Source organism: Oryzias latipes, chromosome 19 (genome assembly GCF_053564925.1).
Source record: "Oryzias latipes strain Hd-rR chromosome 19, Olatipes_Hd-rR_3.1".
NCBI lineage: Eukaryota > Metazoa > Chordata > Actinopteri > Beloniformes > Adrianichthyidae > Oryzias > Oryzias latipes.
In genome coordinates this window covers 21,320,400-21,428,110 of record NC_136255.1, presented here as the reverse complement: position 1 = coordinate 21,428,110, position 107,711 = coordinate 21,320,400, and the positions used below count along the sequence as shown (strand labels likewise).

At 39.3% G+C, this 107,711-nt stretch overlaps 6 protein-coding genes and 1 long non-coding RNA gene across 9 annotated transcripts; 4 read left to right on the top strand and 3 right to left on the bottom strand.

The window, feature by feature from the left end:
• The first annotated feature begins 8,875 nt into the window (after positions 1–8,875).
• cep55l (centrosomal protein 55 like) lies at positions 8,876–19,483 on the top strand. Its single transcript, XM_011487981.4, has 12 exons — positions 8,876–9,016; positions 9,407–9,629; positions 9,715–9,822; positions 10,855–11,007; positions 14,263–14,316; positions 15,365–15,503; positions 15,649–15,776; positions 15,999–16,192; positions 16,386–16,509; positions 16,612–16,683; positions 16,906–17,031; positions 17,949–19,483. The coding sequence occupies exons 2-12, from the start codon at positions 9,441–9,443 to the stop codon at positions 18,159–18,161; spliced, it is 1,500 nt and encodes a 499-aa protein (XP_011486283.1). The 5' UTR covers positions 8,876–9,016; positions 9,407–9,440; the 3' UTR covers positions 18,162–19,483.
• A 1,104-nt stretch (positions 19,484–20,587) lies between these two features.
• rbp4 (retinol binding protein 4, plasma) lies at positions 20,588–23,520 on the bottom strand. Its single transcript, XM_004080248.5, has 6 exons — positions 23,315–23,520; positions 23,024–23,150; positions 22,789–22,925; positions 22,482–22,588; positions 21,154–21,366; positions 20,588–21,040 (listed from the first exon to the last, which is right to left on the bottom strand). The coding sequence occupies exons 2-6, from the start codon at positions 23,147–23,149 to the stop codon at positions 21,003–21,005; spliced, it is 621 nt and encodes a 206-aa protein (XP_004080296.1). The 5' UTR covers position 23,150; positions 23,315–23,520; the 3' UTR covers positions 20,588–21,002.
• Positions 23,521–36,291: 12,771 nt separating this feature from the next.
• Positions 36,292–47,863, top strand: pde6c (phosphodiesterase 6C, cGMP-specific, cone, alpha prime). Its single transcript, XM_004080270.4, has 22 exons — positions 36,292–36,934; positions 37,536–37,688; positions 38,839–38,928; positions 39,017–39,157; positions 39,262–39,336; positions 39,415–39,479; positions 39,683–39,749; positions 40,859–40,906; positions 40,993–41,142; positions 41,233–41,376; positions 41,449–41,514; positions 41,586–41,741; positions 41,840–41,947; positions 42,026–42,135; positions 42,215–42,302; positions 42,392–42,492; positions 43,543–43,650; positions 43,781–43,844; positions 44,018–44,092; positions 44,175–44,258; positions 46,200–46,353; positions 46,436–47,863. Exons 1-22 carry the CDS (start codon positions 36,467–36,469, stop codon positions 46,480–46,482), a joined length of 2,562 nt encoding a protein of 853 aa, XP_004080318.1. The 5' UTR covers positions 36,292–36,466; the 3' UTR covers positions 46,483–47,863.
• Positions 47,864–50,272: 2,409 nt separating this feature from the next.
• Positions 50,273–64,776, bottom strand: fra10ac1 (FRA10A associated CGG repeat 1). Of its 2 annotated transcripts, none has more exons than XM_023949597.1 (14): positions 64,663–64,776; positions 64,103–64,182; positions 62,688–62,780; positions 62,390–62,435; positions 62,153–62,229; positions 61,967–62,050; positions 61,807–61,891; positions 60,682–60,727; positions 53,978–54,091; positions 52,829–52,871; positions 52,546–52,679; positions 52,377–52,424; positions 50,600–50,687; positions 50,273–50,477 (listed from the first exon to the last, which is right to left on the bottom strand). In XM_023949597.1, the coding sequence occupies exons 1-14, from the start codon at positions 64,678–64,680 to the stop codon at positions 50,435–50,437; spliced, it is 999 nt and encodes a 332-aa protein (XP_023805365.1). In that variant the 5' UTR covers positions 64,681–64,776; the 3' UTR covers positions 50,273–50,434. The 2 variants fall into 2 exon arrangements, with proteins under 2 accessions (XP_023805365.1, XP_023805366.1); XM_023949598.1 differs by having other exon boundaries at positions 50,600–50,684.
• Positions 64,777–67,526: 2,750 nt separating this feature from the next.
• lgi1b (leucine-rich, glioma inactivated 1b) lies at positions 67,527–86,542 on the top strand. The gene is made up of 10 exons (XM_023949624.2): positions 67,527–68,114; positions 68,187–68,258; positions 70,203–70,274; positions 76,489–76,560; positions 80,282–80,353; positions 80,890–81,059; positions 81,449–81,613; positions 83,297–83,517; positions 83,801–84,047; positions 84,249–86,542. Exons 1-10 carry the CDS (start codon positions 67,894–67,896, stop codon positions 84,596–84,598), a joined length of 1,662 nt encoding a protein of 553 aa, XP_023805392.1. The 5' UTR covers positions 67,527–67,893; the 3' UTR covers positions 84,599–86,542.
• A 1,475-nt stretch (positions 86,543–88,017) lies between these two features.
• Positions 88,018–90,488, bottom strand: LOC144987858 (uncharacterized). 2 transcript variants are annotated; one of them, XR_013651531.1, is made up of 5 exons: positions 90,327–90,488; positions 89,759–89,816; positions 89,555–89,616; positions 88,648–88,743; positions 88,018–88,158 (listed from the first exon to the last, which is right to left on the bottom strand). It is a non-coding gene; the product is annotated as an uncharacterized LOC144987858 (long non-coding RNA). The 2 variants fall into 2 exon arrangements; XR_013651530.1 differs by lacking the exon at positions 90,327–90,488 and having other exon boundaries at positions 89,759–89,970.
• A 2,891-nt stretch (positions 90,489–93,379) lies between these two features.
• Positions 93,380–102,431, top strand: slc35g1 (solute carrier family 35 member G1). The gene is made up of 5 exons (XM_004080250.5): positions 93,380–93,852; positions 95,842–96,016; positions 96,650–96,784; positions 98,356–98,552; positions 100,286–102,431. The coding sequence occupies exons 1-5, from the start codon at positions 93,537–93,539 to the stop codon at positions 100,696–100,698; spliced, it is 1,236 nt and encodes a 411-aa protein (XP_004080298.1). The 5' UTR covers positions 93,380–93,536; the 3' UTR covers positions 100,699–102,431.
• The last annotated feature ends 5,280 nt before the right edge of the window (positions 102,432–107,711 follow it).

Sequence of the window (107,711 nt, the reverse complement as noted above, 5' to 3'; positions counted from 1 at the left end):
GAGCCAGAAGTCGTTCTATTTAAATCGTGCAAAAATGAAGCTCTTCTGCAATGTTTAGAGAAAAGAAACTGCATCCACTGCTGGCTGGTTAAGAAAGAAAATATTTTGGGAACTTCTTCAGACAATGGTAAAAAAAAACTTTTTTTGAGCTCTTTTAAAAAAAAGAAGTCACTTTACAACTCCTGCTAAACGGCACAGCAGACGCACTTAGTGAGATCACCAATTATTAGAACAAGGAAGAAAAGATTGGATTTTGACCTGCTGAGGATTGTTATCTTAAATGTAAAGCAACATGTTTAATGAGATGACATGAATTTCACAATAATGTCTCCTTATTATTTCTGTTACCAGGCTTCAAAAACTAACAGTGCCTGCTCAGATACATTCTCTAGCTGACTAAAGTGGGGTTTAGACTGCTTTTTTGGGGTTTTTTCCAGCCATTTACTGTATATGAGACCTGGATTGAGCAACCCCTCACCCTTGCATTCCAAACAGGTCTGCTGGCTCCAAGAGGTAAAAAGCCCACAGACTCGTTCTATTGAGAGTCATTTTATTTGTCAGAATAAGATTTTTTTAAATCTTTTGCTGAATTACAAGTTCTTCAAGTCACAAACTGACCATTCAGATGCGACAATTAAAAGTATGTTGTCAAACTTTGGAAAAAGATTTTGTGTAGTCTCCTTTCAAGTGTCGACTTCCAACAAGCTCACTCCTGATTGGCGAGAGTGGTTACTGTGGACACGGTGACTCGGACGGCCTCGGCCCAATCACTGCTTTCTGATTACATCTAGCTCCTAGCAGTGGCCATATAGCAAAAAAATAAAAATGGCGACTGAATTGTCTTAATTTCAGTGGAGCCGTAAGTCATTTTCTATGTGTGACATCACACTCACTCAGTCCAGTTCACCTATACAGTCAATGGTTCCATTAAATGTTTTATCTCAGCCAAATTTGCCCACCATGGAGCAGTAAAGGGAAACTGTCTGCAGAATCTATTGGAGTTGGACTCTGCAGATTCTGGCTGCTCATTAATTATGCTTTGCTTTACGATGTGTGTTACTGTTCAACATTATTATTACATTGGAGAGGCGATGGCTGCTTGTTTCGTGGCAACACAGAAATGTCAGCTCTAGTCCTTTCCAAATGTCAAGTGATGGAACATTTAATCAAGCTGTCAGGATTTGGAAAATAAGTTTTTCTTTCTCCTTGAAACACAGCAGCCCAGGGACCAAGGCATTAGGTCCGTGTTTGATTGTAATCTTGTAGTCTGAGTCACATCTATTTCTCTTTTTTATTTTTTCACACCAGTCTGTCTGTGTGTATGGTTAGTAACCCAGTTTTGTGGAGAGTGAAGAGCAATCATTTAACCGTTAGACCCGAAAGGTTTAATATAAGAGTTGTGATTTCACAAGGACACAGAGATTGAAGAGATGCAAGGGATTTCTTTCTCTTTGTTTCTTTTTTTTAAGAAAGGGGAAAAAATGTCACATTCACGCTGAATTCATTTGGACGACTTAATAGTGGGCGGAGCAGTGGAAATGCAACGGTTTGCACATTCACATGGTGGTGGGTCTGTCAGCTCTCACTGTTCAGAGACTTGCATGTCAGAGCGAATGAATCAAAGATGTTCACAAGTTTGAATGGATCAATGAAGCCCTCAAGGTCTTTTTGAGTCATGCTGAGTCTTCCAATAGAATAGACTTTACTGTCACCGAGGGAGAAAAAAAATGACAGTGGTTTGCAAATCAAGTAGTGCACCTAGAATAAGATACAACAAATTTTCAAAATAAAAACACAGCAGCAGTTAAATCAATAAACAGAAGTCATTCCAACAAGGTGGATAGTATTGCATAGAGTAATGTTGCACAGGGCTGTAAAACAGTTATGTTCACAAAGATGCAGTGGGGGGAAAAGTATTTATTCAGCCACTAATTGTGCAAGTTCTCTTGCTTAATGAGATGAGAGAGGCCTGTAATTGTCGTCATAGGCATACCTCAACTATAAGAGACAAAATGAGAAAAACAAATCCAAAAAATCACATTGTTTGACTATGTAGATTAATGTGGAAAATAAGTATTTGGTCAACAAGAAAAGTTCAACTCATACTTTGTTATATAGCCTTTGTTGGCAATGAGAGTAATCAAATGTTTTCTGTCAGTTTTTACCAGTTTTCACAAATTGTTGCTGGTATTTTGGCTCATGCCTTTATTACTTTGGTACCAACTCTCTGTAGGTCATTCACTAGGTCCCCCGTGTGGTTCTGAGAATTTTGCTCACTGTTCTTGTGAACATTTTGACCTCACAGGGTGAAATCTTGCGAGGAGCCCCAGATGGAGGGAGATTATCAATGGTCTTGTCTGTCTTCCATTTCCTAATAATTGCTCCCACAGTTGATTTCTTCACACCAAGCTGCTTACCTATTGAATATTCAGTTTTCCCAGCCGGATGCAGGTCAACAATTTTGTTTCTGGTGTCCTTAGACAGCTCTTTGGTCGTGGCCATAGTGGAGTTTGGAGTGTGACTGTTTGAAGTTGTGGACAGGTGTCTGTTATATAGATGACCGGTTCAAACAGGAGCCACTAATACATGTAACGAGTGGAGGACAGAGGATCCTCTTACAGAAGAAGTTACAGTTGCCAATTTTTGAGTCAATATTACTGTTATAATCAAGATTGCGACTCTGTCAAAACAGGCACCTTTATTCATTGCATAATTAACACAGAAATATTTTTAAATGAAATTTTTTTCCTATGCCCCTGTATAGTGTGTCTATAGTGCATATAGTATGTAGTCCATGTCGACCCATCTGGGCTATGGGCACCCTGGCCTTGGCCAAAAGCTGCGCTGTTTCCATGCTAGGGCAAGAGGAAATTCCCATTTTGGAAAACTTATTAAAAGAACTCATCAGTAATAAAACTGTTTGAAATACACTTTTTTGATCCTTTAATTTGTAATGGCCGTCCACTCTGCTGTTCTCATTTGCCACCCTTCCAAAGTCTTCTGCCCCCGCCCCATGTTAAATGTTCTAGCTCCGCCACTGTGTTACAGCTAACTTTAAAGAGCGAAGAATTTTGTTTCTGGTGTCTTGAAACATGTTGTTGCGCCATTTGCCTAAAGATGGAGAACATATAAAATAAAAAAAATTTAAAAAATCCATTTCTAAATATTTCTTTATATAAATCATAGTGAATCGGGAGCAGATGAAAAAAAAATGCTGTTTAAAAAAGATTGTACTATATATGCCAGGTGAGTCGCTCCCTGCTCCGCTCCATTCTGATGAATTAATAAACGTTGATGTCCATCGAGGGTTTCGGCTGACGGGTCTTTATGTGAATTTGGTTTTGAGCTGTTCATAATTTTTGGTTGGTTGAGAAATACGCAGTAAAAGTGTATTTTACGTAGTGTATGCGCATTTATTGAGTAAATATTACGCAATTTTGAGATGCAAATGCAAAATTGTGGCTTTCCACGTTCTAACAGTTACATGTACCACCGATGTCTAACCTTTATATGGCATCTACGGCGCACATGGCATGTTTAAATTACAAATAAACAGTGCAATAATCATGCACAGTTCATGTTCTATGTTGATTTACATGTTCTTTGCGTGGTTTGTTCATACTTCTGTGGTTTTAATGTGGTTCATAAATTGACACCTGTGAAAATTGTACCTACACTTTTCTCACTTTTTCACGTATGACCAATTTTCATTCATGCAATGTGCGCAAAAAGCACATGGCCTTAAGGTAAAAGTCAAAAATGTAAAGCTCTAGTCTGTCTAGATCCAAAATTGTGTTTATTATGTACATTTTATGGTTTTTCTAGTTTGTAAAAACATATTTTTAGTTCTCTCTGTAGTAAAATAGCTGCCGTCCAGTTTTTTCTTTCTAAATGAAGACATGAAAGTGCATTTTAATTTCTCTTCAAACTACACAAAATACAGAATGAAACATGAAGAAAGAGTCATAATAAGCACATGTTGTGGGAAGATGTTAATCCTCTCCCAGAAGTGTATCTGAGGCTAACTTACAATTACCAGCATCTGCTCAGAATCCCCGTTTATTATCTTTTCTTTCTGTCCTTGATTTTCTAATTTTTGTCGAACAAGCTGGTGTCTCACAAGCTGTGAGCAACATTTTCAACAGTTTGAAAGCAAACAAACACGGCGATGTTGAGAATGTTCGATGATGAAGACGGAAAATCACAACGCTTCAGTAAAGTTTTGCCCCAGATAAATCAATCACACTTTTTTTCCTTTTAGCCTGGGGAGGAGGCAAACTGTTGACTGGCAGATGGCTTTCAGAGTTTCTCTGAGTACATTCTGAGTTTTTCAGCCTTTCACAGTATTGTTAACACAGCTAATGGAGGATTATAATGAGGAATGTTCGATATTTAAACATTAAAAAGACTCCTTCTGTCACACCCGGTATACATGGTGATTAAAAATAGCCCCCATTTTACCAGAATCAAAACATCTGTGCCATTTTCTAGGACATAGTTTCTGCAGAGCAGCAGTCGTTCATCAAAGATTTACCCCTGAACTGAGGGTGGGACAGTTGACGAAGACCAACCCCACCCCCCTTGCATCTCCCTGTTGCTGAGAGCTCAGAGCTCAGAGCAGCTTGTGACCCGCCCGGCGTATTTTCTTTGTCTTAAATAAGCTTTATTTTAAACTGCCTTGTTTTTTTCATCTGCTCCTGTTTTACAACAATCTGAATAAAGCAATACAGATATTGAATTTTAAGCCCAATTTTCTTAATATTTGGGGGAAAAACACTACAAGAACTTGTTAGAAACACCAAAAAGGTTAAAGAGCATTTCATTTGGGAACCTTTCTTGTTTTTCGTGAACAAATATCACTGACCAGTCAGACTTGGAGGTCATCTGTGAACCAATATCAGCAGGTCACTCAAACGATGAGGTTTTGGGTTCAGATCTGAGCTTTTGCTGACCTGTTTGGAAAAGAACATCAGCTGCAAGGTTTGTTTTAGAATCAGAGGTTTATTTCTGCTAAAATAAAAATTATTTCCCTCATGTGTGCAGCTGATTTTTCAAATGTAAAGGTATCTTGTTAGTGATGCCAACACCATAACTTTGATTTTTAAATAGTTTAAATTTCATAATGTGTAATGCTTACATTAATATATATGATGTATTTTGTGGTCGCCTTTAGGACATAGTTTCTGCAGAGCGGCAGTAATTCATTGAAAATTTGTCTGAGTTGTGGATGGGACCGCCCCCACTTCCCGTCACCCATCACCCATTACACGCTTTCCCGCTAGCTTACAGCCCCTCACACCTCCAGCCTAACACAACCGGTGCAACAAAAGCAATATTGGAGCTATCCAGCCGGATGGTTTTGAGCTACATTCCAGCGCAGACGAAGAAAATGCGAATGCATCGGAATGGAGCGGGGCAGGGAGCTTGTGGCTTGCCGTAGTAGCTTCTATGTCACAACTACACGCTTTTTCACACATTTCTTTTCATTCGCTCCAGATTCACAATGATTTGTAGTAAAAAAAACCTCAGAAATAATATTTTTAGCTGAATTTTCCTAATATATGTCCTCCATCGTGAGAAAAATGCTACAAGAACATGTGAAAAACATCAAAAACCTTATTTTCATTACAGTGTTTTTAATTAAAACCATACCTGTAATGTAATTTTTTTAATTCATTAAAAAGTTCACTTTTATAGCTGTTTTTCATCCTCCTTGACCCAAAGGTTTCACTACTGAAGTCAAACATTTCTTCAGGATGCAAACAAGCGACATATTTACATCACTGCACGCTCCAGCTTTAATCTAACCTTGTCTAATGAGGATGATGCTTTGCGGTTAGACGCTGGGGCTCTAAAAGTTCCCTGCTGAACTGTCTGTGGGCATCACAGTACAGTGTGGGTGCATGCCACGTCCCTCACAGGTCGTTGACCCATCTGCAGGCTATGGGAGCAAGGCCAGTCAATGGTGCAAGGCAGGAGGAGGTCTGCAGAATAGCAGAGCTGGATCACTAGGCGGTTGATCTATGTGCTATTCCATTTCCTGGCCCTGATGAGGACACCCAGTGGCAGACCGAGAGTCTGACAACCCTGAGACTCCACAAAGAGACAGATGGTAAAAAGGAGGTGATGTTTTTTGCACCGTTCTGTCCAGATAAATTATACGCCTTCCACAGATTTTGCCCGCTCGCCTCATTTGGAGGCTTGTTTCTTGTCATGCTGTTGTCTCCCTGCAGACTTCAATTAGTCTGCTGAATAAACCTTGAAGGGATGCGGTGTTCAGTTGCTGCACGTCAGATCTGACTAGAGCTCTGTTGCACCAAAATGATGAGGACGCGTCATAATTCTTTGTCATCTTCACAAATTTCCTGAAAGCTGTTGCACACTAAACTTTCCAGAAATGCAGAATAACAAAATGTATTTCAGGACGATCCACTAATGTTCACAAACCTACAAAGAACTCTTGTTACCGACATGGTCGTCTTTTGGGGATTATGGAGAAGAAAAAACAAAATTTACAGTTTTTTAAATAAGTTAGAACATTATTTGATAAAATGTTGAAACATTTGGGTCATTACAGCAAAGCAAACAGATAAACATTCAGTCAATGACAACAAAGATATATATTTGGTCCATTTCATGCAGTTTCGGCATAAACGCTGCCACTCAATCTCTTTTGGGGTCATGGGGTCACTGGAGCAAAACCTGCTACAGTTGGGCAAAGGCAGGATTCACTCCAATCAGGTCACCAGTCTGTTTCAGGGTCACACACTTAAATGCAAACCTAGGGGCAATTTACCAATCAACTTCTGAAGCAGGTTTTTGGGCTGTGGGAGATTGCTGGAGTGCCAGGAGAAAACCCATTCAAACTTCACGTCCTGATGCTGGCCACTGTGCTGCTGTGCAGCTCCAAACATGCTGCACTGAAGCATTTATGAAACTTCCAGTCATCCGTCTTTTTTCCACTCATCCAGGACTGGGTCGCAGGGGGAGTAGTCTAAGCAGGGACTCCCAGACTTCCCTCTCTCCAGCCACCTACTCCAGCTCCTCTGGGGTAACCCTGAGGCGTCTCTGCAGGACACGATGGAGAGACACTTCTGGGGGAACCCTGAGGTGTCTCTCCATCATGTCCTGGGTCTTTCCCGGGGCCTCTGCCTAGTGGGACATGCCAGGAACATGGGAGGTGTCCAGAAGGCATCTGGACCAGATGCCGGAGTCACCTCAACTTGTTCCTCTCGATGTGGAGATGCTCTCTACGGATGACTGAGCTTCTCGCCCTATCTCTAAGGGAGCGCCCAGCCACCCCACGGGGGAATTTGTCTGCTTGTGCTCGGGACCTCGTTCTTTCCCTCATAGGTGAGTACTGGAAGGAAGATCGAGCGGTAAAATGAGAGCTTCGCTTTCTTTCTCAGCTTTCTCTTCACCACGACAGACCGGTACAGCGACCGCACAACAGCGGATGCCGCAACAAACCGCCTGTCCATCTCACGCCCTATCTTTCCTCAAGACGCCAAGTTACTTAAACTCCTCCACCAGGGCAGGAGCACACCACCATATGAAACGTCAGCCCTATTGCAACTTATTGCAACTAGGTTGTTCTATAATACACTACAATGCTATTACACTCTACTATCTAAGACTATGGACTGTATCATGGCACAGAAAACTGTAGTATTGTCACACTATACTATTGCCAGTAAAATACTGTGCCCAGCTACATCATAACAAACATCTATATCAAAGAATTGCTATGGTACACTTAACTGTACTAGGCAATTATGAGCCATACTATGCCATACTTTACTATAAATGGCTCCAACAACCAAGCGGGCCTAAAACGTGGAGCTAGAAAGCTAAACCAGACTTTTGAGATTAGCATAATAATAAGGCATTTTGTTTATGTGTGCCTTTCAAAACACTCAAGTTCATTTATTATAGACAATGACAGTCTACAATATTGTATCTAGGGTAGACAATACAACATTATAATAAATGATGCTTTAATCTGTACTTTCCAGTGCTATTGTCAGTGTTGTTTGTTTTTTCCCTCTGGGTTTACCATTTCTCAACATATTGTAATAAATTTAAAATGTCTTCTCTCACATATAAACATCAGCTTTTAAATGAAGCCAGCCTTGCAGGTTCATAGCTTCATGGGTCCATTCTTTGGGTCACCAAGGTCACAGTTATCACAACAAACCAGTTTCTTTGAGATTTTTACGAGTGTTGTTATTAATATTTCTCTTATGGGAATGTTTCAGTGATGGAAAAACGGGTAAGAACAGATATTGAACAAAATGTTAGTGCTGCTCGCTGCAGCCTTGGACAAGAACTGTGACCCGAGGCCTCAGAATTGTCTTAAACGAAACGTTGCCATACCACAAAAACATAAAACTGCAATATTGTCTTTCCCATGATATAGTTATTTATAAAAAGTGACACACAAAGTTGACATTTATTTTTGTGCCCACTTCTGTTAATCTAATGGAGAACCAACTTTGTTTTATCAGGTTTATACAAGTAATTCAAGTCATTATTAATAGTAAAAATTTTGTCATTTCTTCCATTTTTCTTGTTTTTGCAGTGTTTTCCTCAACACGGTGTAGATTGCTTCTCTGATACAGGATGAACCGGTTTTGGTGAATATTGAAATGCGCGAAGAAAATGCTTGTTTTCGAAACACCGCTCGCGGCAGAAAACTTTGGGCTATGAAACAAACAAACCCATCAGGCGGTTGTCATTTTATGATTCAAACAAAAATAATTTTATGATAAAAATACTACAAGTTTTTATTTAATCTTTATTACTTATAAAATATGACAAATAATAGTTTGTCTACGGCGTACCGCCCAACATTCTGCGCCCGTCCGGAGTGATAACCAGGCGTACCCCACCCTGCATCACGGACGTGACGTCACCGCGCTCCGATTCAAACTTCAGGAACTAAAAGTGTTGGTGGAACAAAACGGCCTCGCCAGAAGCAGGCTGGGAAAATTTCACATTTAAGCGTTATTTCTTGGTAAGTGTTGGTCAGTATGTGTTTTTCTGTGGGAATAAGCTTCATTTAGTGTCCTAATTTTGATAATGGCGCCCAAATGTACAAAATGTGTTTTATTTGATGAAAACAAACAGGTGGCGTGACGCTTCCTGTGTCCTGTCAAGTCATATTTTAAGTAAAGTTTTATTCAAAATAGATTTTTCTTAAAAATTAAACCTCTGGAGTGCATAAAATGCTTTATATTTTTGTTTGTATGAATACAATTATTTTTTGTGGCTTATTTTTGACAGGAAACAAAACCATTTACTTAAAAAAATGAATAAATAAAACTTTTTTAATTAACCTTTTGTATTTAAATTGCATGAATGTTTGAATTTGGAGGGTGTTTTATTGGAAAAACTGTTTCTCCAGATCACTCCAATCTTAAGCACCAACAAAGAAAATCATGGCGTCTAAAGGTGCAAAAGAAACCATCGCTTCCAAGCTGGGCTTCAAATCCAGCAGTTCTGCCTCCAAGGTCGACGCAGAGCTGGAGAAAGTCAGGAAAGAAAATGCCCACCTGAGGAAAAAGATTGATGAACTGGCCAAGCGGCACGTCAGGCCACCGGACTCGGACAAAAGCAAGCTGCTGGAGGTAAAGGAGATGCTCCCTGACATTTAGGAATTGCACTTCCTCTCAGCTCTGTCTGCTTTCCTAACGTGTTTGTTTTCTCTCTTAGAGGATTCTTTCGCTTGAGACGCTGAGAGAGCGGAACAATCAGCAGTTGCTGGGCAAAGAGCAGGAGCTGGAGAGTCTCAGGCAGCAGCTGTCGGCGAAAGGAGGAGAGGTTTGCAGAATGATTTAATTTGGGTGTTCTTTAACATGCTCTTGTGGCGTTTTTTCTGATGATGGAGGACATTTATAAAGAAAAATCAAGCTCAGAATGGCATTTCTGAGTATTTCTAGCGGAAGAGCGAGTAAACAGGTAGGCAACTGGAAGTGGGGGCGGGGTGGCTCAATGCCATAACTCACATTATGTCCTAGAAAAGGATGCAGATTTTTGATTTAGGCTAAAATATGGCATAATCATAATTACAAGACCACTAGGAAGGCTTTCAAAATAGATCAAAAGAGGATCTTCATAAGTCATTTTTACGCAGAATTATCGACCCAGAATGCACCTGTAAATATGAAAATAAAAGTACAAAAAGTGGGGCGTGCTAAGGTGCTGCTTTCCTGAGAACAGAACCGCTTTCAGAGCACTTTTGCAACTTGTAAAAAGTCCTATTTTGAGTTTTAACGGCATGTGTTTTGCTGGCAGCAGACAACTGTCAGAGTTAAGGGGGGGTGGGGTGGGGGGAAGTCCTACTGGAATTGCAATGAGCTGCCACAAACATTTGGTGAGAAATTGCTTTCATCCCGTCCTGACAGCAGCTCAGCAAAGTGAAGCTCAGACAACTGAAACTGCATCCCAACACCTGGCGTCATGTGCTGCTCGCCTGACATTTCTAACCTGTTTGTGTGCAGCGGCTGCAGGAATTCCTGACTATTTTTTTTTTGTGTGTGTTTCCTGTAAAAATAAAAAAATCTGCGGTCACAGTTGTGACAGTTGCTGATGCTCGTTTAATCCCTCTGCTGTTGTTGCTGCTCATTTTAGTTAAAGCCGCAACAGGCTGCATTGTCCAAGCGGGTGTAAGAATATCGGCACTCGACATTAATCATCCCCTCCTTTTCCTAAAGTTTAATCAACGCAAATGCTAAGTGGGAAATGCCAGCCGTGTAATGTCAGTTCTGTGAGGAGGATAATTGAATGGAAAACAAATTTAGCTTGTCACTGCAGAGTCTAAGTTCCTGCCTTTTTTTCTTTTTTTTTTTTAAGGTGGTCGCATCACTGCAGGCCCAGTTGGAGCAGCGGAGGAAAGAGGCGGAGCTGAGAGACGGCTTGTTGCAGAGTTTGTCTCAGGAGACGGAGAATCTGAAAAACAAGCTCGCCACGGTTTCCGCTCGATGCCAGACCCTGGAAACGCCGGCGGTAGGTTCTCCTTAACGGGTCGCTCTAATATAAGCCATTGACTGTAACTTAGAACTGGACTGAGCGACTGTGACGTCACCCATAGACAATAACGGAGTCAATTTAATGGACATGTTTTCGCAATAACGATGTCGATCAAGCTAGGTTCACACCGACCTATGCAACATGCGTTCAAGTGTCCTCTTTCTATGAAAAGAAAAAATATAAAATCAGGATCAGCAAGATTGTGTTTAAAAAAAATGAAAGGATCAGAGCAAGAAAAGTTATTCTGAAAAAACAATATAGTAATAGCTGTTTATTTCTCCATAGACGTCTATGGAATTTTGGCTTTTTCCTGTTTGGAGCGCCAGCAGGAGGGTCACTCAGTCCAGTTCTCATATACAGTCAATGGTTCCATCTCAGGTGGGGAGAACAGCCACAATTTTACTTAAGAGTAGTGTTACTTATAATACGAGTAAAAAAGTATTAAAAAGCTGTTTTCCAATTACTCAAAGCAGCCAATTTACAGTTAAGGTTGATATTTACAAAAAAAGGAACTGTCAGATAATATGAAGTAAAAACAAAATGAATCAGGATTGTGCTCAGCTCATCTAATAACTCATTTCATCCTAAATCTGCGTAGGATGGATGGAGGCCCAGGTGGCTTTGACCTTCAGGTCATCTGCATTCTTGGCTCCGTCTCTCCATGTTCCTCTTGACTACAGGCCTTTTATTTGTGGGGTTCAGTTCAGGGGTCAGGCAGGGTCACACGGTCACTGACGGAGCTTTTAGTTGTGCTGGAAGATAAACTCTGCATCTTCATGCTGCGTGTTGGCAGGAAGCAGATCAGTGAACTGAATGTAGACATTGTGTGGTTGTAAAAACAACCACACAATGACTGGAAACTGAACTTCAAGGAGCCTGGACTCTGTGCCTGTCCAGTTTTCCTGCAGACCTTAGGACTTCCAAATAAAATGTGTTTTCATCTCAAAGGAATCCTTGGGAACATTAAGCAGTTCCTTTTCTCCTTAGACCAACATGAGATGCTCCTGACATTGGTCCAGGAGTGGCTAAACGCAGTGTTTGTAGCTCCCGACTAGCACCAGTCTACGTGGTTCCCTCTGGATGCTCTGACTGCAACCTCAGTCCTCTCCTTGCGAATTCCTTCCGCCTATTTTCTGTTGATGCTGACAGACCATAGGTGTCAAACTACTCCAGGTCTCCTGGGTCAGTGTCCCACACGATTTCCAACTAACTAACCTGCTGTTGAAGCTCCTTATTGGCTAAACACACCTGATCCAGGTAATCAGCAGCAGATAAGGCAGGGTTTCTGGAAAACCAGCGGGATGCCGCCTCCGAGGTCTGGAGTCTGACACTCCTATGAAAAAAAAAAATAAAGGCTCCTGAAACCTTTTTGAGGAGTTATTTCATGATGATGTCACTCCAACATTGAATTTATTTACTGTATTCTAAATATTTAAGACACTAAATCAGTTTTTTGTTTGTTTTAATAAAATGACCATCAGTTCATGCTAAGACGTGATGCAGAAGCCACGTTTCTGAACTGTTTAGGATGGAAAAGTTCCAATGTTAAAAATGAGAGTAGTCCGACACCTGCAGCTGATTTAAAAAATGCTGTTTTTGCATCATTAAAACTACACACAGGAAGTGCCTATTTATGCCTCACCTGAGTATGATGAAGTCATACGTTTTCCACATGGTTTTGTCTGATAATGGTCTAATTGTGCCTCTGAGGTCAGGAAAGATGAATAGATTTGCAGCTTGTTTTATTTATCATTGTGTAACCCCATTTTGATTCAATCAATATTTTGTGTAGCAGCTTTAAAATGAACCAGAAGCTTAGTGGATGTTGCTTTTTTTGAATGGATCATAAATATTTTTTTATGCTTGCAAAGATTGTTTGCTCCAACATCCACCAGGGGGCAGTGTTTTCTCATGGAACTGATACTTCTGAGCTGCACACATACAGCTTACATACAAATAAATATTTACAATGAGTACAGAATAATTGAAAATATTTTCCAGATTTAAGAGGTCAAATCTTTATTAAATAAACAGGAAATGACCGAATCAGCAGTCTTCACTCTTGGCAGGTAGAAGTGCAGAGAGAAAAAAGACAGAAACTTCTCCGTAACAACAAGACTGATCAAGAAGTTGAGGTTGATCCAAACCACGATGGTGGTGGAGATGATCTAGCCCAAAATGGGACGTAGTTCCACAAAAGGAGGATCTGGCTCCCATTCTACTTTTAGAAACTCTTGGAACAGGAAGTAAGGCTTTATTCTGAGTGTTTGGATCAAATGGGACTGCAGACGTCCTTCACCTGCAAGCTTTCTGGAAGGACTTAGGACTGAACTCCGAATTTTTCACCATCGGCTCCGGCTGCAGTGTTTCGATGCCGCTTCTCAGAGACATGCTGATGGGTTTGAGCCTTTAAACAACAGGAGCAGGTTCTGCCGCTCTGAGACGGGACAGGCCTGACCTCCACAAGCAGGAAAGCAGTTTGAGCGCATTTGGTCTGATCAAAAATTCCTCATTTATGTGAATATTTTTAGGAATCCCTTTTAGTTCTGTTAGACTTCATCTTGGAGTAACGCGAAGCGCCTGGCTGCTGTTATGCGACCTCGCTGATGTGCGGCCCTCGGGCGCTCACCGCCAGGGTCTCAAGGCTGCACGGGAGCCTGGATGGGATCTGGCGTGCACGCGGTGAACCCAACGGCGAGATGAGCAAATAATAATAATAAAAGGCAGAGCGCTTACAATGCTTGTCCATTATTCATTCACTCCTCGTTCATGCTTGGTGATGATAAACCACTGATGTAGCTCTGGGGCAGACTGACAGAGGCGTGGCTGCCATTCATACGCATTCACACAGTGGAGGGGGCAGTGTCTTGCCCAAGGACAAGTTGCCTGGGGGGAGCAGGGATTGAACCAACTATCCTTCGCTGACCTGTTCAACCACCTGAGCCACTGACTTGGTAAAAGTCGCTTGGGGGTCGGCGCCCCTTAACGTGCAGGTAGTAAAAAGTCGTGCACAGATACTTCACTTGCACCAGTGTGTTTTCCTTGCATTATAAAACATTAGCTTTAAGAATTTAAATAAAAAGCCTGCGTTTGATTTCTACACCTGAAGTCTTTGCATCCGTTTTTTATAGACATCTTGCATGCAAACGATGCAAAGAAAAGAAATCGTAGCACATCTGCAGAATATTTCTGTGAGAAAACGTGGCTGTTTTTCTTCTTTTCTTTGCTCAGAGTGGACAAGCCCCCCCTGCAGACCTGGCCCTGGTCCAAGATCAACTGAAAGACGTGAGTCCAGCCTCCAGATTTGATGACCCTTTCTCTTCTGCATGCGTTGGTGCTCCAATCCTTCGCATTTCTCTTTTTACCATTGCAGCTGGATAGGAACTGGGTTATAAAGCGCGGGGGGGGGGCATTTAGGCAAAAGAAGGTTTTTTTTAATGGAAGGAGGGAAATAAAAAGACCTCAACTCTGATAAATAATGAAAAATATAAGCGCTGCAGACCCAGTTGTCAGATAGTTTAAAGCCCAGATCGTATAAGTTTTAATAAACGAAAATAATCTTAAATTTATTTAAAGAATTAAACATTTTTACCCTATTGAAGATCAACAGTGTCTCTCAGTTCAATAAATATGAGCTGAGAGCTAAAGCAGTCGCAAGAATCCTACTTTACCTTTACAGGGGATCAGATAATCAGGAATTCTACAAATAAAAACATTTAGTGAAACATTAATATAAGATATTAATTATATAGATCAGATGTTCTGCACTGGTGTGGTCTTGAGGAAAGATTTCAGCCGTTATAATATAACCTGCCCTGTGTCCACATTTCTGGATTTTTGGGCCCATGCTCACTACTTTTTTTCTTTCTTTCTTTTTTTTTACAGCCAATATGGTTTAACATGTTTTTACAAAGACTTTTTATGAATCCACTGTGTTTTGATAATGAAAAATAAATATAAATAATTTTTCAAATCACAAATCGTTCAAATGCAATGCATTGTGGTCCATATTCACCAATCTAGTCACCATTGAAGTACCGTACGCTCGTTTTGTGCAGAGACTTCTGGGAAATTTCCAAGTTCACTACATTCTGGAATTGTGGATTCGGACACCCAGAGGGAAAAATGGCAAACTGATGTCACCATAATGTTCAGAACCGTCAGATGAGGCATTTAGATGCTTCCTGCTTTGCTGGATTTTGGCTTTTTGTGCAACAAACCTACAAAAAAATAGAAGAAAAACCTTGAAAAAGGAGAGAAAAGTGTAAAGTTGTGCAGAATTCCCGAAGGAATGTTGTGCGTCGGTGTGAGGATTTGTGCGTTCACCCCCCAGGCTCTTGAGAAGAACCAGCAGTGGCTGTGCTACGACCAGCAGCGGGAGGCCTTCGTCCAGTCCCTCGTCGCTCGCTCTGTGGAGTTGGAGCAGCAGCTGGCTCAGGCCAAGCAAAACAAGGCAGAGAGCGGCTCTGAGGGTAAACGCCTTCCATCCTCACGCCACAAAAATAAATAAATAAATAAGCGTGGCGCTGAATTCAGAGATTGGAATGCTAATGGATAGAAATGCAATGTGTAAAAACGCTTGGACATGTTTGATCGTAGCTTTTATTGCTCCCTCAGGTTCTGAGAAGGAATCTGACCTGAAAAGCTTCTATGAGCAGAAGCTCTCAGAGCTGCAGAAAAACCTGCAGAGGCAGAGGGAGGAGACCATCAGAGTCCAGCTGGAGCTGAGCGCTCAAAAGGAAAAGGTGATCGAGTCATCGTTCAGGATTCCCCTTTTTGTGCTTATACTTTAGTATCCTACACGTCTCCGGCTCCTTTCTGTTGGGCAGACTGCTTCCTCACTAAATCAGTATGCAGCCAAAACATCCGCTGGATTCCGACATCTTTATAATCGATCTGCAGGGTTTGATTGAAGAACTGCTTTCCTTTTCTCCACCTTCTTTTGTTTTTTTCTTTTCCTCCTGCAGACCTTGAAAGCCGAGGCTGAGCTGCAGCGTCAAAGGGAGCAGGCCGCCAGAGCGGAGGAGGAGGCGCTGGTGCTGCAGAGGAAGTACGAGGACAAGTGCGGCGAGTGGTCGGCCTCTCAGAGGAGGTGTGAGGAGAAGAGCAGGGAGCTGCAGGAGGCCAGGATGCAGCTGCAGGCGGAGCGGGCCGGCAACAGGTAGTCTGCTTGACGGGAAACAGAGACGACTGCAAGATCAACAGATCATAAATCAAACCGAAGCTGTGATGAGAAACGACCAAGTCGAAAATTGAAGCTGACGCCTATTTATTCTCTGAAACGGCGCATTACTATTCAAGGCTTATAAATAGGTAAAGCTGACAGTACTTGTGTGGGTTTCACAAACACGCAGACATGCTGTGCACGATGAAAGAAAGGTGTCGTCTGAGCGGGCTGACAGAATGAAAGCCGAGCTCGACAGTTTGAACGTCAGATTGGAGGAAGAAAGGAGGAGATCTGCGGAGCTCCTGCTTCAGGTAAACCCCATCCCGCACAAAGCAAACACAAAAACGCCAAAACAACTAAATCCTACCAGCGTAAAGCACACAAATAAGCTTTCTTGTCTTTTTTGCCTCAAGCTCAATGTGCTGCAGAAGTCTCTGTTACACCAAAACGAAGAGCAGAGGAGAATTGCAGCCCTGGAACAGCAGGTGATTGACATGTTGAGGGCTTTCTAAAGCTGCTGGGGTCCAGAGGGGGTTGAGTCAGGACTTTGCTGAATCCAATCTTGGATTTATTTGTCAAAAACGTAAACAGTTTTTGCATCAGTTGTCTTTAAACTTAACACACGACTCTATTTAAAAAAAAAAAAAAGGAAACAATTTTTTTTAAACTAACAGGAAGGCTGTTTTGCTCTGATGCTTTTCCATCAGATCCAGGTCTCCACCAAGGACTTTGAGAGTGAGAAGCTGGACCGTCAGAGCATGCAGCAGCAGCTGCAGAAGGTGCTGAAGGAGCTTCGGCGAGCTCGAAATCAGATCGCCATGTTGGAATCTGCTGTAAGTGTCGCAACTCCGGAAGCGTTGCTTTCGAAAAAGTGAGCGTCGGCTTCTCAAAAAGTCAAATGTCTCTAAATGAAAACAAAGCAACACAAGTGTTTCATGCACCAGGAGTTAAACAGATACAAGAATTCAATGTTATTAACAAAACATTCAAAAAACTGGATATGATTCAAATAAAAATAAAAAAATTAAAGCAAAATTGTAAATGAGTGCTGTGAGCTGTGATCTATGGCCTGTAGGTTCAACCTGACCACGCTCCGCCCCCTTTTTGCCCCTACCACCCTAGTCAGAGCTGCACGCAACACGTTCATTTAAAAAAAAAGTACTTTTTTTCAAAATGGCGGCTTTTCTGTTGGTTTTATCTCCATAGCAACCATTTTATTTTTTGGTCGTGTGGGGCTGACGAACGGGTCTACGTCATTTTTAAAAGAATTGGCCAAAGTAAATGTTTTGGTTTCCTTGGCAACAGAGTTTTTTGGGTGAACCACGCCCACATTTTTAATACGTTCATGTCATCTTGTATATCGTTTCGTTCAGCATAAGCCAGGGATTCATGCATCAAATTTTCATAAGCCGTCGGTCCTGTGGCCATCCCATAATCATTTTAATCACTCCTTGATATCACCGACACGTGTTTTGGTTGCGTTCGTGGATTTTTAAATATTTTTTGAGCCCCATAAGAGATTTGGACCCATTCATTTTTTTTTTTTTTTTTTTTTTTTTTTTTTACTGTTTCTCCAGCTGGGATGTCGTAATTTTTGGTCACCCACAATTTCAAAAATGTATTTTCACTGAGTGCTATGTCTGTGTAAAATTTGGTACATTTTTGAGTGTGGTGGGGGCCAAAGGTTTAGTTGAAAGGCAACATTTACTCTTCATCGTAGCATTTTCCGCATCCTTTTGTCTCATTTCAGAAGCAGCCAAACGCCAGGTTTTCAGAGCCCAGCTCCTACAACAGCCTGGAGTTTGAGCGTCTCAGAGTGGACAACCCTCGCAGCCCCCCCTCACCGTCCAAGGTCATCAACCTGCTGGACGAGAGCTTCCTGGAGTGTCCAAAGTGTCGGGCGCCGTACCCCACCAGTCGCCACCGCGAGCTCCTGGCTCACATTGACTTCTGCCTCGCCTGAGCAGAGATTCTCCGGACTGTCCGCCTTTTCTCAACGCATCCAGACCCCACCCAGAAAAAAAAAAAAAAAGAACTTGCACCACATTGATCAGATCCTAGTAGGTACTATGACCTTAAGATTGATTCGAATCCCTATTTAAAGCCTGTTGGGACTGTCGTTTGACAGTCGAGATGCTCTGATTCCTACAACTCTCAAAGTAGAGCTTAGTTTGTGGAACATCTGGGGGATTATGAATACTAGAGAGATGCAAGCTGGGAATTTTTCATTTTGGTGCAAGAATCCTACTAAGAATTAAAAAAAAATCATGTTTAAACTTATCTAGGAGGCTGAAAACATGCCTACCACCTTAACTTTGTTTTAGTTTACAAATATATTCCTGGGCATGAGGGTAATACTCCAAAGATGAATCTAAAGTTCAACAACTGCAGGTATTTTTATGACTCCAAATTTTCTTTTTTCACCCCAGTGTCGGGTCACCGAGAGAAAACATTTAAACGTTTTACATATTTTGGAACAGAAATACATCACTCCATTTACTTTTGTTATTGAATCTGGTGTTTTTTTTCCAAAGAATTTGTGAATTGTTAAAGTTTACTAAGCTCTTATTGAATTTTTGGTTTTATTTAAAGGCAGGGATTTGAACCAACGTATTTATTCAGTGGGTTTTTTTTAGTGTATATTTTCTAAATGCTGAAAGTCTTTGAGTGAATTATTATGTGATGTTTTGCTGTGTAATCATAGTATTTTTTATTATTTTACCTCCTTAAATACCACATAGAGCTCCACTGATGGTAAAAGAATCATTTTTCATTCCTTCCAGTAACTTTGGTGATAATGTATAAAAGGATAAAGAAGTAGATATGGGATGTTTTGTGCTCCATGTTTTTTTTTAAAGGCAATCCAGCCGGTTGTATATAGTTTATTTACACGGAATTGTCCGGTTTCGCCTCGTCTATCTCCAGCCAACAGCCGCGGTCGTCCTCGCCGTCACACGTGTCGGTTTAACGGTGCAGTCTTCCCTCGAATCTCTTTTCAGACCTGCAGCCGTGTAAGTCTGGAATGAGATTTCATGAGTTAATTCCTTGTACTAAACTATTTACAGCATGGATTACTGAAGGTCTCTGTAGGAGAAAAAGGTTAAGGTGTCTTCAGGACCGCAGCCTTGGCAATGTGACCAAGAATACCGACAGCAAACCCACGCCGCTTTATTTGTAATAGATGTTTTACCTTTGATAGTATTCTAGAGGAACGCTGGTCTGAAATCATGTTTTGATGTGCTCTGTACTGTATGAAAGCGTGCAATAAAGCTATAAATGGTCACAGTCCTGTGTCTCTCTAATACTTGCTGCTTACAGTGACATAGATGTTAAAACCACATTAGCAGCTGCTATCTCCTCTATAACGTAGTGTGTGAAAGTTGTGAGGCATAATATGGTCATTTATCCAAGTTTCATGTGGCAAAAATGTCTTAAATGCATTAAACTAATGAATTTGGAAATAATATCCTTTAAAGTCTTTTGTTTTGATCAAACTGAGCTGCTTGAGACTCCTCTGTTTCACTTTTCTTGTCAAATGTAATTTTTCAACCAATAAAGAGCGGCAGAACTCATCAAAAAGAAGACGCTAAAGCATCACGGCTCAGACCACAAACAAAATAAGAGACTACACTAAAATGGAAAATGGACTTAAACATTGGTCTTAATTTTTATGACCTTAAAATGTCTAATATTTAATTAAATTAGCAGAAAATATTTGAACTATAAAGGAAAATAAACCCAGTAGGATATGAAGTTGCACACTTAGGTTTCATTTTGTTTCCAAAATTTCTGTCAGATGGTCAGTACTTAAGAAATCAGCTCACTGTTGAAACTGAAGTCCTACTACAATCATCTCGATCTATTACAAAAGACATTTCCACATGTTGCCCCACCCCGTTGCAAATGCAATCTGGAATTTGCCAACAGTCTGCTCTGCAGAAACTATGTCCCAAAAAACGGCAGGTTTTTTGTATCATAAAATGCCAACATTTCATACGTGGAAAATGTGCAAAATGTGGCTGTGTGACACAACCTTTAGAAAAATGTGACCTGCTACGTTTCTTATTGATCCTAATAATGTTAATTTCCCAGGAAATTAGACAAATACTCTGCCTGAGTTTTTCCACACGCTTGTCCAACAACAGTTTATAAATAATCAGTGATGAAAAGCATTGGGTCTGAAAAACCTAAAAAATGAGCATTTAGATACTAAAATATGAAAATAAACTATTTTCCACAATCTGTGTCTTTGTTTTAGCATGTGGAACATTTTCTGTTTTTTCAAAGTCCTAAAAACTATGAATCTGATTGTTTTCATGTGTCACAAATTCAAAAAAATGGATTCACACCTTTTTTTATCCTTTTCTAAATGGAAGGACGTAGACCTGCATGGTTTGACTGTTTTATTCAAAAAACTGACAACAAAAAAGGTTTACAACATTTATTTCTGAAACATGACTACTAAATATACATGCCTTGGCCTAAGACACATATAGGAATGTTTATCAACAATGTTTGTGCTACAATATGCTGCAAAAGATTGTATTTCCCACGTTAGCTGAGCGAGATTTCAAAAATGTGGGATTTTTCTGTGAAATGAAGGATCTTTCCTCCAAATGGAAGGCTACTCCTACATGACGGAAAATAAATGCTTTAAGAAGATGGGAGGACGTGAAAGTGAGAATATGAATGAGAATTTACACATTTCTACAAAAAAAACTAAGTCTTTACTCTCTTGTAAGGCTGCAAGCGAGAGGAAACTAGCAGATTGGAACAAAGTCCATGAGGATCTAGAAGAAGGGGATCACTGTTGACTCAAGTCGGCTGTGTTATCGCAGAAACCTACAACACAGAAGAAACACTTTGTTACAAACCCAGAAAAATATGTGTCATTTTTGTCTACAGATAGAAAAAAGTCCCATCATTCACGGCCCTCTCACTAGAGGTCTACCCACCGTTGTGTGCCACGCGTCTGTATTTGCCCAGCAGGCAAATATCGTTCTTCTTCTGCGTGATGATGGCCTGGTCCTCTGCCCTCAGGCCCGTTGGGTGACGAGAAAACACGAAGGAGTAGCTGTCCAGGCAGGTGCCATCCGAGTCCAGAAGCCTGCAGGAGTAGTGGATGGCGTAGTTGTCGTAGTCGGTGTCAATAACCCAATGTTCGTCATCTGCGGGAGCAGACAAAGGTTTCGATTTTCTCTTTCAATTCAAGAACAGCATTTCTACAAGCATGGTTCCCAAAGTATTTCAATTGTAATACATTACTAGTTTAGTGTAAATATTTGGCGACTGCGCTGCTGAACACTAGTGCCAACCTGAAAGCACAAGGAGCAATGCGGGACTCAGTGTCTTGCCTAAGGACACTTTGACACACGGGTGGGCAGGGCAGGAACAAAACCTGCACTCTTCTGACCAGAGGATGACTGGAGTACCGCTGCACCATTCCCCATATTTACAAGGTGTCCTTTTCTTGCAGCCCAGTCTTAAAGAGCGCCATGTTTTATGTTCAATGCAGGCAGAAACTCAAGTTATGTGACCCTAACCCTGAATTTGCACTAGTCTGTCTGCGGTGTGGGGAGTCCGTCTCACAACTGTAAAGTTTACGTTGTCTCCGGTCCGTGCCCCTTCCCCCTTAGCTCCCAGAGGAGGGGTTTGTCCTGCCACCCTCGTGTGGAGTAGCTCATCTCTTCACTCATCCAAAAACTTTGGGGCCCCATGTCTTCTCCTTCCCCACAAAGTTCTTGTAAAACGCATGTCTTATGTCATAAATGATGTCACGGTTTTCAACTGCCTAATTAAACCTTTGTGTCGAAAACTGAAGCCGGCCTTATCTGCTGTGTTAACGAGCATTTTTGTCTGAGCACGTCACCTTTTTTTAATAAAGGTTTACTTTGAAAGTACAATGAAAGTTTACATTTTGAAACCCAGACCTGCTTCCTGTTTCTCTGGCTTTTTGCTGCGACATTGACGCGTACACGGACTGGAAGTACAACTCCTGTGTAAAGCTTGTGTTGCGTTGACAGAGGCGATGTAATTATTCCAACTTTTATTTTGTGTCAACGTAACGGAGAAGCACCGCAAACGGACCTGTGTAAATTAACTTTTTGTCGACCCGTAAAAAAAGAAAAGGAAAGTAAACCTGGCCGATTCAAGACGCAATCGATAAAACTTTTTTTGTTTTGCCCTGGTGACCAAGTAGGTGTTACACAACAGTTGGACGGCCTTGGTCAATGGGTTTTGTGCAGCAAAAAAAAAAGCATGCTTAGCTACAAATCGGACTTACTTCCTGTCTGCAGGTAGGATGCGGCGCCCCAATATTTCATCCTGAACTTGGCAGGTTCAGGGGTGTCCTCAAAGGTGGCGAACATGTGGGCACACATTTCCCAGTTGCTGGACATCAAAAAGACAGCAAGAAAAAAAGTTGGGATATGACAGAGGAAAAAGAAAATAAAAAATGTCCGTAACCCATAAGAACCCAGAGCTTTCTGCTAAAAGGAAAAAGGTGTGGGATTATCACAGATTTTTCTGTTACACTGCTGTCGCCATGGGTTCCTATGGGTCAAGCTTCTGCAGAAAGACGTGACACCTACTTGAGGATGATGACCCTGCCCTTTGCGGTGGCGGTCATCCTGCCATCGTCCTCCACTTTGAACTCGGCCACCACATTGTCGAGCAAGAACAAGCCCTCGGGGTCCTTCTTCCCTACAGCGTACCACACACCTGCATACTAATGCAACCACGTTCTCAAGTTAGCCAGACACGTTTTCCGTCCGATTGCTCTTCACATATAGAAACACAAAACGAATGAGATTTGTTCCAACTCACCCTGGTCCTATCAAAGTCCTGCTTGACTTGGAAATTGGCGATCTGGCAGTTGTTCTCCAAGGGTTCGAGCTCGGTGGAGAAGACGGAGGAGGCCAGAAAACAGAGGGCTACAACGTACCGCAGCATTCTACCTCAGAAAAAGACAACAAACGGGGAAAGATGAGCAAAAAGAATGTGGATTTCAATGCAAATCCCCCCAAAACTCCACGATACCAACACTTATTAAGTGGAGAGAAAAAATTCTTGGCAAAATTAAAAAAGAATTTGTGAAAAGTCAATCCAGCGTCGTACCTTGTGATTACACGTGTATCCAGCTCACAGGATCCTCACTTTCCAGTCCGCCTTATATACAGCTGTTTGGGATTGCGTAACTTTGGGGGGGACCTGAACCTCCTCAGCTCTCCCCACAGTCAGCTCAACTCAGGTTTGACAAACACTTACATAACTGAAGCCTATTGATTTGTGTGCTGTTGGCTGACCTCTCCTCTGAACCACTCAGTTTGACCAAAAGGAGACCAGAGTCCATTTTCTTTTGATGTAATGTCACACTGTGGAAAACTGAGACTAAGGTCAAACAGATATTCAACTTTGCTATTATTTTTTTTATTTGTCCCTACCCTATTTCTAGAAGACCTTCCCTGGTACCCAGATATTGAATTGAAGCTGCTGTTTTGCACTTTGACTACAAAAGTCATCATTTAAAGGGTTAAGTGAGCAGAGCCAAACATCTGCAGCTTGCATAACTGAGGACCCTTTAAGTGCAAGTAAAATAGAGGGGGAAAAAAGAAAAAACACACAAACAAGCAAAGTATGTGAGTATAAGTAACAGCTGGAATTTGGCCAGAGGCAGTGCAACATTTCACAACCTGGAAGACTGACAATTCAATGATGAATGTTTTTTTCTGGCAAGGCTCCTTTGTGCGTTTGACGTTTCCAGCAGTTTGTTGGCACGAAATCGCTGTTTTTAGATGGCGCGCTAAACTTAAGTAACTCCCCAAGTCTTATATAACGGAGGATTGAAGCTAACACTTTAGACAAAAGTGGACTGTGACTCATCAATACCACTGATACCTCAGAAGACAGACAATTCACGTTTAATCAGATGTTTTGATTGCAGCACCCAATCAAATATCTGATTGTGCGCCACCCCACCACATACTCAAACCTTACCAAAATTTGCATGCACATAGTAAGTGGTGACAACGAATTTTTGACATTTAACACTCCCTCCCCCTAAAAAAAAACTTACATCACAGCGCGCGAAATCTTCATAAAAATGTCTGGGGCTAAAAAAAAAGTTCAAAATTCAATGTTAAAATCATAACACGCATGTTAGGGATAGTCAAAGGAAGTTTTGCGCAGTTTATGCGTATTTTATGTGGTTAATGCCAATTCTCATGTAAGTCTTATGCAATTGTGCGTGATTTACGTGTTCATTGCGTGGTTTATTCATACTTCTTCCGTGGTTCTAATGTGGTTATTTCGTGATACATCTGGGAAAATTTTACGTATTGACCTCAACTTTTCTTACCTTTTTCCACGTTTATTCACGTATAACCAGATTTCTTCTGTACAATATGTACAATATAAGCCTTAAGGGTGTGTGACACATTCTTAACCCTTGTGCTATCCGAGGCACTTTAACATTGGGAGCTGGGTCATCTAGACCCACTAGACAGTGTGTTGAACTTTTTTCTTCAAGGATTTGTGATCTTCACTGGTGTCCATGGATTACATGAAATCTTTCCACCTTTATCCACCTTTGTCATGGTAGGGAGAACACATCAATGGTCGTCTTGACCCCATAGGATAGCACAAGGGTAAGGCTTAGTGACCATTTTTGGGGGCAAATCATGAAATTTGGCGATTTCCACATTTTCACCCGGTTAAGTCTTCAACCACAATTGAACTTTATGGACTTTTGACCTATGGAAGAGGCCGCCATCTTGAATAGAAAAAAAAAAAATCAACAGCTAAAAATTAAAACTCTTCTTGTGAATTTCATTGCCTCCTAACTACTCGAGCTTTATTGGGGAGCTACTTGAGAGAAATAAAGTTTGTAGTACTAGCATGCCAAATTGAGCCAAACTGCTGTTTCCCCTTTTGTCACGCATTTCTACAAGAATGATGTAAAAAGTTACCCATGAATCCATGGCTCAAGCTGAACAAAATATGTCACATGATATGAAAATATTAGGAATGTGGGCGTGGTTAACAAAAAAAACCTCTGTTGCCAAGGAAATCCAAAAATGAACTTTTGCTGATTCTTCTAAAAATTACATAAACCTGTTCTTCACCCCCAGGTGACCAAAAAAAAATATAATGGTTGCCATGGAGATAAAATAATCAAGTCTCATACATAAAATCAATTTCAGCTTGCTCTTTTTCAATCCAAAAGTTAGAGGCAAAAGCTCCTCGTTTATTCTTATTTGTCTTATAACTTTACATTTATTTTCTAAATTTGCTTTTCCAAATAAAGTAAGGCCTCAAACCAACTAATATTTATGGCCCGCAGCAGTCATAGACTGCAAGGACCATATTGTAACTGGTACGAGGGTCGAACACTCAAAAAGTCCAAAACGTCAAAAAAATGCGTCAAAACGCCAAAAAATGGAGTCAAAAGTCGCCCAAAGCACACAACGACACGACAATTGTGTAACGGAACAAAAATACACACACACACGCACAACACCCCCGCACAAACGACAAAATTGTAGTCGCAAAAATGACGACAAAAAGCCAAAAAAGCCCCAAAAAGCCCTCAAAAGACGGGTTTAAAGCCAAACAGACATGCCCAGCCTATAGTAAAAGACAGGCCGCATTGAAATACATAGGCCACCTGACTGCAAAAACTTCTATATTGTTTCTGCTTCGTTTCATTATTATTATTCTTCCCGTTTCTAACGGATCCGTAGATCGCAAATTTGACCCCCGCCACATACCCGAAAACTCACCAAAATTGGCACACACCTAGGATAAATTGAAAATGAATTTTCGGCAAAGAGAACATCACCCCCCCCACGATGATGACATCACGGCGAGCGTTCCCGTAAAAAAAATGAATGGGCCTAAAATCGCTTATGGGGCCAAAAAAAAATATTTCGAAATACAGTTACAAAACCAAAACACGCGTGTTGGAGATATCCCAAAGAAGTTCTGAAATCATTATGGGATGGCCACACGACCTACGGCTTGGCGGCCATTTTGTGGTGAACTCAGAGAAATGGCGATTTTCGTGTTTTTTCACAATATGGGAAAACGACACTTTTCTTCAAGCGATTTTCACGAAATTGCATACACATGCCACAAACACGATTCTACAACTGCCAAAGAAGTTTCGTTGACCTTTGACCTTGGTAAGGGGCGGCCATCTTGGATTTTCAAAAAAAAGCACCTTTAGTAACAGATACAAACGAAAACTCGTCCTAGGGATTTTTATCGATCTTTTTGAAACTTCTCAGGCATCAATGGCAAGCTACTGTGGACAAAATGTTGGAATTAGAAGTTGTAGAATTTGAAACGCGTGCGCGTGGCGAATTCGCAACCGTCGCCATTTTAGCTAGGTCGCACATATTTTATCGGAATAGCCTGAAACTGAAATATGCGATACCCTGGCCCACACTGAACAAAACGATGTCACATACGACAAAATCGATAAAGGAATGTGGCCGTGGTAAACAAAAAACCGTCGCAAAAAAAAGTGCTGATTCGGCAAAAAAAAATTTTTCGGATTTTATTTTTAAGAATCGGCTAACGAAACCCAGATAACTTTGTCGGGTATATCCAAAGAAAGTTTTGAAATCATTACGTGATGGCGACACGACCTACGGTTTGGCTGCCATTTTGTGCCAAAATCTGCCATTTTGAGTTTTTCGCGTTTTTACACGATATGGAAAAATGAACTTTTTTTCGAGCGATTTTCACGAAATTTGACGCGCATGTCCCTAGCGTAAGTCTACAATCACCTCTGGAGTTTCGTCGACCTTTGACCTCGGGAAAAGGCGGCCATCTTGAATTTTCTATAAAAAACACCTTAACCACCAGATTCAAACGTAAACTTGTCGTTGGAATTTTCTTCGATCGTCTCAAAACTTTTTGGGCATCAATGGCAAGCTACTGTGTAAAAAATGTTGAAATTAGAAGTTGTAGATTTTGAACGGCGTGCGCGTGGCAAGCTAGCAAAGTGGCGCACTGTTATAACTCCCATGCATTTCAATACAATACAGTGAAAATTGAATGCATGCATTAATGCCTGAAACTGAATACATTGAAAAACACTGGATATGGACATATAAGGAATGTGGGCGTGGTTACCATGAAACCTCTGTTGCTAAAGACAACAAAAATTTTACTTTTACCGATTTGTCCGAAACTGACGTCAATCTGTTCGTCCTCTCGAGGGGACCAAAACACAAAATGGTTGCTATGGAGATAAAATCAACAGAAAAGCCGCCATTTTGGAAAAAGTGTTTTTTTTTATCAAATTATGACATAGCTCTCACCAATGGAGGAATGTGTTTTTCTGAGTCAGTTGATAATGCTGATCACTATGCTAGCACTTTTAGCCACATTAGCATAGCTAGCATAGTTAGCATAATTAGCATTTTAGGTAATGTGTTTTTCTGAGTCAGTTGATGATGCTGATCGCTATGCTAGCACTTTTAGCCACATTAGCATAGCTAGCATAGTTAGCATAATTAGCATTTTAGGTAATGTGTTTTTCTGAGTCAGTTGATGATGCTGATCGCTATGCTAGCACTTTTAGCCACATTAGCATAGTTAGCATAATTAGCATAATTAGCATTTTAGGTAATGTGTTTTTCTGAGTCAGTTGATGATGCTGATCGCTATGCTAGCACTATTAGCCACATTAGCATAGCTAGCATAGTTAGCATAAGTAGCATTTTAGGTAATGTGTTTTTCTGAGTCAGTTGATGATGCTGATCGCTATGCTAGCACTTTTAGCTATGTTAGCATAACTAGCATAGTTAGCATAATTAGCATTTTAGGTAATGTGTTTTTCTGAGTCAGTTGATGATGCTGATCGCTATGCTAGCACTTTTAGCCACATTAGCATAGCTAGCATAGTTAGCATAATTAGCATTTTAGGTAATGTGTTTTTCTGAGTCAGTTAATGATGCTGATCGCTATGCTAGCACTTTTAGCCACATTAGCATAGCTAGCATAGTTAGCATAATTAGCATTTTAGGTAATCTGTTTTTCTGAGTCAGCTGATGATGCTGATCGCTATGCTAGCACTTTTAGCCACATTAGCATAGCTAGCATAGTTAGCATAATTAGCATATGCAGTTTTGACTAGCCTTCATCAAAAGTGGGCAGTGAGGGCGGTGAGGGCGGTGAGGGCGGTGGTGCGTAGAGTTGGGCGTGGAAGGCGGGTTGCGTCTGCGGGCCATACAACGCCGCTTGCGGCTTTAATTATTATTATTCTTGTTTCTAACGGATCCGTTGAGCTCAAATTTGACCCCCGCCACATACCCGAAAACTCACCAAAATTGGCACACACCTGGGATAAATTGAAAATGAATTTTCGGCAAAGAGAACGTCACCCCCCCGAAGTCGATGACATCACAGCGAGCGTTCCCGTAAAAAAAATGAATGGGCCGAAAATCGCTTATGGGGCCAAAAAAATTTTTTTTGAAATACAGTTACGAAACCCAAACACTTGTGTTGGAGATATCCCAAAGAAGTTCTGAAATTATTATGGGATGGCCACACGACTTACGGCTTGGCGGCCATTTTGTGGCAAACTCAGAGAAATGGCGATTTTCGTGTTTTTTCACAATATGGGAAAACGACACTTTTGTTCAAGCGATTTTCACGAAATTGCACACACATGCCACAAACACGATTCTACAACTACCAAAGAAGTTTTGTTGACCTTTGACCTTGGCAAGGGGCGGCCATCTTGGATTTTCAAAAAAAAGCACCTTTAGTAATGGATACCATCGAAAACTCGTCCTAGGGATTTTTATCGATCTTTTTGAAACTTCTCGGGCATCAATGGCTAGCTACTGTGGACAAAATGTTGGAATTAGAAGTTGTAGATTTTGAACGGCGTGCGCGTGGCGAATTCGCAACCGTCGCTATTTTAGCTAGCTCGCACATATTTTATCGGAATAGCCTGAAACTGAAATATGCGATACCCTGGCCCACACTGAACAAAACAATGTCACATACGACAAAATCGGTAAAGGAATGTGGCCGTGGTAAACAAAAAACGGTCGCAAAAAAAAGTGCTGACTCGGCAAAAAATTTTTTTTTTTGGATTTTATTTTTAAGAATCGGCTAACGAAACCCAGATAACTTTGTCGGGTATATCCACAGAAAGTTTTGAAATCATTACGTGATGGCGACACGACCTACGGTTTGGCGGCCATTTTGTGCCAAAATCTGCCATTTTGAGTTTTTCGCGTTTTTACACAATATGGAAAAATGAACTTTTTTTCGAGCGATTTTTACGAAATTTGACGCGCATGTCCCTAGCGTAAGTCTACAATCACCTCTGGAGTTTCATCAACCTTTGACCTCGGGAAAAGGCGGCCATCTTGAATTTTCTATAAAAAACACCTTTACCACCAGATTCAAACGTAAACTTGTCGTTGGAATTTTCATCGATCATCTCGAAACTTTTTGGGCATCAATGGCAAGCTACTGTGGAAAAAATGTTGGAATTAGAAGTTGTAGATTTTGAACGGTGTGCGCGTGGCAAGCTAGCAAAGTGGCGCACTGTTATAACTACCATGCATTTCAATACAATACAGTGAAAATTGAATGCATGCAATAATGCCTGAAACAGAATACATTGAAAAACACTGGATATGGACATATAAGGAATGTGGGCGTGGTTAGCATAAAACCACTGTTGCTAAGGACAACAAAAAGTTTACTTTTACCGATTCGTCCGAAACTGACGTCAATCTGTTCGTCCTTCCGAGGGGACCAAAACATAAAATGGTTGCTATAGAGATAAAATCAACAGAAAAGCCGCCATTTTGGAAAAAGTGGGTTTTTTATCAACTTATGACATATAGCTCTCACCAATGGAGGAATGTGTTTTTCTGAGTCAGTTGATGATGCTGATCGCTATGCTAGCACTTTTAGCTATGTTAGCATAGCTAACATAGTGAGCATAATTAGCATTTTAGGTAATGTGTTTTTCTGAGTCAATTGATGATGCTGATCGCAATGCTAGCACTTTTAGCCACATTAGCATAGTTAGCATAGTTAGCATAATTAGCATTTTGAGCAATTTTGACTACCCTTTATCAACGTGGGCGGTGAGGACGGTGGTGCGTAGAGTTGGGCGTGGAAGGCGGGTTGCGTCTGCGGGCCATACAACGCCGCTTGCGGCTTTAATTACGTTTCTTCTTTCTTACGGATCCGTTGATCGCAAATTTGACCCCCGCCACATACCCGAAAACTCACCAAAATTGCCACACAGCTGGGATAAATTGAAAATGAATTTTCGGCAAAGAGAACGTCACCCACCCCATGACGATGACATCACGGCAAGCGTTCCCGTAAAAAAAATGAATGGGCCGAAAATCGCTTATGGGGCCAAAAAAAAAAATTTCAAATTAGAGCAACGAAACCAAAACACGCGTGTTGGAGATATCCCAAAGAAGTTATGAAATTATTATGGGATGGCCACACGACCTACGGCTTGGCGGCCATTTTGTGGCGAACTCAAAGAAATGGCGATTTTCGTGTTTTTTCACAATATGGGAAAACGACACTTTTGTTCAAGCGATTTTCACGAAATTGCACACACATGCCACAAACACGATTCTACAACTACCAAAGAAGTTTTGTTGACCTTTGACCTTGGCAAGGGACGGCCATCTTGAATTTTCATAAAAAAGCACCTTTAGTAACGGATACAAACGAAAACTCGTCCTAGGGATTTTTATCAATCTTTTTGAAACTTCTCGGGCATCAATGGCAAGCTACTGTGGACAAAATGTTGGAATTAGAAGTTGTAGAATTTGAAACGCGTGCGCGTGGCGAATTCGCAACCGTCGCCATTTTAGCTAGCTCGCACATATTTTATCGGAATAGCCTGAAACTGAAATATGCGATACCCTGGCCCACACTGAACAAAATGATGTCACATACGACAAAATCGATAAAGGAATGTGGCCGTGGTAAACAAAAAACCATCGCAAAAAAAAGTGCTGACTCGGCAAAAAAATGTTTTTTCGGATTTTATTTTTAAGAATCGGCTAACGAAACCCAGATAACTTTGTCGGGTATATCCAAAGAAAGTTTTGAAATCATTACGTGATGGCGACACGACCTACGGTTTGGCGGCCATTTTGTGCCAAAATCTACCATTTTGAGTTTTTCGCGATTTTACACAATATGGAAAAATGAACTTTTTTTCGAGCGATTTTCACGAAATTTGACGCGCATGTCCCTAGCGTAAGTCTACAATCACCTCTGGAGTTTCGTCGACCTTTGACCTCGGGAAAAGGCGGCCATCTTGAATTTTCTATAAAAAACACCTTTACCACCAAATTCAAACGTAAACTTGTCGTTGGAATTTTCAGCGATCGTCTCGAAACTTTTTGGGTATCAATGGCACGCTACTGTGGAAAAAATGTTGGAATTAGAAGTTGTAGATTTTGAACGGCGTGCGCGTGGCAAGCTAGCAAAGTGGCGCACTGTTATAACTACCATGCATTTCAATACAATACAGTGAAAATTGAATGCATGCAATAATGCCTGAAACAGAATACATTGAAAAACACTGGATATGGACATATAAGGAATGTGGGCGTGGTTAGCATAAAACCACTGTTGCTAAGGACAACAAAAAGTTTACTTTTACCGATTCGTCCGAAACTGACGTCAATCTGTTCGTCCTTCCGAGGGGACCAAAACATAAAATGGTTGCTATAGAGATAAAATCAACAGAAAAGCCGCCATTTTGGAAAAAGTGGGTTTTTTATCAACTTATGACATATAGCTCTCACCAATGGAGGAATGTGTTTTTCTGAGTCAGTTGATGATGCTGATCGCTATGCTAGCACTTTTAGCTATGTTAGCATAGCTAACATAGTGAGCATAATTAGCATTTTAGGTAATGTGTTTTTCTGAGTCAATTGATGATGCTGATCGCAATGCTAGCACTTTTAGCCACATTAGCATAGTTAGCATAGTTAGCATAATTAGCATTTTGAGCAATTTTGACTACCCTTTATCAACGTGGGCGGTGAGGACGGTGGTGCGTAGAGTTGGGCGTGGAAGGCGGGTTGCGTCTGCGGGCCATACAACGCCGCTTGCGGCTTTAATTACCTTTTATATCACTACATCCTTGGTTTTAACAAATAAATATCTAAATTATTAAGTCGCTCTTAAAAAACAAACCCTTGACATGTGTTTTTCTCAGAAAACTTTTTCGTTTTTTATTAGTTCTAACAACAAATGACTTACTTTAGATCATTGTTTCAGTAAATGATTGCAGGTTGTTCAGATCCTGTGGTGCACATAATCAATCCTCATCTTTTTTTCAATTTGCTGAACTAATTTAGCTTTAAAGCAGCCATTGTGTACCAATGTTTTGTCCAATTAAGTTTTCCTAATGAGTTTTCTATTGCTCATCACAATTAGACTGTAATTTTGGAAATGTTGTACTTTAACAGATTTAGTACTTTATTTTAAACAGATCTCAATGTTTTAAATTTGGCTTTTACATTAGCATCACCCATAATAGTTTTTAAAACTTTTGTTTCACCTTTCCTTGTTCCGATATTTGAGCTTTTAGCTTTTTTTCCCCGACATTTCCCTGACAAATTCCCTGACAAATTCCCTGTCATATCCCAACTTTTTTCTTCCTGCTATAGTTAAAAACATGGCTAAACTGAAGATACTTTTATCCCAGTCTGATGTTGAGCTGATCACCCAGCTCCTATCTCTTCTCCTTTAGACTACTGCAATTCTCTTTTTACTTGTTTTAACAAAAACTCTCTGAAACGTCTCCAATTGGTGTGCAACTCTGCAGCAAGGCTTTTAACCCTTGTGCTATCTTAGATGACCCCACCCTTACATTGACGTGTTCTCCCTATCATGACAAAGGTGGATAAAGGTGGAAAAATTTCATGTAATCCATGGACACCAGTGAAGATCACAAATCTTTGCAGAAAAAAGGTTCAGCGCACTGTATAGTGGGTCTAGATGACCCAACTCCCAACGTTAATGTGCCTAGGATAGCACAAGGGTTAAAGGGAACCATCATCCCACCCCTCTGCTTTTAATGCTACATTGGCTTCCTGTTAAATTTAGAATAGATTTTAAGTTTTTTATTTCAATTTTTGAGCCTTGCACTGACAAACCCAGAACTATATTTCTAACTCCCTACAGTCCTGCATGTTCTTTGAGGTCCACTGATGAGATTCTTTTATGTGTTCCAAAAACTGGGTTTTTATCCCTTGGCACTTTAACGTTGGGAGTGGGTTCGTCTGGACCACACAAGCTGTTTTCTTCAATGATTTGTGATCTTCACTGGTGTCCATGGATTACAGGAAATCCTTTAAACCCTTATCCCCCTTTGTCATGGTAGGTATAACACGTCAATGGGAGGGTTGGTTCGTTTTGACCCAATAAGATAGCACAAGGGATAGGGGAGACCTCGCCTTTCAGGCAGTCGCCCCTCGACTTTGGAACGACCTCCCTCTGTCTCTGCGGCAGATGGACTCAGTCGAGGGTTTTAAAACTCAAGTTAAGACTTTTTCATTTAGGAGAGCCTTTAGTTGACTTTTACTTGAGCTCACTTTTGTTTGAGTTTTACCAGCTTTAGACTCACTGTGCTATTTTGTGTTCTTTCTCAGATTTATATTTTTTTTCACTCTTTAAGAAAAGTGCTTTATAAAGAAAGATTTATTTGCCGTACTTACTTCTTTGGTTGACTCAGACTAACCTCAGAGAGCTCATTCCTGGAAAGACGGGCAACTTTGCTGAATTCTATCCACCTCTGAAGGCTTTGGTTTTGATTTTTTAACGTCTAGATCACACCAACAAATGCTGCTCCTATTGCCTTTTTATTCGCATTCCTTCTTTTCCTGGTAAACACTCACCTCCAGATCAGCAACTTTCAGGAACAAAACTTCTAAAATGTAACAACAGACTGCATCTATCTCAGTGTTCGCCTCTCAAACAGTTCGGAGACTTCAGAGACACACTTTTTGCTAAAAGGTAGACATTAAAAACGGATTCAGTCCTCCATCTTTAGCTTCAGGATAAAAATTCAGGAGTCTCCGAAAGAGCTGCTTTGGAATGGGATTCACCTCGGATAACAGGGTCACAATGAAACAAATGAAAAATCCATTTACAGCCACACTTGGACTGATACCTCCATGATAATTTCATTAGCAGACGAGCTCACTCCACGGCATTAAATGTACTTCCATTACAGCTCTCCACAGAATCATACCTGTCAATTGGCACGATGGAGGCACCTCTGTCGCCGTAGAAACAATGGTTAAAATTTCTACAGCGGCGTTGGCTGAAAGGGGAGCTCGCTGGGAGGTTAAAAGCTTCTGTCTATTAACTGTGTAAATTGTTTGAACAAGGGAATGGTGTGTGCAGGAGCTGCTGGTGTGAGCCTGCTAACTGGCTCCCAAAAAGCAGCCTGAGCTCATGAAATACTGGAGCAATGACACTTAGATTGTGCATATATGTGGAGCACATTTCATGTTTGTGGAGCATATTATGAGGGGAGCAGCCTGTATTATTCACTGTACTGAAAAGAAAGACAACAAAACCTAAAATATAGGGTAATGAATGACAAATTCCCCTGAAGCTGAAAATTATTTACATTTATGAGAGTCTTTAGGAATAAAAAGAAGTAGAATGGTTTTCATTTCTATCATAAAACACCTGCAGAAATCAGTGCATCAGCAGCAAAAATAAAATAAATAAGATAAAATAAAATAAAACAAATAATTAACGACAGACAACATAACCTCAAGACACCAGAATGGCCAGAAATGATTTGCTTTAGATGTTGAATAAATCTGGTATCTTTGACCATAAACATATCAAATCAAACTTTATTTATTAATATAAAATGTACATTTACCTTCTATATACAAAAGTATTACAGTAAAAACCCAACCTACCCTTTATTCTCCCTCATCCTGTTAACAGACCCATGACCCCACTAACAATGAATACTTTAGCATTTATACTTAATAATATTAACAATACACTGAATTTGTGTGATATTTAATACATTTTCATTACCATTGATTTATCAATAGCTTTAGTGCAAACAATATATTTATAATTGGACTAAAATGTAAAATGGAAAACAGAAACTGAAAATAACTAAAAACACCCTCAAGAGGATTCATGGAAGGTGTGAGGGTCTTTAAATAGTCTGTTCCCAGGGGTTTAATGTCGTTTAATCCGTAAAAGCTTAAAAAAAGACAGCTAAGCCTCTACAACAGAGTCCTTAGATCAATTGTTATCAGACAGGGCACTTGATGGTCATTCTCAATTTTTAAGTACAAAATCAATTTTAAAATTATTAGTTAAAACATTAAATCATTTTTTTTAAGAATTTTGAATTAAATTGACAGTGTATTTTTGACAGTGTAGTGTATTTTCAACCTGACAACATTGAAAACTCCAACACTAGAGTCTTTTTTGACTCTTTTCAAAATAAGAAGTATCAATGGTGTCTATTTAGTCACAAAATTAATGATTTTTTTTTTTTAATATTTTCTTTTCATTTTAATTAATTTTTCAATACATTTTCTGAAAAGTTTAAGAGGAAAAGAGGTTTATAAAGTCAGATATAGATGGTTCCAGGTTGTGCCCTTGCAATGTGATAAAATAAGCGGCGCAGCGTTTAATAAAATATAGAAAACTAGAATAGTGGTTTTGGAGAGAAATTGGGTGCATGACAATAATAAGAGGAAACTTCTCAAAAGCAATTTTGTTGGTAAAATGAGTAGTGTAAATAAAGATTTGTTGACATTTGATAAGATTTGACACCACTTAAGGGGTTGTCATGTTCCTCTGGGGGATCCTTATTATCCGAAACCTCCAAAAAGATGAGCGAAGTGTTTGATTTCTTCTGTAAATGGCATCTCTCCTCTCCTCTCCGTCTCCGTGAGCGAGGCAGAGATTGCAACAAGACAAATAACGATCGCTGGGATTTGGGAGTTAAGGGCGCTTAAAGCAGGGGTTTAAACGCAATGACGTCAGCTTAATTAGGGGCCGGTTTGATCCCTTCAGCCTCTAAGCCCAACTTTGTTCTGTTCTGTCTGCGGTTGAGGAGGATGCTGGTCCGTTCAGAGGGATGCTGCTGACCAGACGGACCTGAGGGCCAGAAAACAAGGAAAAAAACATTTGCAGTTTCATTTTTCCCCCCCCCAATGCTTTGGTGAGACAGAAAAGAGCGGGAAAGAAGTCAAAATGGCAGACAAGGATAGCGTGGAGAAGTACCTGGACAACAACCCGCAGGTCGCCAAAGACTATTTCGATAAGAAGATTCGCGCCGAAGCTCTGACCGCCGCTTTCTCTCAGACTGTGGATGTCAAAGACACTGCTTCCTTCAAGGATGTTAACGCCATACAAGAGTCTGCCATCATCTTTGAGCTGGTTAAAGAGCTGCAAAAGGTGGAAAACATGGAGAAGAGCCTCCACAAAGTGTTACAGAGAGTCGCCTTGATCCTGCAAGCCGACCGCGTCGGCTTCTTCCAGTGTCGCTCCAGAAACGGAATACCCGAGCTCTCCAGCAGTCTCTTTGACGTCACCCCAACCTCCAAATTCGAGAGTAACTTGGTCAACCCGCAGGCGGAAATTGTTTTCCCCTTAGACATGGGAATAGTCGGGCACACGGCAAACTCCAAAAAGCCACAAAATGTCCCTGATGTGACAAAGGTGAGAAATCACGCAGGTTTTGTTTTTTTAGGAAAATGAGAGAAATGTGGAGATAATTGACCTGAAAGGAGCAGAGACACTCATTTCTGTTAACATCGTACATATTTAAAGTGTTTTTGAGAGTACAAGTAAGTATTTATAGCCTCGTTAATGTAATGCAATAAAGTTTAGACGTTTAGTGTAATGCTACAAGAGACTTAGGTCTAAAATTGGCAACCAGAAGAAAAGAAGAAAAAAATTATGGAACCTTTAAAAAACCCAACGTTTCAATTTCTAATTGAAACAGTTTTAAAATATAAATTAATCACATAAAATAAAGCACTTGACCCATCAGAGGCTGGATGTTGGTAAATACTGAATATATTCAGTTGAATTTACAACAATTTTTCTAAACCATACTTATTTAATTTTGAAAAGTTGTTTTCACAAAACTGGTGAATAAGATTAAAGATTTATTGATAAATGATTTAATTTGTACAAAGAAAACAAAAAAAAGCACTTTTTTGACCTAAAAATACCTCAAATTAATTCGTAGTACAAGAATCGAGTTGATAAACTGACAATTCTTTAAAGCGATATCTTTGTATTTAATGTGTTTCAGAATCCAAAGTTCAGTGACTTTGTGGACAAACAGACTGGATACAAGACCAAGTGTATGCTCACCTTCCCCCTCATGGCTGAAAAAGAATGTCTGGGAGTTGTCATGATGCTTAACAAAATAGGAGCTGATGCCTTCACCGCAGAGGACGAGAAGGTAAATAGAGACGCTTGCAGTCGGTTTAGGCTCTTCCGCTCTGACTTTGAGGACGCGGTGACTCTGAGTGGCCGGGCTGACCATTTCTGACCAAAATTAAAAAAAAACAAAAAAAAGAAGAAGAAAAAAGGATAGTTTTGATGTGAATTGCTGCTTTGCTGCTCGTGTGGAAAGAAAAAAAAAAACGATTTATTATTTTATGCATTTGCTTATTTTATTTAATTATTTATGCTGAAAGGTAAACAAAATGTACTTTTGATTTATTTTTATTTTTTGCTTACCTAATTAATGTCTAATGCCAAAAGGTGAACAACATTTATTTATGTGTTTGTTTGTTTCTTTGTTTGTTTGTTAATTTATGGCAACAGGCCAAAGCCCACAAAAATCACTGAATCATCATATAAACTTACGATTAAATAGGACTTGAAATATACAAATTTATTTTGGTTTTTTGCATTCATTTGGCATGAACTAAAGGTTCTGTGAAGGGTCGGGGTCTCTGTATAGTTGTTGGCGCTTTTTAGGGGTCATCCTGAACAGGACCTATTTGTTAGAGAATCCCAAAACTTTTGTTTACAAGCAAACTTTTACAGTAAATATCATTTTGGTGATAAAAAAAACCAAAAACATTCCTATTTAATTGATTTGACATCGATTGCATTTGAAGGAAGCAAAATCTATGTAGGAGTACTTCAAAAGGCTTTTTGTTGGTACGTCTGAGTCGTCACATTCAGGTTAGGTTTTAAAGGTTAAGCAGAAGACATGTGGAACGGCGTGATACCTTCAGATTTGGTTCCATTTAGAGAGGCAGTGAGAGCAACTCAAAAGCTGCTGCTTTTCAGTGACTAAAAACTCCTGGTGTAAACATGTAGACACAAGGTTTCATCAGACCTCTGCTGAGAAATCCAATAAATATGGAGAATAGGACATTTCTGGCCTCGGCTCAACCATCCATCAGCTTGTCAGTACGGATGCTAGAAGGCCGGGGCTACAGCGAACCGTTGCACAACTGTAGAAAAGCAATGAGAGCAATGCAGACGGAGCTGGAGGGTAAAAAGTACATTATAGCCTGCCTGGAAGCTCAGGGCGTTTTTAACTGAGACAAGGTAATGCTCTAACAAGCCGGACCAACCTCTGCTTTGGTCCTCAGCTCTTCCACAAGTACATGACGTTCGCCCAAGTCATCACCCTGCAGCATTACACGACTTACATGTTCAACGTGGAGTCCCGGAGGAGTCAGGTATGGACAGGTGAATCGCAGATGAAGGGCTCCCAAATCCTTCCAGTCAAAGTGGAACACAGCTTGGGTTCCTGTTCTCTGCTTTCAGGTGCTGCTCTGGTCGGCCAGCAAAGTGTTTGAAGAGTTGACCGACATCGAGCGACAGTTCCACAAAGCTCTCTACACCGTGAGGACCTATCTACAATGCGAGCGCTACTCTGTGGGTCTGCTGGACATGACCAAAGAGAAGGTCGGTTCTTGGACATTGGATCAGTTCTGCTTCAAGTTTCCAACCTGAAAAGAGACACACACAAAAAAAATGAGGCCCCTACTTTCCTGCGTCTTCCCCTACAGGAGTTCTATGATGAGTGGCCTGTAAAACTGGGAGACGTGGAGCCCTACAAGGGACCAAAAACGCCAGACGGCAGGGTGATAAAAACAAGCCTTCTGCTCACAAATGACCCTTTAAATGAATGGTTTTAAGAACATGTTTGTTTTCTTTTACAGGAAATCATCTTTTACAAGATCATTGACTACCTCTTAGAAGCCAAAGAAGAAATCAAAGTCATACCGTGAGCCAAACGCACTCAAACTCAACAAACTTAAAAAAAAAGGTTTAAAAAATAGGAAGATAAATGTTTACTAGTCATCTGTAGTTATTTAAAACAAAAATGAAAGTATTTCCCATATTTTTATAAGTACCATTAAGGCACAGAAGTGACCCGGTCATTGCATTTCCCCATCACATGTCGGTTTCCTCTGTGGCTTTTTTCAGTGGTCCCCCTGCAGATCACTGGGCTCTGATCAGCGGACTACCAACCTATGTCGCCGAGAACGGCTTTGTGAGTGCAGAGGAGTGGCCCTTAAGAGGCAGCAGACACTATCAACAAGCAGTTAGAAATTGTTCTCAAAAGAAACTCAAAATTTGCCACCAATTTTTTTTTTTATTTCTCTGAAGTTTGAGCCCAGAATGAAGGAAAAGAATTCAAAAATAACCATAGGAACACTATTTATGTCCCGCAGCGGTCCTGGACTGGGAGGACCAGACTGTTTTCACAATATTTCTTTCTTACTGCACCTTTGAGCAAAAATGTCCCCCCTGCAGGCCCCTGGTACCTGGTGAAAATAAATTTTAGTCATTGTGAACGACTACCCCACCTTAAAAATGGTAAAAACTGTTAAAAAAAAAAAAAGTAAAGAATTTCTTCTGGGGGTTTAAAAAAATATGTCAAAATCTACTAACGAATTCTGCATCACATTTGTCATCGATGGTCAAAGGAAGTTTTGAAATTATTATGGGATGGCCACAGGACCTATGGCTTGGTGGGCAGTTTGGGTGCAAAATGTGAATTTTGGCCACATTTGGCAAAAAAACTTAAATATAATCCAAAACAAACAAATCTTCAACCCCAACCACAGTTTATTCATCTTTGAATTGTTGGAATTACAAGTGGTTTGATTTTGGATGGCGTTAGTGTGGTGAGCTTGCAGAAATGGCGTTTCCCTGTTGCTCGCACATTTTTGACCAGAAAATTGTGAAAAGTTAATACATGAATCCCTTGCTCAAGCTAGATAAAATTATATAACATACGATATAAACACATTAGAAATGTGGGCGTGGTTAACAAAAAACCTCAGTTGCCAAGGAAATTCAAAAATGTACTTTTGCAGATTCTTCTAAAAATGACATAAACGTGTTCCTCACCTTCAGGCGACAAAAAAAATGCTTGCTATGGAGATAAAACCAATAGTAAAGAAGCCATTTTAAAAAAAAAAAGAGGGGAAGAGTGAGGGATGTGTACAGCTAGTGAGGGCAAGTGGAAAGGGGGCTGCAGGGGTCGGTGGCGCCTGTGGGCCATACAACGCCGCTAACAGCTTTAACAGATGCTCAAAATGTCATTGAAAAACTGCTCAAATCAACCGACTTAATGCGTTTTCGTAATCCACGCAGATCTGCAACATGATGAACGTGGCGGCAGACGACTATTTCACTTTCCAGGTGTGCTTTGCTCCATAGAACCCCATTCATGATGCTTTCAGGAGCTCCGAGCATCGGTTTGACGTACGTCTGTCTGCGTTTCACAGAAAGAGGCGGTGGACGAGACGGGCTTTGTCATCAAAAATGTTCTGTCCCTGCCGATCGTCAACAAGAAGGAAGAAATCGTGGGCATCGCCACTTTCTTCAACAGGAAAGATGGCAAACCTTTTGATGAGCACGATGAGCAGATCACTGAGGTTTGCTTTCTTCCTATCGAAGCTTCCTCCAGTTGTCTAGATGAGTGGATAAAGAGTTTTTATTTTCATCCCTCGTTTGGCTTTTTCTAGGCCCTGACGCAGTTCCTCGGATGGTCTGTACTAAACTGCGACACCTACGATAGGCTCAATCGAATGGAGTACAGGAAAGACATCGCCCAGGAGATGCTCATGTACCAAAGCAAGTGCACTCCAGCTGAGCTTCAGTCCATTCTGGTCAGTTCCTTCTCCTAAAACTCCTCTTTAAACCCATAAACCAGTTTTTATGAAGGCTCCTTTCTCTACCAGAACACCAAGGAGAAGTTTGACGCAGAGCCCGAAGACTGTGACCAAAAGGAGATGTACAAACTCCTGGTATGTGCCGATCAAATGAAAATCGCAGAGAGTCTCCATCCACAGTCAATGAAACCGTGTTTTTGGTCCAGAAATCAAACATCCCACCGGCAGACAACGTCGACGGGGAGAGTCTTTACTCGTTTGCCTTCAGCGATTTCCCAGTATCGGAGTTCGGCCTCATCAAGGCGGGCATCCGCATGTTCTTTGAGCTCGGAGTTGTCGAGAAGTTTAAAGTTCCTGCAGAGGTGAGTCTGACTGGAGAGTTTCCCCAAAGACTGGCTGCTCCATTTATCCAACAAGTTCATTTTTTCCATTCATTCAGTCTTCATTGTTTATATTATAGACGCTGGTGAGGTGGATGTACACGGTGAGGAAGGGTTACCGTGCCATCACCTACCACAACTGGAGGCATGGCTTCAATGTGGGCCATACCATGTTCTGCCTCCTGCAGGTAAACTCCCCATTTCAAAATCCTTTTGTCCTTTTTTACCATTTTGTTCGGCTGAAAGTCGTCATTTCCCTTCAACAGACCGGAAAACTGAGGAAGTACTACTCCGATTTAGATGCTTTTGCCATGGTGGCCGCCGCTTTCTGCCACGATATCGACCACAGAGGAACCAACAACCTCTACCAGACAAAGCAAGTTTTTCTTTTAAGTTTGGAAGAAAACACCCAACCTTCATCTATGTCAAACCCATTGTTTTTGCGATTTTTGCAGGAGTGCATCCCCTCTGGCCAAACTTCACGGCTCCTCCATCATGGAGAGGCATCACTTGGAGTACAGCAAAACGCTGATGGGAGAAGAGGTGGGACTCAGTGTTGGTTTGGACATTCAAGAGAAACCATTTTCGTTGCATAACGCTTGTGTTTTGGATGCCTATTTTGCTGTTTGCAGTGCTTGAACATCTTCTGTAACCTCCAAAAGCGTCAGTTTGAGAACGTGCAGCACTTGTTTGACGTCTGCATCATTGCCACAGACCTGGCGCTTTACTTCAAGTAGGTTCAACTGAACACAAAGGGGGAAAAAGCCCATGTGTTTTTGTGGAGAAGAATGAGAAAGGTCAACTCGTGAGGAGACATTGGAGTATTTTTGTTGAAATAACTTTTTTTCTGTGCTTATTTTAGCTGTTTTGTCGATTTTTTTAATAAAATTTTGAATCATTCAAAAACTAAAAATGTTCGTTCCTGAAGTTTACCGACCTAAAATAATTCATAAAGTTATGAATGAAGAGACAGGTTTGAATAATCCCTCTAATATCTTGTGTGCTGAGGCCAGCTTCTGTTTTAAAAAAAACTTAAAAGGAGGAGCCTGCATCTCTTTCAACTGCAGCCAATGTGCAGTCAGGCGTCCTGCTCGAGGACTCGATGACCTTCAAGCCAGGGAATTGAACTCCGACACCTGCCTAATCCTCTGATCCAAGGCCAGTGTGCACTGTCTGAGGAGAAAAGTCACAAACAGCCAAAATCTTTTCTTTAAAATAGGCAGAATTATGGGAATTCTTTTCTCATTTAATTTCTCTAAATACTTTTTTTTGCCTTACTGGGATGTTGTGAACATTTAATTCATGAATCGTTGAATCAAGCTGAACAAAACGATATGACATGACATACAATTGGAGCATATTAAGAGTGTGGTTAGCAAAAAATCTCTGTTGCCAAGGAATTCCAAAAATTTACTTTTGCTGATTTATCTATAAGTTACATAGAATTGTTCGTCATCCCCAGGCAATCAGAAAATAAAACCGTTGCTATGTAGCTAAAATCAACAGAAAAGTCGCCATTTTGAAAAAAGTGGGGTTTTTTTCCATGAATGTGTCACATGCAGCCCTGACCAGGGTGGAAGGGACAAAGGGGGAGAGTGAGGGGTGTGTAACAGCCTCAAAGCTGGTGAGGGCGGGTCAAAGTGGGGCAGCAAGGCATGCAATGCAGCTCGCAGCTTTGATTTTGGATTGTTTCTGAACTGAAAAGCCGAGTTTTAATGTAGTGTTTTGTTGATGTCTGTCTTCTTTCTTTTGTCCATTCTTCATCTTCTCTGTCCTCACACAGAAAGAGAACCATGTTCCAAAACATCGTGAACGCCACAGAGCCGATGACGGACGAAAAGGAGGCCACTGCTTACATTTCCAACAACTCCATCAGGAAGGAAATCGTCATGTACGTGTCTGATCAAAATCTGAGAAAAGTTTTCCCTCTTAACTTTGGAGACAGGTTTTCTAGTGCGGCACTTAAAAATCATCAGCACTTAGTCACCTTCCCTTACTGACTGGCTGTCTCTCACCTCCAGGGCCATGATGATGACAGGATGTGACTTGTCAGCCATCACCAAGCCTTGGGAGGTGCAGAGCAAGGTGAGCGACCTTCAAGTGACAAAAAAAGTGGGAAAAATCTCACCAAACAGTTTATTCAAGGCTTTTTTTAAGGATTCTTTCTTGCTGTAATCAAAAATTAATTTTCTGTTGATGAGCTGAGCTTTTTGCTTCTAAATAACATCTGATATTTCCCCTCATCGTGTTCTCTCCAGGTGGCTCTCATGGTTGCTGCTGAATTCTGGGAACAGGGAGATTTGGAGAGATCTGTTTTGGACCAGCAGCCCATTGTATGAGTTCCTCCCTCTTATTTTGACATATTCATCGAACTGATTTAAAAATTTATATTTTTTCGGATTTTTTCTCCCTCAGCCCATGATGGACAGAAACTGTGCTGAACAGCTTCCCAAGATGCAGTGCGGCTTCATCGACTTTGTGTGCTCCTTTGTGTACAAGGTAAGAGTTTTTTCACGGCTTTGAGGGGGAAAACATGATCAGTGATGCAAATCTGTGGGGATTCACTGAAAAACATCAGATTTATTTTGTTTTTATATACTTGACCTTTTGTTCTCATTTGGAATCTCAAAAGAGTCTTCTGATTTTTTTTCTTTTTTGGCACCATTATAAACTATATTTTCTGGGAAATTTTGGCTCATTGGCACACAAAAAAAGGAAAAACCTTCCAGGCAGCCCAATCCTGGTCCTCCAGATCTACCACCCTAAAAATCCTCCTTGAATTTAGGAGAATATGCGTTTGACACTATAAATATAAACCTACTGGTATGCAGGAGGGATGGAACTATACGTTTTCCCTACAATTCGGTTCAATTATTTAACACATGGTTTGGTTTTATACTGAGATGGAGGCCCTAAAGGGACATTTAAAAAATTAGTGCTGTTATATCGTGTAGAATAGAAATGATCCAATGCACAATAGAAATGATCTGGTGCTCAGCATAATCGCTCTAATGCACGCTAGAAACAATACAGAGCACACTAGAAAATGAACCGGCAGCACTAGAAAGATCTGGCAGGTGAAAGAAATGATCTGGTGACACTAGAAAACAATTTGGCCTCTCTAGAAATGATCTGGTAGCCTTGGAAACGATCTGGCCGGCAAAAGAGAGGATTTAATGGCACTAGAAACAATCTGGTGGCACTAGAAATGATATTGGTACACGCTAGAAACGATCTGGTGCGTACTAGAAATGATGTTGGTACACGCTAGAAACGATCTGGTGCGTACTAGAAATGATGTTGGTACACGCTAGAAACGATCTGGTGCGTACTAGAAATGATGTTGGTACATGCTAGAAACAATCTGGTGCGTACTAAAAATGATATTGGTGCACGCTAGAAACGATCTGGTGCGTACTAGAAATGATGTTGGTGCACGCTAGAAACGATCTGGTGCGTACTAGAAATGATGTTGGTACACGCTAGAAACGATCTGGTGCGTACTAGAAATGATGTTGGTACATGCTAGAAACGATCTGGTGCGTACTAAAAATGATATTGGTGCACGCTAGAAACGATCTGGTGCGTACTAGAAATGATGTTGGTACACGCTAGAAACGATCTGGTGCGTACTAGAAATGATGTTGGTACATGCTAGAAACGATCTGGTGCGTACTAAAAATGATATTGGTGCACGCTAGAAACGATCTGGTGCGTACTAGAAATGATATTGGTGCACGCTAGAAACGATCTGGTGCGTACTAGAAATGATATTGGTACACGCTAGAAACGATCTGGTGGCACTAGAAATGATGTTGGTAAACGCTAGAAACGATCTGGTGCGTACTAGAAATGATATTGGTACACGCTAGAAACGATCTGGTCCGTACTAGAAATGATATTGGTACACGCTAGAAACGATCTGGTGCGTACTAGAAATGATATTGCTAACACTAGAAACGATCTGGTGCGTACTAGAAATGATATTGGTACACGCTAGAAACGATATGGTGGCACTAGAAATGATATTGGTACACGCTAGAAACGATCTGGTCCGTACTAGAAATGATATTGGTACACGCTAGAAACGATCTGGTGCGTACTAGAAATGATATTGGTACACGCTAGAAACGATCTGGTGCGTACTAGAAATTATATTAGTACACACTAAAAACGATATGGTGCGTACTAGAAACAATATTGGTACACGCTAAAAATGATCTGGTGCATACCAGAAACGATATTGGTACATGCTAGAAACAGTCTGGTGGCACTAGAAATGATATTGGTACACGCTAGAAACGATCTGATGGACACTAGTTGGCTTCTGGAGCATCAGAAACCATAACTAATAGTTTTAAGTTGTATGTTTTTGTATGTCTTTTTAGGGACTCTGTGGATCCCTAACTAACATGTCTGTCTTTTTTGTTTGATTGTCAGGAGTTCTCCAGGTTCCACAAAGAGATCCAGCCCATGTTTGATGGTTTGAACAACAACAGGGCACACTGGAATGAGCTGGCTGAGGTATACAACGCAAAGATGAAGGCTATCGAAGATGAGAAAAAGAGACTGGAAGAGGAGGAAGCCAAGAAAGGTAAAGAACAAAAACATGGAGTTGTGTGTAATCTAACTTCCTCAACATATTTAAAATCTTGACTTTTTGTGTGTTTGTGTAGCTGGTGGAGGCGAAGTTGGGAAATCAAAGACCTGCACGATCTCTTAAGACCTTCTGTATCCGGACCGATGCCATCATCTAGACAAAAAAACTAGTCTTTTCCTGTCTGTCACCCCCATTTTTTTGGACATTTCATCACCATAGGTCTCTCCCCCTCCTCTTTTTGTGTGCACGTCCGCTCTGCAGTGCAGTCTGGACCGCATCCTCAGGGAGGGCGGAGAGCGGTCGAACTGAAACTGGCGGGACTCGGAGTGTAGAGGACAATGACTCCAAAGATGGATGACTTGTTTGAAGTTTTTGTGATCGACTGCTTTGTTCAGAATTAAAGCCATTAGAAACAAACGTTTAGTCCACTCAAAAGAAATCCGACAAAAGACGCGTGCGCCAGTGCAGACAGCATTTCTAGTAGTTATTACTCTGTGCGTGGCATTAAAAAAGATACAGTTCATTTGAACAAAGGAACAGCAACAACATTATTACTTCTGTTCTAATTATGGTTCAATTACTGAAGTCTTAGGCTTTTTATGAGTGATTGGAATATTAATCTGGAAACGTCTGTTATCTTTAATGTGCAATTCATCCATTTATTTATTTATTTTTCTGAGTTTTGTATTCATGCGTGAGGAGGTGGGGACGAGCTTGCCCAGAGGTCAGGTGTGGAGGCCGCGTTTTTGAACCGCGTTCGTACACTTCGATCAAGCCCAAAATCACTCTCGCCTCCTTTCCCTCTCCCCACTTGTATATATAGCTCACCACATGGAGGTTTAACAAATGTCAACTTTTACCTGCTTTGGAGGCTTTTAAAAACTTTTGCTCCTCGTTGGTCGGGCAGCAGATCTGCTTCCTCTGTAAGAAGCTTTGATGGGATTTGATTGCCAGCCAGTGTTTTAGATCCACACAGCTTTAGACTTTAAATACCCTTCTTACAGAGAAGGCAACCGAGGCTGTAAGGCCTCATCATGTGCAGACAGTTTGTGCGAATCAATCCAGCGACAGCAGCATCTTACAACAAAGGCTTCAGGGCAAAGTTCTTTGCCTTTTTGCACTGATCAACTCACTGTAAATCAATGTTTCTTGTAAAATTCAAAGCTAAGGCGGTCTGAGCTTGCTGTGTCGTGGCTCTTCCTCTTACGCAACGTCGTCTCCTCTAATCAATGAGGCATCAATCAGAGGCGTTAAATCCTATCAGTAGGGTTTTTGCTGCTGTGAACTCTGTCAAAAGAAAAACAAAAGTCCCTACTGAAATAGCTATTTTTTGGGGTGAACTTTATTGAAGTTGAAGAAATTTTCTGTCTCCACAGTTTTACTTTTGATGCTTTAAGTATACTTTGAGACATTAGAAATCTGTTTGTTGTATGCTATGAACTCAACTGCATGTATAAGTCATGTAATATGTGTAAGCAAATATAGGAAATCATGAAGGACTAAACAGAGGAGTGGTGTCTTTTTTTTTCTTTGGTGAAAATCATCCCCGGTAAATAGGAAAAAGGACGTTTTTGGACCGAGATGGAGGAATGAACGCTGGAATCTTTGGGCTTAGCTGCAACTGTGCTCATTGTCAGTCATATATCGTGCAGGATCTTAGAGGCTCCAAAGCTGGATGAGCCTCAGGAGAAAGAGGATCAGTGGATTGATTTTCATCCCTGCCTGATTCAATGCTGTCTGGCCAACTTCTGGTCTGTTCACAGCAAAACCGGAGGATTGCACAATGTTGTCACTTTATAAAAAACAAAAAAAAATGACAAAAGAAATTTAGAGTAAATCGTTGCTTTGACAGAAAAAAAATCATTTAATTCTTACATTAAGACTAAGATAATCCTTTTTCAGCTTTGAACCAAATACTGAGTTCATATGTTATATTTAGGTGGAAGAAGAAAACATTTTTGGAATGATCCAAAATAAATTCCTCCCTTTGCATGCATGTGCAGGCAGGAACTCCTGTCCTGGGAAAACAGATGTTGACAGAATGATTGATCAGAAGTAAATTCACCAGTGTAGCCGGGGGCCTGAATCTTACCATGCTCCAACAGAACATGCTGTTATTGCCCAATGTTCTACACTTAAGCACCTGTTTGCTGCACCGCCGTGAACCACGGCAAGAAAGTGAAAACAAACGGCGCAGAGAGGTAAACCGTCTTTATCCCAGCCCGAGTCTTTTATTCTGCTTTTTGTCTATGAGAAATCTCAAAACATCTCTTGGTTTTTTTTAGGAGTCTGAGTCATCAAATATTGATTACTTTTCATAAATCTTTTTAAGGTTTCTAAATAAAAATGGGACTGCATAAAAAAACAATAATAATAATTTGGGAAAACTTCAATTAACCTCTGCAAACCTGAATATTTCATTTACTCATTTAATTTTTTTCAGAAACGTTTTAGAATGAATGCGAAAATAAAAGAGACATCTAAAACTATTAGTAATGTGCATCAAATATAGGCGCAATTATCTCTTTATTTACATTTCATAAAATGGTTATTGTTTTTTTATGCTAAAGGAAATAAACACTGTACTTAGCCAAATGATGCAATAACAGTCATGAATATTCAGTTTAATCACGATTGAGGCAAAAACAGCAGCGGGTTTATGCTTTTCTGCTGAAAATAAACCATTTTTCAAGGAGCCTCAACATCACAGATGATGCATTTCTTTAATTTTCTAACAAGTTAACTTCATTTGGAAGGCAGAACTGTACTTTGAGCATTTTAATTGAAGCTGCAAAGCTTTTCAGGATATCATTTAACACACGACACCGCAATGATTCCCTCATTAAAGATCGTCCTTTGATCTATTTTAACAACATTCCCAGTGAGTGTTTTTTTTTTTTTTATAATTATGACGTTTTTAGCCAAAATTTAAAAAAACTGTCACTTTTTAGAAATTTGCCTCTGAGGTGTGGGCAGGACTGTTGGCAGGAAGCAACGCTGCGCTCATTTCCCATCAGCCCTTTTTTTTTCCACTCTCCCCTGCTAGCTTACAGCCCCTCACAAACCCAACCTAACATTACCGGTGCGTCAAAAATGGTGGGCAATGTTGGAGCTATCCTAGGCACTTTAACATTGGGAGTTGGGTCATATAGACCCACTAGACAGTGCTCTGAACCTTTTTTCTCCAATGATTTGTGATCTTCACTGGTGTCCATGGATTACATGAAATCTTTCCACCTTTATCCACCTTTGTCGTGGTAGGGAGAACACGTCATTGTGAGGGTGGGGTCATCTAAGATAGCACAAGGGTTACACAGCATTTTCTCATCTTCTCCTGATTTACAACAATTTAAACACCAAATACTTAGAAATGCAATTTTACACTTATATATATATATATATATTTGCAAAGTTCTACAGATGAACTTCTTTACCTTGAATCTGCTTCAGTACAGCTCTCTGCTGGTTTCTGAAGTCGCTTTTAAAGGCTGGAGTAGGATTGTATAACATGTCCTTCACTGTTCCTCTTGGCGGTTTAGCAAAAGTCAAGACAGAAAAAATATAAAATTACATCACTATTGTAAGAAAAGCAAAGGAATAAATCATTTGAAATCACAAAATTCTGATTTGGGGAAATGTGGGGAAAAGTGACTTTAGCACCTAATTCCTGTGCATAATTGTGTTCAGCATTTATTGAAATATCTTGGCTATGACTGCTTCAAAGCTAAAAGAAAAAGAAGAGAAGCCTTCAAATGCAAGAGGATTAGTCAACCTGTTTGTTGGATTTCCAAAAAAGACTTCTTTATTCATAAGGAAGAAAATAGACAAGAAGTTAATTAGAATTGTTTGTGTGAATTAGCTGAAGGATTTCACAGCTGAGGCTTTTTCTAAGCAGTTTCCAAAATGAGACACCTTTTCAATTTACCCAAACTTCTGGAAACTTTATTACATCAGCATGTAAACAGAACTTTTACAGCTACAAACATGGTGGTTTTAAGCTCGCACAGTAAACATTGGAGTTAAAAAAAAAGGAAAATTGAAGCCACAGCAGAATTGCCTCTTGATTCCAGCAGATTCAAAGAAACATGTCTTCAAAGTAGTCGTCGAACTCTTCCTCCCTGAACAGATAAAACGCACACGTCAGCCGTGATCAGTGTCATTTGGGTGTTTCTGACAGTTTCAGCGCATCGAAAACCAGAGAAAGAAGAATGCAGGAAGTGTGGACACACGGAGAGCTTACCTGGACTTCTCCTCCACTGCTGGGGCGGGTCCACGCCAGTGGTCCGATTCTGATTGGCCCTCTGGCTCCTCCTCGGCTTCACTGTCTTCTAGAAAAGGGCCAGCGTTGATCAAGATTTAGGGTATCTATCAACATTTTTGGGTTACATTTCTCTGCTGTGATGCTCTTACAGGGGGATACAGGCAACAAAATGGGGAAACCTGTATGAAGGTGACCCACACCAAAATATCAAGATCATAAACCGCTTGTTGCATTTCAGATCAATATTTCCTCTGTCCCTTTAAATGACGTCTTTTTTGACATTTAACCTACTTCTTTCGAAAGGCATTCTGACGTCAGAAAATCTAAAGACTGCAAGACAAAAAACAAGTCCCAAAGGGCGGTGCAGAACACAGAATCATTTATTCTGTGAACTTTGCAAGTGTGCCGATACAAAACGACCCCTCCCCCTCTTCGATTCATCCAGACGTGTTTTATGAATGAAGGAAAATTATCTCCTTAAGTCGAATGGCTTTTATACTTGTCAGCAGTGGATGCAGTTCATTTTTCTGCAGGTTTTGTTTCCACTCACTACTTTAAGAACCACCATTTGTTAAAAAAAATGACAAAAAGTTTTATTTTTTTCTTTTCTTTCTAAATCCAGGTGTTTTTTGATTTGCCAGAAGCTAAAGAACTAGTGATTTCCATGTGACACAGCTTCCACGTTGTTACTTCTACAGTGAAAGTAGAGTTTGGAGCTGAATCTCCTTTGTGTCAGTTCTTTTTTACATTCACTTTGAACAAAAACATTTAACTTTGCATTGATGTGTAACAGGGTTACCAGTTAAACTGCTATTATTCTTGTTTTTTTTTTTTTTACTTACACATCCAGAGAAATCTCACTTTAACTATATAAACAAAAAAACAGATTCACAGAAAAATGCTTGCAGGGTTCACAAAGCTGATAGTTTCACCTCAAGCTGTGGAATTATTTAAAAACGAAATGTTAATGTCTGTTTATAAGCTCAGTTAGGACAGCCTTAAAACAGCGCGACACTGCCTTTTTTAAGGTGGAAAATTGATAAATCTTCATAATCAGGTATTTGAGGTTACCTTTACTAACCTGTCCTGTAATTATTTTCAAAATAAGAGCCCTTCATGTGTTGTAAACATAAAAAAATGTTTTCTCTTATTTCACCCAAAGCTCAATCCTGTGACTTCAATTAGGGAGAAGTTTGTTTTTGTCTTCATCCCGTCATCAGTACTAGTTGAAACAGGCTCATGGCGCACTTACTTACATCAATTCATGTTCCTTCTTGTTAATGGACGAATGTTAAGGAAAACAAGAGCAAGCGGGTGGAGTGAGGACAAAAATAGAGAGATATAAACTGTTTTCATTAACCAATTGACCAATTAATATACAGTTGCAAGAAAAGTATGTGAACCCTTCTGAATTAATTATTTGTCTGGGGGTTCACTTATTTGTTCCACCCTAAACCTTGGATTTGTCCTAAATAAACACATAAAAACACATTTGGTGTGATGTTAGTTTATGCAGATGATGTTTTGCTTTTGTTTGTGACCTAGCTAGACATCACGACACGTTTGCTGTTACATTCAGGCAGAAATCTGCGTATTTCCGAGGGCTCAAATACTTTTTTTTCTTGCAACTGCATCTCCAGGAACAACAGTGGGGGTTGTTTGTACACTAGCAGCTTGGAGTGTCAGAGATAATTAGGGGGAAGAGTTGTTTTAATGAATAAGGAACACACTTTTGCGCCGTGTGTGTGCACGCTACCTTTTTCTGAATTTTGTGACTCAGAGCTGCTGGAAGCGCTGGAGTGATCTGAGAAAAAAGAAGAGGAGAAAAAAAAGAGTTCAAGGTTTTAAATGTAAACATGGCTCCTCTCCTGAGTTCTGATGGGATTACAGCATCTGGCGTGAGGAGGAGAGCGGACGGATGTTACCTCTGCGCTTCTTGTCTTTGTGTTTCTTGGAATGAGACGATGTTTTCCTCCTCTTCTTTTTCTTCTTCTTTGCGGGCTCCTGGTTCTCCTGCGACGCTTTGTTTTTTTTACTCTTCGCCTTAACTTCCTTCCTCCTAAGGAGAGGAAAGTTCACCAAACTGTTTTCACAAATCAACTAACTGCGGTGAAATTGATGTGGCATGTTTGATGAAGATCTCTCACAGACTCACAAAGCTGTCTTTGAACAGAAAGATCACACAATATAATAACGTAAGTGTCTTACTTGTGATGGAAGTTGAGTTTAAAAGAGCATTCGGGACACAGTCCTGAAACAGAGCAGCATTGTTATTGCAGGTCCCCTAAAAAAAACATTTTTTAAAAATATCTTAAGTCCTATAAAACTTTAGAACTTAAATTTAAATATTTGTGCCTTCTTAAAGAAAAAAATAAGGGATGCAGCTATTTTTTGTGTGTTTGTTTTCATTTTGACGTTCATTCAACCAGGAAGTATATTTACAGCCACCAAAACTATTGCCATCAGTTTTGGGGGCTGTAACGGTCACTCAGCTTCATTTCTGAAATAAAATGTAAGCAAAACTACATTCTAGCCCATGTGCAATCTTGTGGGGTCCAGATGACCCCACTCCCAACGTTGGGGTCATCTGGACCCCACTAAGACAGTGCACTGAACCTTTTTTCTTCAATGATTTGTGATCTTCACTGGTGTCCATGGATTACATGAAATCTTTCCACCTTTATCCACCTTTGTCACGGTAGGGAGAACACGTCAATTTAAGGGTGGGGTCATTTTGACCCCACAAGATAGCACAAGGGTTAGAGTGCTGCAACCAGCTTTTCAGAGTAATATGCTAATCCTTTTTAAGAATCTAACACGGAAGACAGTTGCTGCCCTCATGATGTTTCTCTCACACTTCAGGAAAGCCAAGTTACATCTCATAACTGTCAAAACAATAGATTTAAAAGTGTCTGGCTGTGACCTGCCGCGCTAATCTATTTTAAAAAAAAATTAGCAATTTCTCTCTGCTTGACTGACTTCCCTTTGACCACTTCTTTCTCTGCCTAAGGTAATGTTCGTAGGATTATAATGAACTGGATGTTTGACTCCCACACATGCGATGCTTTCACACCTTCATTTCCATTATGACGTTTAGAGACAATTAGAGTTTTTTTCCCTCTTAATGTTTAGGCTCTTTTTATGCAAAGCGAAACTCGTCAAAATGCTTCACTTCACATCGAGTTATGTTCTCTTCACTTGTTGGTTAAATGAGACTGTAGCAGTAAAGGTTAAAAATAAAAGGACAGTTATTACTGTGCTAAATACAAAGTAAAAAGCCACACATTTATTGCGGAAAATCCTTTATATATTCCTTTATAAATAATTAAGGTACAGATTTTTTGTTCAATGTCTTACTCAGTTTCACCAAAGCGTTCTTCTTTTCCCCGTGTTCAACGTAGGCAAAATTGACTTCCCAGCTTTTTAGGCCCTCATTCTTCTCACAACGTTTGTTTCCACACTGGAACTGACCTAGAAAAAAGCAGAAAAAAAACGGTAAGGCTGCAACGACGTCATCGTTGTGCTAAACAGTCCTTTAAAAAAGCCACCGAGGGGGATTTGAAGTCCTTTCCAGCTCATCCTGGATAGAAAAAAATTGTTTTAAAAAACGTTATTAGTTCACTGTTATGTTATAAAATGAAGTAAAAAATTGTATTACTGTTGCATTGTGGGTTAGGGTTACTTGCCTGCAGAGTAAGTTAGTGTAGAACCGCCTCTAAATATGATTAAATCAAAGTTGGTCAATATTTCTGCTTTCTATAGACACATTCCCATCATCAATCCTAACAGAAGAATATTCCAATGGAAGACTTTTATGCAATTAAATAAAATGCTTCACTCCACAGGTCTTGATAATTGCCTAAAATCTAATATTCTGTATTTCCATTTTGGGCCAAGTAATTCAATGCAAAGGAAGAGATGTACAATATATAAAAAAAAAAAAATCTTATCAATATTATACCAGCTACTACATAATTGTTGTTAGCTAAATTCTTTGACGGCTACATTTGCAAAAATTATTTAAAAATATCAAAACAATTACATACGAAGGGCATATTGCTACTTTGACTCATTTCCAATGCTTCTTAAAAAAAAAACTTGGCTGCATTTTTCTAATTGATAAAGACAGAACTATATAATTAAAAAAAAAAAAATTACATGACTAAGCAACCAAGATACGTATTACTTTCAGAGCCTAAAAAATGTTGATTGACACACTAAAGAGAAACGGTATGTAAAGGATAAAAGCTTTATTCTACAACAATTCTGCTGCTCCTTATTGCCTCTTCTCCACTCTCTGTCTTCATCTCACCACATGGCCTCAGGCCACCGTCCAGCCGCCCTACAACCAGCTTAAAATCACTACAGGATCTTAAGGTGGCACTGATCTGGTCTCTGGGGTTTCTCCTGATGGCAACAGAGGGACTGAATGCGTCAGAGCTGTCCACGCTTGGCTCAAAGACCAGGAGAATGATCCTCCAGGGGGGAAAGTGATACCTGCCCTCACCTGCCAGAGCTCACGACTCTGTCAACATTCACGCGACGTGATGCTGGTCTTTGTGGCTACAAGCCACTTGGACTAGAGAGAGGGTTTGCTCTTCACGTGCTGGATTAGGATGCAATGACGTCAGCTAAAAAAGAAGCCACTTCCAGCAATTGCGTCGACAGGATTTGTCTCTGCAGGTGGCTTAAGAAGTCAAAAACATTAGATTCGTTTTTAAAAGCTCAATAGAACGTCTTTACATTCAAACACACCTTTAGAACATTGCTGTTAATGTCTTTGATGATTTTAGATCAAATCCTAATTTGAACCAATGAAAAACTTCAAGGGACCTTAACTCTTTCGTCAGAAATTAAAGGATGAGGCTCAATCTGAAGCTACATATAAACCTCTCTCTGCAATGTGCGTTCAAGGAGAGGGACCTGGCCGCAGACAAGATGGATCATTGGCTGGAAAGGGAAATTCTACAATTTACCCAAACCATAAGCATAAAAGTTACCCAAAATTGTTTAACCTTGTAGAAAAACTTTTATTAAAGCTTACCAGGTCACCAGTTAAAATAAAGAGTTTTTTTAGTGATAAGGGAGTACTTCTGGTTCTGGATGTTGATGTCTGCAGCCAGGTCCTCTTGCGTTCAATGAAAAGTCTATGCAAACGCGTGTTTCGGGCTTCAAAACTCTCATGTTCATGTGTCGCTACGCAAGTTTCTACACCTGTTTTCGTCCCCTACCACTGAACACGTGTTGCAGGTTAAACCAGGCTGAACTTTGACCAATCAGGGACTTGGATTGAGGCTTAACTAATGGATGACGTCCCCTTGAATTTGCAAAACTGTTTGAAAATTGATCGTAGAGAAAAAATAAATAAATGGAGATTGTGCCCGGACGGAATTATATGACACGTAGTCAGTCATATATCGGAGTAGAGCTGTAAATGTAAAAGCCTGAAGTAAGATTTGGGAGATTTGCACGACTTCGACATTTCGCACCAAGCCTCTTCCAACTGTAGGCGGTGGAAAAGAAGAAGCCCCTCCCTGTTTGTCCAGTGTGAACACCATGGGCCGTCTACACTTTCAAGAACCTGCGTCAAATGATCAATGTTTACGTAGCTTTCCACGTGTTGCTAACTTAATTTAGGAGATCATTTTGAACAAATTTGATTATTAAATCACTACCTCTGCGAGGGAAGCCAACCAATCTAGTTACGGTCTTATACGATATCAATCAGGGCATTTTATTCATCTTCTGTTTGTCTGACATGATGATTTTTTTTTTTACTGTAATCTTATGTCCAGAGTGAGCGCAGAAACCTCCTCCAAACAGAATGTTCTTTTATAAACAATATAAATGAACATATTAAGCAACTATTGACCTCCTTCAGGCTTCTTAAGGCATGAAAGCCCTTGAAGAGAAATGAGTATAAATCAGTTTCACAGCAGCTTCTCTTACAAAAGCCATATGGGATCAAAGGCAGACATTATTCAACCCTTTAGGCCCTACAACGTCTAACATAAAAGGTAATAACTACTTTGGTTTTCATGAGACTTTTTAAACAAAGACATAAAGGGGCACTTTTGTTTCACAGCTTTAGATCCACTCAGTCAAATTTGTACCCAACGGAGGACTGTTGATGAGCTAACTGTTGACGAGTGAACGGTTTCCTCACGCGTCAGGCTAGATAGGCCTGACTAGCTTCTCAAGAAAAAAAAAAAAAAAAGCTGACAACAGGTTGGTAAACTCGTTAAGAGAGGGAAACTCCTTTCCTTTTACGTCAATGCTTAATAATGCCAGCCAGCAGCTTGAGATCAACACGGATATTTACCTCAGGACAGATGGCAGGATGATTACGAAGCACTGAAGTCGACGGGCTGTAACTGACTCACGATAGACACCGAAATGGACACCAAATTAGGATTTCTACCTATTATTACACATGTTGCTTTGTTCTCCACTATGCAACTGAACTGCATTTGGTCATGCATGCATAGGTAGCAAGGAAAGCCATCGCTGAGGCTCTGATAGACAGTAACTCTGAATGCTGAGGAGCTTTGGGCTGATAACTGACGCATTTCGTTTGACTAACTACAGCCTTGCAGGATATAATTAAGTATAGAGAACAAACCCTACGGGGAGCATAGACCTGGTTAAAGCAAGGCTGAACAAGCTGTCTCACCTTTAATTTGGACAGACTTTTCCAATTCCCTTTCGAAGGCATTTAAGGAAAATCGCTGAAACGTATCAGGGTGTGACATGATCTGTTTGGTGATGCGAAGAGTACTTTTTTTGGCAGCTGACAAACAGATTTGATAATAAAGGTGAAGCAGAATTACAAGTGGGAGCACTTTGAAAACATTTGTTCAGGAAACCCCCTCGAGAAGGGAGTGTAACCTCCACGACCTTTGGCCCGTTAACCTTCCTCGTGCTGACAACTCCACTCTGGGGCTCCAGAGGGAGAAAAACACGACCTGAAATGAAAGCACGGCCTCTGCACCGCGGCTGAACGTCTGCCGGAGCGTAACAGACCTTCATGACAGCTTTTATATCACCATTTCTTCATAAAATGTTAATTAAGTCGAGTTTACGTTTGAGTGCCGGTGACTGCAGTAACATTTTCTCCTTGTGGGTCACAGTTAGTGAGGCTTCTACAAAGGCAACAGTGTTAAAAGCTTGGAGAACGGAAGATGTTTTATCAACGAAAAAGGGAGAAAGACATCAGAAAGGACTCAGCAATAAATCCATCAAGCACATCAATCGTGTTGCGAGACTGCCCGGTAAGGACATTTTCAAATAGATGATGTGTCTCTTCGTAGAGGAAAACAAGTCTTCTCAGGATCCAAGAACTTCACCTTGTCAGACATGAGGCTGCAAGTAACTTTGGTTAAAGCTCTGGAGAATTTATGAGTTTCCCTGTCAGAGCATGCGACTATTAGGTATAGAAATGCAAACACATATGAGGCATATTAATATAAAGGGGGCTCTCAGTCTCTTACATAACATTTGTCAGTCGTCCAAAAGGGCTTGGATGCAAGAGTTGAAGGTATAGTCCCATGCATCCGTACCGGGGTTGCAGGTTCTGCAAATTTTTGGGTTGTTTGGGTCATGGAAGGTCGTAGAAGGGACCGGGAGTGAAGGAGTGCAGGTGTGCCTCCAGTTCCCTTCAGGCTTGTTAAAAATTGACCATACCATTGTTGTCTGTGTAGTAAATGTATCGTGAAGTGTTCGTCACGACTAACGTATGTTGCATGCACTTATGACATATGGGTGAGTTACTGCTTTATTTGCCGTCGGTAGCTGTTGTGTTGTTCCCTTTGGTAAAAACATTCAAACCATCCTCATTAAAGTCCCACTCCAATCATGTTTGGATCTATCTTCAAAGCATTCCAGTGGTCTTTTAAGGATTTTCATGCCGTTTGTAGCCAAAATCAAAGCGCCTTCATTCGAGCGGCAGGGGTTCATCACAAATCCATCATCACATCCGAATGGGGCGGAGCCGGGAGGGTGTGGCTCGCCGACTGTGGCAGCTCTGTCAAAGCTACTGGCTTTTTCCGACAGCATTAATTTATTTGAATAAAAAAATCCTCAGACTTGCAAATGTCCTCCAGCATGAAAAAAATGCTACAAAAACATGTTAAAAACGCACAAAAAACACCATTTGCATTGAAGAGGGTCTTTAACCTGAAGCGATCTGCTTATCATCCCAGCAGAAATAAGAATCCCAATGCGTCAGTGCAAGTACAAAGCGCCAAGCTGTAGCCATCCCATAATAACTTCCAAACTTCCTTTGGAGATCCCGACACGTGTGTTTTGGTTTCGTAAATGAATTTTGGCTTTGGAAAGTTTTGGCCCCATTTGTTTTTGGTCGTTTTCTCCCGCTGTGATGTCATCATTTTTTGGGGGGTGAGGGGAGGTTGTTCACCTTCCCCAGCATGTATTTTTTGAGTATGTGCTGTTGGGTGACTTAAAGGCGCAGTAAGAGAGAAGAATTGCTCAAAAAATCTGGTCCTTGCTGTCCAGGACTTCTGCGGGACAGAATAATATGATCGGGGATAAGAAGCGCGTAGTTTTGGACAAAATACACATCTGTCCCCCACATGAGTAACATTGAATCTGTGAAATGAAAACACACTTTCGCTTTCTGGCTTGAATTTGGGTTTGTTGTTGCTCTGAGTGAGGAGGTTAAGAAAAGCACTGAAACGTGTCCTTCCACATTCAGATTTCCGTCTGTCCGGCAGCGGCTCCCTTCCTCTGGGAACTATGATAGCGGACAAACCTCGGGAGTGGCGGTTGGAGTGAAGTGAGGTGGACCTGTCTAATCCCACTTCCTGTAGGAGCGCTTCATCCTCTGTATTGCAACAGAGGATGAACTGTCAGAGAGCAGGATTACAAAGTCTTAATCTAGAACAATATATTGGCTTAGTCAGCTTTCTCAGACACACTTATGCTTGTGAGACTGCAGCAGTGTACAGATATGCAAACTAGACGTCTGGCGCCATTTTATTCCACCATTGAGAAGAAAAGAAGTTGATGGGGATTTACTACTACCTTTTCCTAATCTGGTTGATGAGCAGAATGAAACAACCTTTGAAGGTAATCCTGCAAATAACTATCGCAAATGTTGGACATGAAACAGGCTTTAATCATCAGGATTCCTCAGAAACATCTAGATTTTGTGGAGGAAGAGTGAGGATGAGCAAACAGAGACCTGAGGGGCACGGTTTGCGTCAATACATCCTTTTCCCAGAGGTTTGGGCGTTAAAAAAAACAAAACAAAACAAGAAAACAAAGACAAAAATCACACGAGAGAACGTGTCAGAACATAAGCTGAATGAAAATGACACAAAGATGTGAACAGGTCTCTCCTGAGGACAGGCTTCTGGTGAAAGCACTGACGGAGTGTTATGTAATGCTGCAGGGAGTCTCTTTACCTCTGGCACCATCTAGTGGACGGATTTATCAATTGCAAGATAATCCATTTTAATTTTCAATTCTTTTCTTTTTGCTGTTGTTAACAAATTCTTGTGGCATTTTTCTGAGGATGGAGGATGTAAATAAAGGAAATGAAGCTAAAAATGTGCATTTTTGAGTATTTTTTTATTCAAATCATTGTGAATCAGGAGCATGTTAAAAAAAATGCAGGTTGACAAAGATCGTGCTCGCCATTTTTGTTGCAGTACTAATGTTAGGTCGGGGTTGTGAGGGGCTGTGAGCTGGCAGAGAGCTCAGTTACGGGTGACTGGAAGGGGGAGCGGGGGAGGGGGTTGCTCTGCGCCAACAGTCCCAGTGACAGCTCAGAGGCGAATTTCTAATGAACAACTGCAGAAACTGTGTCTTAGAAAAAAACCCAAGTTTTATGATTTTTGGTTAAAAACGGCATCATCATAATTAAGAGAGCACTGGAAATGCTTTGAAAACAGATCTAAAGATGATCGGAGAGGGTCTGTATTATGTGTGACTGTCAAAATAATATCAAATGTTTAAAAAGATCTTTAAATCCTTTTTCAGTGTAACAACATACGATGTCTGTCCTTCTTTATATGAGGACTAAAGGAAGTGAGACGTACCTTTACCAGACACAACTTCATTCTCCGTCCGCCATCGAAAGCCAAACTGTCGGTTGCAGAAAGACAGAAAAGTTGACCAACGGAATCAGTTAAAACTCCCAGAAAAACATGAAATGGGTGAAGCAGCAGAATCTGAAGCTGATGGGTAAACGCTGCGTATTTTATCTGCTGAGTCATGAATTGTCTCAATCATCACAGATGACATTTTAAGCACAGTAAGTCAAACGCACATCCATAACATTGTTTACTGAGTGAATTCCACACACACGTTAGGATTTGTTACCTTTTTTTTTAACCCTTGTTCTATCTTGTGGGGTCCAGATGACCCCACTCCCAACGTTGGGAGTGGGGTCATCTGGACCCCACAAGATAGAACAAGGGTTAATAACTGTGTGTGCCAAATGTCAAATGTCCATTTAATAAATTGGCATTTTAGGGGGAAGTTTTTTATTGTGTGATTCTGCTGTGATCTCTGTGACATCTACTATCCTTTTTCTAGGGGGGGTTAGAGTGATGTTCACGTTGCCCCTTTGAATCATTTCCTGTTAGAAAAGTACACAGCAAAAAACAGGCCACCAAGAAAGTCAAGAATTGTTCAAATACTTTAACTGAGCAGAAGAAAGAAATGTAAAATAAAATCTTCCAATGGGGTAAGAGAAAATATTTGACCAAAAATACTAATATTAAGAAAGTTTTTCAATGTTTTCTCAAGCTAAGATTATATTTCTATGAAAAAACGTTCTTGATCAGATTATTTTACAGAAAATAAGACATTTGGTTCTTGAATCAAGGTCTTCTTACCTTCTTAAGACTCAGTTTTTGCAGTCAAAACGATCGAATTTATTTGAAAGGAATCCGAACAAGTCATATGTAGTAAAGCAGTGTTATTCATATCTATTTATTATTTTATTCCTTTCATAAAAGATGTTTGACTAAATCTGTTCTTAACATCTGTAAATCCCCTAAATAGACGTAAATCTGAAAATCTGCTAACGTTCAAATCACTTCAGTTCGACACAACGTTGCTTTTAAAGATCGCCGTCGGACCAGAAAGCTGTAATCTTTTTGAAGGATAAAGTGTAACAAAGGTGGTCAGAAGCCTCTGGGTTCTTTGTTTTTCTTCACCTTGTTCTCCTTGTATCTGCTAAGGTCTGCTATGCAGTACTCCTTGAAGAGTTTGTCGTAATACTTCTTGGCCAGCTCCTTTTCCCTGGGGGAGAAAAGGCACCGGTTGAGGCGAGGGCATCGACAGCTCCGAGTTCAGCGCCGGACTCTGGAGGATCACCATGTCATGTCTTCTTCGTCCTCGTCCCTCCAGAGGAAGCGGTGGTTTTCGCGCAGAACGTCCAGATCCGTTTTATCTTTCACCCTGAAGGGGAAAAAAACGTTTGACAAAAACCAACAGAGGTTCCAGAGAATCCGATTCCCAGCAGATGAACTTTTCAGGGAAGCGGCTTGAATCTCTACGTACCCAGAGCGTTTGAAGTCGGCCATCTGCCCTCCATAGTAGAGGATGTAGTCGCCGACAAACTTCTTATGCCGCTCAAACTAGTCATTTGCTTAAGGTCTTCCTGTTTTTTGAGAGATAACACTTGCAAAGTGCAAAATAAATCAGTTTCTGCACTAAAATGTTTCCAAATGACCAAAAACAGAAATCATCCATCCCAACCTATTAAATTCTGATTTAATGTTTATTAAAAAAAGATACGGCGTTCAAGGAAATCAGGTGGGCTCTCCTGTTCCGGGCTTCTTCTCTATAGAAAAAAAGAAATGCGGTTTACAACAGAACTGAGTAAAGACAGCAGAGTCACTCATTTTGCCTTCCTGAGCTCTATTTAGCTACATAAACAAAGAAATAAGAAAAAGAAGTAAAGAAAAACTTGGTGGAAAAATTATAATGGGCTTATTTATCACTCAAAATACCATCAGAGGTTCATTTTTTGGTTAAGTGTTACATGTCAGAACGGAAATGGTGTATGTGTGTGTGTGTGTGTCAGGTGAGTTACCTGTCCACTTCACTCGAGTGCAAACTGCGGTGAGCGACCTTTGAATGTTGACCTTTCTGGAAAGGCTTCTGCAGGAGTTCCTCCTCGTGTTTCCTTTCAGACATTCATAGAGTGCTCATCAAATCAAATGTTTACAGCACTTTTCATACTCATTTTTGATTTCAACTGCATGGAATTTGGCCACCTCAGCTTACGAGCTTTGTGTTCAGGAGTGTCAGACAAGAGAAGCAATGCTCATTGTTAACCTTTGTGTTGTGTAATTATCACTTATTTATTTGTTTGTTTGTGTTTTTAGTACAATGTAGTAACATAATGTGTTGTCAGGACTCATTCTTTATTATGAAGTTGTGTGTGTCTGTGTGTGTGTGTGTGGGGGGGGGGGGGGGGGGCACACAGAAGTTTTAAATCTTTAAGGGAAAAAAAAGCGAGGTGGGAAAAGTAGGAATCTGGCTTTGTATTTGAGTGAGGAAACAATATTTCAGGGACTTATCCACACCAGCAACCCTCCCCTCTAGGGGACCCTCCCCCCTAATCAAAGCCAGGAGCGAGACCATTGACTGTATAAAGGAACTGGACAGAGGGATTTCAAACAGGAAGTACCTGCTGGCTCCAATTGGCCATAGATTTCTATACAGAAATAAACAGTTATTTATCAGTCATTCACCAGAATGAGTCAGAATAAAAAAGTTATTTAAGGTATAAACGGACCAATCAGATGCCTCAGTAAAAGCATGTGGTGCCCGCTGGCCCCCACCTTGGACATTTGATTGACAGATTATCCTGAGTCACTTTCAGTGGAAGGGGAGTGGACTTCCAACAAGCTTGCTCAACAGCAGTCGCCATAGAAACATGGCTACGACCAACTCGGACCAATCACTGTCGGCTGGCAAACGGTGGCTCCCGTCTCGCGGAAAAAAACGGCTTCTGAATTGGTTTCATTTCGCTGGAGCCGAAGGTGAAGTACTTTCTATGGGTGACGCCACAGCCGCTCAGTCCAGGTCTATATACGCTCTATGAGCGAGACCAGGAAGAGCAACCCTGTGCACTGAGGAGGCTGGTGTGGAGGATCCCTCTGAGGAAAACACTCAAGTTCAAACAAAACATAAAAATAATGAACCACATGAAAGTTAAAACAGAGATTAATCAAAAAATAAATGGTAAAAAAGCATTAAAAAGGGATTAAAAGATATATAAATAAAAAGGATTATATCAAGCAAGGGGGGGGGGGGATTATGAATTGATAAAATCATTTAAATATCAAAGAAAAATCTTTCTTAATTTCATCTTAAAGCTAAAATAACACAGTTACAAGACAAATAATAACTGAGTGCTGCAAATAAAAGACAGCTGATAGAAAATGTCTCTATAAATCTATTTCCTTTACAAATGTGGACTCTTGTAGATGAAAGTTTTACCTTTTACGAGCTCTCTCTGAGGATTCTCCCTGTTGATCTTCATCACTAAAGTCTGAGTCATAGTCTCCCCCACCATGGACCTGCAGATTCAATCAAACCTTCACTAAACAACCAGGATGGACGAAAATCTGTGGTTAGTAAAAACCATACACAAGGTCATTGAAGTGATTGAGTAAAGTACAACTAAAGCATCCAAATCAAATAAAAACAGTCCTTTAAAGACTTTTTTTATGTGTGCAGCAGACATGGATTATTTCTCACGACATACGGGACTCATTTGTGTTTAACACAACCGGGTTTAGTTTGCTTCATGAAAAACATGGAAATGTTCTTTTCTACCGCCGTAATATCATACAACGAATGCGGAAATATCTTTAAAACCCTTTTTGAGAAAGAAAAAAAAACACTATTATTTTTGTCATCCCTCCTCATTCTTCTCGGATCTAAGACAGCAAGTGTTTTGTTAAAAAATAAAAAATCGCAAGTTCGGATTATTTTCTGCTGGTATCATATTAGATTCCCATTAATATGATCTGAAAATTGTATCATAGTTTATCTACCTGTACAAGATTCTCCATGAGTATTTTTTTTCTCCCGAAGCTGCACACGAATGTTTACATTGACAGACCGTCGGCTGATGATGACGTCAGTGAGCACAACAGCGTCGCGGTGTGATTACGTCATGCTTGTTTTTCCCCGCCTGCATTCGTTTTTATTAATATTTTTATTGTTATTTATTTTAATAAATAAAAAATGTTATATAAATCTTTGTATGTTGTAGCATTTTAAAAATCACAAAGGCTGAGTTATTTTGAAACCTTTTTTTTTTTTTGGGGGGGGGGGGGGTCCTTTAAAGTCAAAACTTAACAGAAGACTGTTGTTGCTCTTATTTATCTGTCGTTAGCCATAAGTAAATAATTTTAATCATTTCTTTTATTAATCTTATTTCAATACCAGTTGCAAAAATATATCACTGTATTTAGGTTTGGACTGAATGCACCTAAAATATTAATAAAATATTCGAAGTTTCCCTTTTTTGTTTCTAAAAACTCATTGTCAACATTAAATTTGTCCAGAGTGCATCTTCACTTTAATATTTATAATAGAAATATTAAAGTGATAATATTTCCATAGACAATACATTAGAAAAATAAAAGGAGAATAATTTTCTAAATAACTTTTAATTGTAGTCATTTTTATTTTAAAGATAGGGTATTCCTTTTTTTGTTGAGGTTCTTTTATTTTTTGTTGTTATTTTGAGAATAGATTTAAATTCATCAACTAAAATGCATCAAACACTATTTTATTATTTGGAGGTTATGTTCAATTTTAACTTTTGTTAAAATTTACATAAGTATCGACCTCTTAACCCAAACGCAAGTCACCTTCCACTCTTTTGTCATGTCTTACAGAAATATTTGATGGGGTTAATGTTTCACTTCTCTCAAATCCCACATAATGTAATGGATACATAAAAGCTGTCACCATATCAGTGCAAAATACAATTTATACATAAACGTTTAGGTATGTAAGGTATGATGGATACCATGTGTAGGTTAAAGAAAGTATATTTCGGAACAAAAACAAACAATTCAATATTGAATGAATTGGAGAATAAGAATTATGAAGTAAGTAAGTAAATCTTTATTTATACAACACTTTTCGCAGAGAACTACCCACAAGGTGCTTCAAAATGTAAAAATAAATAAATAAATAAAATCAGAGAAAGAACACAGAATGGCACAGGGAGTCTGAAGCAGGTAAAACCCAAATAAAACACACTCAAGTATATGAGTGAACAAACAAACAAATAAAAGTGAACACAAGAAAAAGTCAGCTAAAAGCTCTCCAGAATAAAAATGTCTTAACTTGAGTTTTAAAACCCTCAACTGAGTCGATCTGCCGCAGAGACAGAGGGAGGTCGTGCCAAAGTCGAGGAGCGACTGCCTGAAAGGCGAGGTCTCCCCTATAGTTTTAAATCTAGTTTTTGGAACACATAAAAGATTCTCATCAGTGGACCTCAAGGAACATGCAAGAGTGTAGGGAGTTAGAAATATAGTTCTGGGTTTGTCAGTGCAAGGCTCTGAAAACTGAAATGAAAATCTTAAAATCTATTCTAAATTTAACAGGAAGCCAAGGCAGCAATAAAAGCAGAGGGGTGGGATGAGTGGGCTTATTGGATCCTACTAAAAACCTTGCTGCAGAGTTTTCGACCAATTGGAGACGTTTCAGAGAGTCTTTGTTAAAACAAGTAAAAAGAGCATTGCAGTAGTCTAAACGAGAAGAGATAAGAGCTGAATCAGCTCAACATCAGACTGGGATGAAAGTATCTTCAGTTTGACCACGTTCCTCAGGGGATTAAAACAGTTTTTAACTAGGAGCTTTGAGTGAGAGTCTGGAGATGAATATTTGTCAAGCCAGACACCCAGATTCTGGAGACTGGGCTGGACAGAGGAGCTCAGTGAACTGAGGTGTCTTTTGATACTGGGTATCATCAGGGGCAAAAAATGTTGTCTCTATCTTATTAGGGTTCAGAAGTTAATGGTTGTCATTTAACCAAACTCTAATGCTGGCCAAGCAGTCTAGCAGATAAAAAGGGAAAAATCATTATTTTAATGTGGCCTGGCCCAATCTATGTTACATATATCATTTATATTATTATTTTTACTGATTTTGGATAAATATTATCAGTTTTAAATGCTCCCTCCCAACCCCACTGTCGTTTCTTTTATGTTATTTTAAGTTCCTGCGTAATCTTTTTTGCAAAGCAAAAAGACAAACAATCAGAAACAAACCTGTTATTTTTTCCTGTTTCTGTTGATTTATGTGACGTTTTTGATGAATGGCCTGTAAATTTCTAAACAGTCCTCCAATGAGGCCATTTAAGGCCAGACTATTATCAGCAGACATGCTCCAGTTGGAATTTGATTGAAAAATGAAAGCAGACTATTCAACAAAGACTTTAATGTTGGAACAAATGGCTCAGTTTTACACACTAAATAGCTTATCGGGCCTAATATCGATCTCTGAGGTACAAAGGCTGTTTGCAGGCCTGGGAAATGTAGATGGAAAAATAAAAAAGACCATTATATTGGGGGGGGTTGTTCAAGGCTTGGAATATAGTTAATAGCCTGGGTGAAAGTTCAATACATTGTGGGAACACATTTCCACTGAAATCAACAAAGGACTTTTTGTCAGCTCTGAAACAGGACAGGAAAAGGAGAATATTTCTGCTTTAAATTCAAATGGAACCCAAGTCTGGGTTTGGCCTGTGTGCCCTGTTTATTCCATGAATCCATCTTCTTTCCCCTTTCCCATCATTATCAGGCTGGAGCAGGGAAGAAAGGAGGCAGCATTTGATGAGTGGGGCAGGTGCATTTGCACAGAGCCTCATGAATAGCAGCTTCCCATTAGATTCAGAGACGCGCATAAATAATAGCGCCTCTAAAAAGTGCACCTAAGGGCCTCCCCTCCTCCTCTTCCTTCTCCTTGTCCTCTCCATTTCTCTTTTTACTTTCTGGAGCCCCTCTAGGCATAAGAGAGAGGCGTCTCTTCTTACTTCAGACACCTTGTTTCACTTTGGGAGGATGAGATCACCAAACGACAGCAGTCTGGGATGTTTGCGCTCTTGCGTCCCACATTAGTAATCCTGCCCCCTGCAGAACAAATCCGTTGGACTGGTGCCTTCCTCGCAACACACAAGAGGCATCGACTCAAGCCTGCATCACAGCTTTTTATTATTGCAGAGAAAAAAAAAGGGGGAGAAAAAGAAGAGCGCAACATCGTTTGGCATGTTTTTGCGCGCAAGTTTGAAGCCGGGCGCGTCGGGACAGCCGGGATGGAGAGGCTGGAGGCTGCTGGTTTGGGTCGCCGCTGCCAGTTTGGTGCTGATTGACGGACGGAGGGTGAAGCAGCCCAGATGCCCCGCTGGATGCACTTGCACCAAGGATAATGCCCTGTGCGAGGATGTACGCTCCGTGCCGCACGCCTTCCCCTCCGACGTGCTGTCTCTGTAAGCGCAACTCCAGCCTGCTCTCCGGGGCGCCACGCACAGGTCCCCACTCATTTCTCCTCCGTTTTTTAGGTCTTTTGTCAAGTCAGGATTCAGTGAAATCACCGGGGGGAGCTTTGTGCACACTCCCCACCTGCAACTCCTGTGAGTATGTCTGTTTACATCCATTTGGGAAGGAAACAAACAAAGGAGGGGAGTTATGCAAATTCAATGGGATTCCCTGTAATGGTGTCAGGATTATGCAATGAACCACATGCTCGCAGAAACAAACAGCTGGGACTGAGGAACAAAAATACAGCCTTCTCCTCTCCTCGTGGCCACTTTTATCAGCGTTGATGGATTGATTTGGAGCCATCATGAAGGAACCCAAGTCAGATGAAAGCAGCTTGTCAGTGAGCACAGGTTTCCCAGACAAAGCCTCTGCTTTGAGGATTCCATCTTCATGTTCTCAGTTGTGGCAGAAGGAGCTCTCCAGAGGAGGAGGAGGCATCAGGGATCAAAAGAGCGTGACAAGAAGGAGGGGGCCGGGAGGGGGGTAACTAATGAGTCTGTTTTCACCTCCATTAGACCCACACTTCAATCAATAGGGCTTCTATCTGTGACAAAAGCTACAATCACTGGGTTAAAAGAGACATGATCCATCCTTTTTTGAGTTTTGGACATCCTACGACTGAAATATCATCTGACAAATTTTATTACTAAGTCATTTAGCGACAATGTTGCTCATTTTGGGGGGAGGCACAACTATCGCATATTTTCTTTTAATATCTTAATAAAATCTCACAATTCAAACCTTAAAATACAAACATAAAAAAGGAGAATTCACAAAACATCACTGAGATCAAATCAGATTGGGATTTCTGCATATGCAGCATCACTTTGTACTAAATATTCTAACCAGGGTCCTTAGAAACTGTGTCTTTTCTGTGAAATATCCCGCTGGATCATTTTCAAGAGACACTTGGGTTTCAGATTCAGTCGTTGGGGTCATCTGGACCCGATGAGCAGATCCTAGTGCTGCCACTGTGGTACCACAGGCCCTGATTCAACCAGCCCCAGTGTGGGGTGCAGGTAGAATATTAAGGGGGGCAAGTCTGGATGTGCTGAGTCTTGTAAATGCTTAGAAAACCATGCTATCATCATATCAGTTCATCCATCCATTCATCTATCTTCTCCTTTCATCAATTTGATTTGATTTGATTTGTTAAGTGTAAAGATGAATGCTCTTCTTGACACTGGCCTCTGCATTTACCGGGCTTGGGACAGGCACAAGCAGGACACTGGTTTGTGCTCTATTGAGGCTGCATTTATCCTTTGTTTCTTTTTATGTTTGTCTATTTGTCCGTCTAAATTTTTAAATTCTATTTTGGTTTCTGTTTTTTCTTGTTTTTTGGGTTTGTTTTGGTTTTTGTGTTTTTTTTCTTGTAATTGTTGTTTCTTTTAGTTAAGTGTGGATATTTGTGGGCTATCGCATTTGGGGGGCAGTTATGGCATTGGGGGGGGGGGGGGGGGCAGTCACCGTATTTTGGAGGTATTGCCCCGTATATTTGACCTTGCTCCGAAACATTAAGTGGAGAGGCGGAGCAGACATGCTTGGCTGCACTTGCCTCGCTGATGCTAATGTATAGTTTCATTACTGCTTGTGCATCCCATGCTGTTTTTTTTTTTTTTTGCTAAGTTCTAATGTTAATTTTTTTTGCAGTTTAGGGTATAACAATACCTAGGAGCGCCTGTCCTGGGAAGGGTGTTACTCTTGGGAGGGCGGGCCTGGCCCACCCTTGCCTACCATCAACCGTCGGGCCTGATTTTAACAAAGGCTCGTCCTTCTGGCTTTAAAGCTTTTGTGTCTCCACAAGCATGCTTTTGTTATTGACCTTAAGAACCACATTTTTAAAAGAAGCAAAATTCTGCAGTTTTTCAGATCACTAAAAGAATAAGACAAAAATTTTCTGTTAAAAAATGTCTAAAACTTTTCCATTGAAAAAGCATAAAGGGACTATATTTTTCTTTTTAGAGGAATGCTCTCTACTTATAATTTTCAAATTTATCCTTTTGCTTTGATAAAAAAAATGTTTTCCTTCTTTACAGATTATTCACAGCAAACACGTTTGATATTATAGACGAGGATGCGTTTGCTGGTTTACCTCACCTGGAGTATCTGTAAGTATTTTATTTTGAAACACACTGCAAATGCTCTAACCAGTAATGACAAAAAGGGTCTTTCTGTTCATTTGTTTTTATAAAAAATAAAACTAAAATACGTTGTTTTATTGTAGCAATGAATTTTTATGGATAGGTTAAAAAAAATGTAAGTTAACTGTATACTTTCCAATATTTATGGCCCGCAGCACTCACAGAGTGCAAGGACCATATTGTAACTGCTACGAGGGTCGAACACTCAAAAAGGTCCAAAACGTCAAAAAAACGCGTCAAAACGCCAAAAAATGGGGTCAAAAGTCGCCCAAAGCACAAAACAACACGACAATTGTGTAACGCAACAAAAATACACACACACACGCACAACACCAACGCAAAAACGTAAAAATTGTAGTCGCAAAAATGACGACAAAAACACAAAAAAGCCCCAAAAAGCCCTCAAAAGACGGGTTTAAAGCCAAAAAGACATGCCCAGCCTATAGTAAAAGACAGGCCGCATTGAAATACATAGGCCACCTGACTGCAAAAACTTCTATATTGTTTCTGCTTCGTTTCATTATTATTCTTCTTCTTTCTTTCTTCCACTTTGAGCCAAAATTTGACCCCCACCACATACCCGAAAACTCACCAAAATTGGCACACACCTAGGATAAATTGAAAATGAATTTTCGGCAAAGAAAACGTCACCCCCCCCACGATGATGACATCACGGCGAGCAATCCCGTCAAAAAAATGAATGGGCCGAAAATCGCTTATGGGGCCAAAAAAAAATATTTCAAAATACAGTTACGAAACCAAAACAGGCGTGTTGGAGATATCCCAAAGAAGTTATGAAATTATTATGGGATGGCCACACGACCTGCGGCTTGGCGGCCATTTTGTGGCGAACTCAGAGAAATGGCGATTTTCGTGTTTTTTGACAATATGGGAAAATGACACTTTTGTTTAAGCGATTGTCACGAAATTGCACACACATGCCAAGACCCTGATTCTACAATAACCAAAGAAGTTTCGTTGACCTTTGACCTTGGGAAGGGGCGGCCATGTTGAATTTTCTTAAAAAAGCACCTTTAGTAACGTATACAAACGAAAACTCGTCCTAGGGATTTTTATCGATCTTTTTGAAACTTCTCGGGCATCAATGGCAAGCTACTGTGGACAAAATGTTGGAATTAGAAGTTGTAGAATTTGAAACGCGTGCGCGTGGCGAATTCGCAACCGTCGCCATTTTAGCTAGCTCGCACATATTTTATCGGAATAGCCTGAAACTGAAATATGCGATACCCTGGCCCACACTGAACAAAACGATGTCACATACGACAAAATCGATAAAGGAATGTGGCCGTGGTAAACAAAAAACCGTCGCAAAAAAAAGTGCTGACTCGGCAAAAAAAATTTTTTTCGGATTTTATTTTTAAGAATCGGCTAACGAAACCCAGATAACTTTGTCGGGTATATCCAAAGAAAGTTTTGGAATCATTACGTGATGGCGACACGACCTACGGTTTGGCGGCCATTTTGTGCCAAAATATGCCATTTTGCGTTTTTCGCGTTTTTACACGATATGGAAAAATGAACTTTTTTTCGAGCGATTTTCACGAAATTTGACGCACATGTCCTTAGCGTAAGTCTACAATCACCTCTGGAGTTTCGTCGACCTTTGACCTCGGGAAAAGGCGGCCATCTTGAATTTTCTATAAAAAACACCTTAACCACCAGATTCAAACGTAAACTTGTCGTTGGAATTTTCTTCGATCGTCTCAAAACTTTTTGGGCATCAATGGCAAGCTACTGTGTAAAAAATGTTGGAATTAGAAGTTGTAGATTTTGAACGGCGTGCGCATGGCAAGCTAGCAAAGTGGCGCACTGTTATAACTCCCATGCATTTCAATACAATACAGTGAAAATTGAATGCATGCATTAATGCCTGAAACTGAATACATTGAAAAACACTGGATATGGACATATAAGGAATGTGGGCGTGGTTAGCATAAAACCACTGTTGCTAAGGACAACAAAAAGTTTACTTTTACCGATTTGTCCGAAACTGACGTCAATCTGTTCATTCCTCCGAGGGGACCAAAACATAAAATGGTTGCTATGGAGATAAAATCAACAGAAAAGCCGCCATTTTGGAAAAAGTGGTTTTTTTATCAACTTATGACACATAGCTCTCACCAATGGAGGAATGTGTTTTTCTGAGTCAGTTGATGATGCAGATCGCTATGCTAGCACTTTTAGCTATGTTAGCATAACTAGCATAGTTAGCATAATTAGCATTTTAGCTAATGTGTTTTTCTGAGTCAATTGATGATAATGATTGCTATGCTAGCACTTTTAGCCACATTAGCATAGCTAGCATAGTTAGCATAATTAGCATTTTAGGTAATGTATTTTCTGAGTCAATTGATGATGCTGTTCACAATGCTAGCACTTTCAGCCACATTAGCATAGCTAGCATAGTTAGCATAATTAGCATTTTAGATAATGTGTTTTTCTGAGTCAGTTAATGATGCTGATCGCTATGCTAGCACTTTTAGCCACATTAGCATAGCTAGCATAGATAGCATAATTAGCATTTTAGGTGATGTGTTTTTTTGAGTCAGTTAATGTTGCTGATCGCTATGCTAGCACTTTTAGCCACATTAGCATAGCTAGCATAGTTAGCATAATTAGCATTTTAGGTAATGTGTTTTTCTGAGTCAGTTGATGATGCTGATCGCTATGCTAGCACTTTTAGCCACATTAGCATAGCTAGCATAGTTAGCATTATTAGCATTTTAGATAATGTGTTTTTCTGAGTCAGTTAAAGATGCTGATCGCAATGCTAGCACTTTTAGCCACATTAGCATAGCTAGCATAGTTAGCATAATTAGCATTTTAGGTAATGTGTTTTTCTGAGTCAGTTGATGATGCTGATCGCTATGCTAGCACTTTTAGCCACATTAGCATAGCTAGCATAGCTAGCATAGTTAGCATAATTAGCATATGCAGTTTTGACTAGCCTTCATCAAAAGTGTGCGGTGAGGGCGGTGAGGGCGGTGGTGCGTAGAGTTGGGCGTGGAAGGCGGGTTGCGTCTGCGGGCCATACAACGCCGCTTGCGGCTTTAATTATTCTTCTTCTTTCTTTCTTCCACTTTGAGCCAAAATTTGACCCCCACCACATACCCGAAAACTCACCAAAATTGGCACACACCTAGGATAAATTGAAAATGAATTTTCGGCAAAGAAAACGTCACCCCCCCCACGATGATGACATCACGGCGAGCAATCCCGTCAAAAAAATGAATGGGCCGAAAATCGCTTATGGGGCCAAAAAAAAATATTTCAAAATACAGTTACGAAACCAAAACAGGCGTGTTGGAGATATCCCAAAGAAGTTATGAAATTATTATGGGATGGCCACACGACCTGCGGCTTGGCGGCCATTTTGTGGCGAACTCAGAGAAATGGCGATTTTCGTGTTTTTTGACAATATGGGAAAATGACACTTTTGTTTAAGCGATTGTCACGAAATTGCACACACATGCCAAGACCCTGATTCTACAATAACCAAAGAAGTTTCGTTGACCTTTGACCTTGGGAAGGGGCGGCCATGTTGAATTTTCTTAAAAAAGCACCTTTAGTAACGTATACAAACGAAAACTCGTCCTAGGGATTTTTATCGATCTTTTTGAAACTTCTCGGGCATCAATGGCAAGCTACTGTGGACAAAATGTTGGAATTAGAAGTTGTAGAATTTGAAACGCGTGCGCGTGGCGAATTCGCAACCGTCGCCATTTTAGCTAGCTCGCACATATTTTATCGGAATAGCCTGAAACTGAAATATGCGATACCCTGGCCCACACTGAACAAAACGATGTCACATACGACAAAATCGATAAAGGAATGTGGCCGTGGTAAACAAAAAACCGTCGCAAAAAAAAGTGCTGACTCGGCAAAAAAAAAAAATTTCGGATTTTATTTTTAAGAATCGGCTAACGAAACCCAGATAACTTTGTCGGGTATATCCAAAGAAAGTTTTGGAATCATTACGTGATGGCGACACGACCTACGGTTTGGCGGCCATTTTGTGCCAAAATATGCCATTTTGCGTTTTTCGCGTTTTTACACGATATGGAAAAATGAACTTTTTTTCGAGCGATTTTCACGAAATTTGACGCACATGTCCTTAGCGTAAGTCTACAATCACCTCTGGAGTTTCGTCGACCTTTGACCTCGGGAAAAGGCGGCCATCTTGAATTTTCTATAAAAAACACCTTAACCACCAGATTCAAACGTAAACTTGTCGTTGGAATTTTCTTCGATCGTCTCAAAACTTTTTGGGCATCAATGGCAAGCTACTGTGTAAAAAATGTTGGAATTAGAAGTTGTAGATTTTGAACGGCGTGCGCGTGGCAAGCTAGCAAAGTGGCGCACTGTTATAACTCCCATGCATTTCAATACAATACAGTGAAAATTGAATGCATGCATTAATGCCTGAAACTGAATACATTGAAAAACACTGGATATGGACATATAAGGAATGTGGGCGTGGTTAGCATAAAACCACTGTTGCTAAGGACAACAAAAAGTTTACTTTTACCGATTTGTCCGAAACTGACGTCAATCTGTTCATCATCCCGAGGGGACCAAAACATAAAATGGTTGCTATGGAGATAAAATCAACAGAAAAGCCGCCATTTTGGAAAAAGTGGGTTTTTTATCAACTTATGACACATTGCTCTCACCAATGGAGGAATGTGTTTTTCTGAGTCAGTTGATGATGCAGATCGCTATGCTAGCACTTTTAGCTATGTTAGCATAACTAGCATAGTTAGCATAATTAGCATTTTAGCTAATGTGTTTTTCTGAGTCAATTGATGATAATGATTGCTATGCTAGCACTTTTAGCCACATTAGCATAGCTAGCATAGTTAGCATAATTAGCATTTTAGGTAATGTATTTTCTGAGTCAATTGATGATGCTGATCACAATGCTAGCACTTTCAGCCACATTAGCATAGCTAGCATAGTTAGCATAATTAGCATTTTAGATAATGTGTTTTTCTGAGTCAGTTAATGATGCTGATCGCTATGCTAGCACTTTTAGCCACATTAGCATAGCTAGCATAGATAGCATAATTAGCATTTTAGGTGATGTGTTTTTTTGAGTCAGTTGAAGATGCTGATCGCTATGCTAGCACTTTTAGCCACATTAGCATAGCTAGCATAGTTAGCATAATTAGCATTTTAGGTAATGTGTTTTTCTGAGTCAGTTGATGATGCTGATCGCTATGCTAGCACTTTTAGCCACATTAGCATAGCTAGCATAGTTAGCATTATTAGATTTTTAGATAATGTGTTTTTCTGAGTCAGTTAAAGATGCTGATCGCAATGCTAGCACTTTTAGCCACATTAGCATAGCTAGCATAGTTAGCATAATTAGCATTTTAGGTAATGTGTTTTTCTGAGTCAGTTGATGATGCTGATCGCTATGCTAGCACTTTTAGCCACATTAGCATAGCTAGCATAGCTAGCATAGTTAGCATAATTAACATATGCAGTTTTGACTAGCCTTCATCAAAAGTGTGCGGTGAGGGCGGTGAGGGCGGTGGTGCGTAGAGTTGGGCGTGGAAGGCGGGTTGCGTCTGCGGGCCATACAACGCCGCTTGCGGCTTTATTTATATGGTATTGCCCCGCATTTTAACAAAACAAACATCAAATGCGCACCAAGATCCTTATAGTGACCCGTTGAAAACTCATCCTCAAACCACAGAAAAGCTACCAGGAGCAGTCAGTTCTGGACACTTGCTTGGACAAATGAGGTCTTATTTGATAATTTTTGAACCACATTTATTTTTTAAATGTGGTTCTTATATTTTCTCCCTGTTTTTTAAACATTTTTCCCAGAAATCCCACAACTTTGTCTTGATATTGGACTCCATTTGTGAATATAAACTTGATTTCTAAACTTTATATACATTTATTTAGAATTCCTGATGAAATATTTCTATTTGAACAAAAATTTCTTAAGGTCAAATGGAAGTTTTAGGCATTTTCTTTAAAGAAAAAAGAACAAATGCAAAAATATTATTCTTTACTCTAATCCACATCCTTCTTTATGTATTTAAAAAAATTAGAATTTTACTAAAAGCTATGTTTAAGACTGAAACTGAGACTTACAAAACGTTTCATTGTTGTTGAAATTATTTATGTTTTCTTTTTTTGTGCACAGATTCATTGAAAACAACAGAATCGCATCAATATCCCCAAATGCTTTCCGTGGCTTGAAGGCATTGATACACCTGTGAGTAAATCAGTTATTTTTTTCTATTCTTTTACTTTTGCACACATCATGCGGGAAACAATATACATAAAACAAAAACAATGTAAATTTGAGCATATTAACTGTAAAAAATAGAACTTTAAAGACCAGAATTTAATCACCGTTATGCATCCCTTTTCCGTATCCGTCACCGTATCACTTTACAGCTGTGTGGAATGCAAAGGTAGGCAGAAGTGTTACTGCAGGGAAGGTGACTGTAGGTTTAAAGAGGTCAGCGGGATCTAGTTACACAAAAAGAGAGCTCTAACAATTGTTCTGGTGTTTTTTTATACCTTTATATTGTTTCTAAATAAAAAATAATTTCGATTTTTTTTTTAAATCAGTGTAATTTAAGAAATGATATTTAAGCAGATCCTCTGAATAAGAACAATGCTGAAAATGATCATTTTGCTGCATAAAATCTCACTTTTGATGTGATGCAGATTTTTCTGCTCTCGTTTTCTGGAGTCAACAAAACTGAAGGTATAGCTGGAATGTTAGAGACCTGGGGGTCAGTTCTATTTATAGTGGTTATTTAATGTAAGCTAAATGACCCATAGTGTGTCTGTGGGAGTGTTTGCATTCCTCAAGTCTTATTCTTTTGCCAAAACTGACCAAGAAACAAACCAATATTCAAAAGCATCAACTGTTTCAATCCACACCTACACTGAATTTCATTTTTTCTTTTTCCTCACAAAATGCTAATACCAAGATAAAGAAGCTGTTAAATTTAATATTCATGAATATAATCAGAACCAAGTAAAAATAATCAGTAAAGGTGTTCAGATTAATGATTAAGTTAAGATTATTAAGCACGTTTAAAAAATGGAACATCTGTGAAATCTGTGAGATGAAATCAAAATTTTGAAAATTTGCAAGACAAAGAGATAAAATAAAAGATCCTTTTTATCACAGGAATGAATTTCTATGTTTACGATTAACTGGTAAAGACAAAATCTGTTAAAAAATGTGTTTTTTGTGTTTTAACAGGCATTTTTTTTAAAGACAGATGATATACAGTATATAAAGAAAATTAAGCTCAAAATTGCATTTCTGGGTGTTTCTTTATTCAAATCGTTGTGAAGCAGATGAAAAAAATGCAGTTTGAAAATCGATCGTATTTGCTTCATAGAAAAAAGTGGCAGTGTGTAAACAGACAGCTCTCAGCAACAGGGAGGGGAAAGGGGTGGGGTTGCTCTGCGTCGACGGTCCCGCCCACAATCCAAAGGCAAATTTCTAACGAAATCCTGAAGAAACTATGTTCTAGAAAACAACACAGGTCTTTTTTTTAAATAACATCATCATAATTATAAGACCACTGCTTTGAAAATCAGATCAGAATTGTTTTTTTTTAAACCAACGTTACCTGTTTTTTTTTTTTTACTTTTTCTTTTTCACTTTAATGGAAGGTGCTTAGAGGAAAGGCAAACATTTTGTCCCCTGTCTGGAAACTCCTCTGTCTGTCAGCCAAAGCGAAGGTCACAGGTCCTGAGAAGAGCTGCTTTGGCCCCCGGCCAAACTTTGTGACGGCACTTATTGCACTGATGCTACTGCAATCTGCTCTTAGTGTGGAGGAAACATTTCAGGCCGGTAACCTTGGAAGCATTTGGGAAGTGAGTTGCCTTTAGCCAATGTAGTTAAGTAGCTGGTTTGGCCTCAAAAGAGCAAAGACAACAGCAGAATCACAGACTTCCAGATCCAGGTTGATAATCTCTGAAAGCTTAAGAAATTGACTTTTCTATTTTGGAGAAAAGCTTTTGGAACAGAAAAGATACTAGAATCTAGAGCTGGAACATTTATTTTTATTAATATAAGACATAACTTATATATATGCAGAAGCTTTTCAACGGTTTCTATAGATGAAGGAAGTAAAAAAAAAAACGATTTGGGAGTGGTGGCAAAAGAGACAAAATACGGCTTTATAAACTACTGGAACAAAGAGACAAGAAGTTCAACTAGATGTAGCTCCTGAAATCTAATGGCATTTGGAACAAATGTTGTTTAACCCTGAAGAGAGCGTTTGCTTCTCAAGGCCAGTGAGAACCAGGCAGGGGAAAGGAAAAGGGGAAGACGGACTCTCTAAAAGAAAATAATTTCACTAGAATTTAACAAAAACTAACAATAAAATCACATAATATTGTTTTTGGTCAGTGATTAATATTATATTTATACTAAAATCATGCTTTGTAAGTGATTAAAAAACAATAAACTTGAACAACGTTTTTCCATCAACAAATCAAAACTTGACATATCCATAAGCTCAAGCTGTAAGCCAGCTCTTTGTGTACAAAGCAGAAAATAAAAACCCTTAAAAAAGTCAGTGTTTTTCCTTCCTGACAGACTGGTTTGTCTCAGCTGCAAAACAAGCATCACTGTTGACCCTCATGCCCCCCCAGGGAAATCACCTGCATGCGTTGTTGTGATCAGTTCATTATTCTCAAATTAGGGTTGAAGCATCGTGTTGGGAAGGGACAGCTTCTACTCTCAGGACTCCTTCCCTGATTGATGAAGAGTGAGCCATGGAGTGAAAGCAGGGAGCCTGCTTCGTACCAGGAGTCCACTCTAAAAGGCTTTTGGACGAGTTTCAAAAGCAAGGAGTTTGGATTATTGACGGAAGCTTGAGATCAAGTTGAAATGTTTGGCTGATCTGCTGTTCCTATCGGGCCTTTAGGTTGAATGCTAATGTTTTAATTCCTTAAGTTGCACTCCAATCATCTTTTGATCCATTGTAAAAGCGTTCCCAGTGATCTTTTCATTATCATCATCAAACTGTGTCGTTTTCTAGGACATAGAGCCGCCCCCGCCCCCGTTCTCATAACCCATGACAGAGAGCTCTCTGTTTACACTCTCTCCCACTAGCTTACAGCCCCTCAAAAGGATATATGGTGTTTTAAGTCATATTTTCAGGATATTTAAAAAGCTCTATGTGAAGGCATTGAAGGGGCGACAGTGGCTCAGGTGGTTGAGCAAGTCGTCCAATGATCAAAGGGTTGGCGGTTCGATTCCCCGCTCCCACCAGCCAAATGTCGTTGTGTCCTTGGGCAAGACACTTCACCCTCCTTGCCTCCAGTGTGGCTCCACTGGTGTGTGAATGTGCATGAATGCTCCCAGTGATGGTCAGAGGGGCTGTAGGCGCGAAATGGCAGCCACGCCTCTGTCAGTCTGCCCCAGGGCAGCTGTGGCTACAACCGTAGCTTACCATCACCAAGTATGAATGAGGAGTGAATGAATAATAGACACAATGTAAGCACTTTGAGCGTCTGGAAAAGAGCAGAAAAATCTAATCCATTATTGACTGGAACAAACTTCCACAGCTCAAATGTACAGACTTCTGTATCTTGCCTGCATTTTGTTAATATTTTGTCCTGGTACTGTTTAAATTTTGCTTATTACTGACAAACTACTTTAATGGCAAAAAACAATAAAATAAAAAAAACGCAGAATTTTTCCCAGATTTGCCTCCGAAGCAGCTTCAACGTGATATTTCTAATGCCCCAAAGAGTAAAAAAAATGGCTTCATACACAGAAAGAATGAGTTTAACTGTATAAATGTGCTTTTTTAACAATTAAATAACTACTAATAACACATACATGTACTCAGTTTTTTTACAGTCATAAAAATTACAGGTTGCAAACAAAAATCACAGTTCAGTTTTCTTTTAAACTAACAATAATGTATGTTTTGTTCCTCATTTCAAATCAGGAGTCTGGCTTACAACAACCTGGACACACTGCCCAGAGATGTATTCAAAGGCATGGATGCTTTGAACAAAGTGTAAGTTTTTAGTGCAGACATAGTCTGTTTTTTTATTCAAGACAACTCTTTCATTTTGAGTTTTTATTTTTTTATCTATTCTGCTCTGACTTTTTTGTTGTACAATTTATTATTTTTTTAAGGCAGTTCTGTAAATAACAGTAATAAAAACTGGCAGGCTGGGGTTTTTTGTGTGTCTATTGAAAGATAACAATTTTTATGACTAATATTTTTAGGAAGCAAAAAAAACCTCAGAAACCTCTGAGGTTTCCTATTCTTTTATTTTCTTTATGAGCTGAAAATAATTAGAATGTTAGAATAGAGGATGAAAGCTTAGGTTAGGTGGCAGAACATTTTGGTAAATCCATCAGACAAAAAAAGTTTTGACACAATCATCTGCAAGGGTTTTTAACTCTAATTAATGTGTGCTAAATAGAAAGTGGTCAGAGGAAAATAGTTGTAAAGACAGGAATTAAGGGAAAATCTGAGCAAAAGCTGGAGGTAAAAAGCTTTAAGCTAAATGTCAAGATTTTTCTTTTTGATCCCCTTATATATAGAGATCTGCGAGGCAATAATCTGATTTGTGACTGCAAGCTGAAGTGGTTGGTGGAGTGGATGCATCAGACCAACGCCACCCTGGACCAGATCCACTGCAGCGGCCCCCCCAATTACCAAGGGAGGAAGATCAACGACCTGCTACCACACTCTTTTGACTGCATTACAACAGGTTTCCTCTGCTAAAGTCCACTCTCTGTTTTACAGGAGCAACCAGGGGTGCTGCTGTGTTTCTGGGGGCCTCGGGCTAATGTGTACAGTCCCCCAAATTAATGATCATTCAAAGGATTTTTGTGTTAAAAATATGATTTATGTTTAAGTTCATTTAGTTTTTTTCTCATAAAAAACAAATGTTTTGACAAAATTGAACCCTTAAAGAGCAAAAAATTAAAAAAGCAAAATGAGACAAAAGAAAAAAAATCTGTACAAATTTGAATCCCTGACAAAAAATCATATATATTGGTCTCAATTAAGTCATTTCAAGAGCAAAGAACATTGAATTTGTGTTACTCCATGATTATTGTGCAAGAAACTGAATGACGGAATTGTCAAACTTTTCAGAGTTTGCTTCCTATCAGCCACTGAAGTTTGAGTCGATTTCGGTGGAGGCGTTCACCTTTGTCAACGAGCAGTATGTCGTGTTTGCTCAACCTTTTGCTGGGACATGCAGCTTCCTGGAATGGGATCATGTCGAGATGACCTTCAGAACTTATGACACCATCGAAAGTGAGTTTAAAAACAGACACCTGGACTGGAGAACTATGTTTAGGATGACATATATCAATCTTAGTATTGTGTGTAACAGCAAGGTCACTATTCCTGAAGGTACTGTTTTGTGCGTCCCTTCCTTACCCTGGTGGATTCAAAACTAGCTGTTGCAGTATCACAACATTCATTTAAAAACCAATAAGATTGTCTAAATTGCTGCGTTGTACTCTAAATTTATTTAGAAAAATTAAAGTTTACAAATTATATAAAAGTTGCATTTAAAATAGACCAATATATCATGCTTAACACATTAAAATGTTGTTTTCTCTGCCATTTTACCTTGGATTGGATCCTGGCCAAACGTGTCAAAAGACACTAAAAGAAAAAATCTTTATGGTGTTAAAGATTGATACCAGACATTGTATCATGCAGTTTAGTAGCACAGTTGATTGTTCAGGAATACTCCTGCAGACATTTCAGATAAAAAGATTCAGGATTTTTTTTAGGATTTAAGGGGGGGAAAAAGAAGTGAATGTGAGCTAGACGTTTATTATTTACCTGAGATATTGAATGGAGCTCAAATATTCTTCTGAAAAACCACAGAGCTCCGTTCATTTTTATACATCAAATGCTAAAAACATTTTTAAAAAATCAAATAAATTGAATCAGTTTCTCCAAGCCTGAGTTGACTGATGCTTAACTGAGTTAAAGTTGAAACAAGGCTGTCCTTGTGCATCATGGACTAAAACTTTTCATTGCTTTGGCAATGAAATTGAAATTCTGGCTTTCTGTTCACACCAAAGCAGCTGATGTTATTTCTGTATATAATCACCATACAAAAACATCATAAACATTCTAAATAGTAATAAAAAAACAGCTGACAAAGAATACAACAACTTGTTCTTTCTTTAAAACTACTAGAAATCTATTACTGCCATTAAATATAGAAAGCAAAAATCTGAAAACATGTAAAGAAAAAAGCCTTGGTACCACACTTAATGTCTTAAGCTACGCTAACACCGCACCCTGGCAATGCACGTTCAAACAGCCACTTCCAATGAAAAGTCTGTGAATGCCCGTTTCTGGCTTCCACATTCAAAACTATTGTGTTCACTTGTAGCTACGCAAGTTTTCACAACCGGTTTTGGGCTCTACGTACAAAACTTGTGGCCATTAAACACGTGTTACAAGTTAAACCAGGTCAAACTTTGACCAACCGGGGATTTGGATTTGGTGTCCCTTTTAACTCACAAAAGTGCCAACTATTTGAAAATAGATCATGAAGGAGAAATGAATATAATTGCAGTTTGAGCCCTGCATGAAATAATGTGACACCAAGTCTTTCATATATTGGAACAGAGCTGTGAAAGAGCCTGGATTAAGATCTGCGACATTTGCACTGCTTCAACATTTCACACCAAGCCTCTTCCAACTGCAGGTTGGGAACATCCGATGGAAAGCAGTAGAAAAAGAAAAAGCCCCTCTCTGTTAACACATGGGCTAAATGTACATGCAAGAATGTGCATCAAATGCCTGGTGTGTACACAGCTTTAGGTTTGGCATGATTAGCATTTAGGGAAATGAAAAAGTAATTGTATTGTTTCCTTTAGTCCTTGATTTGATATCTAAACTGTATACTTCATCCACCAACCAAAAATATTTATTTTTGTGTTATTTGTCATTATTTCTTTTCCTGTTGAGGTACCTCCACTGTCGTCTGCAAGCCCATGGTGATTGACCACCACCTCTTTGTCATTGTGGCTCAGCTGTTCGGGGGCTCTCACATTTATAAGCGCGACTCCTCTGCCAACAAGTTCATTAAGATCCAGGACATCGATATCCTCAAGATTCGCAAGCCCAATGACATTGAGACATTCATGATTAACGGGGAGTCGTTCTTCGTCATCGCTGACAGCTCTAAGGTCTTCTTTTTTTTTCCTGCATTCGACTCAAGCAGAATTCATTTAGATTGAACATTGAACATTTTGTGGTCAATATGAATATAAATCACCAACAATTAAACCTAGGTGCTGTTTCTCTTGTGACAGTTTCTTTCAATAGGTCTCTACCACGTACGTTTGGTAGAGATACATATTTAGTAAATGCACATTTATTAATAAAACCAATACATTAAACTCACAATATGGATATTTTTGGGTTACAGCTAATTGATAGCTTATATGTTCACTTGTTCCCATCTCACAGGCTGGCTCCACAACTGTGTACAAATGGAATGGCAACGGCTTCTACACCCATCAGTCGCTCCACCCCTGGTACAGGGACACAGACGTAGAATATTTGGAGATTTCAAACAAGCCCCACCTGATTTTGTCCAGCAGCTCCCAGAGGCCTGTGGTGTACCAGTGGAACAGGAGCCAGAAAAAGTTTGACAGAAGAACCGACATACCAGATATGGAGGATGTCTTCTCTGTCAAGCATTTTTGGGTAAAAGGTGAGAGATATGGATCTATCAACATTACCCTTGATATCTTAAAGATGGCTGTTGGTGCTAAAACATTATGTTGACTTGGTTCTTAAAAAAATCATTTTCAGAGCAGCATTTTCTGCCTTAGTTTGTATCCTACTTTACATCCCTTTTTAGCTGCTTCATTTCCCAGCTGAGCTGTTCCTTGAATCTTTGTCCTTGTCAAAGGTGATCTGTTCATATGCCTGACAAGATTCATCGGGGACTCCAGGGTGATGCGCTGGGACGGTGCCATGTTCAGAGAGGTTCAAACATTTCCCTCCCGTGGCTCTATGGTCTTCCAGCCCGTCTCCGTCAGCAACTGGCAGTATGCCATCCTGGGAAGCGATTACTCACTGACGCAGGTCTACCAATGGGACACCAAGAGGGGCCAGTTCATTCCATCCCAGGAGCTGAATATCCAAGCTCCCCGGTCATTTTCTGTGGTTTCAGTTGACGATAGAGTTTTCCTGCTTGCATCCAGCTTCAAGGGGAAAAGTCAGATATTTGAGCACCATGAAATTGACCTGAGCGATTGAATCCAATATTTGAAAGTGAGAAAAAGGCTTTCAATTGTGTGCAAGATCCATTCAAAACATTTTCTAAAAAAAGAACAAAAACAACAACATTTTAAGTGAAATTTTAGTCATTTTAGGAGGGATTTAACACACATGGCCTGGACCATGATTTGACATTAGACATAGTAGTAGTTTTGATTGTAAAGATCAGTTTTTTGTTGTTTTTTTATAAAATGTGATTTTGACCTCCCTGTCTCTTCTAAAAAAGCATTATCCTTCCAACATAAATTACCTTCTTGCATTTTCTTTGAGGAAATAAATGCCATAAAGTCACTTTCATCTGGTACTACAAAAAAAATGTGAATCATCTGCTCACATGTTTACTGTAGAAACAGCCTAGAGGTTTGAGAGTATTGATGGTCGTTTAGAGCTTGACGAAGAAGTGAAATATCTATAAGAAGAAATGAGGGACGAACCTCCAAAAGTCTTTGAAGAAAGCTAGATTCATTAGCAACCAATCGGTGCAACAACAGCTTTGGTCTGACCTCAGACACTTTCAGAGAAATCCAATTGTTGAAGTCTTAGAGACCAAGGTAAAGAACACAACCTTTCCATTTTTTTTTCACCCTCTCGAGGATACTAAGTGTTACTGATATTTGACAACATATAATTAACATACTTCTACAAACCATTTTTGTTCAGATCACTCTGAATAGCACTGACTCATGGCCTTGGTTGGATAACCCACAAAGAGCAGGTGTTCTGCTTCATTACTGTCCTAACAGTTTCTATGAGGGGCCGTATAAGACATTATTTATTCTGAACCATTCACATTCATACATTCTTGCTCTCACAGTCATATATACTCTCTTTCGCATACATATATTCTCTTACGCATCCATATATTCTCTCTCTCACATTCATACATTCTTGCTCTCACAGTCATATATACTCTCTTTCGCATACATATATTCTCTTACGCATCCATATATTCTCTCTCTCACATTCATACATTCTTGCTCTCACAGTCATATATACTCTCTTTCGCATACATATATTCTCACTTGCACATCCATATATTCTCTCTCTCGCATGCATATATATTCTCTTACGCATTCATATATTCTCACTTGCACATCCATATATTCTCTCTCTCGCATGCATATATATTACTTTACACATACATACATTCTCACTCTCATTGTCACTCTTAAAAAAAGAATGTATGTATGTGAAAGACAAGTATATATGAACGTGTGAGGAAGAGTTTATATGTGTGTGTGAGAGAGGAGTATGCATGAAACGGAAGTTACTTTGAATGAAAAGGAAGGCACTTTGAATGAAACGGAAGGCAGATGATTTCTCGTGCTCTGATTGGACGAGAGGCCGCCACCTCCCATTTTGAACAGACGCTAACACGAACCAATAAGAAGGCCATCGGAACCTTAAGAAATATTTTATCTTCACCTCAAGTGGTCACAAATCTGTCTGCATCTCTAGAGACACAAAGGAATGTCTCAAATACCAATAATGGTAATAGAAGTGCCACCGAAACAGAAAATCCGTATCCACCTTATTCCTAGCCCCCATGAGCCTTTGCGTGAATTATGGGCGACACTTCCTGTAGACGCTGGAACACGCATTTACATTAAAACAAATTCCTCTTGTTTTCGATCCATAACTACATATAAATGTGGGAAAACCAGCTGTCATTTCTTAAAAAAGGCAACGGTGAGGTGGAGATGAAATATTTGTTAAGGTTCCGATGGCTGCAGGACCCCCGTGGCTACTTCTTGCCGGTTCGTTTTTTTAAAAAAATAAACTTTATTAACAATATCTTGCACATACAAAATACCAAACACAAAACTCCACTGTGTGCAAAATACAATCTTCACGTTCGCCATGAGAATGAACAAAAAAACATAATGATAACCATGTAAAACAGGTTATGCAAAAAAACAAAAATAATAAGGCAAAGGAATCTGTTAAAGTTTCAGGAGAGACCATGTTTCAACTGTTCTGACAGCTTTTTTGTTAGTGGAAGATTTAATACTGTTCACATACAAAACCATTTCTTTCTGAAAAACATAAAACACGGTTTTTTTGTTGGCATATTTACATTTGTGTATAAAGTATTTAGCCATAATTATAAGTAAATTAACTACATATATTTTTTCTGCATTAAGTCTTTCTTGTGTAAAATATCCAAAAATAATATGCTCGTAAAATAATCTATAATCTTCACATAGATGAGTTCTTATAAAATGTATCACATCTTTCCAAAATAGTTGAGTGAAAGAGCAAAACCAAAAAAGATGAGGCACAGTTTCTGGTGAGGAATGACAGAATGAACAGTTTATGTCCAGATCTTTTTTAAACTTAGTAAAGAAATGTTTCACTGGATAAAATTTGTGAAGAATTTTGAAAGAAATTTCTCTGATTTTATTGGTGATGAAATACTTTTGTGGCAGGGTCCAAACCTTTTCCCACTGAATTCTACATCCAAAGCTGTTCCAGTATGAGATAACATACGGTTTTGTGGCAATCTCATTTTGAAACAGAGAACGGATACTTTGATTATTCCTGCTAGCTGAAAAACATACCTTTCCACAACACAAGTCTGTTAATTTGGGACTTCTTGCTGGTTCATGTTAGCGTCTGCACTGTAATCCCTAGCGAGTTGACTGAATTTAAAAATTATTGTGTAACAGATTACGCAACAGTTAAGTTATATTATTAAAACTTTTAAGTTAACATTTATTAAAATTCATATTGTCAGTTGGCTTACATTTGTATTATTTCATATAAAAAATATTAAGATTCCTCAACTTATAAAAGAGAGATTATTTACTTAAAGTTTTTAATATTTTCCAACTAAAAAACGCTTTAACTAACTATATTTTTATATTACTCAACTCATAAAATATGTAAAATTCACTCAAATGCTTTATAAATTCTTTAACTCATTAAATGTGTAGCATTGAAAATATTTAAAATTCTTCAGCTTAAAATGTATTCTAAACAGAGATATTGATACTGCCCCACTACATTTTAAAGGCTAACATTGATAAAAACCAACAAACGTGAAGGCCACACAATAGTGATTGCTTAATACACTTTTTTTAATTGCTCTTTAAAAAAAAGCACAAATATCAAGAGGATGAAGAAACAATAAGTGCAATAAAACTGCATTATAAGAGTGCCACACAACATATTGACAAAAAGAGTTGGTTTTGTATTTTATGGCAGAAAAAGCAAATGATCACAACAAAACACATTAGTTACATAACACTTAAACCAACAAATAGTCCATTCTGGAAGACTCACTCAACGAAACATTCTTCAGCGTCAATAAATGTCCTTTCAGTGGTTTGCTGTCCTCAAGGCTCAAGACAGCATTCTGAATAAATATGAAGGCAAGTTCAAGTTTTTTGGGGTGCTGTAGGTCCAGAGCATAGATGTCCCCGAAGAGTTAGAAGAGATTAGTCAGCCAGATCTGTGGGACCACTGACGGCAGCATCAGGAGCATCACCACGACAACTGAGAAGATACCCACAGAAGTGTCTGTGAGGTCTGGTATTCTGGAAAATACAAAACAAAAAACACAGATGAGTTCAGACCCTCAAAGATATTCATCACACTAATGTCCAAAACTGACATTCCTGCCATCTGTCAATAGGAATCTTTTCATGCTAACATTCTGTTAGCTTTTAATCAACTGGCTATGATGTTTTAAGGACCAACTCCAATTAAAATTGTGTTTTTAAAAAGTTCTTTAGCATTTTTCTGAAGGAGGACATTTATAAAATAATTTAAGACTAAAGCTTCATTTTTCTTTATTCAAATAATGATGGATCAGGAGCAGAAAAGGTAAACGAAACTCCACTCCTTCCAATCAGGAGTCCCTGATGTTCGCCTTTCATCTTCCGTCTCAGTTTTAAAACCATTTAAAAATATCACTCAGTTTACAAACTACAAACAATTGCCCTATTTATTATGTCACTCAATAAAATCTCAATCAATATTAAAGGATTAGTGAAAACCATTGACAGGGAGTCGTGTGCACTTACTGTACAGGTCTTGAAGAAGTTGGAGGCATCTTCATGCAGATAAACAGGAAGTGCAAGGAGGACAAGTGCCCGTCTCATGTTCACGTCACGCTGATCCTAAAAGAATAAAAAGAAATATCCATTACCTTTGAAGCAAATGCAGAGCAAACACTTCCAATATTTACTTAAGGAACTTTAAGAAATAATAAAATGATACCTTTTCTAGATGTCTATTTCTAGTAAGAGGACAATACAGTGTTTATGTCATGATCCACTTCAGGTCAAAGACCCAAAGTCATTTGAAGGCAAGTTACACCATGGCTTCTTACAGCTGTTTACAAATGATTTGTTATCCGTTTTTGAATTATGCACATTAGAAATTCACCTGGAGGTCATAAATCCTAACCAAGCTGGCCAGTTCCTGTCTGTTTTGGTGGACTTAGTCTCAGAAAAGGGCAGCTTTAAGTTACACAAACATGTAAAAACTGCACAATTTCCTCTGACTGCATCTACTCTACATAAATCCATTTCAGATCTTGACAGATGAGTTTTCATGGTTTCAAATGATGGAATGGTGCTAATGCAACATCATTTTATTATTGTAATATACTGTCATAAAGACATGACAATATTCCAAAGTGTCTCCACATACATGGCAGTGGAAACACTTTGGAATATTGGCTATGTAGTACTGCAGTATTATATGTAGTACTGCATAGTGCCAAAGTAACAGAACACAACTTGCACCTCCATTCCATTGTGCCACCTTCAGCCTGCAATCTAAATATGTTTAGTTAAATTGTAAATAATTTCAGATCTATTTAGACCTTTGGCTAGTTAAAATGTGCATAAATGTTTCCATGCTGCCGTATAAATCTAATAATGGTAATAGTTCAGGATGAATGTATTAAATAAGTATAAAACTCACCCACTGACACCTCTTTTCTGGTGAAATGGTGACTTTCTGGTGAACTTTCTGAAGTTCAGTATCTGAAAAAGTCCAAAAGAGATTTTTCAATGTTAAAAAATGTTTCAATTATATTCTGATCAAAAAACATTTATTGCACTACACAACCTATTGCATTTTTTGTTTTTTTAAAATAGCTCTAGACAAATAACTGAGACAAGTTACCTCGCTGGCCTTGGCGTCTACCTGGAGGTGAAACACTGAACACTCTGTAGTTCGGTACCTGAACACAACACGAGCACGTTGATTAATTTATTTTTACAAAAACCTTTTTTATAACGGAGATCAGTGATTTATAAAAGCTTAAAGCTGCATTCAAAACCCAATGCTTCCATGTAGCAACCAGGCTTAAAACTGTTGGCGGTAGCTCCTCCCACACAACCGTTTGAGTGACATTTTTGGACAAATGTCCAGCAGCAAACTTTAGCCACAGACAGAGGCCTCCAACGCGAATTTCACACGCGGATCATGTTTAGTGTGATTGCAGCATAACAGATCATTTCTACCTCTGAAAAAAAAAAAAACCTCATCACTGTCGTAACTTACGGGCAGAAAATGCATTTTGGGTTTGGCTCGCCATACGTCTGCTATGACAAACTAATCATGTATACATTTCCACATTAATCTCTAAAACAATCATAACACACATATGTTTAAACAACAGTAAACCACATTTACGGTAGTATAAGAGCATTTTTAAAGCATTCATTCATAAACCATGAACGATACTTACCAAATTAAATCAGGGCTGAAGACAAGACGGCACCATCAGCGATGAGGCGGATGAAAAAAAAACCCGAGGTTGGGGCGTCTTGAAGCGGGACGAAATCGCAACGCTTTGCAGAATAATAAAATGCTCGACTTTCAATTTCAAACGTCGCATACTCGCATTCGGCAAATCCAACATGGCCACCTGAGCTAACGTAGAGAAAACGAAAGACCCTCCCACCAGTACGTGATGACGTCATAACGCTACTTCACGGATCTTAAAATTTTTGAGTGCCAGATACAAATAAGCTTTAAAATATTTAGCACTGTTAAGTTAAATTTGAAAAAATCTTGATAGAGCTTAATACTTTATAGTTGAATCAACTACAAAATGACATTTAAGTTGTGTAACCTTAATAGTTATGAGTCAGTACAAGTGTTAGGGTTTACAGTGTGTTCAAAATGGGAGGTGGCGGCCTCTCGTCCAATCAGAGCACGAGAAATCATCTGCCTTCCGTTTCATTCAAAGTGCCTTCCTTTTCATTCAAAGTGCCTTCCTTTTCATGCAAAGTAACTTCCGTTTCATGCATACTCCTTCCTCACACACACATATAAACTCTTCCTCACACGTTCATATATACTTGTCTTTCACATACATACATTCTTTTTTAAGAGTGACAATGAGAGTGAGAATGTATGTATGTGTAAAGTAATATATATGCATGCGAGAGAGAGAATATATGGATGTGCAAGTGAGAATATATGAATGCGTAAGAGAATATATATGCATGCGAGAGAGAGAATATATGGATGTGCAAGTGAGAATATATGTATGCGAAAGAGAGTATATATGACTGTGAGAGCAAGAATGTATGAATGTGAGAGAGAGAATATATGGATGCGTAAGAGAATATATGTATGCGAAAGAGAGTATATATGACTGTGAGAGCAAGAATGTATGAATGTGAGAGAGAGAATATATGGATGCGTAAGAGAATATATGTATGCGAAAGAGAGTATATATGACTGTGAGAGCAAGAATGTATGAATGTGAATGGTTCAGAATAAATAATGTCTTATACGGCCCCTCATAGTTTCCAATCGGCTTGATACACTCGATCCAAATAATCAATGGTGGATAATGTCAAGAATCAGAGGACTGGTATTTGCCTTCTTCTGTAACATACCCAGTGGATAAAACCCAATATACCCTTCATGGGGTAAAATGTTTATACAAATTTTAGGTACTTGTGTAACGGCACTCCACCAATGACGATAACGTCTAGCTATTTGTGCATTAGTGTCTGCCACTATGCGGCTTATGGTGAAGGATAATATGTACTTCCCTAAAGATTGCTTTTAAATTTTGAGGAAGTCTCACATTGTTAACGGAAATGTAATCACAAACTGTCAGACAAGATGTCAACTTCCTTTGGCTGTACTTCTTATTCGTTGAATTTCATCGTGTGCTGTTGTGCCACTTAGGTGTCAGTTGGCTGTGTATGTTATTCCTGCTTGTTACTGCTGACTCACAGGCATTTATTTAATTCTTACACAGGGATAAAAGTTCTCTAGTTATCTGTAAAAATTATTGTTTTTTAATAAATGGACAATCTTGCAAATGTGCAAAAATCTCTTTCCCCTTTTTAGAAATGCGCCTATGACATGCTAACACACCAACTAAAAGGGATTACATCTTTACTTTGGCAATTAGTGTGCTGTAGCTGTGGTCTTTAACAAGTATTTTTCCACGTACAAAACTGTGAAAACAGTCCAAAAATACACTGTGAGAAAATTGCAAACAACCGACTGCCTGTGCGGTGGATACACTCACAGAGTTGTAATGAATAACTCGCCAGAAGCATCCCACTGGATCATCCAGCTTTCTCTCCACTTCTCCTTTTTCTCCCTCTCTGAAAAAAACCATTGTTGTTGTTTTTTTTTCTACTCCACAACTAAAAGCTGGCCACTGTGCAGCAAATGCTACCTGTCCTTTCACACACTCCTCTCTTTCAGAAACATAACAAGCTGAATATTGTTGACAGTGTCCCTCGAAAAAAAATATTGCCAAATAGTATTGACATGTTTACAGTACCGTGTAAAGTAATTTATATAATCTTTGTACGTAGATAACACACTGTAATTTTGATAGCCTGTAGAATCAAGTCTGATATGTTTAACCTTCTTGTACAAATTCATGTGTGTCTAATCTAGAGGATATTATTTTTCTGTTGTCTTACTCATTGTATTTTATATTTAGTAGTAATAAAAACTGAAATGGAAAACAATTGCTGTTTTATTGGATTTTGCTGATAAAGGTTTTGCATAGGTCAATATTTGTTGAGGTATTAATAATTACGTTTATGAAGATGAAGAGGTTCTCCTTAGGAGTGACCAGCCGGTTAGACAGGATAAGGAACGAGTACATCAGAGGGACGGCTCATGTTGCCTGTGTTAGCGACAAAGGCAGAGAAGCCAGACTGAGATGGTTTGGACATGTTCAGAGGAGGGATAGTGGATATATTGGTAGAAGGATATTGGAGATGGAGCTGCCTGGCAGGAGGGCAAGAGGACGGCCAAAGAGGAGATATATGGATGTCTTAACAGAGGACATGAAGTTGGCTAATGTCAGGGTAGAGGATGTCCATGATAGAGTGAGGTGGAAAAGGATGATTCGCTGTGTCGACCCCTGATTGGAAAAGCCGAAAGAGAAAGAAGATTAATAATTACTTTTATCAATATCCTTTGGTGGCCAAACCATTGACATGTTTTATAAATAAAGAGTAATATGTACTGATGACAAAGAATAAAGACCTTTTACATTTAAAAAAAAAAAAAAAAAAATAGCAACCTACAGAAAATAATTTTGTATTTTTCATTTGAGTCCGACCTGTGTCAGCAAGTTATTCTAGACGTTTCTGCACAGTTTTATGTCTAATATACATATTTATGATTAAGGTTAACAGAGATTAATAAAGATTTGAAAGAAAGCTGAGAAAGGCTCTTTCATGTCGTCATGAGTAACGTTAAAATGGGCGGGAACTTGAGTTAACGTTTCAGCCGGTGTGGGGTAGGGAGCACTCCTGCCCCCCTGCGGGTAAAGAAAGCACCGCATGACAGCATGACAGAGACGCGGGTTGCTGATTAACCTCGTCTTCTCAGTCTCCCGGGACACGAGAGACGGACGACAGTGTTCTCATCGCGCCATGCTGCCGCTCCGCCGCCACTCTTTACCATGAGCGAGAGCAACAACTGCGCACGCGGACGGGCTTCAGCCGCAGAGGACCATGGCGTGTCGGTTGAGTTCCACAAACTTGTCAGCCATGACAAACAAAGTCACTGCCACCAAGATAACGACAGTGACGAACGGACAGCAGAGCAAGTTCACTTGCGCTGCTTCGGTGATGATGATGAGGATGATGCTGTGCGGAGGGAGAAAGAAGAAGCACAAAAGAGCAGAAATTCACAGGAAATCAGCGAGAAGAAAACGCTCTGTGTCTGTCCGCCGGCTTTTTACGTCACAAACAAGCCGGCAACTCCTGGAGATGAAGGTAAAAGAGCGGTCATTTAAAAAAAACTTCCCTGTCCTAAACTTTCTTCACTTCCTGTCGCTGTACGGAAACTTTACGATGAAGAAAATACGTCAAAATGGAGACAAACCCACGAACAGCACTTTCTTGAGAAGCTTCACATTATACAACCGTGCTACGTCACGTTCCCTGGATGAAAGGGTGTCACGTGTGTGATAACAGCCAATTAGCTGCGTCATAGTGAGATTAAACCCGTTTTATGATTGCGCCTCTCTGTATTAAGGTCACTGTTACAGATAGTAGATATTTTAATTTTCTTAAACGTTTGTTTTAAAACAAGAAGGTCAGTTTCAAAGTGTTTTTGAAAAGACTTATTAATCAAAATTCACCATTACTCTGAGTGGATGCATGACTGTGCACCTTTACATTCAGTGACAGACAATCACATCTATGGGTTCCTTTTTGCTTACAACATTTTAGAAGTTCTGATAAAAAAAGTCTATATTTATTTAAATGTTCTAATTTACTTAAGAAATTGATCAAGTGTTTTTTTTAAGTAAAACGTGCCTTTTTCCATTTACCTGTTGTAACTGTAAATCTTTAAAGAAAAGCTATGAATTAACTTACATTTTGAAATTAAAATAAATAAAAATATTAGCAAAAAGTTTGTTTTTTATGATTAAATTTCCCTTTTTTATCGGGGAAGTTGTATTCTAATAGGTGAAATCCGTGAAATAGGAATACAGATGTTTTAAGGGTGTGAAATTACCCCCCCACACACACACACTTTATACACTTTTTATTAGACAGACAATTAACATTTTACCTCTTTCCTCTTGTTTAAGCTCTGAGTCCAAACCTTTATAGAAAATTAAGCCCAGTATTAGAGCATGAAAACAAAGATCTGATCGTGATAGAAGATTTTTAAAGATGAACACATTCTGTACGCCATATATGGCACGTAGGCGATAAATTGACAAAGTCAACAGCCAATCAGGACACACAACATTTTTCTATTAAAGAAAACTTGCTAAATTGCACTGAAGGAAATCAGCAAAACTGCTAAATGTGAAATGCAATATAGCGAGAGAACAAAGTACTTTTCTTTCTTTCTATCTCCGCATTCTTCGAGGACAAGTTCCCACTTTCTGTTCCTGGATTTGGGACAAGCCAGAAGTATAACATAATGATCCTTATATGACCACTGGTGGTTGCTTTCAAAAGAGGAGATCACTCCCATGTTTAAAACAACAACTTTTTCTTACAATAACTTCTGTATAACCTGGTGTTGCTATCTATTGCTTTTGTTGACTCTCTTTACTTTGTTCCACTCAATCTGCCATGTTTGTGATTTTTGTGAAGTCAAACGTAGCATCGCTAAGGCTACATTCACACCGGGCATATGACATGCATTCAGGAACGTGGTTAACGCGCATTCTAGAATGTGAGTCTAGCCCATTGTGTTCAACTGGACTGTTGCTACGCGATACTAGGTATAGACGGTGGACTCATAAATAAACTTCACATAAATAAATGTCACAAAACACTCATATTAATTAGATTTTAACTTTATGAAATCGATGACTTCAAATCCGTATAAAAGGAAAAAAGAGTAGTGAGCATGGTGTCCGAATTGCTTTTAAAATTCAGGACACTACATAGTGCCGGACTATATAGTTTTTTAGTAGTTAGGGGTTGGGATGTGAGTTCAGACACAGCGTAGGTATGCCAAATGGAAACGACGTCATCGTTTTAGTTAAGCTTTAATCTCTGCAAACATGTCTTGTGTTTCCTTATAGCAGATCGTAATCACTTAAAAAGGTTAAGGAACTCTTTAGCTTTTGTATTTTACAACAGCTTTTCTTGTGCCACCACTGAGTTAAGTATAGCTTTGCTATTTTATGTGTAGTCAGCATATCACCCCTATAAATCGATACACATTTCCACTGATACATGTTCTCACTCAAATTGAGATAAAAATGTCTTTCCTCTTGTGTTTTAAATTCACAGACAAACCGAAGAGGTGTCCAGGTCTGGGTTTGTTCTATGCCTTCCTGTCCACCGTTTTCTTCTCCATCATTGCACTCTTGGTGAAAACCATTCAGGACCTTCACTCTATAGAGATCAGCGCCATTCGCTGTTTCTTCCAGATGCTTTTTGTTATCCCGTTACTCATCTACAACAAGTAAGGATGACTTCAAATAACAAGGCTAGATTCCTGGACTGTTTTTTTTCTGTTAGAGGCTATAAAACCAGCTTGCAGTTAAATGGTAGATTTTCACTGAAACTTTCCAGCTTTTGTGTTTGTGTATTTTCACCCAGTTGAGGGAAAAATATCTGATTTCCCTTCTGAAACCTTAAGCCATCATAATATTGTGAGAGATGTACTTTAGTACTCTCATGCTGGTCATGAAAAAAACCAACAGTTCTTTCTCACTGTCCCTAATTATACCTCTGAAGGCAAAACTAAAGCTTTTGATTTTAATGTTCTTGTCAATTATTTTTTCCATAAACTTTTGCATGATATCAGCTTTTTAATTAGACATAAACTGTACATTACATAGCCTTTCCCAGTTTCATGCCTTACTTTCACACCTCTTTGAAAATGAATGTTAAGAAGCTAACAATTCTTTTTGTTTATTTGTTCATCTTTAACCCATTTGCACACTAATCTCAGAACGTCACATGCATTTATACTAAATTCATACCTCAATCTCAGCCTTTCTCCTCAAACCTTGGTCACGTTTTTCTGTTCAGCCTTTCATACATTCGATCAGTTGATCAAGTCATCCACCCATCCATCTATGTACTCCTTTAGGACAGGTTTCCTTGGCCCCAGAGATAAACGTATTTATCTGGTTCTTCGAGGTTTCCTTGGTTCCAACGCAATGATAATGCTCTATTATGCAGTTCAGCAGATGCCGCTGGCAGACGCCACAGTCATCATGTTTAGGTAAGTGTTGGGAAAACTCATGTTTGTGTTGTGATAACACACTTTTTCCTCTATTGAATCTGGATTAGGTAAACATGCAGCCTTTTCCTGTAAATCTGGAGATATCACTAAGGGCGCTTTGAATTTGGTCATTTACATTTTTGTTGTCTTCATCTTTAAGGTCTTACTCTGATCATCTTTTGATGTATTTTCAAAGCGTTCCCAGTGGTCGTTTAATTATGATAATGCCGTTTTTAGCTAAAATCAAAAGACCTGTGTCGTTTTCCAGAGCATATTCTGCAGAGCGGCAGGAGTTCATTAGAAATTGCTCTCTGGGTTGAGGGCGGAACCTTTGAAGCAGAGTGACGCCACCCACCTTCTCCTCCCCGTTGCTGAGAGCTCTTTGTTTACACTTTCTCCCGCTAGCTTACAGCCCATCACAGCCCCAACCTAACAATATTGGTGTAGCAAAAATGTGGAGCAATATTGGAGCTATCCAGCCATATAGTTTTGAGCCAAATGGACGTTCACGGATCTGGTCGTCCCTAACTGGATGCATCGGAATGGAGCGGAACATGGAGCTTGTGACCCGCCCAGCGTAATTTCTACGTCACAATAAGCTCTTTTTCAAACTGCATTTTTTCCGTCTGCTCCCAATTCACAACGATTTGCATGAAGATATTCTCAGAATTTAAATTTTAAGCTAGTTTTCTTCATATGCTACATGTCTTCCATCTTCAAAAAACAAATCTCACAAGAACATATCAAAAACACCAAATTCACTATTTTCATCAGTGAGTCTTTAAGTGAACCAAACTACGGAGAAATTTCATCAAATATTCCCCAAAAAATGAACATTGACCCTTATGGAGAAAAACGTGGAAGAACAAAGAAATCAACGTTTTCTTGACCCCCTTACCTTAATTAAAAAGATTCTTTATCTATGAGAAAATTTTCCATCTTTTTGTGATTTGGGCTTTAGTTTTGTGGGCAACTTTTTTTTTCCCTGTACGAAATGTTCTTCATTTATGTCCTCTGGGTTCACTTTCTTTCTCGTGTGCTGGATTGTTTGTGCCGATTTTCAGTGTGCAGAGCTGCACCAGGGTTCACTTGCAAGTAAACCAACCATAGTTGTGTATAAAATCATGTTCACAGCTGTTCTAGCATCTATAGACGGGTTTGTTCTCTCTCCAGCATTAGAATTGTGTTAAACACTTCGGTTAGTTTTTGGAAATCACAGCAAGATCAGCACCAAAAGCTGCTTTAGTTGACAATTATGAATAAAATGTCATCGAAAACTATTTTTAAACCACTTAACCTTTGGATTTAAAGCCTAAAAAAAACTTATTTTCTTAAAGTTACATGGGAAATGGAGTTCAACACATAGTGCTAGTTGTTTTTCAGGTTTCTTTTCTCAGTAATTGATGTTGGAATATTCTGTTCAGACTTCATGGCTCTTTAGATAATGTTAGGCTTTGTTCTCGGTGACGAAATGAATTCTGTTGTAGAACATACAGGCTTTTGTCAAAGCATCCAAAATTGATTCAAGTTGTAACCGATTTCTGTTTCCTCGTCTGTTGTTTACCCAACAGCAATCCAGTGTTTACCTCCCTGCTGGCGTGGATCTTCCTCAAAGAAAAATGCACAATCTTGGACTGTGTTTTCACAGTTTTTACTCTCACCGGAGTCATCCTCATCGCCCGCCCTCCGTTTCTTTTTGGCGAGCACCTTGGTGGCATTGAGGGCAACTACAGCAACCACATCAAGGGGACTGTCGCTGCCTTTGCAGGTGATGTGATTATCAATTCGTTTGACCACCAGCAATGTGTCTTAGGGGCGTATACAGGTCAGGTTGAGATCACCCTGGCAACCAGGAAAAGTGAAGCCGTGCATCCAGTTCAGCAGGAAGATTATCTAATAAATCATTTCCCTCTCAGCAGGAGTCTCCTCCTTCCTGTACTTGGATATCAAAGAGGTCTTATAGAGTTAATAGGGTGAAACTTCTTTCATTTAATGCTTGAAGAGTTCATTTAGCATAGATAGATAGATAGATAGATAGATAGATAGATAGATAGATAGATAGATAGATAGATAGATAGATAGATAGATAGATATTTACAATGTGTGAGCATGTCAGCAAATATATTTCTTAGTAGTCATTTATAATGGATGACAATCCCCACTTTTGTGTGGGATGCATCTCAAATTCCGATTATTCTGCGTTTAAATCACCATTTAAAAAAAATAAAAACCTGATTCAAAATGGTGTGGCTTTTCACATTAATATAAAAAAGTTTATAAAGGTCAATATATTGTAAATGGTGCCAGATGTTAGACACAAAGAAAAGTGAGGTCATTGAGGTTTGATAAATTGTACTTTATAATAACAATTTTTTTGGTAACAAAAATGAAACTAAATATCCTATGTAGCATACATCTTTGCAGCTTTATGTCAAGTAATTGTCCTTTAAAAAAGTGATTCAAAGCGGAGTTGTCAAAGTCCCACATGTTTTGATCTGTTTTTTTCAAAGCGTTCCCAGTCGTGTTTTAGTTATAATTATGCCGTTTAGCTAAAATCCCAAAAACCTGTTGTTTTCTTGGACCTAGTTTTTGCAGAGCGGCAGGATTTCATTAGAAATTCACCTCTAAATTGTTGCGTGGAGCGACAGCCAGATGTCATGACAAAAAAAACACTTTTATTGGAGTGGGCCTTTATTGTAAATTTAGTCAATTCAGCGAGTGGAATACAGACTCGCCTAAGATTGATAGCTGTGTTAAAAACTTTCCATTTGCCAAAAAAAACAGCCTTACTTTAGAACATTCAACTCCAGACTATTTGGAATATTTTAACCCCTTCTGGTGATTTTTTTTTTTTTGTCTTATCTCTTTATTTGTCAATCCCTGCTCTAAAAATAAGCCCCTGCAGCAGTTGATATTCTTAAATAAAAATCCATCTCTCTGTTATTTATCATCCAAAATCCTTAAGAAGCAGCAGGAGGATACGTCTGATTTTCTGTGCATCATTTTACGTTTTTCAAAAATAGTAAAACACTATTAGACGTGTGTGATTATAGTTTTGTAGGTTTAAAATAAAGACCAAAATGATTTTTTAAATCCAAATAATTCTATTTCAAACTTTTGCCTTTAGCATTAGATCAAGTTTTGATTTAAAAACTTGCGGTGCTTTTGTTGCATATTGGCATTATTGGGCCTACACAATAAATCGCAAATTTAGCGTTATCGCGATATCAAGCTGTACAATATGCTTACGGCAAAAGTCGTGGAAAATTGCGATAAACGGATATCTTAAATTAGCTAAAGCAATCTTATGGTAGCCTGCAGTATTTAACGAATCAAATAAATCTATTTATGCATTTGACCAATCAGATTTAGCCCATTTGTTCATCTGTCACAATTATATCTTCATTACAATATTGATTACTAATATCGTGAGCTTTCCTCATTTCATGCAGCCCTAGTCATTATCACGCAATAATAATTTCTCCAAAACTGTCCTTCCAGGAGCGATTGGAGCTGCCTTTACCATCATCATCCTCCGTAAGATGGGGAAGAGCGTCCACTACTACCTCTCTGTGTGGTACTATGCAGTTATTGGTTTCATAGAGGCCGTCATCACCGTCTTCATCCTCGGGGAGTGGAAGATCCCCGCCTGTGGCCGCGATCGCTGGCTGCTGGTTCTGATCGCCGTTCTGGGCATCGCCGGTCAGAGCTTCCTCACCAAGGCGCTGCAGACGGAGAAGGCGGGGCCCGTGTCTCTGATGAGGACCGTGGACGTGGTGCTGGCCTTCTTCTTCCAGTTCATCTTCTTCGGCCGCGCCCCCACCTGGTGGAGCCTCGGGGGATCTCTGTGTATTGTGGCGAGCACCAGTGGGGTCGCGCTCAGGAAGTGGTACAGCAACTCTCGCAGGAAGTGAGTCGGGCACAAAGCAGGCATTTCGTTACTGCCATGAAATCCTCATTTAGTCCATAGTTTTATTTCCAGTTGTATGCAAATGGGTGTTCAGGTCAAAGTGTTACCAAGCTGGATCCCAAAAATATTTCCTTTGGAGCTTTTATTTTGTTAAAACTGCACTTTTCCTTCGTGTTGGTTGTGAGGAGTCGCACCTTTTTATTGATATTGAAAACACCTCTGATACTGTAGGTAATAATATATGAGAAATAATATCATTTTTTTTGTGGCTGTGAGGCTTGTTCATACCGCACTAATAAAACATATGCAGCATTTAAATGCTGATTTAAATGTATTTAAGGACATTTAATGTCCATTTCATTATAATCTTTCCCTTTATCGCTGATTCTGAATCATTTATCCCGTATTGCATGAATTCTACAGGATAGTAGCTATTACATGAGTAATAATCTTTTCATTTTGACCTATAGTTTAATTGTTATTAAACTTTGTTATAATGGGTCAGTCATATAAAAGAATAAAACAAAGAAGCAAACTATGCATTTGCAGCTAGATTCATCTCAAAGTAACAAGTTATACCAATTTTTATTCTCTCGTCTGAATTAAAAAATCAATTACTCTCAGGGATTTTTTAACTTTGGTTTATTTAATAAAAAACTCAGAGCTCACACTAATTTCTTCCCTGTGGAGCACACACTTTGTGTGACTAAAACCCTTTTTTTCACACAAAAGTCCAAGAAGAAATGTTATTAAAGGAGTAAAGTTTATTTTATTTTTAATCTTTATTTCATGTCTTCCATTTGGAGAATTGAGACTTGGGTTCCAGCTCATTCTTGGCACTTTTGGTTAAAACCTTCACTTAGAATTTGAACCTAGTTAATAAAATGGCATCTTTGCACTTTTATTTGATTTTTATTCCCCCATAAATATTTACTATTGGTGTAAAAGAAAAAAAGGTTAATGCTAAATTCAAGACAATATATTTTTGCTAGTTTGATGAAAACTGTCATAAAAAAACAACATTAAGTTTATTCTTCTTTGCCACTTATTGCACTGATATGTTGAGTTTGTCTTTTTCCTTTGCATTCATCACATTATGATCAGACTTCCCCCTTCACTGTTTTCAACTTTAACTGCTCCAAATTAAAAACTTTATTTTGAAATGTAAGACTATATTTAGCAGAAACCGAAATGTTTGTATCTTAAAGGAAATGCAATAAAAAAAACGAGCAGTAAAAACCCTCTATGCTGTATTTCTGCTGTTTATTTCTATTTTTGTAAAACATTTTACCCTTCAAAATGAAGATTACTGTTTTGAAAAAACAATGAAATGAGTTTGGTTTGCCAGCCTCTTGTGCCTTTAAGAAAATTATTTTATTTTATCATCTGCGAATAGATGTTAGAAAATGTGTTGCAACAATTGTGTGTCCAGTATTATGCCTTTGTTTGTGATGATTTTCTTTTTTTTTTTTTTTAGTTTTTGGTAAGACTGCTGTGTTTTCTTGTGTTTCTGTGCAAATCTTCTCATAAAGTACTTTTACTGCAGTTAACAGAAAACCACAAGTGTCTGAAATTGGGTTTGTCTTACTTCATCTTCCCTTAAATTGCTTTGTGAAAATTCAAATTGGAATTTGTTGCCCGATGTTCTATCATATAAATCTTTGTTCAAAAGCATGTATAAAATTTTGCCTTTAATCTATGCAATAATTTCAAAATTAAAGTCACTTTCTACATCAATGAATGAGAAGAATAATGATTTGAACGTCAATCTTTGCACCCATTTCAAAGTCGGTGCAAGAAGCAATCTGACGCACAAAACGCTTCAAAATCTAACACTGTTGTGCCCCTCACCACACTTTTTGTTCTTTTGAGCTGTAAAAGAAATGATTTGCCCACTTTAAATAAGCTTTAAGAGACTCCCATAGAAATAACAGTTTTAGAAACATCGGGTGTGTCGTTTCTTTCCAAAAAAAGATCAATGTGGGAGGAAACATATTTACAAAACGTCTTCATGGGTTGAATCCAACCTCCACACCCGTTGTTGCGGGACATGAGCAGTGGGAAATGATATATCTACTTGCACAAGTGCATGATCCGAAACGATGATAGCATGGTACTTAAAAAGAGAAGTAAAAATATTATCCACCAATTGGTAATCAATCGTTGAGTATGAATGATGAACAGAGAGTAATATTTTGCTGATGGCTGGGTTACACGCAGCGGGCCGGAGACACCATCCTTTTGGATGACTGTTGAGAACAGAAACTGATTTGGAGGTCGTTGCTGATTGATCTATCAAGATTCGGATCAAAACTACATTTAGATCTCAACCCATAATAAGGTGATGAGTGTCTAAACCTTGTAACTTAGCAGTAAGGCTTGTGAAAAATTGTGGGTTGTCCCAATTTGGGGCATAGACATTAACCAGAAAGACTGGGGTGTTATACAATCTAACAGCCACCATAACTAAACGGCTATTTGCATCATGAATCACATTCCTACTGACAAAGGAAAGTTCTTTTGAATAAGTATGGCAACCCCTCTTACCTTTGTGTCAAAAGCAGAGTGATATGTTTGGGAAAAAGAGCTGTGTGTTAACTTATAGGCATCAGCGGAGCGCAGGTGCGTTTCCTGAATATGTGGTTCAAATTTCAGCAAATGTGTAAAGACTCTCCTCCGTTTGACCAGATTATTAAGTCCCTTTACATTCCATGTAATAAATGTCAGAGTTGGGCCCCACTGTTTGTGTTAGATTGCCGGTAGTAAGGGCAGCCATATCTACTTTGGTTTCAGCTTCTCGTAAGCGTGCACAACCACACAAGGATGAGGTATATTTTTGAAACTGCAAATGAATTCTCAAACAGCTAAAAATGCAGTGGCTTTAACCTTTAAAAAGCATCTAACGAAACCACGAAAGCCGGGTGTGTTTAGGAGGCTTTCCAACCTCTTTTTTCCATCGGAAATAGACGCAACAGGGTTCTTGTAGGAAAAGTGTTAAAGCAAATGTCTGTTTAGTAAAAAGGTTTAAGTGTTTTTTTTGTTTAATGTAAAAAAAAAAAAAAATCTGGTAGAACTTAAGTAATAAATAGAAGAAATGGCAGGGGGTGGAGGATTAAATAAAAAAAATTGTTAGGAGTTAAAAGTAGGAATAAATAGCAGCGGGGCTTATGTTCAATTAGAAAAAGGGTTAAAAAAATGTAGAAAAAATGCTGGTAGGACATGAGCCGGCCTTAGCAGCATGTCTGCGTTACGCCCACAAAAACAAACAACATCTGAACTTTTTCAAAGACGGACATGCATATTGTGCATATAAAGGAGAGCGTTTTAGCCAATCACTGCTAGCTCCACGAAGAAGTGGGTATGTGTGTGTTTGCATGGGGGCGGTGCTGGCAGCGCAGACTCTTCCTGGAAGGGGCTGTTCTCACTGGTCTACGTCAGCTCATGAGAATCCGCTCTCATCAATGCGTGAACGCATCAAAACACCGCTTTGGGGTTTCTTTTCGTGAGGTAAAAACATTAAAATACACTTCAAAACATCCAAAATTTGATTTTGAATGGTATAGGCCATTTAAGGCTAAACATAATTTAGTGTCTAGTGTCTGTTGCTGATCTGGATCCATCAGAGGAATATTACATTTTTCCAGAAAAGCTTCTACTTCAGCTGAATTACATGTACTTTGACTGGCATAAAGACTTTGATAGTAGTTCTTGAAAGCTGTAGTGATTTGTTTGGGTTCTGTCTCTGTTTGAGTTGAGTCTGTTCTGATCTCTGTTATTGAATGATGGAAATTGATTGTCGCACCTGGTAGGAGAGCAGTCTGCTTGCTTTTTCCCCATGCTCCTATACCTTTTGACTTCTGAGCAATAACCTCTCCATTGCTTTGATTGACATTGTTTCAAATTCAGATTGTAGCAAAAGCTTTTGTTTGTACAAATCAGGAGTTGGGTTGCTGGCGTTCTGCACGTCAAGATTTGCTATGAGCTCAGTTAATCCTTTAAGTGCTGAGGGGGAGGAGAGGTGCGGAGATGAAGAGCACGCCGGGCCGTCAGTTTCCTTGTTGACTGACCAGCAATCGTTGACAGCTAGTTCCTGAATCGCTATAACCGAAGTTTGTGCCCCTGCATGGAGAAATGGCATCAGCTGAGTGACTGATGGATGAAACCGGCCTCTTCTAGAAGAAGATGCCCTCTCACACTTAACTGATGAAGGAGGAAGTACAGACTAGTTTTAGGACACAAAGAGACAGACTGTATAGTCTATTGCTCTGAATTAAAAGAAATTCTTTATATTGAGCAATATTCCTTTAATGAATGTTTAACAAAGTGCAAAGTATCAGAAATGTTTTTGATAAGGATCGGTGACGGACAAACTTTGGCTGTTCCTGACAACCCCCCAAATACGGGGGAATACTATTTAGTGACTCGTGTGTGAATGTGGCTTCTAACATGGTCAACTTGTGGCGGTCTCAGACTACCACCTCCGGACTAAAAAGTCTCATACAAGCATTGTGAGCTGGGCTTTTGTGATCAACCGGAGAAGTCACGTGACTGAAAAAATATGCAAATTAGAGGGGGAAAACTAATATATCTAAAAGAAAAGTCACTGTGACTAATAAAACTCCACGCCTTGTTAGTAACATGTAAAAAATGTATTCATGTATTCACAAATCCAAATCATTGTTCCATATATAAGGTGCTTTAGATTATAAGGCACATTGTCTCTCATGAAACAAGTGTAAAGCTGTTAAGTGCGGCTTATCGTGCAGAAAACAGTACAATTTTTTGGAAGCTCTGAGTCACGGAGACTCTTGACTTTCATCACCTGGACTCTCAGAGGAACCTTTAACCAGAATAACCACCTCCACCTCTAACTTCCAGTTTTTAAAAATACATCCCACCCAAACGCAGCTCTTGCAGTCATTTTGTGGGAAAACATGAGGATGTTTGTGCGGTACAGCTCGCGGATTACAGCATGTGTGTGGCGCTGGACCTTTGCACCAATCGAAGGATTCAAATTCACTGACTGTCTGGACTGTTGGGGACAATTTGTCTGCAGCGCGCTGATCTAACGGCACTTCAGTCCACTCAGGTCAAACGAGGGGCCTAGAATCTGGTGTCTTTTACTTTGAAAATCTCTCATGTGTTTATGATGATTTTAGTGGATTAAACTGCTTGTGGTTTAACACTGTGTTTTTGCACATTTACTTTTAATAAAACAATCTCAGGACCTAAGAAAAATACAATTTTACAGTTTTTTAACTTTAGCATATTATCTACTTTAAAATATCAGATTTTTAGATGTTTGTATTTCTGTAAAACAAAAGATTGAATTTTTAGTTTCTCAATAAATCCTGTCCTTTAAATTTTAAAGGATTTGTTTTAACGTTTAAAACAAATCTCTGCAGTCTCTTGTTTGACTAAATATTGGGAGTATAGGGACACTCTTATTTTCTAAGTTATCATAGTTTGTTAAGCTGTTGAGTTATAATTTAATTATTTTGAAAAAATATTTTACAGATTAATGTATTCATAGAACTTAGTGATAAAAATAACTTTAAATTCATGAATTGCAGCAGCAGCATGATAGAAACATTTACAATCAGGTTACCAGCATTCTATCTTTAGAAAATAGATTATTTTGGCTGCATTTGTAATATTATTATTTGACTTGTAAAGGGTTGTATGAAGAAAATGTCCTAAAATGATTTCATTTACTAAAAAATGTAATTGGTTGTGATTTTAAACGATCAAAAGTCATTCTTTTTTCGGACAGCAGGGGGCGGAAGACATACGGCACGTTAGTTTCCTTCTCAAGTGCAGTTGATAGATGCTACATCCAGACTGTAACACATACAGAAACAATTAGATAAGCAAGGTGTGAAGTGTAAATGTACATTCTCTCTTGTTTTTAAAGTAATTCTTTAGAGTAAGTTTTCTTTGGTGTGTTTTCCTTTTATCAATGTCCAATGCTCCTGACTAAATTAGACACAATTATAAGTAAGGCTATTGTATAAGGCTATTTGATAAAACTTCATGCTGTCCAGTGAAATCATTTGTTTACACCTTATGTCAATGTTGCAGTGCCCTGGACACAACATTTAATAAAATAATAATAATAATAACTAAAAGTAAACCAAAAAATTAGGGTAAACAATTGTGGTCACAAATAGGCATTTTAAAGCATTTACTTGTCATAAATTAGCATTTTGTGTGCACAAAAAAATAATTTTTTTTTTTTTTTTTAGCATTTTAGCATTTTGTTGTGCACACAAATGAGTATTTTGTGTATACTAGTTAGCATTTGTGCACACAAATTAGTATTTTGTGTATACTAGTTAGCATTTGTGCACACACATGAGTATTTTGTGTACACTAATTAGCATTTTGTGTACATAGATTTGTATTTAGTGTAAACAAGTTGTCATTTTTAGTGCAGAGACTAGTAATTTGTGCACACAGGTCAGCATTTTGTGTACACAAGTCATCATTTTGTGTACACAAACCTATTTTGTGTACACCGATCAGCATTTTGTGTACACAGATTAGTAATTTGGCCACACAAATTTGCATATTTTGTTCACAAGTTAGCATTTTGTCCGCACAGATTAGTTATACACAACTGATCATTTTGTGGACACAAATAAATAGTAGGAATTCATGATATTAAAAATACCGATTTGTACCTACAAGAAATAAATGAAATGCTCATTTGTGGCCACAAAATGCAAGTTTGTGACCACAAATGATTAAATAAAGGGGATTTATTTTGGCTGGGGGGATCATGTCCAAAGCACAATGTCCTTTCATTCATTTATTTTATCTCATGGGGTCTGAGACAACCCTTTATTAAAGGAAACAACAGGACACTTCCTCCTGTTTAGTACTTAATTGCACACCTATAAAATGTAACAACAGTAACATTTTATTTACTGAGTCCAAAAATCAAATGCGCTGTGATTTAAGGAAGATTTCTGAGAAGAATTTGGTCATGCAATAAGTTAATGTTTTTTTTCTAAG

Bases quoted from the DNA above. Each gene is read 5' to 3' on its own strand.
- rbp4 (XM_004080248.5), bottom strand. From the start codon at position 23,149: ATGCTGCGGTACGTTGTAGCCCTCTGTTTTCTGGCCTCCTCCGTCTTC. The intron at 22,926-23,023 runs GTGAGTTGGAAC...TGGTTGCATTAG, and splicing joins AGGACTTTGATAGGACCAGG to TATGCAGGTGTGTGGTACGC. The intron at 21,041-21,153 runs GTGGGTAGACCT...TCTGTGTTGTAG, and splicing joins CAGACGCGTGGCACACAACG to GTTTCTGCGATAACACAGCC.
- lgi1b (XM_023949624.2), top strand. From the start codon at position 67,894: ATGTTTTTGCGCGCAAGTTTGAAGCCGGGCGCGTCGGGACAGCCGGGA. The intron at 81,060-81,448 runs GTTTCCTCTGCT...CAAACTTTTCAG, and splicing joins TTTTGACTGCATTACAACAG to AGTTTGCTTCCTATCAGCCA. The intron at 81,614-83,296 runs GTGAGTTTAAAA...TTTCCTGTTGAG, and splicing joins AACTTATGACACCATCGAAA to GTACCTCCACTGTCGTCTGC.
- pde6c (XM_004080270.4), top strand. From the start codon at position 36,467: ATGGCAGACAAGGATAGCGTGGAGAAGTACCTGGACAACAACCCGCAG. The intron at 39,158-39,261 runs GTCGGTTCTTGG...CTTCCCCTACAG, and splicing joins TGGACATGACCAAAGAGAAG to GAGTTCTATGATGAGTGGCC. The intron at 44,259-46,199 runs GTAAGAGTTTTT...TTTGATTGTCAG, and splicing joins TGTGCTCCTTTGTGTACAAG to GAGTTCTCCAGGTTCCACAA.
- cep55l (XM_011487981.4), top strand. From the start codon at position 9,441: ATGGCGTCTAAAGGTGCAAAAGAAACCATCGCTTCCAAGCTGGGCTTC. The intron at 9,823-10,854 runs GTTTGCAGAATG...TTTTTTTTTAAG, and splicing joins TGTCGGCGAAAGGAGGAGAG to GTGGTCGCATCACTGCAGGC. The intron at 11,008-14,262 runs GTAGGTTCTCCT...TTCTTTGCTCAG, and splicing joins AGACCCTGGAAACGCCGGCG to AGTGGACAAGCCCCCCCTGC.
- slc35g1 (XM_004080250.5), top strand. From the start codon at position 93,537: ATGAGCGAGAGCAACAACTGCGCACGCGGACGGGCTTCAGCCGCAGAG. The intron at 93,853-95,841 runs GTAAAAGAGCGG...TTAAATTCACAG, and splicing joins GGCAACTCCTGGAGATGAAG to ACAAACCGAAGAGGTGTCCA. The intron at 96,017-96,649 runs GTAAGGATGACT...GTACTCCTTTAG, and splicing joins CCGTTACTCATCTACAACAA to GACAGGTTTCCTTGGCCCCA.
- fra10ac1 (XM_023949597.1), bottom strand. The intron at 61,892-61,966 runs GTGATCCTCCAG...TTTCTCCCCCAG, and splicing joins GACGAAGAAGACATGACATG to GGAAAAGGAGCTGGCCAAGA. The intron at 60,728-61,806 runs GTGAAGAAAAAC...TGCAACCGACAG, and splicing joins GCAGATACAAGGAGAACAAG to TTTGGCTTTCGATGGCGGAC.